Source organism: Erythrolamprus reginae, chromosome 4 (genome assembly GCF_031021105.1).
Source record: "Erythrolamprus reginae isolate rEryReg1 chromosome 4, rEryReg1.hap1, whole genome shotgun sequence".
Lineage (NCBI taxonomy): Eukaryota > Metazoa > Chordata > Lepidosauria > Squamata > Dipsadidae > Erythrolamprus > Erythrolamprus reginae.
The window spans coordinates 59,855,634-59,981,153 of NC_091953.1; the positions used below are offsets into that span (position 1 = coordinate 59,855,634).

Below are 125,520 nucleotides of genomic sequence, written 5' to 3' on the forward strand. Positions count from 1 at the left end.
TATATCTTTCCATGTTCTAGTTTATTGCATTTGACAATACATCCATAAAAATATTTTTACTTCCATGTGACTTCTTTGTAGAAGACTACCAATTTCCCTTCTCCCAATATTAAAAATATTTATTTAAATAACTTTCTTAACTGCTGGTTATGTATTTATTTATTTATTTATTTATTAGAGTTGGAAGGGACCTTGTAGGTCATCTAGTCCAAACCCCTGCTCAAGTAGGATTTCCTAAACAATTTCAGACAAATGGCAGTCCAATCTCCCCTTGAAAGTCTCAAGTTGGAGCGCGCACAACCTCCACAGGCAAGCTGTTCCACTGATTGATTGCTCTCACGATCAGAAAGTTCCTCTTTACTTGAAAGTCTGTTTGGTCAGCTTCCATCCGTTATGCCTAGGCTGGCCTTCTGGTGCTCTGGAAAACAGCCTGATCCCCTCCTCTCTGTGGCAGCCCCTCAGGTATTGGAACACTGCTATCATGTCTCCCCTGGTCCTTCTGTTTGCTAGACTAGCCATGCCCAGTTCCTGCAACCTCTCTTCATACGTTTTCGTTTCCACTCCCCTTATCATCCTAGTTGCTCTCTTCTGCACTTTCTCTAGAGTTTCAATGTCTTTTTTGTAGTCTGCAGCATATATCAGTTGGGTTTGCTTGCACCAGTGTTGCAATTGGAATTATTTTGACAATTTCATTACTTTTCTTCCTATTTTAGCCAAAGTTTTCATGTAATGTGTTTCAATTTTGACAAATGTAACCTTTTCAGTTCTTTCATTCAATCCTTGATTTTTCCCAGCTAGATTAGTGATCACAATCCTTTGCTAATTTCAGTTTCTTTTGTTCTTCATTAACATTCAACTTCTACTGCTCTCTTTGAGAATTGGTATTAACCCATTGTGGAATTAACCCAAATTTTAAGGGTTGCTTGTTTTTCAATTGCTTCCAATTCAACATTGGTAAAGAATTTGTGTTTTAAAATTATAGAACTTTAGTCCATAAATCTTTGCACATTAATTCCTAAATCCAGATACATTTCCCCCCAAAGCTGGCACTTTCACTTTTGAAATTCACGTTTTGATGTTTCTGATTGGTAGAAACATTCCATAATCAGTAGATTTATTCCTTTGAACAAATTTTCTGTTGCCTTCCAGTAGCTGTCAGCTTCATGCCCTGGTAGCCTTGCCGAGAGAGCTGATCATATAGCACTTTTTTCAGTGAATGTCCAGGAGCCGTACCATTCAACACAACATTTGTTAATCTGGGTGACAGTGAATCTGGCCTGGAATTCAAATTATGTATTACCATCATATTGAATATCTATGTAGATTTTCAGTTATCCATGTCATAGTTGTCTCACATTAGAGAAACATCTTTCAGCTGTGGCGAGGGGGCACCAGTTGCGGCCCTATTTGGACCGGGAGTCACTGCTCACAGTCACTCATGCCCTCATCACCTCGAGGCTCGACTACTGTAATGCTCTCTACATGGGGCTACCTTTGAAAAGTGTTCGGAAACTTCAGATCGTGCAGAATGCAGCTGCGAGAGCTATCATGGGCTTTCCTAAATATGCCCATGTCACACCAACACTCCGCAGTCTGCATTGGTTGCCGATCAGTTTCCGGTCACAATTCAAAGTGTTGGTTATGACCTATAAAGCCCTTCATGGCACCGGACCAGAATATCTCCGGGACCGCCTTCTGCCGCATGAATCCCAGTGACCAGTTAGGTCTCACAGAGTTGGCCTTCTCCGGGTCCCGTCAACTAAACAATGTCGTTTGGCGGGACCCAGGGGGAGAGCCTTCACTGTGGCAGCCCCGACCCTTTGGAACCAACTCCCCCCAGATGTCAGAGTTGCCCCCACCCTCCTTGCCTTTCGTAAGCTCCTTAAAACCCACCTCTCATCAGGCATGGGGGAATTGAGACTTTCCCTTCCCCCTAGGCTTATAAAATTTATGCATGGTATTTATTTATTTATTTATTACTTAGATTTGTATGCCGCCCCTCTCCGAAGACTCGGGGCTGCTCACAACATGTAGAAACAAATCATAAGTAAACAGACAAATTTAAAAATATTAAATATTTAAAAAAACCCATATACTAACAGACGCACACACAGGCATACCATGCATAAATTAAACATGCCCAGGGGGAGATGTTTCAGTTCCCCCATGCCTGACGGCAAAGGTGGGTTTTAAGGAGTTTACGGAAGGCAGGAAGAGTAGGGGCAGTCCTAATCTCCGGGGGGAGTTGGTTCCAGAGTATGTCAGTATGTATGATTGGTTTCTTAAATTTGGGTTTTTAAAATTAACTTAAATATTAGATTTGTTTACATTGTATTATTATTGTTGTTAGCCGCCCCGAGTTTACGGAAAGGGGCGGCATACAAATCTGATAGATAGATAGATAGATAGATAGATAGATAGATAGATAGATAGATAGATAGATAGATAGATAGATAGATAGATAGATAAATAGGTATTTTTTCAAAAGGAAAAACAGTCCAGTTGCCTTTTGAAAAAGCACCTTTGAGACATCATATTGAATTGATTTTTTTGGGAAAGATTTAGTCTAACTTCCAGGTAAGACCTGTCTGGTATGGTTGCGTCTCTTCAGCATAGCCCTTAGCGTTGTTTGAACACATAAGTCCCTCAACCATGATGAAGTACTTGTTCTTTATTATTAATTAATAATAATGAAATAAAAAGGAAAATATTATAGGTAAAAAATATTTAAATTCTGACTTGCCCCTTTATGGATTATCATATCATTTGGCAGTGCTACTGGACAAATTTTAGAAACCTGGTAAATTTTTGTATTTAACTTTACTGTGTAATACATATGGATGCCATTCATGCTTAAATTTAGTTCAAGCTGAGCCCAAGATAGGGATCAAGCATGTTATCAGTTCAGAGTGGCATGGTGCCCACAGGATATTGCATATATTATGTCTTTTAACATAAAACTTTTAACAGTTTTTTTTCTTATTTCCAGGTATTTTTTGGTAGACTTTGATTCTGCTCCAGTCGTTATTACAAGCCTATTGGACCATTTAAAACGGGACATTGATATAATCAGATCTAGTGTTTTAAGACATCGTAGCAAGTTGACTGAAGAATGTGCAGGCATAATTCCAGTGAATTATGTAGAAGAACTACAGAAGAAGAAATAACCAAAAGTGATAGTAATATTACTATCATTAATTCAAACTTTATCATATGTGTGAGATGTGGTATGATGTTTCAACCTAGTTTAATATTTGGCTACTACAATTCCCATATCCTCCTCTCTCATTTTCATTATTTTAAAAATCAGAAAAGTTTTTTTCCCTTATTGCTTTTTTTATTTAAATCTGCTGTGCCCCAAAAAGCTAATCCTGATATTTTGTATAACTTGTTTCCAGGTAAACACTTTTAAGAGTAATTTGTATCATTTAGATATGGCACTCGTAAAATCTGTAGTGTTAAATGAAAGTGTTTGGAATTACAATAAAACGTTCAAAAATCAGTTTTATAGACCAATATACATACTCTGTTCTCTGGCATATTGTTTCCTTCATTCAACATAGCTAAAATCTAATGAGTTTGAGTTCATGGAAGTTAAAAAAAACTATATAGCTTTTTAAAATTCCAGCAGTTTTAAATGTAATTTTTGTTTTCAAAATAAGGGAAGACACTATCTTATTATTTTATTATATTCTTAAATGTAATCTCTATGTACATCTTGTTTTCTTTCTACAATAAGTACATAGCATTGATGGTTGAATCAGTGTCATAATCTTACCAGCTTTAAATGCATTCTCTGTGTACGAATTAATTAAAGTTTTGGCAATTGACTCATTTATTATTTCTACATTGATCTTTTTTTCATCCCTTAATGTATTAATATGATATCTACCAAACTGGGAAATCCTTAAATCCTTTCCTTAAAACCTTCTAGACATTGACAGAGAACGTAGACTCACATTATTATTATTATTATTATTATTATTATTATTATTATTATTATTATTATTACTACTACTACTACTACTACTACTACTACTTATTAGACTTGTATGCCGCCCCTCTCCGAGGACCCGGAGCGGCTCACAACATGCAATACAAACAATATGTATACAAATCTAATAGTTAAAAACAGTAAATTAAAACCCCATTATATAAAAAATAGTCTACTCAATCACATTTCTATACATAACATTTAACGGTCAGAGAAGTAGGAGGCATGATCTAGTTGCTCCAAGCCAGGCAACATAGATGGGTCTTAAGTGTTTCTTAAGAGAAATTGGTTTCTTCTTTTAAAAAAATAAAAATAAACAGGGCTACATTCAATATAACATAGAAACATAGAAGTCTGACGGCAGAAAAAGACCTCCTGATCCATCTAGTCTGTCCTTATACTATTTTCTGTATTTTATCTTAGGATGGATATATGTTTATCCCAGGCATGTTTAAATTCAGTTACTGTGGATTTATCTACCACGTCTGCTGGAAGTTTGTTCCAAGGATCTACTACTCTTTCAGTAAAATAATATTTTCTCATGTTGCTTTTGATCTTTCCCCCAACTAACTTCAGATTGTGTCCCCTTGTTCTTGTGTTCACTTTCCTATTAAAAACACTTCCCTCCTGGACCTTATTTAACCCTTTAATATATTTAAATGTTTCGATCATGTCCCCCCTTTTCCTTCTGTCCTCCAGACTATACAGATTGAGTTCATTAAGTCTTTCCTGATACGTTTTATGCTTAAGACCGTCCACCATTCTTGTAGCCCGTCTTTGGACCCGTTCAATTTTGGCAATATCTTTTTGTAGGTGAGGTCTCCAGAACTGAACACAGTATTCCAAATGTGGTCTCACCAGCATTCTATATAGCGGGATCATAATCTCCCTCTTCCTGCTTGTTATACCTCTAGCTATGCAGCCAAGCATCCTACTTGCTTTCCCTACCGCCTGACTGCACTGTTCACCCATTTTGAGACTGTCAGAAATCACTACCCATAAATCCTTTTCTTCTGAAGTATTTGCTAACACAGAACTGCCAATACAATACTCAGATTGAGGATTCCTTTTCCCCAAGTGCATTATTTTACATTTGGAAACATTAAACTGCAGTTTCCATTGCTTTGACCATTTATCTAGTAAAACTAAATCATTTACCATATTACAGACGCCTCCAGGAATATCAACCTTATTGCACACTTTAGAGTCATCGGCAAATAGGCAAACCTTCCCTACCAAACCTTCCCCTATGTCACTCACAAACATATTAAAAAGAATAGGACCCAGAACAGACCCTTGTGGCACACCGCTTGTAACCTGACTCTGCTCAGAATACTCGCCGTTAACAATAACTCTCTGATGTCTACGCTTCAGCCAGCTGCAAATCCATTGAACTATCCTGGGATTAAGTCCAATCTTCACTAATTTATCTATCAGCTCTTTATGTGGAACCGTATCAAAGGCTTTCCTGAAGTCCAGGTAGGCAATATCCACGGCACCACCTTCATCCAACACCTTTGTGACATAGTCAAAGAAATCAATGAGGTTAGTCTGACATGATTTGCCTTCAGTAAAGCCATGCTGATTTGGGTCCAATAAGTTATTGTTTTTTAGGTGCTGATTTATCCTCTTTTTGAGTAGAGTCTCCATCATTTTAACTACCACTGATGTCAAGCTAACTGGCCTGTAGTTACCAGCTTCTTCTCTACTGCCCTTCTTGTGGATAGGCACAACACTGGCCATTCTCCAATCCCCAGGAACTTCTCCTGTTAACAAGGATTGGTTAAACAAATCAGTCAGGGGGGTAGCAATGACAGATCTGAGTTCTTTAAGAACTCTGGGGTGGATGCCATCTGGACCCATTGCCTTATTTATCTTTAATCGTTCAAGTTCTTCTAAGACATCGGCTTCTAACATCATAAGTATTTAATAGTAGTTTTGATTTTAAATTCTTAAAAAACCCCATCAGACATTAGCTATTACAACAGGCATTAGTCTACCCCATAGAAAACAGATCTGCTCTATACCTGCTTGTAGTTTTATTTACGTAAGCCATCTTCCCTAGCCTGAAATTCCTTTTCTGATTCATTGTTATAGGAATCCAATAGATCTTCAAATTGAGGAGATTGCACTCAAGGAATCAAAACTCTTAAAGAGTTATGTCCCACTCTAAAAAACTTGAGTTCAGAAAATTGCTGGTTCTGTACTGGTAGAAATCAATGTGGACAAATTCTGTTAATGTTATTGTTCTGTCGGGCTCTCTGGTAGACTCTTCCCAAAAATTCAGAGGTACAAATTTCAGACACACACACGTTTGAAAATTCAAAACAATGTTCTTTATAATGAAAATTCACTTAAACCAAGCCCTCTTTTGGTATAGAAAAAAGCACTCGTCTCCAAACAAACTGGTAATTTGTACAAGTCCCTTATCAGTTCTGTGATACTTAGCTTGCAGCTGTGAGGCAATTCACAGTCCTTCTTTCACAAAGTGAAACACTTTGCTCTGGTTTAGTTTCAAAGCGGGGGAAAATCAGCACACAAAAAGTCAAAGTCAGTAAAGCAGTCACGAAACACAACGATTAAATAATCCTCAACAATGGCCAAACCCACAGGCTGCTATTTATAGCAGCCGCACTAATTACCACAGCCCCACCCAACCACAGGTGGCCTCATTTTCTTTGATAATAATCTCTCAGTTGTTGCTGCCTATGCATCGCTCTCCACATGCGTGGCTGTATCATTAACTCTTGTTCTGAATCCAAGGAGGAGCTAGATAATTGATCTCCTTCTGAGCTGTCTGCCACACTCCTCCTCCTTGTCACTCATGTCTTCTTGGTCAGAGGAGCCTTCATCAGCAGATTCCACCGGGGGCCAAAACAGGCCTGCAGCATATGGATGTCTCCCCCACATCCACAGTCCTTGGGGCAGGAGCTGGGCCAGAGCTAACCACAACAGTTATGGAATTTTATGCAAATTTGTCTAAATAATTTAAAATTAAAAACCCATTGTGCTAAAGAAAAAGCTGAGGAAATGAATTAAGACATTCATGCAAATCTGTCAGTGACATGTACATCAAGATGAGAACCACAGATATGGTAAAGCAAAAAATTGAAATTCGTCCATTCTCAATTATAGCAAAGCAATCATATTGTACTGTGGTTGTATTCACTAGCAAATGTTTTCATTAGAAATATCTTTATCGTCTAGTTGTGGCTGTCTTACAATGAGATACGTTCAGTTCTTTCAAATTCCTCCATTTGCCCTAGTATACACTTTCCTTTTTAATCCAATATAAATATAATTGAGTCCCTCTGCTGCCCAGATCTGTAATTAGCTATTTAAGGTTATAGCATGCACTAGCTTTTTAAAACCCCAAATAACTGAATCTTTCTTTGGAGTATGCATTGACTTAATTCCAAGGAATAAGAGTGTTTCTGAGAAAATGTTTTTAATCAGGTGAGAAGAGTTTTTTTTATAAAGTAGTAGGTCATATTTTCCTACTGTGTTTTCCCGAACATAAGCCATGACCTGATTATAAGGCCAAAAGCGCTTTTCAGGACATACGTTGAAATAACCCCCCTGAAAATAAGCTCCCCCAATTTCTTTCCAAGGAAAGGGCAGATGTGCCAGGAGCCGTAACGTCCTTGTTGCTGCCCCTTTAGCTCTGACTCCCGCTGCTGCCTCATTCGCTCACCCGTTTGGGCCTCTTATCCTCCACCTGCCCTGCCCATGTCGTTCAGATGGGGGATGCAGGCAAGGGAAGTGCATAGGAATCCCCTGGAGGAACAGCACCGGTTCCTCAGTGCTCTCCAGTGAATCAGGAGGGGGGAGAAACTCTTGCAGGCTGAAGCCAAGCTGACAGCAAAACTGTCAGAATATCTCCGGGACCGCCTTCTGCCGCACGAATCCCAGCGACCGATTTGGTCCCACAGAGTTGGCCTTCTCCGGGTCCCGTCGACCAAACAATGTCATTTGGCGGATCCCAGGGGAAGAGCCTTCTCTGTGGCAGCCCCGACCCTCTGGAACCAGCTCCCCCCTGAGATTAGAACAGCCCCCACCCTCCTTGCCTTTCGCAAACTCCTTAAGACCCACCTCTGTCGTCAGGCATGGGGGAATTGAAATATCTTCCCCAGGCCTATACTGTTTATGTATGGTATGTTGTGTGAATGTTTTTAAATTATGGGTTTTTAGCTTTCTAATTATTGAATTTGTATTTTAGACTGTTTTTCTGTTGCTGTTGTGAGCCGCCCCGAGTCTGCGGAGAGGGGCGGCATACAAATTTAATAAATAAATAAATAAAACGTCTAGCCAGGCTCAGCGGCAGGAGCAGCTGGCTACATACTTCCTTGTCTCTTCCAAATGTGCCCCTATCTCTGTCAGCGGGGGTGGAGGGAGTACACAGCACCAGGAGAAGGGACCTTTTGGCTGCATGCTGCGCGCAAAAAATCTTTCTTCAAAACCGCTAGAAATTAATCTTTGTGAGACTCATCATGCCTGCGCAGCCTAAATATAGATCAGAGCAGGGGTGAAATCCAGCAGGTTCTGACACGTTCTGGAAAACCGGTAGAGGAAATTTTGAGCAGTTTGGAGAATCGGCAAATCCCACCTCTATCTGGCCCCAGAGTGGGATGGGAATGGAGATCTTGCAATATCCTTCCCCCGGGAAAGAGAAGGAAAAGGGGATTTTGCAGTATCCCTTCCTTGGAGTGGGGTAGGAATGTAGATTTTGCAGTATCCTTCCCCTGCCATGCCCAACAAGCAACGCCCACCAAGCCATACCCACAGAACCAGCAGTAAAAAAAAATTGGATTTTATCATTAGATCAGAGGGAAAATAATAAAGGTTATCAGTAGAAATAAAATCATTCTACCAGATAATATACTAGTGGAAAAAGAAGTACAGATGGTGAAACATTATAAGCACCTGCATTTCAAATGTTGGGCGGGATGAAAATAAGGAGAAGGATTAAATGGGTGAGAACAGCATTTCAAATATAAATGAAGTTCTTCACTATTGAAAATTCAGACTGGGGTTTTGTTCATAGATTATATGTGGTTATGTTTTTCTCGGTGTTTCCTATGGATTAGAAGCATGGATTATGGTACAAATCCCAATCAGGACAATGGAAATATTTGAAATTTGGATAAACAGTTTGCATATGGAATAGTGTCATCCTCCAAAGAATTGACTAAAGAAAATGTGAATATCATGGAAAGAAAATGAATATTTGAGAAACAGAGTACAGAATGAAAAATATCTCACACTACTTACCAGAGCTTACAAAACTTTTGCCAGACCCATCCTCGAATACAGCTCATCTGTTTGGAACCCATATCGCACCTCAGACATTAACACCCTTGAAAATGTCCAAAGATACTTCACCAGAAGAGCCCTTCACTCCTCCACTCGAAATAGAACACCCTATGAGACTAGACTTTCAATCCTGGGCCTAGAAAGTTTAGAACTAAGACACCTTAAACAAGACCTAAGTATTGCCCACAAGATCATATGCTGCAACGTCCTGCCTGTCGGCGACTACTTCAGCTTCAACCACAACAACACAAGAGCACACAACAGATTTAAACTTAATATTAACCGCTCCAAACTTGACTGTAAAAAATATGACTTCAGTAACTGAGTTGTCGAAGTGTGGAACTCATTACCGGACTCCATAGTGTCATCCCCAAACCCCCAACACTTAGATTATCTACGGTCAGTAAGGGGCGAGTACAAGTGCACTAGAGTGCCTTCTTCTCCCCTGTCCTATTGCTCTCCTATATCTCCTATACCTTTCTTCTATTCCTATATCTCTTCTATTCTTTCATTGATATGTTCTATTACTATATCTTCTTTTCTATTATTTCTTAGATATATTTTACTATGAGTATCTCCTCTACAACCTTCATCATGTATTTTATTATGTATATATAGATATATACCCACTAAAACCCTCATTGTGTATTGGACAAAATAAATAAATAAATAAAATAAATAAATAAAATAAATCTTTGAATTTTCCTTTCACTTCATGGTTGTGTCCTTCCACCCATCTGCCAGAATATTTCTTATGTGGAGAGGAGATTTAATGTCCAGGTGAGAGAAAAGAAGATGGGGATGTGAGGGGATGAGCCCAGATCTTAACTTTTAGGGTCATCATAAAGCAGTGGTTCTCAATCTGGAGGTCGGGAGCCCTTTGGGGGTTGAATGACCATGTCACAGGGGTCACCCAAGACCATGGGAAAAGACAAATTTCTCATGGTGTTAGGAAATAAAGCCTCTATTCTGGCACCTTGGAACATATTTTTACAAGCTGACAAATCAGGTGTTTACAATGGGGGTGTCCCTCTGACCTTCCTACCAATCAGCTTAAAGCTCTGTTGGGAGAATTGGCGCTAGACTTATGGATGGGGGTCACCACAACATGAGGAGCTGTATTAAGGGGTCGTGGCATTAGAAAGGTTGAGTACCACTGTCATAAAGCAACCCGGCAACTCATCCATCTGAAAGAAGATTTCTAATTTCTGTAATAAGGGACTGTAGACCTAATTTTAGAATGTCCCTGAATCTCTATAAATAACATAAACAATCTCTACCTACCTACTTGCCAAAGAAACAGAAGACCCAAACAGTAAAAGAAATAGTTCACAGATCCCTTGATATTTGATTACAAAATGGAAAAAAACAAAGGAACATGAACATTTTCTCTTTAATTACATTTAGTTGGAGCTGAGCCATAATACTACTTTTAAATCTATTAACATAAACAACAATTTTTGATGTCAGTTAAAAGTTCTTATAAACTAAGATGCTGGGACTTAACATAAGAGACAGGATGTTATGTAGAGAAGAGCGTGGTAATATCAAGAAACTGTCAAGTCTTAAATGATGAATAGATTATATATATTGATGCTTAAATATTTGGCAAGGTCCTTTTCTAAATATGAATATCCATCAATCAAATTCTTGATTTTGAGTCAATCCATCCACTCCTCCTCCTCCCATTCAGATCTGAATTTCACAGCTGTAAATTCGAGTTTTATTTGTTTTAATGCTCTAAATATATCTACTGTGGGATTCTTTTTTGAACTATTTTAAAGTGCATGTTTGAAAAACAAGCTATTTTAAAAATGAATTAATAAGACACATAGTGTTTTACTCCTGCTAAAGGCAAAATATATTCCCTGCCTTTGGCCCTATCATTCTTTGCCCTTGCTCTTTGGTTCCTCATTGGAAATAGCCAGAATAAACTAAAATCCAACAAAATTCAGAATTTAAAACTCAAAGAAGAACCAGGAGTTCTATGGTAGGCTTCTTGTATATGTGGCATCTTGCTCAATAATAGTAACTGTGAGATGGATCTTGGAGTGGACAACCATTTAAATATGAGCCAGCGGTGTGCAGCAGCTGCCAAAAAAGCCAACACAGTTCTAGGCTATATAAACAGGGATGGAATCAAGATGATGTGAAATGTTAATATCATTTTACAATGCCTTAATAAGGCCACACTTGGAATACCCAGTTGTTGTGGTTAGCTCTGGCCCAGCTCCTGCCCCAAGGACTGTGGATGTGGGGGAGACATCCACATGCTGCAGGCCTGTTTTGCCCCCGGTGGAATCTGCTGATGAAGGCTCCTCTGATCAAGAAGACATGAGTGACAGGGAGGAGGAGAGTGGGGCAGACAGCTCAGAAGGAGATCCATTATCTAGCTCCTCCTTGGATTCAGAACAAGAGTTAATGATACAGCCACGCATGCGGAGAGCGATGCATAGGCAACAACAACTAAGAGATTATTATCAAAGAAAATGAGGCCACCTGTGGTTGGGTGGGGCTGTGGTGATTAGTGAGGCTGCTATAAATAGCAGCCTGTGGGTTTGGCCATTGTGGAGGATTATCTGATTGTTGTGTTTCATGACTGCTTTACTGACTTTGACCTTTTGTGTGCTGCTTTTTCCCCACTTTGAAACTAAACCAGAGCAAAGTGTGTTTCACTTTGTGAAAGAAGAAGGACTGTGAATTGCCTCACAGCTGCAAGCTAAGTATCACAGAACTGATAAGGGACTTGTACAAATTACCAGTTTGTTTGGAGACCAGTGCTCTTTGCTATACCAAAAGAGGGCTTAGTTTAAGTGAATTTTCATTCTAAAGAACATTGTTTTGAATTTTCAAACGTGTGTGTGTCTGAAATTTGTACCTGTGAATTTTGGGGAGGAGTGAACCAGAGAGCCCGACAGAACACCCAGTTTTGGTCACCATGATGTAAAGAGGGTGTTGAGACTCTAGAAAGAGTGTAGAGAAGAGCAACAAAGATGATTAGGGGACTGGAGACTAAAACATATGAAGTGGTTGCAGGAATTGGGTATGTCTAGTTTAATGAAAAGAAGGACTAGGGGGGACATGATAGCAGGGTTACAATCTTTAAGAGGTTGCCGTAAAGAAGAGGGAGTCAAACTATTCTCCAAAGCACTTGAAGACAAGAAGCAAAGAGTGGAAACTAATCAAGGAGATTAGATTAGGATTAGATTTCATAGTTTTCTGGATTCCAGTCTGTACTAGAATCACTAGACCACGAGATTTTTAAAAAAGTTTCTGATTGCTTTGTGTTTTGTTTGGGTTTTTTTTTAATGTCTTGGAATTTTTTTGGGTTTTTAAATTTTGTATTTGAACTTTGTTCTGAATAACATAAAAATGTAAGTAAAAGAAGCACTATGGATAAATCCTGCACTTTTCCTTTTTGTTCTTATTCAATCTAATGAAGGAAAACTTGCTTTAGAAATTTCATATTAAAAACAGGATTACAGTGAAATTGTGAAGAATAAAATTTGGTGCCTTGCCTTTTCTTGAACATTGAAAGAAGTTTCCCAACTTCTGGTGGGCCCAGTAACCTCCTGTTTTGCTCTACCCAGGCTCCAAATGCTTCCCTGGAGCCAGGGGTGGGTAAAAACGCCCTACCCCATCCCCCCGGAGGCTCTCTGGAAGGCAATAATGCCCTGCCAGATCCTTTGGGCAAGCCAAAAATCAGCTGGCCGGCACACACAAGCAAGTTGGAGCTGAGCTAGGACAATGGCTCATGTGCCAGCAAATATGGCTCCATGTGCCACCCATGCCATAGGTTCACCATCACTGCTCTAGGGGGATGATGCTCATCTCCATTATCTAGCTGAGGAAGCCAGCGTTGTCCAAAGACAGTTTCATGGTCATGTGGCCATGGCTATACGCCATGGTGCATGGAACACTGTTATTATACAGTGCATAGGAGTATAGAGGGGTCTCAGCAGCAAAAGCCATTTGTATGCCTTGAAAGATTCATAGTATGTAACAAAAAAACATGTCTCCTAATATTTTGTATGTTGTACATGATTGAAATTCTCTGGAATGATTGAACACAAGAAGGGCGACACAGAGTCTACTTGGTGTTTGTTCTCACGCAGCAATCATAATTCTTAGCCATTACTAATATTACTACTTCTTGCTATTTCTTTCTGGGCTATCGGTTATTATTATGATTGCTTCTTGTGCATTTATTTGCACAGAACCATAAAACTGGCAAGATACGTGGTGTTTATGTTGAAGGGTTTACAATTCAAAAGTAGGGCAGAAAGACTCGTTAAATAAAAGGAGAAGCATGTGGAAGGAGAAGGGAGGAAAGAAAAGACAAATTATCAGTACAAGTATGTTCTTCAGGACCAGGATATTGGCAAGGACTTTCCCAGCTATCACCAGGGAGTTACTTTGCCTTTTTTTTGAAGGGGGGGACAACATGTTTTTAATTTTTCTTTTGCTGTAATAAACTGGATGTAAGTTTTTCTTTTCTTTTCATGGAGGAACCTTTATTTAGCCTTTTCTGACAATATTCCAATAATTGCAGTAATCTCAATAAATATACATTATATTATAATATTAATATATGTTCTGCCGGCGTATTTCAATCGCCCGTAATTACAGGGTAATTAGTCCAGGAAGACACACACCACACGATAAAAGGAAAACCCAGAAGTTTTTATAAAGAGAAAAACAGAAACAACTCCCTTTTTAAATGTCAAAGGGATTTTCTGGTACACACAAGGCACAGGTTAAATGCAATCCAATTGCTCACCCAATAACTGGGAAATTGAGTCCAATTCTAAAGTCCACACACAATCTTGAACAGCACAAAAACCACGATCTTGATGAAACAATGAATCAGATAAACTGCCATGAGGCTAAAACAGCAAGCTGCACTTTTATCTCTAGCACTAATTACAGCAACCCCACCTAACCACAAGTGGCCTCATTTTCTCTTGTAATAATCCTTCAGTTGTTGTCTCCTATACATCACTCTACGCATGCATGGATGTGTCATTAATTCTTGTTCAGAATCCAGGGGTGATACCGATGATTGATCTCCTGGGCTGTCTGCCAAACTCCCCTCTTCCCTGTCACTCACGCTTCCTTGGTCAGAGGAGGCTTCGTCGGCAGATTCCATCGGGAGCAAAACAGGCCTGCGGCATGTGGATGTTTCCCCCACATCCACCTGCACATTCCTTGGGGCAGGAGTTGGGCCAGAGCTAACCACAACAAATATAACTCTAACTTTAAGTATAATTGTAAAATGCAATGTTGTCTACCTATTTTATAGGACTCTGCTGCACAAAACCTGAACTGGTCTGTCTTAGTTTCATTGGCCACATTACTTTGCAACACATTACTAGAGAACACAGATGAGAAAAGGTTACTGAATAGCCCGCAATCAAGATACTATAGATCAGTGATGGTGAACCTTTTTTCCCTCGGGTGCTGAAAGACCATGCGTGCACGCTATCGCGCATGCGTGAGTGCCCACATCCATAATTCAATGCCTGGGGAGGGCAAAAACAGCTTCTCCCGCCCACCTGGAGGCCCTCTGGAGGTCACAAGCGACCTGTTTCCCAACTTCTGTTGGGCCCAGCATACTCGTGTTTCACCCTCCCCAGGCTCCAAAGGCCTTCCCACCAGAGGCTCTCTAGAAGCCAAAAACGCCCTCCCAGAACCTCTGTGCGAACCAAAAGTCAGCTGGCCGGCACACAAATGCATGTTGGAGCTGAGGTAGGGCAATGGCTCGTGTGCTAGCAGATATGGCTCCGCGTGCCACCTGTAGCATCCATGCCATAGGTCCGCCATCACTGCCATAGACATAGATATCTTGATTGTGGGATTTCCATTAGCAAATATGTGACCATTATGGGAACCTAATACTGTACTGAATAAGTAGAGACTTCGATTGCATCAATTCAAAATTATTGAGTTATATTGAATTATTGAGTCCTTGGAGAGGAGTGGCATATAAATCCAATAAATAAATAAATAATACTGAATATCTACTTGATGCACCTGCTGTATGAATGGGAGTGGGGAGGAGGGTGAGATGTGCCTGCCTCATGATCTGGGGGTCTCAATATTTAAACATTTTACTTTTGTTAGGTAACAATAAATAGCTCTTTATAAGCAGTTGTTTATTGTTGGCAAATAAATACCAAGAGGTCAAATCACTCCATTAAGCAAATATATGTTCCAGCTAGCCAAGCTTGGAAAGAGCAAGCTTCTCTTCTTAATGTATGGATTTTACTAATTGGAAAAGATGGTACCAGGCTCAGTTGATGAACTTTTTGGCTCAGGTATTAATTACAGCACTAATATGTACAAATTTCTAGCTCCATTATATAAAGTCTTTTCCTTTAGAACAGTGCTTCTCAATTACTTTCTGTTACGCCCCCCCCCCCAAAGAAGTAAACATTTCACGCCCCCTTCCACTCTCTGCTGGGACAATTGCTGAAGGGGAGCCCTTCAGCATGGGAAGGAAGAGGAAGCAGGTAGCAAGTAGCAGGAGCAGCCGCCTTTTAGTCAAAGAAGCGGGAGGTTCCCCCCTTTCAACCGCCTGGGTTTCTCTCTCTGGCACAGTGTATGGGAGGCAGCCTTGTGCCGGGTGTATGAGAGGCGCGTGCTCCTCCTTGCCGCCTCAGCGTCCCTCTTTTTTTTTTAAGCCTTAAAGTTTTGGATTTTTTTGATTCCCCTCACCTCACCTTCTTCCTTTGACAGTGACTGTCCTTCTCCTCTTCTTCCTCCTCTTCCTCCCACCCAAATTCCAAGCTTTTATTTCTTTCCTAATGGGTTTGCACACTTTATTTGCTTTTACATTGATTTCTATGGGAAAAATTGCTTCTACTTACAAACTTTTCTACTTAAGAACCTGGTCACGGAACAAATTAAGTACTTAAATACTGGTACCAATCTACTTAAGAGGAAAAAGAACAGAAACTCACATTTCCTATGATTGCCTCATAAACTCTTAAATATGTAGGTGTTTATATTCACAGCAAATTCATTTTTAATATATTTTAAAAATGGGACTGAATGGTTTAAGGAAAAATAATTCAGTGTATAAATGTATTTTAAAAGAGGAAGGAAATGCTTCTGAATGAAATACTATGAATAACACTACACCCACTATATGTCCTTCTTTGGAACAGCCACTTTGATATCTTTAGACCTTAGCAAATGCCCATGAGTCTTCTGGATCTTTTAAAAACATTCATTTTTTTGTGCCACAAGTAGTGAATCAGCTCTCTGGAGAATCTATGTTGCTTGAGAAAACAGCTTATGATCTCCTGGATGAAAACATTGCTTGCTGGCTAGATTCCTAAACAAAGTAATTTAATTACAATATACAGTGTTCCCTCGATTTTCACGGGGGATGCGTTCCGAGACCGCCCGCGAAAGTCGAATTTTCACGAAGTAGAGATGCGGAAGTAAATACACCAAATACACCATTACCATTTCCCATTCCCTTAACAACCATTTACTCACCATTATTACTGGTACTCACCATTGAATAGGACACTTAGTGATCCTGATATTTATAAACATAATTATTAACAATAATAATTTTTTGTTATTTATTTGCAAAAATTATTAGTTTGCTGATGATGTATGACATCATCGGGTGGGAAAAACCGTGGTATAGAAACAAACCCGTGAAGTATTTTTTAATTAATATTTTTTGAAAAACCGTGGTATAGGCTATTCGCGAAGTTTGAACCCGCAAAAATCGAGGGAACACTGTATGTCATCATTTTGAAGAAGTTGCAACTAATTAAGAAAGGACATATGAGGAAATCATCGCTCCTGTGTATACTGGTCAAGCTGGGGCAGGCTATCCCAGAGTATTAACTCAGTACAATGAGATATCAAAGATTATTTTATTGGCAGGCATTCCCAATCAATAACTTATGATTATTGAAGTGATTCTTCTGCAGTGTAATCTTTCCCATTGTACAGTACAGGTAAAAAGAGATTGAATTGTCCCAGGCTTTGCCCTTATGCAGTTCTACACATTACTTTTACATGCTGGCTGTCTCAGTGAAAAAACAAAAAAACCCTCTGGAATGTTCTCTCCAATTACCCCTCATTCCAGGTCAAAGCCAATAGGAATACAGAGATGTGGTCACAAGTCATCTGCACCTCTATAACTGTCTGGTTTGGTGCTGCAACTCAACAGGACCGACACAGACTTCAGAGAATAATCAGAACTGCAGAAAAAGCAATTGCTGCCAACCTGCCTTCCATTGAAGACCTGTATATTGCACGAGTCAAAAAGAGGGCGGGGAAAATATTTACTGACCCCTCGCATCCTGGACATAAACTGTTTCAACTCCTACCCTCAAAATGTCGCTACAGAGCACTGCACACCAAGACAACTAGACACAAGAACAGTTTTTCCCCGAATGCCATCACTCTACTAAACAAATAATTCCGTCAACACTGTTAGACTTTTTACTAAATCTGCACTTCTATTTCTACTAGTTTTTCTCATCATTCCTATCATTAGGACTGTATGATTGTAACTTGTTGCTTGTATCCTAAGATTTTTATTAATTGATTGTTTCTTCATTGCTTATTTGACCCCTATGACAATCATTAAGTGTTTTACCACATGCTTCTTGACAAATGTATCTTTTTCTTATGTACGCTGAGAGCATATGCACCAAGACAAATTCCTTGTGTATCCAATCACACTTTGCCAATAATATTCTATTCTATTCTATTCCATTCCATTCCATTCTATTCTAAAACTACATTATCCATTAGTACAACTACATTAGTGCAATCTAATTACAATTTCCCTAATGCAATGTCTTAAAAAACATGTCTTAATACAAGCTAACTATTTCTGTCTGTGGTGACAGCGCACTGTAGAACTTTCAATTGTGGTCCTAGTACATTACACAGCTTTGGATACTACAAATCCTACTAGTGCAGTGCTTCCAAAATAGTGGGGCGGGTCCCCCTAGAGGGGCAAAGAGGGATTCCAAAGGGGGCATGTGACCCCAGGGGACGTGCTTTTTTTTGCCGTAGGGAATAGGGTTTTTTTCCCACCAAAACAATAGCATACAGCACAGAGCGGGAGATATGAAGTGTAGATAACAAACCCTTAAGAAACACCATGGAAAAATAGGGATGAAAAGAAAGGAGGAGAGAGACGGAGATAATCAGACAAATGTAAGTCTCCCAAAAGCTGAGACAAGGAAATATGATGAAGCATATGTAGCACTTGGCTTCACTGTGATTACAATGGGAGACAAGGAAAGGCCGGTATGTTTACTGCATCTAAAAATGTTGGCAGCGGACAGCATGAAGCCAAATAAATTAAATACATTACGCCCCAATCACACTAATAAGCCGCTTGAGTTTTTTCAGCAAAATCATGCCGAGTATTGCAAACAATCGTCCTGGCAGAGAGTTGGGGGGCACAAAATGTTCACTTCTTTCTGGGGGAAGGGGATAACAGAAAATATTGAGAAGCCCTGCCCTAGTGAATGGAATGGCAAAAAGATTATTCGGAAACAACATGCACCACTTATTCTGCTGCATTATCTTCTAATTCCCCATTTGTATTCCTTCTGAAAAGCAGAAGAAAATATAAATTATTTTCAGATAGTTGATGATGATAGACGGATGGATGGATGGGCGGATGTTTGGATGATATATGCTGCAGGTCATATACCAAGTACCCAGTGTAATGAAACCAGGACAATTTATAACGAAGATGTGATCAAAGATCAAGGCAAAGAATTAAAAAAACTACATCAGCTTCCCAGAAGTGAAAATGCACATTGTCCGCAAAAAGTTCATAGCACAAACATAGTTATAAAATAATGTACAAAAAACAATATTGTATTTATTTTACTCATAACTACTTTAATAACTAAACATAATCTTATAAATTATACCTAAGAACATATTTTTTAGCATAAACCAGTGTCACAATATGAAAGGAGTTCTGAATGAGCCCTTTAGCTTGTGAAAATCATTTAATTTTCACTCATCTGTTTTAATAGATGCAAGTTTATCTTCTGACTTGAATGTTTTTATCTGCTTTTTGGGTTTTGTGGTTATACACTGGTAGTTTATTATTCTTTTTTTTTTGGAAATTGTGTATATAGAAAAGTACAGAAAAATAATTATGTATTCATATTAATAATAATGACTGTGCAGCTGAGCATTTTCCAAAAGAATCAGATTTTTTCCCCCTTCGCCCCTAAACACAGAATGACAATGGAGATTCTGCACTATTATTTGTTCTTGGTTTATTCTTTTCCAACTTACCTCAGCAGATATCCATAAATTTCTGACCAAAGCTGATCTTGGAAGCTAAGCAGGAGAAAGCCTGGTTAAGGAATCTCTCTAAGGCAGAGGTCTTCAAACTTGGCAACTTTAAGACTTGCGGACTTCAACTCCCAGAATTCTACAGCCAGCAGCTGGCTGTAGAATTCTGGGAGTTGAAGTCCGCAAGTCTTAAAGTTGCCAAGTTTGAAGACCTCTGCTCTAAGGAATCTCAGGCTTGGCTGGAAGACTGGGAAGGCAAAATAAAGGTGGGATAAAGCCCTAATAATAAATGAATAATACTGTATATCAATAATATTTTATGGAGTGTTACTAGAAAACTTCTAGGATGTATTCATGAAGTCCCTAGTAGTTGCACTTGCTGAAAGAACTGCTTTACGAATTAAACATTCACCTTTTTAATTGTTTTTAAAAACTAACAACCAGTAGCATCAGCCAAAAATCCTTGCGGTAATCAATGCCTAATGGAAAAACTACTGCATGTCGGATAATCCCATAAACTGCTAGTGTGGAAATCTCTAGCGTTCTGATGGTTACAATATAATTCGTCTTGGCGTGCTAGGAACACAAAGGATTAAAAGTTCTTTAATGAATCTCTGGAGTTGCTGACTCAGGCACCAATACTTGGCTGCCAGGGAAACAGCTGGTGTTATACCAAACGTGAAAAATAGATTGTCAGCTTCCAATTAGCATCCGAGAAATAAATCAGAGCCCAAGCCTTCTTCCAATTTCCAATTTATTAACAGAGCCATGTTGCTTATGAACTGTAGCCAACCTGATACTAACTTTTCTACAATTCTCCACTCAGGTTGATGTTCATCCTTCGTCCCACACCCACAAGTTCATCACATTGACCACTCTGGTTCTCTCAATATCCACCGTCCTCCCCTTTACTTCTGGCTGGTGCTAAACAAAGGATGTCCTTGAATCTCTGGAAAGCCCCTAAATAATGAGCCGAGGTGGCGCAGTGGGTAGAATGCGGTACTGCAGGTCACTAAAGCTGAGTGCTAGATCTGCAGGCAAATCTCACCACCGGCTCAAGGTTGACTCAGGCTTCCATCCTTCCAAGGTGGGTAAAATGAGGACCTGGATTGTGAGGGCAATATGCTGGCTCTGTTAAAAAGTGCTATTGCTAACATGTTGTAAGCTGCCCTGAGTCTAAGGAGAAGGGCGGCATTAAAAAAAAATCAAATAAATAAGCATTTGTTGTGGCTAGTATTTTTCCCTCTCATGCAAAAACCCCTCCCCAATATCCACAGCACTATTCTACTTGTGCCAGGCCAAAGTATCTAACTCAAAACAATGGCATCGGTCTGACATAGATATGTTTAAAAGTACCTTCTAACAGCAGATAGCTCAAATATCTGTTCAAATATCTTTAAAAAAAAATGCTTTAAAGGACTGGGTTTATTCTCTGCGATTTCTTTGAGGTGGATTGGTGTATAATTAAATAAATGGAGTATCTGTAAAAGGTTTTGACCATAACAAACTAATTGCTAAAATTGGTCCTGGAGTCAAAACAGTGACATTTTTCTCTCTTTTATAATCACCACCTTTGAAAATAATAAATCAAAGTGGTGGGGAGAAGAAGAGTGGACTGATTATAAATTTTGCAATATATAAAAGGAAGTTAACTTTTTCTGCAAGATAGTCTTCCATGTTTCTGTAAACTATTTTCTATTATTTTCTTTAGCACACAGGTTCACATTTCTGAAGCGGTAAAATAAATTCCAGCTCTATAGAGATTTCTAATTTTAATCCCTTTTTAATCCCAGTTTGTAATGAAGACAGCATAGAGAAATATGACCCCTTCTAAGCAGAACCATCACAGTGTAAAATAAACTGGTCCAGCTCCTTGTGGATTCTACCAATAGCCTCTCTGGCTTCTTGCAGTACATACGGGGCATCATAACATTTCTAATTTCTCTAATGAGGACTTTTACAGAGTGAGCTCAACTAACCGGGATTTCAGAGATCTGCTACCAATAACTATACATCAGGAGTAGATCCTCAGATACTAAATTCACACACTGAGGTTGTGCGATTTGTGATTACTGTACCTGAGCTGCAAAGAGGGAGACCAATTTCTGTTTGCTGATATTTACCAACCTTGATATTTGCAGTCCAGATATGATTGACCTGGGATTTCTAGAAGTAATAGCTATTATTTCTGTGAAGTATTTCTCATAGCTGTATTAACCTGTTTCCACCTTGTGTACTTTCTGGAGAGGAGTCTTGATCTATACTGGCTACAAACCCAGTGACTACTGGTGCTCTTATACAAGTAATAGGAGATCTTCAAAAAGATAATTGGTGGGTTCTTCTGGTGTTACCTACTGGCATGGAAAATAACTACTGATCTCTTACCGTAATGGAGGAAACAGGTTTTGACAGATAACTAGGCCAATGTCTGCTTTAATAGGTATAACCAATCACTCCCTACAGTAGATTAGATGTAGTGATGCTTTCTCTGCAGGAGAGTTCTGTTCAATAAAGCAACATTTGATCAGTAAGTGGGTAAGAATTTCATGGTGAAGAAAAAATTCTTTATCTAAAATGCACCGATCCACAATATGGATCAGTCTGAAAGGCAGTGATACGTCCAGCAATATTTCAGAAGATTGTTTGACACATGCTAAAAATTCAGCCCTTCTCTTGCCAATCCCTCTCCGGACTAGTAATAGAAATGGAGAGGACCTGGCTTCTTATTTGTACCGCATGACTATCATTAAGTGTTGTACCTTATGTTTCTTGATAAATATATCTTGTCTTTTTATGTACACTGAGAGCATATGCACCAAAGACACACACCATGTGTTCTGCCGGGCTCTCTGATAGGAGCCTCCCGAAAATTCAAGGGTACAAATTTCAGACACACACACGTTTGAAAATTCAAAACAATGTTCTTTATCGCAAAATTCAAAATAAACAAAGCACTCTTTTTGTATTGCATAGAGCACTCGTCCCAAAACAGGTTAGTCTGTACAATTTCCCTTAATCAGTCTTTAAGTACTTAGCTAGCAGCTGTGAAGAAACTTCACACCCCTTCTTCTTCCAACAAAGTGAGACACACACACATGTTGCTCTGCTTTGTTTTCAAAGGTGTGAAAAAGCAACAAAGTCCAGAAAAAACAGGATTCCTGATGAACTGCGATCAGATATTCTTCCACAATGGCCAAACCCACATGCTGCTATTTATAGCAGCAGCCCTAATTACTGGAGCCCCACCCAAACACAGGTGGCCTCACTTATCTCCTGTAATATGTTCTTACTTGGTCTCTTCTACGCATAATTCTGTGCTTGCGTGGGCCCAAAACGTCATTATCTGAATCAATGGAAGATAAGGGAGATTGACTGCCTGGGCTGTGTGCCAAGCCCCCCTTTGCTGAGTCACTCCCACCTTCTTCTTCGTCCGAGGAAACTAAACTCTGAACTGATTTTGTCAGCAATAACACAGGCCTGTGACATGTTGAATTTTCCCCTGCATCCACCTCCCCATTCCCTGGGGCAGGAGCTGGGCCAGAGCCAACCAGAAAACCTTGTGTGTCCAATCACACTTGGCCAATAAATAATTCTATTCTATTCTATTCAGATCATACTATTGGATCAAAGCCACTTGCCAAGCTCAGGTTTCACAGCACTGGCAAGGGAAGGGTGGGAGAGGGAAATAAGAGGGGAATTTATTTATTTAACCACAATTCCCAAATTCTGGCTAAAGAGCTACTTCCCTGTTTATGTCTCCTCCTTTTCAGCCCCTTGCCTGTTACCTTAGGTGAAGTATAATAAATGAAAATTGAAGTGTTATCAAGATAGTTTGTAGTCATTATTTCTCGATGGATGCTATTGTGACAGAACCAGCAGCCCTGATAAATTTAGTCTTGGCATTCAGCTACACAAATCATCCATCTTCTCTGAGTCACAAACTGACAACATCTCATGAGATACTGAGTGGTTTTAAGAAATACCTTCCAAGGATAGGACAAAGACCAGAGGATAGAAACTCTACAGAGAAGAAACTACCATATTTTTGGGAGTATAAGATGCACCCTTTTCTCTAAAAGAGGCTGATAGTTTGGCCATGTCTTATACTCTGAGTGTAACTTTGGTGTGTTTTTTTTTTAATTCCCCCTTTGGTTTAGTTCTGCCCCCCCCCCCAGCCCTAACTAGTTGCTAACAACTTTCCCAGCTCTTACCTTGCAGGCTCTTTCATTGTTTCTCTCTGCAAAGAATGTCTTCCAAGCCCTAAGTCTTTGCAGAGCTTTTTTCATTGCTCTAACTTGCTCTGAATAAGTTTCTTTCCAGCCCTACCCAGCTGCTAACAATGTTCCCAGCTCTTACCAGCTTGCAAGCTCTTTCATTGTTTGTTTGTTTATTTATTTATTTATTTATGTATTTATGTATTTATTTGTTTGTTTATTTGTTTATTTATGTATTTATGTATTCATGTGTTTATCTATCTATCTATCTATCTATCTATCTATCTATCTATCTATCTATCTATCTATCTATCTATCTATTTGTATGCTGCCCCTCTCCGTAGACTCGGGGTGGCTAACAACAGTAATAAAAAACAGCATGTAAATCCAATACTAAAACAGCTAAAAAAAACCTTATTGTAAAACCAAACATACATACAAACAAACATGCCATGCATAAATTGTATGATTTGATTGTTATTCTCTACTAAGAATGTTTTCCAAACCCTATCTTTGTAGGTGGTTTTTTTCATTCTCTACTTGCTCCATTGTTTCTTTCCAGCCCTACCCAGCTGCTAAGAATGTTCCCAGCTCTTAACGGTTTGCAAGCTCTTTCATTGTTATTCTCTGCTAAGAATGTTTTCCAAGCCCTACGTCTTTGCAGGTTTATTTTCTCTTGCTCTACTTGGTCTGAATGTTTCTTTCTAGGTGCCAAAGATGTTCCCAGTTCTTACTGGCTTGCAAGCTTTTTCATTGTTACTCTCTCTGAATAAGGTGTTTTTTAAAGTCCTAACCAGGGGATAAATTAATGTGCTGAAGCTGCCAAGACTAAGGATGCTAGCTAGACGAATATCTAGTAAGCAGATTCTTCTCCCTATTTTCCTCCCCAAAACCTAAGGTGCATCTTATACTCCGGTGCGTCTTATACTCTGAAAAATATGCTACTACTGCACATCTATTAGAACAGCGTTTTTCAACCAGTGTGCCGCGGCACACTAGTGTGCCGTGAGACATGGTCAAGTGTGCCGCGAAGCTCAGAGAGAGAAAGAAAGCAAGAGAGAGAGAAAGAAAGAGAAAGCAAGAGAGAGAAAGAGCGAGCGAGAGACAAAGAGAACAAGAGAGAGAGAAAGAGAGAAAGAGAGAGAAAGAAAGCAAGAGAGAGAGAGAAAGAGAGGGAGGGAAGGAGAGAGAGAGAAAGGCATAGAGGGAGGTAGGGAGGGAGAGAAAAAGAGAGCAAAAAAGAGAGGAAGGAAGGAAGGAAGAGAAAGAAAGGGATGGAGAGAGAAAGAAAGAGGAAGGAAGGGAGAGAAAGAGGGAGAGAGAAATAGAGTGAAAGGGAGGAAGAGAGAGAGAATTTTTTTGTCCAAACTTTTTTTAGCCCCCCCCCCCTGCTCAATGTGCCCCAGTGTTTCGTAAATGTAAAAAATGTGCCGCAGCTCAAAAAAGGTTGAAAATTACTGTATTAGAACAATGAAGCAGTGGAATAGCATTGGAGCAGTCTGCCTCCTGTAGTTATGGGTGCCTCATCATTCAAGGTTTTCAGGCAAGATTGGACAGCCATTTGTCTCAGAAAATACAATTTTGCCTCCACCAAGGGTGGATTCCTTAAGAATGGAATGGTACTTGATTTTTCTTGAAAAATCAAGAAGAATCAGAATTTTATGAGGTTTGGCAAAAGGTATATATCTGGTGGGATACAAAGAAACAGAGATAACTTTATTTTTACACTATTTTAAATATATTTGTACCTAGTAGTTATATTGTATTAGACAGTGATTATTAACAATATAAAGATAAACTCCTTCTTTCCTCTTCTACCATTTCTCTTTTTTTCTCTTCATAGTTCATTTCAAGTTATAATTTTAAAATTTCTATATATTTTTAAATGTTTTAGATGTGTTTTTACTTATTATCTTACAATTGATATATCTAAGTATTTTATAAATAATGATAAAGTTAGTTTATTTTTTTTAATTTTTTACTTATTATAAATATAAAGATGACTTCTACTTTGAGAGGAGCGATTGTTGCTCCACTAAATGTTACATGTAATGTATGTTTTGTCTGTCTTTGCAATTTAATTAAAAAAAAATTTTTTTTAAAAAAAGAATGGAATGGTACTTTCATTTTTATGAATTTATGAAAGGTGTTGCATCAAGTAGGACTATCCACCTTTCTGTTCAGTGGGCACATCTGGAATTTTAAAATATGCTCACAAAATGGTTCCCATGGTAACCACAGTCATAAACAAACCACTCATACGGCTGAGAGCAAACAAAGTACTTGGCTGTAATTAACTATCATTTTATTTTGATAGACCATCTCTGAGTGTGTGGGATTCGGAGAGATTGAAAGTACTGGTTATGCTTGAACTGATGCATTGCTCAACCGTATGCTAGATCCCTGTTCATTTTTTAAAAAAATGCAAGGCTCCTTGACAAAAAAAAAAATTAAGGATGGCGAGGAGCTTGACAATTGCAAAGGAACAGATTGATTGGCAGATTGCAACTCCTGGGCACTGCAAGGGAGATGGGAATGAAAATGCTGCAGTCTTCAAATGGAGACTAGCATTATTGATCAGATTTTATGGCTAGCGTTTTATCTGCAAGGCAGCCCAACATTTTCTTAAAAATATGAAGTGCAACATTCCCTCACTCCGCACAAACAATTAGATAGTGGTAGTTGCTTTTAAAAAACATAAATGCAGTCAAATGCTCTTTATTGTTTCTCTGTTCAGTTCTGTTTGATTTTCTATATTATGTATGTCACTTTCTTTCTTTTTGTTTCTTTTTTAATATATATTCAACAAAGACTATTTAAAAAAAAAAATCCCCATAAATGCTCTGCTAGGTTTATTTATTTATTTATTTTTATTTATTTATTTTGTCCAATACACAATGAGGGTTTTAGTGGGTATATATCTATATACACATAGTAAAATACATGATGAGGGTTATAGAGGAGATTCTCATAGTAAAATATATCTAAGAAATAATAGAAAAGAAGATATAGTAATAGAACATATCAATGAAAGAGTAGAAGAAGAGATATAGGAATAGAAGAAAGGTATAGGAGATATAGGAGAGCAATAGGACAGGGGACGGAAGGCACTCTAGTGCACTTGTACTCGCCCCTTACTGACCTCTTAGGAATCTGGATAGATCAACCGTAGATAATCTAAGCAGGTTTGGAGATGACACTATGGAGTCCGGTAATGAGTTCCATGCTTCGACAACTCGGTTACTGAAGTCATATTTTTTACAGTCAAGTTTGGAGCGGTTAATATTAAGTTTAAATCTGTTGTGTGCTCTTGTGTTGTTGTGGTTGAAGCTGAAGTAGTCGCTGACAGGCAGGACGTTGCAGCATATGATCTTGTGGGCAATACTTAGATCTTGTTTAAGGCGCCTTAGTTCTAAACTTTCTAGGCCCAGGATTGAAAGTCTAGTCTCGTAGGGTATTCTATTTCAAGTGGTGGAGTGAAGGGCTCTTCTGGTGAAGTATCTTTGGACATTTTCAAGGGTGTTAATATCTGAGATGCGATATGGGTTCCAAACAGATGAGCTGTATTCGAGGATGGGTCTGGCAAAAGTTTTGTAAGCTCTGGTAAGTAGTGTGAGATTGCCAGAGCAGAAGCTACGTAGGATTAGGTTTACAACTCTTGAAGCCTTCTTGGCTATATTGTTGCAGTGTCATCAAAAGGGGGAAAGGAAGATTAATTTGTTTCTATGATGATTTTAACTGTTCTATTTGTCTCTTTCATTTGATGAAAACAGTCACTGCATGAATTCATCCTTCTTTGCCGATTTACAACTGGTACAATGCATGAAAGAAAAGCCTATGGATGCACGTCCAGCCACATGATGCTGAGCCAAAATTTGTTTTAGACCAGCTTTGTTGATCAAGCCAGAATCTGTCTTGCAAATAACATGCCAATGATTCAGCTAACTCCTGGTTTGCCCCTTTCTCCATTTTCTGCCAAAGCCCATTAAATATTTAGAATGTCCTAGCATCGTGATGGGGAACCTATGGCATGTGTGCTACAGTAGCACATGGAGTCTTCTCTGCAGGCATGCAAGCTGATGACCAGCTCAGCTCTGTTGCGAATGTGCGAGTGCCTCCCGCCAACCAGCTGGTTTTCAGGTCAGACAAGCTCATGCTTTCTCCTCACTTTCTGCGGGCCCGTGCCTTCCCAGATTTCTGGAAATTCCACCCCAGCGTTGTTTGGACATGCAAGGCTTCCCCAACTCCTCCCAGCTCCGTTTGGGGAAAGAGCTTTTTCTTCCCTCCCAGCTCCGTTTGGGGAAAGAGGCTCCCATTGCTTTTAGTGTTTAGCTTATGCGTCAGAGATGTCTTTACGTGGTGGCTCGTTGTTTATGTGTCTCTTTGTCTTTTGGGATTCTTGTTTCATTTTTTTGAGTGAAAATACTGAAAATAATGAGAAGAGCTTTTCTAAACTGTTTAATTTTCACCTTTGTGGCTTGGTGGAAAACCTCTATAGAAACCCCTGGCCCCAAATCCATAGGAATACGCTCAGGACCCTGAGTTAAAACAACTTCAAACCATTATTTGCAGGTAGAGTTCAGTTTTCAAAGAAATTGTGATTAATTTCCCTTGTAAGTTTGTTGCAGTATAGCATAAAATATGTTAGAATAGGATTGTATTATAATTATATATATCTGGACCTCTAGCATAAAAATGCTCTGCTTATTATTATAATCCAGGACAGGAGGGCACTAAACTTGCCTAGTCTGCATTCCTGGTAATTACAACAGGGAAACAAAAGGGCTCAATAAACATCTCACAATAAACAAAGTTTTCACCACTCTGGACAGGACGATATAGGATCAAAGGGGGAGATTTACATTGCCTGAAGCATACACAGGACAAGAGGGTGATTAAGGAAGATTAGTTGAGATAAGGCAGAAGGCTTCAGAGAAATTAGGTGTGAGAAACATCTGCTCTGAGGAAGTGTTTCTAGGAAATTGTTTTTGGATTTCTATGGGAAAAGGAAGAACTCAAAAGATATGTTTGAAGTTATGTTATTGGATGTATCACTTGACATGTATGTGTAATTATCCCCATTTCCTTATGTTCCCAAATAAAAGGAGGTACATGGCTCTATAACTGTGTCACTTCACCCAGAGAGAGAATGTGTCCAAGTTTTCTTTCTAGGATTCGCGTTTGTGAGTGATCCCACACGGCTGGGTTGCACTTAGCCCCTTTTGAGGACATTGTCTTCACTAGGGACTTTGACAGCATCCACATAAGTTTAACTGCAGTTCACTTCACACATTGCACTGACACAAGATTTTTAACAATGTTCCTAAGATAGATTTGCTTGGTTTTCATATAATAATAATTTATGCTTTAGTAAATTTAATGTGTGAATCCAGCCATTGCGACAAAATACATCTAAGTAGAACAAATATTGGCTTATGTAAACCAGGCTTGCAAGTTTCTCTGCTTGTCCAAAACAGTATAATATTTTTGTCTAACATCACTCCACGTTCACATTTTGTACCAAGCATTATTTTAAAAATCATTTGGAGGAAATAATTTTATATTCATTGGTACGTACACATACAAGGCAACCCTGCTGTTTAGAGCATGAAGCAAGCACTTGTCTGAGTGCCTATTGCCACATTATTTCTAATGACTGCCACTAATCAAGGTTCATATCAACACAGTGGGACTCTTGAAAAATATTGGACAGCCTGTTCAGAAGGCACATTTTTATATTATTCCCACTGGGTGAAAGAAAAATAAAGATGAAAGCCTGCACACGGCACAGAGGGTACAGCTGTATACAACAATAGCAGGTCAGTAAATTCCCAGGGATATTTCCTGCATGACCTGTCTCATTCATCCATTATGGACAGTTAGATTGGGGGTTGCTTACTCCTGGAAGAAGGGGCCCCTGGGCAGCGGCATCAGTATACCATTGCTGGGTCCTCAGTAACCTTTTTCATATTTTGCACTGTTACGTAATTGTTACACAACTTTGGAATATCAAGGAAAGATTCTTAGCACATAATTTCAGGAGATTTCTTGTGCTACAGGAGACATTTTCCTCTTTGCCCAACAGTCCAATAAAAGTTTTCACAGCAGTTTGAGATTTAGGTGCATTTGGAATCATCATTATACAGTGGTCCCTCTACCTAAGAACGCCTCTACTTACGAACTTTTCTAGATAAGAACCGTGTGTTCAAGATTTTTCTGCCTCTTCTCAAGAACCATTTTCACCTACAAACCCAACCCTCCAAAAATGTAACTGGAGAGGGCAGGGAGAAGCCTCTGTGGGGCCTCTTTTGGAATCTCCTGGGAGAAAACAGGGCCAAAAAAGGCGGGGAGAAGCCTCTGTGGGGCCTCTCTAGGAATCTCCCTGGAGGAAACAGGGCAGGAAAAGGTGGAGAGATGCCTCTGTGGGGCCTCTCTAGGAATCTCCTGGGAGGAAATAGGGCCTCCACCCTCCTTGTAGTTTCCCCAATCACATGCATTATTTGCTTTTACATTGATTCCTATGGGAAAAACTGCTTCTTCTTACAAACTTTTCTACTTTTTTTACAAGACAAATTCCTTGTGTGTCCAATCGCACTTGGCCAATAAAGAATTCTATTCTGTTAAGAACCTGGTCACAGAATGAATTAAGTTCGTAAGTAGAGGTATCACTCTATGTAATATATCTTACAACAACTTTAGCCATGCTACAGAAGTTATGTTGTCTTAGGAGAGAAAGTGCACATCAGTTTTCTACTAATCTATTAAAGAACCAGTGACTAAGAAATAGTAATAGCACTTAAAAATGATAGGAGGGGTAGATTGCTTTTTAATTTAACATGGAGATGAAAGTCTGTGGGAGTATGTGAGAAGGTTAGTTACAGCATTGGGCACAACACAATCTTCGTGATTTGAAATGTTTCAGATTCATGTTTGTTATCTCTCAGCAAAATGTTTACCATTTTCTCTTCACTTGATTTCAATCTGCCAGTTTTCCAAAATCCCACAGGGGAAGCCTAGCATCAAGTTTGATTAGAATACTAAAGATGGCACATTTCTTCTCTGGGTACATCTGGGAAGAAGTCTTAAAGCAAAGCATATATTCCCTTAAACATTTTACAATAATGAAATACATTCTTCCTTATACAGTGATACCTTGTCTTACAAACTTAATTGGTTCCGGGATGAGGTTCTTAAGGTGAAAAGTTTGTAAGACGAAACAATGTTTCCCATAGGAATCAATGGAAAAGCGATTAATGTGTGCAAGCCCAAAATTCACCCCTTTTGCCAGCCGAAGCGTCCTCGAAACCCCACCTCCAGAACCCTGTGTTTTTGTGATGCTGCGATTTCACTGAGGCTCCCATCGCTGGGAAACCCCACCTCCGGACTTCCATTGCCAGCGAAGCGCCCTTTTTTGTGCTGCTGGGATTCCACTGCAGCATCACAAAAACACAGAAGTCTGGAGGTGTGGTTTCCCATGGAGGGGAGCCTCAGGGGAATCCCAGCAGCGCAAAAAACGGGTGCTTCGCTGGCAACGGAAGTCCGGAGGCGAGGCATTCCAGCGGCGGCGGTGAGTTTGTAAGGTGAAAATAGTTTGTAAGAAGAGGCAAAAAAATCTTAAACCCTGGGTTTGTATCTCGAAAAGTTTGTATGACGAGGCGTTTGTAAGACGAGGTATCACTGTACTTTCTTCTGAGTATAAAATGTTGACATTTGCATTCTGCCAAAGCAACATCTTTTTCAATATGTCCTTTATAAGTACAGAGTCTTGTGGTTATTCACTTTGTTCACAAAATCACTGGAAAACATTTTCAGTTTGAAAACAAAAGTTCACTTATAATCATTTTTTTTAATTTTTATAACATATCTAACGGATACCCTGGAGGTTACTGTCTTTGTATTGCACATTGTCTCATGAACAGGCATAGCTTTGAGTGGTAGGACTTCAAAGCTAAACTTTGATAAAACATGTACTATTAAAGAAAACATTTGAACTGTGCAGCAGAAACAATATAAATCAAAAGGCCCTTAAAATAACTTGAACCTTTTCCTTATAGAATACAAATGGACGTGGATTGATGAAAATCAACATTTTTAGAAAGAAAATAAAGCTCCTTAATTTTATTTTCTTCATCTGTCCTTGTTTATAAAAAGAAGTCATCAAGATAAATATAAAAAGGCTTCATTCAAAGCCCAAAATTTTTGGATCCCCTGTAATGAATAGAATAGAATTCTTTATTGGCCAAGTGAGATTGGACACGCAAGGAATTTTTCTTTGGTGCATCTGCTCTCAGTGTACATGAAAGAAAAGATACACTTGCCAAGAATCATGAGGTCCAACAATGATTGTCATAGGGTACAAATAAGCAAGAAACTTGGTTTCTTTACTACTGATTATGCGCAGAATATCTGTGCATGCCTATGACTTACAAGCCACTCATGCCAGACTGTCATTCCAAATCCCGGTAAGAGAAAGCCGCTCCTTGTGTTTGTTACATACAGAGATACTCCTGCCCTTTCTTTTGTTTTTCCTGTTAGTTTTAAAACAAGAGGCAGAAATCAGAGGAATTCCACTGAAGATTGTAAACTGGGGAAAATATAGGTCTGCCACGGTTTCGTGCAGCTTCGCTTAGGAATCAATGTTTTATTTCTGGGTTTTTTGTACAAATTAGGAAATTGGGTATAATTTCAACCCTTTTCTTTCAAATCTCATTAATCTATCAATTAATAATAATAATAATAATAATAATAATAATAATAATAATAATAATTTATTAGATTTGTATGCTGCCCCTCTCCGAAGACTCCAAAAACAATTAACTTATGATGAGATTCATCCATCATGTTCAAAGAGGACTTTGACATATAACAGGTTGTGGGCTGTCCATGTTGGTAAGACGTATATGGGCAAGAAATGTTCTGCCACATGTTGGGCAAACATATGTGGACACCATTGTCACAGCCTTTGCAGCTCTGGCTTTGTGGAGTGCTTGCTTCTCTTCTGCTGTCATTGTTCTTCTGTCCTCAGATATCTGGCAACCTTGGTGGATTAAATTAAATTATAATTTTTCTTTAGAAATTTTTTCATGATTTCTAGTACTTCCTGGACAGAATATTAAGAATCAAATGGAAAGTGCTCATTTGAGGCAGTGGTAGACAATGGGTTTTCTTTTCTAAGCAAGTTATCAGATGTTGTATGATGGTGATCAGAACAGCCCTGTAATTTATCCATTCAGCACGGAAAGTTTATATTGTACTGTTTGAAGTTCAAACATTCATATTTTATCCCTTCCTTTTTAAAAGATTGTTTTTGTTTGTTGACTGTTTGTCTCCCAAAGCAGGAAGGAAGAAATGATCCTTGCAGTCAATATATTCCAATATTACATGGCAAAGAGGTAATATTATTGAAATTATTTTATCTTTTGTTTTCAGCCTTCAGTCATCACATGTGGGGGTTTTTTTGCTGTTCACTTAAAAGCCTATTTACATACACAGATACAGAAACATACACACACACACACTCATAATCACAGAGTATAAATGTGTATATCCATATCCATATCTACCTTTTTTTGCACTTGAGAAAAGAGGAGGATTAACTGTTTCCTTTTCATGTCACAATCCCCCCAAATAATATTCTTCAAAGTGATGCTTAATCCTGATGCTAGTGCAAGATTTCTATCTATCCTGATAAGGATGATTTTACTCTAAACAATGGCAGATGAGGGAAGAATTAAGCATCTCCACCCCTGTTGCTCATTCCACAGCTTTGAAAGATCATGAAACTGCAAGTGATATTAGATATCCCACCGTGTTTGGATTTAAGAAAACAAAACTGAAAGGATTATCCTTTAGAGCCAGAGTGGCGCAGCAGGTAGAGTGCTGTACTGCAGGCCACTGAAGCTGACTGTAGATCTGTAGGTCAGCGGTTCAAATCTCATCACTGGCTCAAGGTTGACTCAGCCTTCCATCCTTCCGAGGTGGGTAAAATGAGGACCCGGATTGTGGGGGCAATAGGCTGGCTCTGTTAAAAAGTGCTATTGCTAACATGTTGTAAGCCGCCCTGAGTTTAAGGAGAAGGGCGGCATAAAAATCAAATAAATACAATCCACCAAACATGAGTTGTCATGTTGAATTCATCCCTTCCTTCATCATCACATTTGTAAAATAATATATCTAGTTGTAATAGCTTATTGATGTGCATTTCATTATTTCCACCAGGAGCAGCCATATAGTTGTGGGGAGAGACCATTAGAACATAAGAAAATTTTGCTGGATTAAACTGTCTTGATTTTTACAGTAATCAATCAGGTGCCCAGTGGAGTATCACAGCAAAACAATAGCACCCTCCTATTCAGGTTCCCTGGAGCTGCTATTATGTTCATTTTTTGAAAGGGTTTACATTATTTGGCCACTTATTTTACACAATGTAACTCTGGGTGTCTGTAACAATCAAACCAATATAAATACAATAGCAAATAGCACTTAGACTTCTTCATAGTGCTTTGTAGTCCTCTCTAAGCAGTTTATAGAGTCAGCATATTTCCCCCAACAATCTGGGTGCTCATTTTACCAACTTTGGAAGGATGGAAGGCTGAATCAACTTTAAGCTAGTGAGAATTGAACTGCCAAACTGCAATCAGCTGGCAGTCAGCAGTAGTCTACAGTATTGCATTCTAACTACTGTATTAAGGTATTGTGATTTAAGAGCTGACCAGATGTGAATCTGATGCAAATAAGATGATTCAGCATTGGTATTGCCTTGTTAAGATGGAGGTGAAGTCCACAAAGGTTTTTACCTAGAGATATTTATATATACCCTCCCTCCCTCCCTCCCTCCTCTTCCTCCTCCTCTTCTTCTCTCTCTCTCTCTCTCTCTCTGTCTCTCTCTTGTGGTGCATCTCATTGCTCTCCCTGTGCCTGTAGCTGCATGATAAGGTATTTACCGTGTATATGTATGTATATATTCAGTTGTATATAAATTACTGTTAATTATGTAAAGGCTTTGGGTGTTGTGTGCTGTGTTTTGTTCCTGGGTTTATCTCATAATACAAGTTACGCTGCAAAACTCTGACACATGACTAATAAAAGAGGGTCATTCGTGTCAAGTGGACCAGTGTGGTCCCCACCTTACCATCCCAGATTTTGATGAAATTTGGCACATAGTTTCTTTACGATATGAAACTATGCTGTGCAAAATTTTAGTTCAAAAGTCTAAAAAGTGGGAGTTCTAGGAGACCTCAAATAAAGGGTTGCAAAATGCTGAGTCAGCAAAAATGACATTTCGGGCCAAATTCTAGAAGCTGTAAATTTATTTATTTATTTATTGGATTTATATGCCGCCCCTCTCTGAAGACTTGGGGCGGCTAACAGCAATCATAAAACAGTGTACAATAATAATCCAATACTAAAAACGAATTAAAAACCCCTTAATATAAAAAACCAAACATACATACAAACATACCATGCATAAAATTGTAAAGGCCTAGAGGGAAAATGAATCTTAATTCCCCCATGCCTGGTGACAGACGTGGGTTTTAAGTAGCTTACGAAAGGCAAGGAGGGTAGGGGCAATTCTAATCTCTGGGGGGAGTTGGTTCCAGAGGGCCGGGGCCGCCACAGAGAAGGCTCTTCCCCTGGGTCCTGTCAAGCGGCATTGTTTAGTTGACGGGATCCGGAGAAGACCCACTCTGTGGGACCTAACTGGTCGCTGGGATTCATGCCGCAGAAGGCAGTCCCTGAGGTAATCTGGTCTGGTGCCATGAAGGGCTTTATAGGTCATAACCAACACTTTGAATTGTGACTGGAAACTGATCGGCAACCAATGCAGACTGCGGAGTGTTGGTGTGACATGGACATATTTAGGGAAGCCCATGATTGCTCTCGCAGCTGCATTCTGCACGATCTGAAGTTTCTGAACACTTTTCAAAGGTAGCCCCATGTAGAGAGCGTTACAGTAGTCGAGCAGTTTCAGTAGTAAGTTGGAGATATTTGGAGAACCTGCACACCTTGTAAGGCTTTATAAATTGACAAAACCCCATGTACCTAGTCTTCTTACTTTCTACATGGTTCAGGCTCAAACTTTGCCAACCCCCCCCCCTCTGAAAAATGAATTTACAGTAATATTCAGGCTGCTGTAGTTTCAAAACTACTTGGCCTTTCAGGTTGATTTTTGGCAGGTGTACTAAGTACATGGCCGCAATGAGGACTTCCAATTTGCAGCACTTTCCTTCAAGTAGTTGAAAAAATATAAGAATTCAAAGTGGGTACTTAATGGGGTTTTGCCAAATTTTGGCTATCTTTGATGCCCTGTTTGATCCTGTGGGACAGCTTCAATCCTCTTCAATTTGGCACCATTAAAAGAGCAGATTCTCTTCTTTAAGAATATATTGTTTTAATGTTGGAGTCTCTTCAAATAACGATTGAAAAAATGTCCTCAACTGTTTGCGGGCAGCCTGTGGTTTCTGCACTGCACCCTTGATACAAGTGATTCTTTTTTCAATAAGCAGCATTTTTATAAAAATAAAGAACACAAGATGTTATAAGACTGTGTTCAAATATATTAAAAACAGGAATGTTTGTTAGGAAATGGAAGGGTGAGGTTTCATAACATGTTTGAAGAAATTTTCACTAGCTGCTCAGGCTAGTTTGCAACAACCTAAAAAAAAGCCAAATTCTCACAGCGCAAGGCTTGTTTGAATTTTGTGAACAAAAAATAAATAAAATCAAGTTCATTTTTGTTTCCCATAACCTTTTTCGAGATCACATTATTCCTCACTGCAAATCCACATTAGATAAACAAGTACAGATATTCAGCTGTTTGTTTTCTAAATCATTGTAACTCACTTTGGCAACTTTTATGGAACAACTCCAAAAATCTTCCAGCTACCAAGGTTGAGAAACACTGCCTAAATGTTGCACTTGGCCCTTCCCATGTACATCCCTCTCCTGAGATGTTGGAATGTGACTCTGAAATTTCCCAAACATGAAGGCTGCTGTTTATTGGCTGAGAATCTAGGAACTCCAGTTTCAACATACACTCATTCATTCATTCATTCATTCATTTATTTATTGGATTTGTATGCCGCCCCTCTCCGTAGACTCAGGGCAGCTAACAACAGTGGTAAAAACAACATACGACAATCCAATACTAAAACAGCTAAAAACCCTTATTTTAAAACCAATCATACATACAAACATACCATACATAAATTGTAGAAGCCTAGGGGGAAAGAATATCTTAGTTCCCCCATGCCTGATGACAGAGGTGGGTTTTAAGAAGCTTACGAAAGGCAAGAAGGGTGGGGGCTATTCTAATCTCTGGGGGGAGTTGGTTCCAGAGGGCCGGGGCCGCCACAGAGAAGGCTCTTCCCCTGGGTCCCGCCAAATGACATTGTTTAGTTGATGGGACCCGGAGAAGGCCCACTCCCCCCCTTGGCCATGTTGTTTTGGTGTTACATTGATTGTGTGCTTGTTTTTTTAATATTCTGGGGTTGTTTTTTAATGAATTTTTTAGCTTAAAATTGTAATTGGATTGGTGGGTATTGGATTTGCTATTATGTATTGTTTTTACTTTGTTGTGAGCCACCCCGAGTTTGCGAAGAGGGGCGGCATATAAATCCAATAAATCTAATCTAATCTAATCACTCTGTGGGACCTAATTGGTCGCTGGGATTCGTGCGGCACAAGGCGGTCCCGGAGATAACCTGGCCCGGTGCCATGAAGGGCTTTATAGGTCATAACCAACACTTTGAATTGTGACCGGAAACTGATCGACAACCAATGCAGACTGTGGAGTGTTGGTGTGACATGGGCATATTTAGGGAAGCCCATGATTGCTCTCGCAGCTGCATTCTGCACGATCTGAAGTTTCCATGTCCAGATGGCTAGGAAGGGAGGCTGGTGCAGTCTCTTTTCTGTGTTAACTTTCCCTTTAAATAATAACTTGTCAGATACCTATTTGTTATCCCCTCTCAAGTGCTATTAAAGCATGAAAACCATCCATTTGATAAAAAGCCTAAAGTCAACATGCCTGGCCAGAGAATTTTCAGTTGCTAGTCTCTGAAGCTGAGCCAGTTTAGATATGACCTCTTATGATATTCCATGCTGCCGAAAAAAGCTCCCTCTTTCATGGAAAAGTACTGAGCCTGCTCTCTGCTTAACATTAATGCTAAGAAGCTCTGACAACAGTTGGTCAGTGGAAAATTGGAGAAAGCCTCCTGCACGTAGAGCATTAAAAGCATTATTTTTAGATGCCCATTTATTTTCCTTTCCAAATCACCGTGGAAAGAAAACAAAAACACAACCTCGCTGCCCATTTTTATGTGTCGATTGGTAGCTTTTTATCAGCATGCTGGCATTCCAAGCAAGGAAAGAGGGAGAACGAATGTATAAATCTACCTGTGATGTACTAATAGAGTTATGCAGCATTTCAAGAATAATCCATGGAATCTCAGGATGCTGAAAAGGGCCAAGAGGCAGCTAAAGTGCCACTGGAAGAAAATAAAGAATGAATCTGACTGAACACAGGTTAGAGCTACTATTAAGGCCTACCTTGTAGCGGTAAGAATGACGAAATGTCAGTATTTCTTCTCGCTTATTGTATCCATTTTTTTTTCTTGTTGTGAGCTGCTCCGAGTCCTCGGAGAGGGGCGGCATACAAATCTAATTAATAATAACAACAACAATAACAATATTTATTTATTTATTTATTTATTTATTATTTAGATTTGTATGCTGCCCCTCTCCGCAGACAATCCAAAGTGTCGTCTGTTGCGCCTGTTCAAGCTCACCTGGCCCCTCTTCAGGAAGGAGAGCTTCAAGGTCACATGGAGCTTTTTGCTCAACACCCAACAGATAAAATCACTCATTTGCTCTAGCTTGGCCTCCAAATGTGAAGCAAGTCGTTTTATTTATTTATTTATTGATTGGATTTGTATGCCGCCCCTCTCCGCAGACTCATATCTAAAATCCTAATTAAAACTAAGGACAATTCAACAGGATACATACTAGACATTCATACCAATTCAGACACGTGGACAAGCTGGTGGCCCTAAATCCACTACTAGCTGGTGTGTGTGTGTGGGGATAACAGGATAACAGGCTTCAGCTAATAAGATGAAATGGCATTAAAGAACATGTGGCAGTTGTGACTAGGAGAACACCAACTCTGCAACCTGACATATTAACTTAAATTGGCTTTTAAGATGCACAGCTGCCTAATTCCTAACTTTCTTGGATAAGTTACTGTAGAAGTAACACAGGAAATTATAGTGTACACAAAGAGTTCCTAATCTCTCTGTCCATGGACTGGCACCAGCCCCCTCCCCCCCCGGCATGTCAGGATGTGCAAACAAATGAAGCCCCATCCATGGGATGCAGGCAGCACACAAAACCATACACCCTCCAGTCCACAGAAAAACCTCTCTCCATGGAACCAGTCCCTGGTGCCCAAAAAGGTTTGAGGGGCAGTGTCACAAAGTGTACAGATAATATGTACATTTTAAAATGATTTTTAGCTGGCTTTCCTTTGACAAGGGAGCTCCAGGAATAAACATGCAACTACTTGGTGGTTCACAATTAGTCATTTTATTAGAAAAACCAAAACAATAAAGAAAGGCATATAGAATAGACTTCTTTTTTGGCCAAGTGTAATTGGACACACTAGGAATTTGTCTTTAGTGCATAAGCTCCCAGTGTACCTGTTCTGCCGGGCTCTCTGGTAGGAGCCTCCCGAAAATTCAACGGTACAAATTTTAGACACACACACGTTTGACAATTCAAAACAATGTTCTTTATCACAAAATTCAAAATAAACTAAGCACTCTTTTTGTATTGCAAAGAGCACTCGTCCCAAAACAACCGGGTAGTCTGTACAATTTCCCTTAAGCAGTCATTAAGTACTTAGCTAGCAGCTGTGAAGAAACTTCACACCCCTTCTTCTTCCAACGAAGTGAGACACACACACATGTTACTCTGCTTTGGTTTCAAAGGCATGAAAAATCAACAAACAAAGTCCAGAAAACAGCAACACAGGATTCCTGAAGAACTGCGATCAGATACTCTTCCACAACGGCCAAACCCACACGCTGCTATTTATAGCAGCAGCCTTAATTACTGGAGCCCCACCCAAACACAGGTGGCCTCTCTTATCTCCTGTGATATCTCCTTACTTGGTCTCTTCTACGCATAATTCTGCGCTTGCATGCGTCCAAGACGTCTTCATCCGAATCAATGGAAGATAATGGAGATTGACTGCCTGGGCTGAATGCCAAGCCCCCCTCTTCCAAGTCACTCCCACCTTCTTCTTCGTCCGAGGAAACTAAACTCTGAACTAACTCTGTCGGCAATAACACAGGCCTATGACATGTTGAAGTTTCCCTTGCATCCAACTCCACATTCCCTGGAGCAGGAACTGGGCCAGAGCCAACCACAACAGTACCTAAAACTATAAGTGAGAAATCATGATCATAGTCATCATAAAAATACATTCATCATAAATCGTAAGATACAACACTTGGAAATAGTCATAAATAAGCTATCAACATAAACCATACTAGGAAACTAAATAAAACAATATAAATCATGAAGATACAAGGAACAAAATTATAGTCATAAGCAGAAAAGGAGATAGGTAATAGGAAATATGAGAAGAATAATACACCTTACTAAATAGTTTGACTGCTGTGAGAATTAGTTGTTTAGCAGAGTGATTGCATGGGGAGGGTGGGGGAACTTGTCCCTGTGTTTAGTTATTCTGCATTGTTTTGACTTTGAGGGTAGAAATAGAAACATTTTATATCCAGGATGTGCGGGGTTTGTAGATATATTCACAGCCCTTGACTCCTGCATTATACAGGTCCTCAGTGGAAGATAGGTTGGTACCAATGCTTTTTTTCCTGCAGTTCTAATTATCCTATGAAGTCTGTTTCTGTCTTGCTTGGTGGAAGAGCCAAAGCACACAGTTATAGAAGTGATGATTACAGACTCAGTAATTTCTTTATAGAACTCTATCAGCAGCTCTTTGGGCATTCTGAACTTTCTGAGTTGGCGCAGAAAGAACATTGTTTGTTTTGCTTTTTTGATGACTTTTTTGATGTTAGGTGTCTGTTGTGGTTCCGTCTGAGGCCCCTCAGGGAATGGCTGATCTTCTGTCGGTTTCCAGCTCAGAGGGAGAGGCTGAGGAATAGGAGGTGCAGGCAGACGAGGAGGAGGAATCCCAGGCTGAAGAAGAGGGAGGACAGCCAGAGTCCCACCAGAGGGAGCTCTCCCCAGCAAGCAGCCTGGATTCCTTAGAGGAAAATGCACAAGCCATAATTGATCTGCGACAGAGAAGAGCTACTCAGAGAAGGGATCAATTGGCTAAGTATTTTCAGCATTAAAGAGGCAACAGCTGGGTTTGGGTGTGGTGCTCTTTGGAAAGGCTAAAAGGCAGACCCACCCTTCCTGGCTTGTGGAGTTTTATCTTTGAGAGTCTTGGGACCTGGCTGTGAACTTTGGCGTTTTGGAATCCTGGTTTGTGCCTTTGACTATTGAAACCTTGGGTTGGGTATGCCAGCAAGAAGCTTGCTGTATTGTCTGGACATCAGGACTCTGCTGTAACGTATTATAGCCTGTCTGTTGGGAAGAACAGGTTTTCCTCTGTGTTTATTTTTTCCAGCTATAAAATACTTTTGGCTTTTACCAGAGTGTCTGGCTGTTTTTTCCAGTTGGTGTTGAGGTCTGGGGGAACCCAGACAGAACAGGTGTCCATTTTAAGTCTTGAGATATTATAGAACCTAGAAACTTGAAGGTCTCTACTGTTGATACTGTGTTGTCTAGTATTGTAAGAAGAAGTAGGAAACCCAAAAAGGTAGTACTCTAAATTATTTAATTTACTGGTATTGCTAAGAAGGTCCTTATAGAGGTTTTCTGCCCACAAGTACCGAATCTACAAAGCCTGATTATTGTTATTATATTTATACCTTGCATTACCCTTGGGAGCTACGGGTGATGGGGAATCTCACTTTTATAGCACAATAACCACCTTGTGAAGTAGAAAGAAAGTGAGTGAGTGATCCAAGATATTCATGCCGAATGCTAAAGGGCTTATCAGTCCTCCAGTGGCAGATGTGCTCTTCACAAATTGTTTGCTAATTGCAATAAATAATCCATAGTATCTAAGCCTAGAATGGAAAATCTCTGAAATAAGACTGATGTTTTTTTTTCTGATTGTATTCCTCTTTCATTCACTTTATTGAGATAATTGTGAATTCTAGATGGTGACACTAGTATTGAAAAGAATTGGGAACTTTGCCTCCAAGGAACAAATCAGAAAATACAATGTGTTTTATAAACTAGTTACAGATACAGTGTTGCTGGCATGTGTGATTGCTGGATTTGCAGAAAACTTTGTTTAAAAATAATGATAGGAATGCTTTGAATCTGATGAGCTGCAAAAAAATTTACTATCACACTGTGGGCATGGCTTATTGTGTGGGTGTGGCTTGATGGTCATGTGACCGGGTAGGAATGCTAGCCATGTGATCAGGTGGGAGTAGCTTGACAATCATGTGATGGGATGGCTTAAAGGCCATGTGACCAGGTGGAAGTGATTTGCCGATGAAGATAAGTTTTCAAATAGGTGCTTGAACTCTTTTTCAGTTGATTAAAACACATTATTTGAATAGCCACAAAAAGGACAAATGATAGACAGCATGATTTGTTGAGGAGCACAGTCACATTTAAGATTTTGTACTGAGCCCCATAAGGTTCAGTGTGCTAACAGATTAGGCAAATAGCTCAATTTTATTTAATTGCTATAAAGGTTCAGTTCTAGATAATAATTAAAATGATTAAAACATTTATCGATAAAACATACTATTTAATTATTTCCTATTTTAAAAGTAATTAAGGATCATGCTCAGGTACTAGAGAAGGAAGAACAATAAAAATAACTATTAAGTATTCAATAAATAGTGCATAATTTACTACCCCCACTGTGTCCCTCCCCCCTGTGGGGGTAGCAGCCCATCACTGAAGTTAATCATTTTTCCTCTTAACCTGTCATATAGTCCCATCTAACCTCAGCATTCAATGTTGTGGTTAGCTCTGGCTAGCTCCTGCCCCAAGGAATGTGCAGGTGGAGGTGGGGGAAACATCCACATGCCACAGGCCTGTTTTGCTCCCATTAGAATCTGCCGACGAAGTCTCCTCTGACCAAGGAAGTGTGAGTGACAGGGAAGAGGGGAGTTTGGCAGACAGCCCAGGAGGAGATCAATCATCTGTATCATCCCTGGATTCTGAACAAGAATTAATTACACATTCACGCATGCGTAGAGTGATGCATAGGAGACAACAACTGATGGATTATTACAAGAGAAAACGAGGCCACCTGTGGTTGGGTGGGGCTGCTGTAATTAGTGCTATAGATAAAAGTGCAGCCTGATGTTTTAGCCTCATGGCAGTTTATCTGACTCATTGTTTCGTCAAGATCGTGGTTTTTGTGCTGTTCAAGATTGTATGTGTGTACTCTCTGGACTTTAGAATTGGACTCAATTTCTCAGTTATTGGGTGAGCAATTGGACTGCATTTAACCTTGTGTGTACCAGAAAATCCCTTTGACATTTAAAAAGGGAGCTGTTTCTGTTTTTCTGTTTATAAAAACTTTTGGGTTTTCCTTTTATCGTGTGGTGTGTGTCTTCCTGGACTAATTACCCTGTAATACAGGCGGTTGAAACATGCCAGCAGAACATTAAATAGTTGTGGTTTTTTCCCCAGATTAGCAATTCAAAAAGTAACTAAGTGTCAACCTCTGTAAATCAGATAGGAAACAGAATGAATAACTCTACTAATTCTACTAATAATTCAGGGATCTCCAATCCCCAGGCTGCAGCCCAATGATGGGCTACTAAAATTTTTACTATCACACGGTGGGTGTGGCTTATGCATTTTGTTTCAACATCTTTCACTGCAAATTGGGTGCTCTGGGGTGGAGCTCCAAATTTTGCTACCGGAATTGCATTCCTGACCGTTGCCGTAGGAGCCCATCACTGCTGCAGCCCATTCAGAACTGGGATACAGAAGTGGTGAGTGAGTATCCATTTGTGTGAGCATCCATGGACATCCGTGCCTGCCTCTCGTGGAAATAGAATTGTGTACATTCACCTGCCACTGGCCCAAAACTATCCCTTCTCTCTTCCCCAGTCCCCAAAGTCATAAAAGGTGGAGACCATTGGCCTACATCAGCAGAATTTTCTGAATCTAAAGGCACAAACTTTTAGCCACCACATTTAACTGCTTGATCCAGTAGGGTGGGTCTTTCCTTCCTCTGACCATTAAGCCACCACAAGTGCACTAGAGTGCCTTCTGTCCCCTGTCCTGTTGCTCTCCTATATCTCCTATATCTTTTCTTCTATTCCTATATCTCTTCTTCTATTCTTTCATTGATATGTTCTATTACTATATCTTCTTTTCTATTCTTTCATAGATATATTTTACTATGAGTATCACCTCTATAACCTTCATCATGTATTTTACTATGTGTATATAGATATATACCCACTAAAACCCTCATTGTTTATTGGACAAAATAAATAAATAAATAAATAAATAAAATAAATAAATGTCTGATAGTTTCTTAAGCAACATGTCTTCTGCTTTTTCCCTAAGGTGATTCATACATTCATTACACTAACACACTGTATAGCTGTTGCTATATTGTTATTCAAGCTTATGCCACATTATGAATGCAGCTTCTGTGTGGTATGAAATTAAACATCTTTTTTTTAAAAAAAAAATAGCCATGGCTTTACAACAAAGTTGGAAAAGGCTATAAACACAGTGCCTTTCATTGCAAAAACTTCACAAGAAAACCCAAAGGCTAATTCAAAGGAAATCAAGCTACGTGCAATTAAAGGAAATATTTCTTAGAAGAAACTGTATGATATTTCACCAAGGAACTATTGTTATGGTTGTGGAAGGGAGCATGATTCCTAAATCAGATGATCTGCAATTTGTGCATGCTATAAGCGAATTACTATGATCTAGATAAACAGCTACTATGTGTTGCTATCATATCAGCGTACGTGTCTACAATATCAATTCCTTATAAGTTTAATGTGAAACATTTTGTTACCATTTTGGAAAAATAAATCTAAAATGATAAAGCTATGTTTCAGATTTTGATGGGAATATGAACCATATGATAATTCTATGTGCGTCAATGTAGGACTACTCACATGATGGCCTATAATCATATAACATTTGGAGATGAATCATTCACACAAATAACCTAGGAATTAAATCTCAGCTGCCATTCCCTTCCCCACCCCTAAAACTATGATATTTGATTGGGACTTTCAACTCAATCATGTATATCTTAATCAAGAACACCTCCAAAAATGGAATATTTGCTCTAAGACTCCTTAACTAAGTGTGCCATATAAACATTACAGAAAAAAATCCATTCTGTTATTAAGGTCACAATTGCTCTGGCAAGGATTGAGCCACCACTTAAAAAGTTTAAAGAAAACTCACCTTTCTTTAGAAAAAAAGTCTGTAGCATTTACAGATACAAATGAAGAGGAGGTCAATTAGATGGGGGCAGACCACTGTGAAATTATGTGTTCTAATCTAGCTAGTTTAAATGTCTATTAAATAGTTTTTTCCCTCTGACGGTGGAGTTCTTTTCAAAACCTTATCCATAATTGGTTTCATCCTAAATAGCAAACAACGTACCAGGTTTTGCTGGGCCAGAGGTTAACTATGAAACAACTATGCTTTCCATGGAAACCACATTACATGAAAATAGCATCTAAATGATTTTTCTCCAAAATAATACTTGTATTGAAACCTGGAACTAATTTCCTGTGAAAATTCAGTGGTATGGGTTGTCACCAAAATCTATCATATTCTATTTATTACATTTTAATGATTTTAACAAACTGTTATGTATGTAACCAGTGATGGGCTCCTATGGGAACGGTCAGGAACACAGTTCTGGTAGCAAAATTTGGAGCTCCATCCCAGTGCACCCAATTTGCACTGAAAGATGTTGAAATAAAATGCATAAGTCATGCCCACAGTGTGGTAATAAAACTTTTGGTAGCCCATCACTGTATGTAACTATGCTGCCTAAATTTGCATGCCATTCGCTGATTGGATAAACTGCGAGCGGCCATTTTGAATGCCTGTCAGAACTTGCCACCTCCAAGGCAAGCTCTTAAAAGCAGCTTGCTTGGAGATGGCTGGCATTCTGTATTCACTCCAGTTTAGCTACAATAAAGCATTAACTAGCTACAGCGACTCTTATTTCTTTTGTTATGGTGATCTAACACTGGCGATGAAGGAAGTAAGGAACAAAGACACCTCCTAGCACCAGTAGCCATTTTAGAACTGACCGTTGGCTGCCTTCAGGCCGGCGGCATGTGTGGTGGCGCCGGGAGCACCACAGGACACCGGGGATCGCGGCGGCGGTGGCTAAAGGGAGTGGGGGGGAGCAGGCACACAGGAATGACGTGTCCCCCGCTCCCGTGGCTCCAGCATGCCCCGAATTGGTCGTGGGGCATGACGAGTTTCCGGGAGGCGGGTGAGCGGCTTCCCCCATATAAAAGGGGCGGAGCACCGCTCACCTCCCCCTTTTGCTCAGCAGGAGGCTTCACCCATAGTTGCTTAGAAATTGTCGATTGGCTTTTCCACCCTCTTTCGTTTTACCTCTTCAGCTCCTGTTTGATTATAATAAATGTGAACCATTTTATAACCCATTTTCTGTGTCTGTGTGCTTACTCCGTGTCCACTGCAACAGAATCCAGAAGGAAAAGAACTGCACAGCCAAACAATAACAATGGCTTCGCAGACATCTCCAGTTCCAGCACTCTACGATCCAAAGAGGGAATCATGCAAGATCTACATGTCCAGATTCCGAATGTTCCTGGAAGTGATCAATTTCCATGAAATACTGGACAACAGGAAGAGAGCTCTCTTCACCCCAGCTTAGTTACAATAAAGTATTAACTAGCTACAGTGACTCCGATTTCTTTTGTTATGCTGATCAAAGAAAAACATTACATTTTATGAAGTTCAATACATTTTATATATGTAGTGTAAGTGAAATTTCTATTCCATTTGATATAAAATTGCATATATAGAAAGTTTATCTTTCAAGCATTTTCAAAGGCTCCGTACAATTCTGGAAGTCCACAAGTCTTAAAGTTGCCAAGTTTGAAGACCTCTGATTTAATGTTTGCTGTCCTTGATTCTGAACCATCAAACAACACCAAAAGTAGTAGCTACTGATTGTTCTGTCTGGGTTCCCCCAGACCTCAACACCAACTGGAAAAACAGCCAGACACGCTGGTAAAAGCAAAAGTACTTTATAGCTTGAAAAATAAACACAGAGAAAAACCTGTTCTTCCCAACAGGCAGGCTAGGAGACTTTACAGCAGAGTCCTGATGGCCAGACAATACAGCAAACTTCTTGCTGGCACACCCACCACTGTAGAGCATAAGACCCCCACCTTTCCCCCCCAAGGTTTCAGTATTCAAAGTCACAAACCAGAATTCCAAGACGCCAAAGATCACAGCCAGGTCCCAGGACTCCCAATGATAATACTCCACAAGCCAGGAAGGGTGGGTCTGCCTTTTAGCCTTTCCAGAGAGCACCACACCCAAACCCAGCTGTTGCCTCTTTAGTGCTGAAAGTACCTAGCCAATTGGTCCCTTCTTTGTGTTGCTCTTCTCTGTCGCAGATCGATTATTGCTTGTGCATTTTCCTCTAAGGAATCCAGGCTGCTTGCTGGGGAGAGCTCCCTCTCGGGGGACTCTGGCTGTTCCCCCTCTTCCTCAGCCTGGGATTCCTCCTCCTCGTCTGCCTGCACCTCCTGTTCCTCATCCTCCCCCTCTGAGCAGGAAACCGACAGAAGATCAGCCGTTCCCTGAGGGACCTCGGACGGAATCACAACACTGATAGGCTGTTCCACTATGAGTCTGTCCAGTTTTTAAAACCAGCAAAATTGGCTGCGATTTGCACACCTGCTACTGATGAATTCTACAGCTTAACTATGTAGAAAGCAATTTCCTCCTGGCTACCCTTAATCTGTTTTTTCATTTCAGTGATGACCTTGAGCTCTAACACTGTGTGTGAGAGAAGATTTCTCTGTCTCCATGTTATCTATATCTAGTATGATTTCATATACCTCTATCATGTTACACTCCCTTATTCCAAACTAAAGTGTTGCAGTTATTTTAATCTTTAACTCTGTGGAACTGTTTTAGCCCTGTAATCATTTCGATTGTCTTCTTGTCATTTTTTCTAGTAACATAATGTCCTTTACAATTAGAACTGTACAATACAAAATAGATTATATGTGGTCTAACAATGGATGCATACAATGAAATTATTATATCAATCGTTCTAATTTCAGTTCACTTCATGAAGCTGAGGAAATTTCTTTACTTTTATAAGTTTAAACCCCTTTGTTGTTAAGTTATGCTTTCAGAAAGTATGTTGTTTGCAACACAAGATGAATGCATAGTATTCAATGTCAGTGAAAATATTGTAACCGTAAATTGTCTCAAAAATGATTCTATAAATATAACTGACCACAGTGAGAAGAATTTCCTGAAAATTATTTGATGCTGAGCAGCTCTGTTCAAGTCACCAAGAGGCTGTCGGCATATTAGAAACCATCTGTCAAAATCCTTTTATGAATTAATGAGGATAAATGTGCCGGTTGGAAAAATATAATGTAAATTAGGACAGTATTTGCATTAAGTGGGCATTAGGACAGCATGAATAGGTGGATAATGAAATTTTAAAATGTTGCTTTCTCTCTATGTTTTTAGAACATTCAAGATAATTAACACTTATCTTTATTTACATGGAAATGTAATCCCATTTTAAAAATGTACTTAGGGAAGGTGAATGTTTTCTGGCCTCCACTGAGGCCAGTAAGGGGCGTATATAAGTGCACTGATGTGCCTATCGTCCCCTGACCAATTGTCTTTCCTTATCTCATATATCATATATATTCTCTCCTTATCTATCTATCTATCTATCTATCTATCTATCTATCTATCTATCTATCTATCTATCTATCTATCTATCTATCTATCTATCTATCTATCTATCTATCTATCTATCTTATCTATCTATCTATCTATCTATCTATCTATCTATCTATCTATCTATCTATCTATCTATCTATCTATCTATCTATCTATAATATATATTCTCTCCTTATCTCTTATATCATATATATTCTCTCCCTCCCATCTACAGTGGTCCCTCGACTTGCGCGTTCTCGATTAGCGCGAAACGCTGCAACGCGGTTTTTCAAAAAATATTATTTAAAAAAATAAAATATTAAAAAATAATTTTTTTTTAATTCTGTTCCCTGAATGGAGACCGCCGGCCGCTCAATCGGGCCGGCAGGGAACAGAATGGAGCCTTCCGCGGCGGGGCTGGTAAGGGGGGGAGCCGAGGGGGGAGCCGAGCCCAGCCCCGTGGCATTCGCTTTCCTCCCGCCGGCAGCCGACTGATCGTGGGCTCCTTCGCAACCTCGGAGAGCTTCCTGGTTTTCGTGAGCTTTCATGCCCAGGAAGCTCTCCGAGGTTGCGAAGGAGCCCAGGATCACTCGGCTGCGGGTGGCAGGAAAGCGAATGTCACGGGGCTGGGCTCGGCTCCCCCAGCCCCGCCGCGGAAGGCTCCATTCTGTTCCCTGCCGGCCCGATTGAGCGGCCGGCGGTCTCCATTCAGGGAACAGAATGGAGCCTTCCGCGGCGGGGCTGGGGGAGCCGAGCCCAGCCCCGTGACATTCGCTTTCCTGCCACCCGCAGCCGAGTGATCCTGGGCTCCTTCGCAACCTCGGAGAGCTTCCTGGGCATGAAAGCTCACGAAAACCAGGAAGCTCTCTGAGGTTGCGAAGGAGCCCACGATCACTCGGCTGCGGGTGGCAGGAAAGCGAATGTCACGGGGCTGGGCTCGGCTCCCCCAGCCCCGCCGCGGAACGCTCCATTCTGTTCCCTGAATGGAGACCGCCGGCCGCTCAATCGGGCCGGCAGGGAACAGAATGGAGCCTTCCGCGGCGGGGCTGGGGGAGCCGAGCCCAGCCCCGTGACATTCGCTTTCCTGCCACCCGCTCCTTCGCAACCTCAGAGAGCTTCCTGGTTTTCGTGAGCTTTCATGCCCAGGAAGCTCTCCGAGGTTGCGAAGGTTACATCTTCCGCTGCCAGCCAGGCCATGCTGGCGGCAGCGGAACAATCGCTGGCTGTCAACTTTTCTTTTTAAAACTGGGCAGGAGCTGACTTGCCTCCCCAGTGCTAAAAAGAAAAGTTGACAGCCAGCGCTGCGAAACCGCCGAAACCGGAAGGGGCGAGGTGGGGGAGAACGGGAGGCTCAGCATTCCGTCTGCCGCAGCGCTGGCTGTCAACTTTTCTTTTAAAAACTGGGCAGGAGCTGACTTGCCTCCCCAGTGCTAAAAAGAAAAGTTGACAGCCAGCGCTGCGACTGACGGAATGCTGAGCCTCCCGTTCTCCCCCACCTCGCCCCTTCCGGTTTCGGCGTTCGGCAACGGAGTCCGGCGCTGGGGCCATGCGGGGCCGCTCATCCAGGGGGGCGTGGACTGGCAAGCGGCAAGCGGCAAGTGATCTGGCGGGAAGACCAAGGGAAGGTTCCTTCAGCCGCCCAACACCTGATCCGCTCCGCAGCGCGGCAGCAGCGAGGAGCCAAAGATGGGGTTTCCCCTTTGCCTTTACCCCATCTTCGGCTCCTCGCTGCTTCCGCGCTGCGGAGCAGATCAGCTGTTGGGCGGCTGAAGGAATCTTCCCTTGGTCTTCCCCGCCGCCCACACGCAAACTCCACCATCTGCGCATGTGCGGCCATGAAAAAAATGGCGCACATGCGCAGATGGTGGTTTTACTTCCGCATCCAGTATAACGCGGAAATCGGTTAGCGCGGGAGGTCTTGGAACGTAACCCCCGCGCTAACCGAGAGATCACTGTACTTCTCTTCTTTTTACTTTCTATCATTATATATATATTACTTAATGTCTATTCTCTTCCATATGTATTGTATATTGGACAAAGAATAAATAAATAAAAATAAATAAAAATAAATAAATGATATCATTGCTTATTGGTGTTCTTTCTAGCCAGGTCACCAATCCAAATTATCACACACACTCCAAGGATAATATATATAGAGTATATTGCTTACAAAATGTTCAGGTAAAATAATGGTTAATACTTTTAACTCTAAATTAGTCCATTCTGGCAGTGCTCTCATCTTAATGTCTCTGAGATAAGACAGGTCTGGGCCGGAAGCCAAAAACTCATTCGGATTTTCCTTTGAAGTGATTCTATCAATCAACTGGACTTACATTTTCACAAAAGCTCGTCAGACAATGCAAATTTCAGGGGTTAAAGTGATGTGAAAGCAGGAATGCTCTTTTAACTTCAGCTCACTCACAGCCATGATTTTAGGAACGTTGTTTGTCCTGCTCACTGCTCATGAGGCTGTCAATTATATAGGGACAAGACATGACCAAGTGTTCCCTGGAGCTACTAACGCCAAGACCCTTTTTTTCTCCAATACTCTTGACTGGACCTCGTTCTTCTCACCCTTACATCTAACAGGGATTCCTCTTTCTCTAATTCCCCCACATCCTCTGACTCACTCAATGCCATAACTGGGGGGGTGCTACAGTCTCTTGTTGGTCCTCAGTGTCTAACTCCTCCTCACTCACATTCTCAGACTCAGGTGCCAAGAACACTGGCCTAGGATACCAATATGCATCCATCTCCTAGTCCTTGAAATCCAAGACCAGCTGAGCCACACATGGACTGGTCACAACAGTTGGCAGAAATTGAATACATACAGACACTGAGATGTCATTTCCATATACCTGTTTTTTCCCCTTTTTCTTTTTTATTTACTCATTTTACCGTATTTTTCGCTCTATAAGACGCACCTGCTGATAAGACGCACCTAGTTTTTAGAGGAGGAAAATAGAAAAAAAATATTTTGAGCCAAAAAGTAGGCTAAAATATTTATTACAATAACACTGCCCTAGGGGAATTGGGAAAATATACAAACAAGCCCCCCTCTCTCTTTCTTTCTTTCTTTCTCTCTCTCCCTGTTTCTCTCTACCTTTCTTTCTCTTTCTCTCTCTCCCTTTCTCTGTCCCTCTCTTTCTTTCTCTCTGTCCCTCTCTTTCTTTCTCTCTGTCCCTCTTTCTTTCTCTCTGTCCCTCTCTTTCTTTCTCTCTGTCCCTCTCTTTTTTTCTCTCTGTCCCTCTCTTTCTTTCTCTCTGTCCCTCTTTCTTTCTCTCTGTCCCTCTCTTTCTTTCTCTCTGTCCCTCTCTTTCTTTCTCTCTGTCCCTTTCTTTCTCTGTCCCTCATTCTTTCTCTCTGTCCCTCTTTTTCTTTCTCTCTGTCCCTCTCTTTCTTTCTCTCTGTCCCTCTTTCTTTCTCTCTCTTATCTCTCCTTCTCTCACTCACTCTCTTTGTATCTCTCTCTTTCTCTCTCTCCTTCTCTATCTCTCCCTCTTTCTCTCTCCCCCTTTCTATCTCTCCTCTCCCTTTCTCTGACCCTCTCTTTCTTTCTCTCTGTTCTTCTCTTTCTTTCTCTCTGTCCCTCTTTCTTTCTCTCTGTCCCTCTCTTTCTTTCTCTCTGTCCCTCTCTTTCTTTCTCTCTGTCCCTCTTTCTTTCTCTCTGTCCCTCTCTTTCTTTCTCTCTGTCCCTCTCTTTCTTTCTCTCTGTCCCTCTCTTTCTTTCTCTCTGTCCCTCTCTTTCTTTCTCTCTGTCCCTCTTTCTTTCTCTCTGTCCCTCTCTTTCTTTCTCTCTGTCCCTCTCTTTCTTTCTCTCTGTCCCTCTCTTTCTTTCTCTCTGTCCCTCTTTCTTTCTCTCTCTTATCTCTCCTTCTCTCACTCACTCTCTTTGTATCTCTCTCTTTCTCTCTCTCCTTCTCTATCTCTCCCTCTTTCTCTCCCCCCCTTTCTATCTCTCCTCTTCCTTTCTCTCTCTTTCTTTCTCCCTTATTTTTTCTGTTTTTCTGCTGTGGGCGGTTTAGGGCCCCTCAAACCCCGACGACCTCGCCCCGGATCCTGGCCAGGACAGGGCAGCTTCCTCTGACAGGCGCCGCGCGGGGCCGAGGGGGCTCAGCAGGAGGCGCAGCGGCGGGCGGAGAGAGGGAAGGGGGGACAGCGGCATCCCTCCTGGCCTTGGCGGGCCGCCCGACCCTCCCCACCTCCTGCAAATGCGGCGGGCGGCGGGGGGAGAGCGAAGAGCCGGCTCCGGCGGGCGCGGGGCTTGGCTGGCTGGCTGGCGGGGAGAGCGCCGCTGGTGGTGCGAAGGGAGACCTTCCTCCGGGAGGGAGGGGGCCAGGCAGCAGCTAGCCAGCCGAGTTCGCAGCCAAACTTTGCACAGGTGGCGGCCGGCTGCGAGCGACTGGCTGGGTTTTGGGTCTTCGAGACCTCCCCGCCTCCTGAAGCGATTCCCGTAGCCTTCCCAAAGGCTCGGAACCGCCAACGCTCCTCCGGTGCCACTCCGCCTCCTAAACCTGCGGGGTGGAGGCGTCCCCCGGCCCAGCACTTCCGGAGGCCGAAAGGCGCGGCTCTCTTTGGGGTTGGGAAGAGGAGAGGCGGCGGTCTCCAGATGAGTATATCGCCCCCCCCCCCCGCTCTGCTCCAGCGCCTCCCCCCCCTCCCTGCCTGCATCTTCGCTCCATAAGATGTGGCTGATTTTTCATCGTAATTTGGGAGGAAAAAAACTGCGTCTTTTGGAGCGAAAAATACGGTATTTTATTTATTTATTTAAAACATATATAATGTAATCCCTCTCCTAATTTGGCTGTCTTGATGGAGTACATTAATAAGAATTCAAAACAGAAACAGAATGATATAAACTCAATGGGACAGGACAGTGCGGACAGGAGGGAGGAACTGTATGATTGGATTTTGAGTTTGTAAAATGGGAAACAAAAGGATGAGCCTGTTGTGTTGCAAGAATGAATGTTTGCTATGTCCAGCATTGACTGCATGATGATTCCGTATTGAATCTTATTAACAGTTTTGTTTATTTTCCTATTTCTGAGAGATAGGGCATGCCTTATGAGAGTGTTTTTATTTCCTAGACAAACTTTTCCAAACCAAGGAAAACAATGTCGTTTGGCGGGACCCAGGAGAAGAGCCTTCTCTGTGGTGGCCCCGATCCTCTGGAACCAGCTCCCCCCGGAGATTAGAACTGTCCCCACCCTCCTTGCCTTTCGTAAAGTTCTTAAGACCCATCTCTGCCATCAGGCATGGGGGAACTGAGACATCTCCCCCGGGCCTATACAGTTTATACGTGGTATGTTTGTGTGTATGTTTGTTTTTAATAATGGGTTTTTTAGTGTTTTTTAAGTTATTAGATTTGTTCTTACATTGTCTTTGTTATTGTTGTGAGCCGCCCCAAGTCTACGGAGAGGGGTGGCATACAAATCTAATAAATAATAATAATAATAATAATAATAATAATAATAATAATAATAATAACAACATGAGAAGATAAAACTGTGGTCCTCTAGTGACAAGGCTGAAGAAAGTAAATGTGATTCAGAATAACAGAGTTGGAAGAGAACTTGGAGATGTTCTAATCCAACATTCTTCTCAGACTGGAACCCCTTTACCTGTAATGGTGAACCTATGGCATGTGTGCCACTGGTGACATATGGAGCCATCTCTGCGGGGACATGTTTGGGTCTCTCCTATCACATCACATCAAAAACACACTTAGGATTAGGTACCCACAAATTCAAACATTAAAATGGACATCAGCGATGGATTCATAGTGCATTGGTACACTTAGGAGGGTCTGGACTTTTCTAGTCCATCTTATCTATGTTTCCTGGTAAAATATATGGGAAAATTCTATTGGCGGGCAAACCCACTTAGGGTTAGGCTTAGGTGCCCATGAATTCAGAAAGTAAAATGGACATTACCAATGGCTTTGTAGTGCATCAGTAAGCTTAGTAGGGTGCAGACATTTCCTGGAAAAATACATAGAAAATTCCATTGTGGTGCAAACTTGCAACCTCTCTGTCTATTTTGGTAAGTTATATAAGACAGTTTAGTGTAGAATTTAAAGCAATAGGCTAGAATGCCATAGATTCCAAGTTCAAGTCCCACCTTAACCATGAATGCCTGTTAGGTGAATTTGAGCCAATTATTGTCTCTCAACTCATATCACAGAATTGTTGTTGGAAATATAGAAGAAGGAAGGTGTGTTGAATATGTTGGGTTGTTTGTAAAAACAATAAAGGTGGGATGGAAATAAATAAAAGAAAATAAATTCAGATGCACTTCCACCAATTTTATCAATGGGATCTGGGTCTGCCTCTTTTAAAATTTATTTATTTATTTATTTATTTATTATTTGGATTTGTATGCCGCCCCTCTCCGAAGACTCGGGGCAGCTCACAACAAGTGAAAAAAACAATCCAATACATAATCCAATTAATTAAAATATTAAACCCCTATACTAACATACACACACACAAGCATACCATGTATAAATTCAGCAGGCCCAGGGGGAGATGTTTAGTTTCCCCATGCCTGATGGCAAAGGTGGGTTTTGAGAAGTTTACGGAAGGCAGGAAGAGTAGGGGCAACTCTGATCTCCGGGGGGAGTTGGTTCCAGAGAGCCGGTGCCGCCACAGAGAAGGCTCTCCCCCTGGGGCCCGCCAACCGACATTGTTTAGTTGACGGGACCCGGAGAAGGCCCACTCTGTGGGACCTAATCGGTCACTGGGATTCGTGCGGCAGAAGGCGGTCTCGGAGATATTCTGGTCCGATGCCATGAAGGGCTTTAAAGGTCATAACCAACACTTAAAATCTTAGTTGGTAGCCAAAATAATGGGGGACAATGATTCTTTAGATAACCAGGACCTCTATCATGATAGGTTTTATCGGTCACAACTAGAACCTTGCATTGCATCCAGAAACTTACTGACAAGCAGGGCAGTTTGCATAGCAGACATGTTACACGAGCATCCAATGTGTGCCCTTAGCTACAGAATATTCTGAATTAGCTGCAGTTGCTGAGCGACTTCCAAGGGCAGATGGTTTTTAAGTCAAGGCATGAACATGACCAGACCCAATTTTATAAGGGTTGTTTTTTTAATGGTTTTTAAGCAAATACAGCAGTTGTTATGTCGATATGTCACTATTCAATTCAATTCAATTTATTAGATTTGTATGCCGCCCCTTTCCGAAGACTCGGGGCGGCTCACAACAGAATAAAAACAGTATAACAATGGAACAAATCTAATAATAAAATATATGAAAACCTCAGCAATTAAAAACCATACAGCACATACACATCAAACAATAAGCCTGGGGGAGATGTCTTAGTTCTCCCATGCCTGGCAAAATAGGTGGGTCTTAAGTAACTTGCGAAAGACAAGGAGGGTGGGGGCCCTTCTAATCTCCGGGGTAAGTTGATTCCAGAGGGCTGGGGCCGCCACAGAGAAGGCTCTTCCCCTGGGGCCCGCCAAACGACATTGTTTGATCGACGGGACCCGGAGAAGGCCAACTCTGTGGGACCTTATCGGCCGCTGGGATTTGTGTGGTAGAAGGCAGTTCCGGAGGATGCTTTGTAGCTGGAAACCAGCTACAAAGGGTGGAAAACCTTTTTAGGACTGTAAGTAGCTTTTGAGGGATCTGTGGTAACTTTGAATGGTCACTAAGTCCCAGTTGTTAAACAGTAGCAGAGAAATCTGGGCAAATCCATTCTCAAAATAAAGCTATCAAACTATTTCCTGAGCAAGAGCTGTAAATCCAGGAGGATCCTCTAAGCTGTGGAAAGCAAAGCTGTCATGTTGCTGTCATGTTGCTCTGAATGCCTCCTCTACCCTATCTAGCAATGCTGTGAATTGCTTTGACACTTTGGTATCATGAATGGTTTCCACCATGGTACAAAGGGATATTGTGATGAATAAAGGCCTTACAAACACCTAGTGAATCAAACTGCTTCTCCTCGAAACCAGAGGTACAATTATCATGTTTCCCCAAAAATAAGACCCTGTCTTATATTTTTCTGAACCCTTATTGCCATGCACTCAAAAGCTCAACTGGGCTTATTATCAGGGGATGTCTTATTTTTGGGGAAACAAGGTAACAGTTGACTCGGGCAACATGGAATGCTTTTAGACATATGACTACAAGCACCGTTCCCTGTAGGCTGCGTGCCCGCGCGCCCCAAAATACCCCCCCGTGCGCCCTTTTCCATGGGCGCGCAGTCCCCATCCCCCTGCCAGCCCATGTTGCCTCTGGCCACCTCGGCCTTTCGTCACTGCCCCCCGCCCGATCCGCCCCCTCTGCTCCTCCGCCGGGCGCCAGGGATGCATGGCTGCTTCCTCTTCGCTGCAGAGCTGCGCGGAGGCGAAGACACGGCACATGGCCACGCTCCGCCTCCCGGTAGCCTGGCTGACTTTTGGAGCCATTTTGTTTTCATGGTGCAAAGCCACATAGTCCCGGACTCCGAAATCGCTCTCTTCTCCGGTCAGCAAAGCCATCTGCCCAGGAAAGCGCCACACGTTGAAAAAGCGCGATGCTTTCCTGGGCAGCCGGCTTGCTGGCCAGAGAAGCGAGCGATCTGGGATTCGGGACTGTGTGGCTTTGCACCATGAAGACAAACGGCTCCGGAGCAGGTAAAAGTCGGCCGGGCGGAGGCGGCGTGTGGCTACTTCCTCTTCGCTGCAGAGCCGCGCGGAGGTGAAGACACGGCGCCCGGCCACGCTCCGCCTCCCGGGTATCCTGGCCGACTTTTGGAGCCGTTTTGTTTTCGGCCGGGCGGAGGCAGCGCGTGGAGGCGAAGACACGGTGCCCGGCCACGCTCCACCTCCCGGTAGCCCAGCTGAAAACAAAATGGCTCCAAACGTCGGCCGGGATACCGGGAGGTGGAGCATGGCCCGGCGCCGTGTCTTTGCCTCCACATGCCGCCTCCACCCGGCCGAAAACAAAACGGCTCCAAAAGTCGGCCGGGATACCGGGAGCGTGGCCGGGCGCCGGGGATGCCTGAGAGAGCGAGGGGGTGCATGGCTGCTTCCTCTTCGCTGCAGAGCCGCCGGGCGGAGGTGAAGACAACGGCATCCTCCACTGTCTCTCCGGCTCTCTCTCTCTCTCTTTTTCTCTCTGTTGCTGGCGTGGTGAACGAGAGAGAAAGAGAGAGAGAGAAAAAGGAGGGGAGAGAGAATGAGAGAGAAAGAAAGCAAGAGAGAAAGAGAGGGAAAGAAAGCAAGAGAGAGAGAAAGAGAGGGGGGAAGGAGGGAGAGGGAAACACATAGAGGGAGGGAAGGAGGGAGAGAGAAAGCAAAAAAGAGAGGAAGGAAGGAAGAGAGAAAGGAAGAGGGATGGAGAGAGAGAGGGAAAGAAAGATGAAGGGAGAGAGAAAGGGGGAGGGAGAGATAGAAAGGAGGGAGAGGGGGTAGTTAGATAGGGAGAGGGAAAAGGAAGGGCTTGGAGAAAGGCAGGGGGTGAGAAAGATAGAAAGGAAAGAGGGAGGGAGAGATAGAAAGGAAAGAGGGAGGGAGAGATAGAAAGGAAAGAGGGAGGGAGGAAAGAGGAAGGAAGACATAGAAAGGATAGAATTATGGATGCAAGAACTTACTCATGTGTGATAGCGCACGCCCACACTTTATTTATTTATTTATTTATTTATTTATTTATTTATTTATTTATTTATTTATACTTATGTGCCGCCCAGTGGCAAAGGGACTGCCGCTCAGACACTATACTTTTCCGCTCACCCCGAAAAAAAATTAGAGGGAACACTGACTGCAAGTAACATTTACCAGAAACACTGTGCCTTCTTAATTTTTTAAAACAAAAATAGAAAATATGGAGAATGCCAAATGAAAATTGTGTTTAAAATACCATGAATAATGAAGGGGGAAAGAATGTTTTTGGAAGCCAATTTTCTTGGGTACTTTTTACAGATGAGTGAAGTTTCCACACACTTCCATCCCCCATGAACCATCTGAAGCTGATTTTCAAGTATCTTAAGTTCTGCCAGTTTCAGAACATTGAGTAACAGGCAGGGTACACTATGCACCAATGACTTTGCCCTCCGGATAACCAATAGAATTTTAAAAAATGAAGTTTGAACAATGTGTCTTGTTTTGAGTTGCTGCAACTCAATAAGAAAAAGGGTTGGGAAGCAACCTTAGAAAAACTGACCATTCAGAAGCACCTGGGTGGAAATCTAAAACTCTCCCTCTGCTCCAGTTCCAAATAAACTTCCTCATTTTTATTCCAGTTCTACTACAACTGACCCTCTGATGGATTAGCTCTTTCAACTAATAGTAACTAGAAGCAAGGATAGATTGTTCTGCTTTTGAATAAGAGCAGAGGAGAAGAGCAACATGGGATGCTGAAGGTGACCTCAGAAAGGTGAGAGAATCTCCATGTAACGGTTTGCACATTGGTGTCCCTTGCTGCATAGTCAGTGATGGGCTCAGATGGGTATGATCAGGTATGCAGAACCAGTAGAAAAAATTGAAAATTCCCCCCCCCCCTTCTGGGCTCTGAGTATGTTTTTTCTATCGCAATAAATGAGGTTGAATGTGTATAATTTTAGAAGAGCTGTGTGTGCATATATGTGTGTACATACACATACAGTTTATAAAGTAGATAATGTATATTTTTTTGTGATGTGTTTGGGCCTGGGCCAGCCGTTGCTCCCACAGATGGGAGAGATGCGGCACAAAGTGAGTGCGAAAGCCTGGCTGACAGCCAGGAAGACGTGGCAGCCAGCCAGGAGGATGAGGCCACTGGTTCACAGAACTCAGCAGACATCCCAGGGGATTTGGCATGCAGTCCCTCAGACAGTCTTTCGTCCTTGAATTCCTCTGCAGATCAATTCATAGACATGCGTAGCCAAAGAGCTATGCAAAGGAGGGATCAATTGAAGGATTATTACAGGTCATCAGAGTAGCACCTGGGTTGGGTGTGGTTCCCTTAATGAGTTCTAAAGGTATAAAAGGGGACAGAGGCACAAGGCAAACTGTGGCTGTTTATCTGTGTTATTTTGTGGTTCCTGCTCTGAAATTTCTGTTCTGTGCCTTTGGATTTCAACTCAGTTTTTTCAGGCACGTGGGAGGTGAAACCTCTGGGACTTGCTGTTTGCTCCAAAGATTCAAAGGACTCCTGAAACGTCTCTGCTCAATGCAGGTTGTCTTTGTTTGCTTTTTCCTGTGTTTTGTATGCGGCTGAAGTAAGCCTTGCACTATCATTGTTTCCTGACACTAAGGACTGTTTTGAGTAACCCTTTTTTGTTTGTTTAATACAAGTTTGCTGATTAGAAGAGCACGTGTGTGTTTGAATTCTTTTCCTTGGACTGTTACGCATTGCCTGAGCCCAGTCAGGCAGAACATTGTGTGCCTGGGTATAATATGTATGTACATATATGGCATATATACATAGAATTAAATAATATATTTTGGATGTTGAGTGATAATGAATAGATAGGGAAATTGTATCTCTTGGAGGCGAGGAGAGGCCAGGCACCCTAACTCAAAATCCTTGACATGATTGATGTCAAGTTGGCCATCTTTAAGCCAGTCACATGACCTTAAAGCCATCCCCCAGTCACATGATCATCAAGCTACTCCCACCCAATCACATGGCTGGCAAGTCACACCACAAAATAAGCCACACCCACAGTGTGGTAGCAAATTTTTTTTGCAGCCCTTCACTGTGCATAGGGCCCGGGTTGTGGGGGCAATATGCTGGCTCTGTTAAAAAGTGCTCTTGCTAACATGTTATAAGCCGCCCTGAATCTAAAGAGAAGGGTGGCATAAAAATCGAATAAATAAATAAATATGATCCCAGACTTTCTGGTACCAGACTTTCTGGTCTCCTCCTTGGTCTTAATGCAGCTGTTAAATGGAAAAGGCTCAGAAAAATTCATAGAAGTGGATTTCTGTAGGAGAAAAACACAACCCAAACACATCTCATGTAAATAAATAGTTTGATTAGCTTTTTCAATCTAAAGGTATCTCCTTTGAACAGCACACATTTAGTAGTGAATTTAAAATAACAGCATCAGCAGGCTGACAAATGTGCTATAATAATATACCTATAAATTAGGAATAGGATATTCAGAGGAAAATGAGAATGTGATTAAGGAATTTGTATGATTATGTGTTAAAACTGTTATGTGTCAAGCATATCCATCATATTGACAAGATATGGAATGACTATAAAATGAATCTTAACATTTGTTACTTAAATGATCTTTGCAGTAGATTTCTTCAAATACCACAAAAAGACTGACAACAATCAATAACTATCATTTAACAAATAAATAACGAATAAATTAATATTTTATAAAACATATTTTATCTTTCTATTTTAAACCATTTGCCATTTTCCCTTTTAAAAAGCAACACATGACAATAATTAATCAAAATGTATTCAGAGTCACATGAATTTCATGTGTTTAAAACAATTGTTAGAACACTTTGAAATATCCGCATTAATAAAGGCCAAAGGGCATCAGGCAGTCTTATGTTATGAAACTTTCTGTAATTTTTAGCAACTAATGTAAATTCTATTGTCAACAAAGAGAGAAAGAAAGAACAAATAGAAGCACATTTATTGGTATAATTTGAAAGCAACATAATTTAGTTCAGTATGGAGTACTGTATTTACTATATTTTCTAACCGTAACATTGTTAAGAAATTGGAACATTTAATATTGTTTGAATAATAGAAGAAGTATTGCACACTATTATTTAGCAATATTGGACTACATTTAAGGTATGTTTGATTGAACATTTGCACACATAGTAATTTACTTTGAATGTAATTTAGAACTTGTAGGAAGAGTGAAATATTTGTGTTGTTTCTCTGTTCAACTTATATTTCTGTTATTTTGAAAACTTGTGTTTGTCGGAAAGAGTACAAGGTAGCTGACATTTATGTTAATTTATTATGTGACCTTTGGAATAATGAACTTGAATACCTTATATCAGTGATGGTGAACCTATGGCATGGGTGGCACATGTGACAAGGCGAGCCATATCTACTGGCTCAGCTCCAACGTGCATGTGTGTGCTGACCATCTGATTTTTGGCTCCTAGAGAGCGTTTGGGGGGATGGCGGAGGGTGTTTGTACCCTCCCCCGGCTCCAAGGAAGCCTTTAGAGCCTGGGGAAGGTAAAACACAAGCCTAGTGGGCCCTCGAGAAGTTGGGAAACAGGCCGTTTCTGGCCTCCAGAGGGCCTCCGGGGAGGCAGGGAAGCTGTTTTTGCCCTCCCCAGGCATTGAATTATGGGTGTGGGCACTTGTGCATGCACAATATCACACCCACACGCTCCTTTGGCACCCGAGGGAAAAAAGGTTCGCCATCACTGCCTTATATTTTTAACACAACAGCAGGTATCTTTAAAAATGAGCTGTTTTATCATAAAACTAAATCAGTGTCATAGAAACTCCTTTGCATTCATCCAACAGTTAAGGAATATTTAATCATGGCTGGTTATGATCCCCCCCTGCTTTCTGTTGTAGATAGAAATGGATATAATTTTATATAGGGCTATCAATTCAAGGCTGCCAAAATTCAGATACCCACTGAATGATGGCCATGAGATTTGCTGACCTCTAGTGATTATCTGGATTTTGACAGCCTGAATCTAGCAGCCTTCCATTGACATAGTGGCTGACTCTGTCCTGCTATTATTTATTTATTTATTTGATTTTTATGCCGCCCTTGTCCTTAGACTCATGGCGGCTTACAACATGTTAGCAATAGCACTTTTTAACAGAGCTAGGCTATTGCCCCCACAATCCGGTATAATTACATTGTAGTATAAAATATATCTACAATAATTAAAGTTTTTAAATATGTGCATGGTCTTCCAATCTAGCACTTTGGATTAATGTTTATGGTCCTATAACCAGGGTAGATTGGGCTACCTGGTTCTACTCCTAACATAAGCAGAGAAGGCAATTGAATGACTTTGGGTCAGGCTGTCTCTCTTAGCTTAGGAAGACAATAATGGCAAACACCACTTCCAAAAATATTACCAAATACCCCTGCCAGGGTTTGTGCATATAGTCACTAGGAGTCAAGACTGACTTAAGACTACATATAGGCAGCATCCCTTTCAACTCTTCCAAGCATTTTTCATTATTTTGAATCAGAAAACATACAAAAGGGATCAAGCTTTAAGATAATTCAATCATTAAAATGACATTCAGATAATTTTATTTGTTTGTTTGTTTTGTCAAGTACGTATTGGTGGTATACAAAGATATAATAATATTTATATACATGATACTAGTAAGAGATAAACATTAGGACAGGGGACGGAAGGCACTCTGGTGCACTTATGCATGCCCCTCGCTGACCTCTTAGGAACAACAGTGGATAATCTAAGGGTAAAGTTTTGGGGGTTAGGTAATGATACTACAGTGTTTGGTAGTGAGTTCCATGCATCAACTACTCGGCTACTGAAGTCATATTTGCTGCAGTCGCATTTGGAGCCGTTTACTTTAAGTTTGTATCTGTAGTGGTTGAAGCTGAAGTAGTCGTTGAGAGGAAGATGATTTTATGGATTATGCTTAGGTCGTGTTTAAGACAACATAGTTCTAAGCTTTCTAAACCTAGGATTGTCAGTCTGGTAGCATAGGGTATAAAGTATAAATAAATAAAGTAAACCATGATAACTTTCACACACAATTTTTATTTGTGATTTATTTATTTATTATTTATTTATTTATTATTTAGATTTGTATGCCGCCCCTCTCCGCAGACTCAGGGCGGCATACAAATTCCTTCAGCCCCAATCATTTTGTGTTACTGCCATACTTATGCGGTCTGTGGATCCTTTGGTTATAAAGCTGTCTCTTGTCCATTTTGACATATGGGATTAATTACTGCAAAGTTCTAAGGCTTGAAATGTAATAAAGAGAATTATTAATATATGACATAAGAGAAATCTAACCTTCAATGGTAGATAATTAGCATGTTTCCCTGTTGACATTTAAATGCTTTCCCCTTTTCTTCTTTTTCCTGGCAAGAATAAAGCTTTAAAATGTATTCAGAGTAATTTAACTGAATTGGCTACCCTAGAATTAGGAACTATTTAATGTGTATTGTATATATGGCATATGGAGAGAAGGATGGAGTTTAAACTGTGCAGTCACAACTGCCTTATTGAATTTTTTAAAACCTGGATGCCCCTGGTATGGCTCCTCTTATGACTAAAGTAACTATCAGATTCTGAAATCATTGATAATTATGCTTTGTTCATTTATAGTAATTATGAAGGAGAAATCAAAGTAGCCAAATGTTCTAAAAAAGAAAAAACACTTTTATTGGATATTGGGTACATGTTCTTACTATTCTTACTATTGCTACCACTGCTCTGTTTCTTTTCCATAAAGGCAGTTGGAATGAAAAGAACAGTATGGGAATTTGAAGAAAGACTGCTATGGGAGGGAGGATCCTCACTAGAAATGGGAAATTGGTTGACCTCAATCATCTTTTGGAGAATTTCTTTCTCAAACACACACAGATTTTTTTTAACAATGCAGAATTAAAATTTGTAATGCTGTACAAATTCTGTCTAGATTTGCCCTGGCAAATCTGGACAGCATACTAAAAAGCAGGGACATCACTCTGTCAACAAAAGTAGATAATTACTAAGGAAATGGCAGTATTAGTTAAAAGTAATGTGATGGGAGAATTTAGAGAAATAAAACAAGCAGTGATAGAAAGCGCTCAGGCGGTAATACTCTTGGGTTGGAAGGATGCGACAAAATGGACAATGCAAAATTGGTGCCGGTACATGGTGGACCACATTCAATTTGAGATTATGGATAAAAGGATGAATTTGGTTAATGAAACTGACTTGCGACAACTGATGTGACGATGGGACAAGGTAAGACGATATATGGCGAGTAGAATCCGAGACCAAGCTACAAGAAACAAATTGGAATCACTCTATAATATGTAAATAGATACTTTGTTCTTGGGTTAAAATGGTTTATACAAGAAACACCCCCGATTTGTGTTCTGTTGAGCTCTCTGGTAGAACCCTCCCAAAAAATGCACAAATACAATTTCACACACACACACACACACGTTTGAAAATTCAAAACGATGTTCTTTACATCGAAAATGCAAATAAACAGAGCACTCTTTTTGTATAGCAAAGAGCACTTGTCTCCAAACAAATTGGTAATTTGTACAAGTCCCTTATCAGTTCTGTGATACTTAGCTTGCAGCTGTGAGGCAATTCACAGTCCTTCTTTCACAAAGTGAAACACACTTTGCTCTGGGTTAGTTTCAAGGTGGGGGAAAAGCAGCACACAAAGATCAAAGTCAGCAAAGCAGTCATGAAACACAACGATCAGATAATCTTCCACAATGGCCAAACCCACAGGCTGCTATTTATAGCAGCCTCACTAATTACCACAGCCCCACCCAACCACAGGTGGCCTCATTTTCTTTGATAATAATCTCTCAGTTGTTGTTGCCTATGCATCGCTCTCCGCATGCATGGCTGTATCATTAACTCTTGTTCTGAATCCAAGGAGGAGCTAGATAATTGATCTCCTTCTGAGCTCTCCTCCTCCCTGTCACTCATATCTTCTTGGTCAGAGGAGCCTTCATCAGCAGATTCCACCGGGGGTGGGGGCAAAACAGGCCTGCAGCATGTGGATGTCTCCCCCACATCCACAGTCCTTGGGGCAGGAGCAGGGCCAGAGCTAACCACAACAATTTGGTGGTGGGGTGTGAATGTTTGTCTGGTGGTGGGCACAATACACAGAACAATCAATAAAATATTAAAACAAAAAAAGTACATATAGCCAAAGGTATGAATGTCAGCCTCCACACTGCCTGCCTGCTTTGGCTGCCATAGAAATGGGGTGGGGGGAGGATTAGGTATTTTGAGGGAGAGGAGCTGTGCTGGAGATGCCTCTGCATATGTCTGATTGGGAATTTAGGGAGGAACGTTCTCCTTGTGTACTGCAGGCTGCATGGACATGTTTACAGCCTGTTCAAGGTCAAAGGCTTTAACTGACCAGATGTGGAGGCTCCACTTGGACATGTGCCCATGTGACATTTCGGAGTGTCAGAATTGGATGATTTGCTCGGGGGGGGGGCTATGTTGGGTGGGATTTGGGGTTATTTCGGTATGCAATTTACGTGTCTTTTGCCTCAGATCTTGCTTTCATCTTGTCTCTGTCAGTTCTTGTCTAGCAAAAGTAATTTTTTATGTCATCATGGACTTGGAGTCTTTCTTTCCTGGACTTTGAACAGAAGCATACCTGACAATCAGCAAGGTCTGAGGCAAACGATTTTCCCATTTGAAATGTGTTCTGTCAGGCTCTCTGGTAGACTCCTCCCAAAAATTCACAGGTACAAATTTCAGACACACACACGTTTGAAAATTCAAAACAATGTTCTTTATAATGAAAATTCACTTAAACCAAGCCCTCTTTTGGTATAGCAAAGAGCACTCGTCTCCAAACAAACTGGTAATTTGTACAAGTCCCTTATCAGTTCTGTGATACTTAGCTTGCAGCTGTGAGGCAATTCACAGTCCTTCTTCTTTCACAAAGTGAAACACACTTTGCTCTGGTTTAGTTTCAAAGCGGGGAAAATCAGCACACAAAAGATCAAAGTCAGTAAAGCAGTCACGAAACACAACGATCAGATAATCCTCCACAATGGCCAAACCCACAGGCTGCTATTTATAGTAGCCTCACTAATTACCACAGCCCCACCCAACCACAGGTGGCCTCATTTTCTTTGATAATAATCTCTCAGTTGTTGTTGCCTATGCATCGCTCTCCGCATGCGTGGCTGTATCATTAACTCTTGTTCTGAATCCAAGGAGGAGCTAGATAATTGATCTCCTTCTGAGCTGTCTGCCCCACTTTCCTCCTCCCTGTCACTCATGTCTTCTTGGTCAGAGGAGCCTTCATCAGCAGATTCACCAGGGGCAAAACAGGCCTGCAGCATGTGGCTGTCTCCCCCACATCCACAGGCCTTGGGGCAGGAGCTGGGCCAGAGCTAACCACAACAGAAATGTATGGCTGTGAAAGTTGGATCATACAGAAGGCTGAGCGTTGAACAATTGTGGCCTTTGAACTACTATATGGTGCTGGAGAAGATTCCTGCCAGTCCCTTGGACTGCAAGGTGACCAAACTGGTCAGTCCTAGAGGAGATCAAACCTGACTGCTCTTTAGGTCCTGAAGATGAAACTCAAATACTCTGGCCATCTAATGAGAAGGAAGAACTCACTGAAGAAGAGCCTAATTCTGGGAAAGATTTAGGGACAACAAAGAAGGGGATGACAGAGAACGAGGTGGCTGGATGGAGTCATTGAAGTAATCAGCGTGAGCTTAAATGGATTCCAGGGGATGGTAGAGGGCAGGACGGCCTGGAGGAACATTGCCCATGGAGTTGCGATGGGTTGAACATGACTTTTCAACTAACAACTATAACACATTCACTCATATACACAATGCATCAAATCTTCTATTAATAATAAGACAATGAATCTGGATCTTTGATATCTCAGAGCAAAAAAAATTATTGTATATTTTTAAAGTGACTAAATTGTTAGAGGGTAGTTGCTCATTCCAGTTTAACAAATAATTCCCCCACCACTGTCAAACTATTCACTAAGGCTTCATTACTATTACTATTAATCTTCTCATTATTCCTATCATCCATCTCTTCCCACTTATGACTGTATGACTGTAACTTGTTGCTTGTATCCTTATGATTTACTGTATATTAATATTGATTGTTTCCTGATTAAGTGTTGTACCTCATGATTCTTGACAAATGTATCTTTTCTTTTATGTTCACTGAGAGCATATGCACAAAAGACAATTTCCTTGTGGGTCCAATCGCATTTGGCCAAGAAAGAATTCTATTCTATTCTATTCTATTCTATTCTGTTCTGTTCTATTCTATTCTATTCTATTCTATTCTATTCTAAAACTTAACATGCAATTATTATAAGGATTCTTGCTTATTAGCTACCATAATAAAAGGCGACAATTGGAACTGTTGCAGACTAGTCTTAATTTTAGAAGAACAAGGCCAACTCAACACCCATTCTCAATCTCATGAACTGTTACGTTTTATGAATGTCACAGAAACAAAGAGATATTATTACAATGCTTATATCCAACAGTTCCCTGAGTAACCTTACAGATATTTTGTAAATAGCCATTATTACCAAGGAACTGTGCATTCAATGTTTCATTTTGATGTAACTTCTACGTTTACTTTTGCTCACATCTATCTGGAACGGTACTGTATTTTTTTCCTCCAAGATAAAACTATCTCGATCTGTGGAAGCAGACTGTTTTTCACAAACACATTGCACCATAATATCTTTCTTACCTGGAGGCATCACTTGACCTATTGTTTTTATTTCATGGTAGAAAGATAAGTGTCAATATTCTGAGAGATCAAATGAAATAAAGCTCCATCATGTCATAGGAAGGACTGGTTCATATTTCATATGTTAAAGCAAATTGAATTAGGTCTTTTGTTTCAAATAATTCCTTCTCCTTTTGCTTATAAGATATTAAGCAGCTGGACTTGTCAAGCAAAATGAAATTAAGTGCAGCAAAAAATATCAAGGGTTGCAGATGGGATTTTTTTTGGCAAGTAGTTTCTATTAGAGCTTCATAAAGAACAGTCATAATCTTTATTAGCACTACAGACATGTATTGCCATTATTATCTATTTTTCTACTTATTTTTTTCGTCATGGGCTACTTAAGAAAACAAAGAACCAAAACATCCCAGAATTAAACAGTTTTTATATGGGATTTGCCAAAGTATTTTGCTTAATGTACATTATCTAATATTAATTAAAAGTCTTTATACATTCTCTTTTCTCAGCTTTTTAATATTTAGTTTAAATTTAAATTTTAGTTGTATGCCAGCAGGGGTAGATTCTAGTTAATTCCTTTCCAGTTCGCATTGTGATGGAAGTACACATTTTGCATGTTCCTCCCAGAAATTACCCTCTGCGCATGCACAGAAGCCCTTGCACATGCGCAGAGGAACATTAATTATTTAAAAATATTAAGAATTAAAATGAATGTTATACTTTCTGTCTCTAGAGTTTGTACGTGTTGGGCGCTATCATGATATTTAATCATGATGTAGGTGGTATTGAGGCCAGTTGCCTTGAAAATAAAATAAGTTAGACCATCAGTAGTCAATTTGAAAGTCTACCCTAATCATGAGGTTATATAACACAACAAAAATGCATAATTCAATAGCTTAAATATCAGGTAATTTGATGTTATAATAACTCAAAAGCTTATTTCCTTGCTTCAAATATTTATTTAGCCTGACATTTTAAATATAGCTTTTGTGGCTGTTGTACATTTTCTTTCTTTTTAAAAGCACAGGATATGAACAAACTGAAAAAAACATATTGTTCTGTCTTCTCTTTGTAATAATTTTTCTGTAGATTTGTGAGCCATTTTTTAAAACAAAACAGGCTGAGACCTTTTCAAACAACTAATGCTAATACTTAAACTCAGCTTGCTTGCTTCTGCACTTTTAAAACTCTCATACTACAATTCTACAACTACTCAAATGAGTCATAAATGAAAATTAAACATACCGGTAACTGTTTTTCATCTAGTTCAGAGTCACGTCTGTAGCCTTTTAAAAACAGTAGTTAAAGGAAACTTGAAAATAATGAAGAGATTCAAGGTCTTCCTCTTATCCAATGTTTTGGTCATTGGTAAAGATGAACTGCCTGAATTCTCTCGAATTAAGAACACAAGAAATAGGAACACTATTCATATCATGTCACTTGAGTTGGAAATCTCTATCCAGCCCAATGTTGGATGATGCATGGGCTGTCTTTATGTTGCAATATGCAATATATATTTATATTTATATGTAATATCACTACTACAGCACTTGCAATATATTCTTTCAAGTGCCATTAAAAATAGGCATTATCTATGGGAATTTTCTTTTTGGGGCAAGAATAGGCCCCATTCTCATGACCTTCCAAAAGGCCTTTAAGATTTGAATGCTGCATACAGTATGCCACAGAAGTGAGTACACCCCCTCACATTTTGTAAATATTTAAGTATATCTTTTCATGTGACAACACTGAAGATATGACACTTGGCTACGATGTAAAGTAAAAAATATACAGTTATATTAAGACCTACAAAGTGGCGCTCAAGGCAGCAAGATGCGCGTACCATGCCGCCTTGATTGCATCAGCGGAATCCTGCCCGGCCGCTGTTTAGGGTGACCCGCTCCCCTCTAAATCAGGGGGCAGTTGGGGAGCCCTTGCAGGGCAGTACTGAGGACTTTAACTCATTTTTTGCTGATAAAGTCGCTCAGATCCGGGCGGATCTAGACTCCAATTGTATAACAGTATCGGCTGACAACGAGTCAGTCGAGGGGACTGGGGCTAAACGTCTTTGTCCATCCATCTGGGAGGAGTTTGACTTGGTGACACCTGATGAAGTGGACAAGGCCATTGGAGCTGTGAGTTCCGCCACCTGTTTACTGGATCCGTGTCCTTCTTGGTTGGTTTCGGCCAGCTGAGAGGTGACATGGAGCTGGGTCCAGGAGATTGTCAATGCCTCCTTGGGGAGGGGGTCCTTTCCGGCTCCTTATAAGGAGGCACTTATGCGCCCCCTCCTCAAGAAGCCTTTCCTGGACCCAGCCGTGCTTAATAACTACTGTCCAGTCTCCAACCTTTCCTTTATGAGGAAGGTTGTTGAGGAGGTGGTGGCATTACAACTACAGTGGTCCTTGGAAGAAGCCGATTATCTAGGCCCTCAGCAGTCTGGTTTCAGGCCCAGCTACAGCACGGAAACTGCTTTGGTCGTGTTGATAGATGATTTCTGGCAGGCCCAGGACAGGGGCTTGTCCTCTTGTGCTTCTTGACCTCTCAGCGGCTTTCGATACCATCGACCATGGTATCCTTCTGTGCCAGCTGGAGAGGTTGGGAGTGGGAGGCACTGTTCTTCAGTGGTTCTCCTTCTACCTCTGCGGTCGGTCGCAGTCGGTGTTAGTGGGGGGTCAGAGGTTGTCCTCTAGGTTTCTCCCTTTTGGGGTGCCTCAGGGGTCGGTCCTCTCCCCCCTGCTATTTAATATCTACATGAAACCGCTGGGTGAGATCATCCAAGGGCATGGGGTGAGATATAATCAATATGCCGATGATACCCAGTTATACATCTCCACCCCATGTCCAGTCAACGAAGCAGTGGAAGAGATGTGCCGGTGCCTGGAGGCTGTTGGGGTCTGGATGGATCACCTATTTTAATAACAAGATATGTGGTTGGGGTGGGGGATGGAATAGTAAAATTAGAAGCTCATTCACACTCTGGTTGACCTCATCCTACTAAACTGAGAAACAGAAGGGAGCCAAGTACAACTACTTGGGTAGCAATTTGCCTCTTGTGGTTTTTTTGGCTGAGAACCTGATTAGTTGCCAGTAAAAGCTAGATTAGGTTGTGGATTTATCTCTGCATTCAGCTACAGTGGTACCTCTACTTAAGAACTTAATTCGTTCCGTGACCAAGTTCTTAAGTTGAAAAGATTGTAAGTAGAAGCAATTTTTCCCATAGGAATCAATGTAAAAGCAAATAATGCGTGCAAATCTATTAGGAAAGAAATAAAAGCTCAGAATTTGGGTGGGAGGAGGAGGAAGAAGAGAAAGAAGGCAGTTGCTGCTGAAGGAAGAAGGTGAGGTGAGGGGAATCAAAAATATCCAAAACTTTAAGGCTTAAAAAAAAGGACTCTGAGGTGGCGAGGAGGAGCACGCGCCTCCCATACACCTGGCACGAGGCTGAGTCCCATACACTGCGCCAGAGAGAGAAACCCAGGCGGGCAAGAGGGAGGAACCTCCCGCTTCTTTGATCGAAAGGCAGCTGCTGCTGCTGCTACCTGCTTCCTCTTCCTTCCCATGCTGAAGAGCTCCCCTCTTCTCTTGCTCACTCACTTTGTAGCTGCCACCTTTCCTTCACTATGGTGACTCCTCGGTTTGGCTGAAGCTGAGTTGATTTGGCTAGGGCGAAGCACCCACTTTTGCCTTTCCATGTCCAGATGCTCTAGGAGGCAACCTCACGCCAGGTGTGTGGGAGGCAGCGCAAGGGAGTCACCACAGCGAAGTGGTTTATTCCCTCTCAAGCGCCCAGAGAAGGGAAAACGCTCCATTTGCTCTGGGCTGCCAAAGCCTCCTTAAGCGCCACTGAAAGGCTCCTCTGGCAGCCCTGAAAAGCCCAAGATGGCCAGGATTAAAGGGGGAATGGCAGGAAACTGGCCAGGCTTTCGTGTTGATCTCAAATTTCCTGGGAAATTTTTCTGGGCTTGGGTTCTTAAGTAGAAAATGGTTCTTAAGTAGAAGCAAAAAAATCTTGAACACCCGGTTCTTATCTAGAAAAGTTCTTAAGTAGAGGCGTTCTTAAGTAGAGGTACCACTGTATAACGAAAATTCTCACGTGAAGACAAACTTAGAGAGCAGAAGCACTTAAAATATTTGACTTTTGCTCCTTCCTTTCAAAATTAGGCAAACTCTTGGCCACTTTCAGAATACTCTGTGTACTAAAGGCTTTATTTTTTGGAAAGAGACAAAAACCAAAGCAGAGGTTAGGCGTAAAGTGGTTCCTCAATCAATCAGCTACCAGATCTGGACTAAACCACCATGTGCCTACTAGATGAAGCAAAAATTTAGTATTTTTGACAACTATTTACTGCCAGCTAGTTCTTGACCAGATTTTTGCAGTAGAGATCTGGCAGCTCCAAGCATAACAAAATTTTCCCTTCTATATTTCCTATCATCGCTACCATTTTTCATCTTGCGGAGTTGTTAGTTTCAGAGACAGTTAAAGCTAGTTTTTGAGTAACAAAACACCTAGTTTATTATGATATCAAGCTCTGGGAAGTGCCAAAATGTTTTTCACAATCAATGTGACATAGAGCATAAACATGTCTGATATATACCACTGCTGAGTGAGGTCAGATATTCCCAAGAATGTCATTGGTTTCCAAATGAGATTGAAAGCTTTATTATATGGGGAGCTGTAGTAGACTACATGAGCTAAAGCAAGACAGACATTCCCTGTAACATACTGCATCTGATATCAGGATAATATCTGCCACCAAACTGGCAGGAATAGCCAACTCTATGGAAGATAGGCTCAAGATACAGAAGGATCTTATCTCAGGGACTGCCTTCTGCTGCACGAATCCCAGCAACCAGTTAGGTCCCGCAGAGTGGGCCTTCTCCAGGTCCCGTCAACTAAACAATGTCGTTTGGCGGGGCCCAGGGGAAGAGCCTTCTCTGTGGTGGCCCTGGCCCTCTGGAACCAACTCCCCCTGGAGATTAGAATTGCCCCCACCCTCCTGGCCTTTCGTAAGCTCCTTAAAACCCACCTCTGCCTTCAGGTATGGGGGAATTGAGATACTCTTTCCCCCTAGGCCTTTACAATTTATGCATGGTATGTTTGTTTGTAGGTATGATTGGTTTTAAAATAAGGGTTTTTTAGTTGTTTTAGTATTGGATTTACATGCTGTTTTTTATTATTGTTGTCAGCCGTCCCGAGTCTACGGAGAGGGGCGGCATACAAATCCAACAAACAAACAAACAAACAAACAAACAAATAAATAAATAAATCTTGACAGACTTGAGCATTGTGCGCTAATAACAAAATTAAATTAAATGTTGAAAAAAGGAAGTAAAATTTAGGCAACAAAAACAATAAGAAAACTAACTCTTTAATTCCTTCTCTCCCCTCCCTAAAATGACAATTGATTTCTATCTCATACATCTCAGCCAGATTATTAGAATGAAAAAAAGATTATTTAAACTCCTCTTTACAACGTAGAAATCAGTAGAAGTCTTTGTAGTCAGCCCCTTATCCTATAAATCTCAGTAGAGACATCCAACATGAGAGTGAAAGGAACAACAACAACCTAACTCCTGAACTTACATGCTTCTGGGGGAGAGACACACCTTAAACTGCCTAAGAGTGTAAGATATTTTAGTGTATAATTAAGCAGCATGCGATGTTGCCAACTAGCTAAACATTCAAAAAGCTCATACTATTGACCTACGAAAGCAAAAGTCTTACTTATCTTGGCTTGCCTTGAACTTACGTACTTCTTGGGTGTCTTTGAGAGTAAAGCAGTAGCTAGGCATGCAATGTTGCCAACTAGCTAAAAATTCAAAACTCAATAGCAAAATCTTACTTATCTTGGCTTGGCTTGCCTTGCCTTGCCTTGAGCTTACTTCCTTGGGTGTCCTTGAGATATCTCAGGGGTTTGCTCTGCCTCCATATGCAACAGGGAGAAGCAACTTAGAACTAAGGAGAACATTGCCCACAGTTAGAACAATTGATCAGTGGAACGGCTTGCCTCCAGAAGTTGTGAATGCTCCAACACTGGAAGTTTTTAAGAAGTTGTTGGGCAACCATCTGTCTGAAGTAGTGTAGGGTCTCCTGCCCAAGCAGGAGGTTGGACTAGAAGACCTCCAAGGTCCCTTCCAACTCTGTTGTTGTTGTTGTTATTATTACTATTACTACTACTACTATTATTATTATTATTATTATTATTATTATTATCTCAAGCACACTCACAGTTGACCTATTTTCATCAATCCACTAAAGGGTTAATTTCATAACCAAGTCCTTTGCAAGTGACATTTTATCTGAAGTTAATTAACAAAAATGCCCCTGCTTGGTTTGCAAGCTGTTTACCCTGCCAAAGGCTTAGCTTTCCAAACCATTTTATTATGGAATTTCTAGAGCTAACCTCTTCCCACAGCTATGTTAGTCCAGGCAAGTATGTAAAACTAAAAACAGGAATTTGTTCTTTTCAAACTCTTGCAGCAAGGTTTTGCTCTTTGGGAAACATCACATATGATCCAGAGGTGGGTTCTTGCAAGTTTGGACCGGTTCTATAGAACCGGTAGTAAAAATAGGGACTGTTCCTCTGAACTGGCAGTACAGGCAGTCTAGCCACACCCCCGAACTGGTTCCTTGAACTGGCAAATACCATCTCTGGCTGGCTCCAGAGTGGGGTGGGAATGGGGATTTTGTAGTATTTTTCCCCTGCCACCTCCACCAAGCCACACCCACAGAACCAAAAATGGATTTCACCACTGGCCCAATAGATGCACTCACAAGCCTCTATGTCATTTTATGCGCACTTAGATAATTCCTTTATTTTTAACAGATACACAAACTTTTGTTTATTGCATACAGGTAACCCTCAGCTTACCCATCATTTAGTGACGAGTTACAACGGCACTGAGAAAAATGATTTACAGTAATCCCTTGCTATTTCACAGTTCATCTTTCACGAATTCGCTGCTATCCCCAGAGCATGTTGAACACAAAACCTCAGAATTCCAAGATCCATCTACTCATTCGGCCATTTTGTCAGAAACATTGCTTCTGTCGCTGAAGTTTCGGGAAACCCCATAAGCCTCCTTTCCTTGCAGTCAGTCAGCCTCCATTTTATTTCCAGCGCCTTTCTCCCAGTTTTGATCTTTTTTTCTTCCTACAATTCTTACAGAGCCAGGGGAGGTCACCCTAAATGCTGACTTTTGCTAGAAGAAGCGATTTGGTTCTGAAAATGGTGTTCGTTTAAGCTTCGTGTACATATTTTCTGCCTTTCTATTTGAATCTTTGTACAGAGACTGAAAAATAATTATGGATGTAATTAAAACTTTGCTAAAACAACAGAGCGGGTGACAGCCTACGAGTTTTGCGAAGTAATATACCTCAACATTTAAGAAGTAGACTATCCCTAAACATGGAGGTTCAAGCAGGCCTTGTGTAATAAATTACTAGAAGTTGTTCAAATTATCTGCTCTTTTATGCATTCTGCCTCCTCCCCACCCTTTCTTTTAGAACCGCATTGTGTAAGTGAAAGACAGTGTTCAAACACTTATAATTAAGAAAAAGAAATTGAATATTTTTTGACTTGGGACTTATTTTACCAACCGCTAACTGACAAAAAAACATCTCTCTGAAATAGTGTTCCTGCCTAAATAGGGGGTTGAACTAGAAGACCTTCAAGGTCCTTTCCAACTCTGTTGTTATTATTATTGTAAACATTTTGAATATTACTTCCTAAAATGATTTGTATCCACATAACACTGTTCAACTGAAGTTGGAATTTTAAAATAGTATTATGCAAAAAAACCCCACCCAACCCTAAAATCTTGCTGCTCAAATAAACCCAAATACTACATATTAGAAAAGCCAAGATTTCATTGGATTATAAATGAAAATTTTAAACTCTTGACAGTATTTTTTTAAAGAGCAGGCCTGAATTTAAAATCCCAATATTGATAATCCTTTTTTTTTTTTTAAAAAGGGCTTCTGTTCTCTTCCCATTTTTAACTAAACATATTTGCCAGAAATTGAGAGCAATTATACCAAAAACATTTCCTTGAAAATGGCTACTGAGGTTCCCTTGTGAAAACTCTCCCACTGAATGAATTAAAAAAAAAATTAAGACTTGCAAAACAGACTTCTAACACAACTGGAAACTAAAAGGCTATGAAAACCTATTTGTAATAGATTGTAAATGTTCCAAGCTTGTAGGATATTTTATTTCATTAGCTGTTCTTGTCCTTTTTCCCCATGCTACAATTTCTATTTGGTGCATTCCAACCTAGACGAGATTTGAAAAAATTGCGCTTGCAGGAAAGGAGGCATTGCAAATTCTAATAGGGACTAAACTGTTGTGGGAGTTGCATGCAAAACAACAGCAAAGCAAAGATAGTCCATTTTTATTGTAGAGATTATCTGGAAAATTGCTCCAATTATCTGCTGCAGTTTGCAAAGGATTCAGCTCTGTAAAAGTCTATTCCCCGTTGTGTTCCTAACTTTGAAGGAGTAAATCCACAAATTTCTCTGTTCCTAACAAACAGACAACAAGTTGTCAAAATAGAGAGCGCCATATCTCATCCTGTTCTAGTTAAGAGCGGACTAACCCCAGGGCATCATACTTGGACCAACACTCTTCATACTCTATATAAATGACCTTTGCAATCACATTACAAGCAACTACGTTCTCTTCACCGACAATGTAAAACTTTTCAACACCACCGATAACACAGTTACTCTCCAAAAAGACCTTGCCTTTGTGTCTGAATGGTCAAACATCTGGCAACTCCAAATCTCAACCAAAAAATGCTGTGTCCTACACATTGGCAAAAAGAATCAGAACACCAAATACAAGCTGAATAAACAAGACCTTGCAGACGACCCTCACTCTGTCAAAGACCTTGGAATGCTCATATCAAATGACCTAAGAGGCAAAGTCCACTGCAACAACATCACCAAAAAGCTTCAAGTGTTGTTAACCTAATCCTACGTAGCTTCTGCTCCGGTAATCTCACACTACTAACCAGAGCATACAAAGCTTTCACCAGACCAGTCCTTGAATACAGCTTTAGTAATTAGCTCCCTCCAGAGATTCGTACTGCCCCCACCCTCCTCGCCTTCTGCAAGAGCCTTAAGACCCATTTATGATGCCAGGCATGGGGCAACTAGTATATGCCCTCCCCTTCCTGACCATTAAATGTTATGTGTGGATATGATTGAGTATATTGGCTGTGTTTTAAGTTAATGGGATTTTAGCTTATAGTTTTTAATTATTAGATTTGTACATGTATTGTTTTTGCATTGTATGTTGTGAGCCGGCCCGGGTCCCCGGAGAGGGGCGGCATACAAGCTTAATCAATAACAATAACAATAACAATAACAATAACAATAACAATAACAATAACAAACAATAACAAACAATAACAAACAACAACAACAACAACAACAACAACAACAGCAAACAAGTAGTTGATGTATGGCACTCACTACCAGACTCTGTAGTATCCTCACCTAACCCCCAAAACTTTACCCTTAGACCAGTGTTTTTCAACCAGTGTGCCGCGGCACACTAGTGTGCCGTGAGACATGGTCAGGTGTGCCGTGAAGCTCAGAGAGAAAGAAAACAAGAGAGAAAGAAAGAGAGAGAGAGAAAGCAAGAGAGAGAAAAAGAAAACGAGAGAGAGAAAGAAAAAGAGAAAGAAAGCAAGAGAGAGAGAAAGCAAGAGAGAAAGAGAAGAAGAGAGGGAGAAAGCAAGGGAGAGAGAAAGAGAAAGAGAGGGAGGGAAGGTGGAAGAGAGAAAGATATAGAGGGAGGGAGGGAGAAAGAGCAAAAAAGAGGAAAGAAGGGATAAAGAAAGGAATGGAGAGAGAGAGAAAAGAAGAAAGGAGAGAAAGAAGGAGGGAGAGAGAAATAGAGTAAAAGGGAGAAAAAAAATTTGTCCAAACTTTTTTTAGTTCCCCTCCCCTCCACTCAATGTGCCCCAGGGATCTGTAAATGTAAAAAATGTGCCATGGCTCAAAAAAGGTTGAAAATCACTGCCTTAGACGATCCACTGTTGACCTCTCCCAATTCCTAAGAGGTCAGTAAGGGGCATGCATAAGTGCCCCAGAGTGCCTTCCATCCCCCGTCTTAATGTTTCTCTTTTACTAGTATCTTGTATATAAATATTATATCTCTGTTTACCACCAAAACGAGCTTGACAAAACAAACAAATAAATAAAATGAATAAATAAATCCAGGTTTTAGCATAAAATCTTATCTGGCCTGCTGCTCTACATTTTAATTTATTCAATTCATGTGCATGCTCTGTCTGATGGATCATAATATAATAAAAATAATAAAAATGTAGCAATTCCAAGCAAAACATGTGGAATAAGGGTATGTGGATTACGATATCTCATGAGTAGTTGGAGGAGCAATAGGTCAGTTAAGGACAGATATGCTTCCTCCTGTATCTATTCATACCTCGGGTTTAAATCCCCACATTTGGACTTCCACCAGGGGTTGGGGGAGCAATAGCTCCTTGCCCTGGCGTCTTCACTTTTCTTCTGCTCAAATGGCTACAGTCACTGGGCATTCTCTCTTCTAATGTCCTTCCTTTCTGCATATAGCACATGGTTCCCAAGCAGTAGTGGGCTGCTGCATGGATGGTCCGTTACACCAGTGTTTCCCAACCTTGGCAACTTGAAGGTATTTGGACTTCAACTCCCAGAATTCCCCAGCCAGCGAATGCACGACTGCTGCTCCTCCTCAGCAGCCACAACAGAGAAAAAGGGAACGGCTGTCCAAGTGCCCCCTTGGTTTTTCTTCCCTGGTCACATCTCATGCAAGTCGGTGGCAACTTTTTGCGGTGTTGTAAAAATAGCGGTGGGCTTCCCAGTTGCAGCTGGACTCCCATGTTCCACCAGCCTCATCCAGCATAGCCAGGGTGGCGCAGCAGGTAGAGTGCAGTACTGCAGGCCACTGAAGCTGACTGTAGATCTGTAGGTCAGCGGTTCATATATCGTCACCGGCTCAAGGTTGACTCAGCCTTCCATCCTTCCCAGGTAGGTAAAATGAGGACCCGGATTGTGAGGGCAATATGCTGGCTCTGTTAAAAAGTGCTCTTGCTAACATGTTGTAAGCCACCCTGAGTCTAAGGAGAAGGGCGGCATAAAAATTGAATGAATGAATGAATGAATGAATGAATGAATGAATCAATGAATGAATCAATGAATGAATCAATGAATGACCGACCGACTGAATGACTGAATGACTGAATGACTGAATGACTGAATGACTGAATGACTGAATGACTGAATGACTGAATGAATAAATGAATAAATGAATAAATGAATAAATGAATAAATGAATAAATGAATAAATGAATGAATGAATGAATGAATAAATAAATAAATAAATAAATAGCACAGCCAGAAAAAGGCTGATGGGAGCTGTAGTCCATGAGTATCTGACAAAACATAAATCCTTCCTTCTAGAAAATAAAAGTTCGGTGGGAGAATAAAGGCATTTCTTCCCCTCTCTTCTAACCTGTGACTCATCATCTTAGCTAAATTAGGTAAAACCCATGGGTGGGGGGATGCAGGTACTTTAAAAACCTTCCATTTCTCACGAACTCGTGGAAGCAGCCTGTCCGCCAATAGTGAAGGGAAGAGAAGGTGCTGGGCTCGGGAATGAGGAATGGAAGAAGCCCTGCCCATCTGCTGGGGAAGAGGGCGAGGTGGGAAGGCCCCATACCATGGGCTCTTTCTCCAGCCTGCACTCGCTCCGCTGGGTGCTGAGCCTGGATGGCCTGGACCGGGAGGGGAGCTACCAGCCACGCCCTGCATCAACCGCGGGGGCTTGGACAGAATGCTCCCTTTCCGGCATGGGGCATGGAGAGCAAGTCATGTCTTCCCTAGCAGACAATATCGATACTGTATAGAGAAAATTTGTACAAGATGTTCTACCGGTGGCATTATGCCCCAGCAAGATTAACTAAAATATGCAATAATTTGAAAAAAGAATGTTGGAAATGCAAAACAACACATGGCACTTATTACCACATGTGGCAGATGTGCCTGTAAACAAAAAAAATTTGGGCTATGATTAAAAATTGGTTAAAAAATGATTACATTTTGACTTTTATGTTTTATTTTTCAAAAAATTCAATTAAAAAAAAAGAAAACACAACATAGCAGCCAGTAAAAAACCAAACAAACCTGCAACTAACTGTTTTTCTGTAAGAAAGGGAATGAAAATAACTAGCCTGTTTCTCAGTTGGGCAGGGGGATTTGGGGGTCAGCACACACATTTATTCTCAAGTCTTGGAACTGATGCAACATATGTAAACAATAGTAATAGTGGTAGACAGCCCACCACTACCACATACATCAACTTGTCTTCCTGAATAATAGAATAGCAAAGTTGGAAGGGACCCTGGAGGTCTTCTAGTCCAGTCCCCTACCCAATGTCTTTGCACCTGCACTTAATTGAAGGGATGGGTCATTTTACCTCTGAGACCGCCTTCTGCTGCACGAATCCCAGCAGCCGATTAGGTCCCACAGAATCTCTGCAGGTATGGATGTACAGTGGAACCCCGACATAAGAGCTGCTCTACTTAAGAGCAACTCGAGATAAGAGCTGGGAGGGGAGAGATATTTTTGTTCTACTTACAAGCCCAAATTCGAGATACAAGCGCCAAGGAGCTATCTCCTGAAGCCAAACGCTAACTTCCGCGTTCGGCTTCAGGAGACAGCTGCAAAGCGGCGCGCGTGTTTTAAAAGGTTGCAGCCGGCCTGGGGGGCTCGGGGGGGGGGTGCTTGCAGCTTTCTTTCTTGCTCTTTTTCTTTCTCTCTTTTACCTTCCCTTCCTCTATTTCTTCTTTTCTTTCTCCTTCCCACCTTCTTCCCTCCCTCCCTCCTTTCACTCATTCCTCTCTTACTCTCCCCTTTCATAAGTTTCCTTGCTTCCTTCCTCTGTTCCTGTCCCTTCCCCCTTTCTTTCTTTCTTTCTTTCTTTCTTTCTTTCTTTCTTTCTTTCTTTCTTTCTTTCTTGCTCTTTTTCTTTCTCTCTTTTACCTTCCCTTCCTCTATTTCTTCTTTTCTTTCTCCTTCCCACCTTCTTCCCTCCCTCCCTCCCTTCACTCATTCCTCTCTTACTCTCCCCTTTCATAAGTTTCCTTGCTTCCTTCCTCTGTTCCTGTCCCTTCCCTCTTTCCTTCCTTCCCACCCTCCGTCCATTCATTCACCCATTCCTCTCTTGATCGCTTAAAGCCGGTCCCTGGTGCAAAAAGGGTTGGGGACCTCTGTCCTACAGGATTGGGTGGCAGAGAAGTTGAACATATGTAAATTTAAAAGTTTAAGAAAGTTTACAAGTTAAGTGAAAGAAACTTCATTATTCATTTATATGTACATGTACATTTCTTCATTAAAATCATGTCTTTCTGCATAATTTAGACTAACTTTGTGAGTTTTTTGAGGGCTGGAACCAATTAAAATTATTTACATTAATTCCTATGGGGAAAAGTCGTTCGAGATAAGAGCTGCTCGACTTAAGAGCCCAGGTCCGGAACGAATTAAACTCGTATCTCGAGGTACCACTGTACTTTCTAGAATAACAGCAGTCTCCGTGGGGGTATATGGAGGTTCTAGAGTACCAGTGGTCTCATAGAGAGTATATGGTGGCTCCAGAGAGGCAGGGGACTCCAGAGGGATGTATGGAGGCTCTAGAGATCTGGTAGTCTCGTGCAGTGTATATGGTGGTTCTAGAGAGGAAGTAGTTTCCATAGGGGGAATGTACGGGGATTCTAGAGATTTTGTAGTCTCTTGTATAGTATATGGTGGCTCTAGAGAGACGGTGGTTTCAGGAAGAAGATAGGGAGGTTCTAAGCGGACCATTAGCTGTGGTGGCACGTAGGGTGGCAGTAGATGAGCAGGGGTCTCCATAGGGATGTATTCAGGCTCCAGAATGACTGTTGCTTCTGTAGGAACGTATTGGGGGGACAAAATAATCATCTTTGGAAAGTAATATTCTGGTCTATCCCGTGATTTTGGTCTCCAGGGAAATGACTTGCCAACTGCATCAAATGGAGGTCCCCTGGGAGTGAAAGGGGGCAGTTGAGGCAACAGAGTTGCTTCATCTGGGACATATGGAGCTTCTAGATTTATGGGAGCTGTTTCCTGATGGATGTATTGTGGTTCCATGATAATTGTTTCCTTAGTGGGATGGGCGACTGATGCTCCATTGAGGTCTCCATTGTTTGGTAGGTGTTTCTCTTTTAGTGTGCTTTCTGCTCCCACCATCGCTGTAGAGATCCACTCCACAAACTGCTGAACGGAGGTATAAATGATTGGGTGCTTTGTCTTGGCACAGTCTGTCTCAAAGTTGGAGAGTCCAACCATGTAATAGGGTGACTTGGCCGATGTCTTGCATGTCAATAGTCCCCCAAAGTTTCCCTGTAAAAAGAAAAGAAAAAGAAATAAGATCCAGCAATCCAGCTTCACGGCCACAAAGCATAGAGTAATCTTTGAAATGGAGCATAGGTGGAAATAAGATGTCACACATTTCAATGACTGGAGATACAAAGAGATACCGTATTTTAACAGGCTGCCATCTGGCTGTGATACACATTCTGACCTAGCTTTGTTGTGCTGAATGTCTGGGAGAATTCTAAGCCCAGATTTTGCAGCCTGATCAGGTGTGTAGAACAGGGGCTGGAGAGAGACCGTGTGCAACTGAAATTGGATCTAACTACCGGTAGTCCTACTATAGAATTTGTTGTTCTTGCTGTTGGTTGTAAAGTTGGGTCAGACCCATCGTGACCCCATGTTGTTCTGTCGGGCTCTCTGGTAGACTCCTCCCAAAAATTCACAGGTACAAATTTTAGACACACACACGTTTGAAAATTCAAAATAATGTTCTTTATAATGAAAATTCACTTAAACCAAGCCCTCTTTTGGTATAGCAAAGAGCACTCGTCTCCAAACAAACTGGTAATTTGTACAAGTCCCTTATCAGTTCTGTGATACTTAGCTTGCAGCTGTGAGGCAATTCACAGTCCTTCTTCTTTCACAAAGTGAAACACACTTTGCCCTGGTTTAGTTTCAAAGCGGGGGAAAATCAGCACACAAAAGGTCAAAGTCAGTAAAGCAGTCACAAAACACAACGATCAGATAATCCTCCACAATGGCCACAACCACAGGTGGCCTCATTTTCTTTGATAATAATCTCTCAGTTGTTGTTGCCTATGCATCGCTCTCTGCATGCGTGGCTGTATCATTAACTCTTGCTCTGAATCCAAGGAGGAGCTAGATAATTGATCTCCTTCTGAGCTGTTTGCCCCACTCTCCTCCTCTCTGTCACTCATGTCTTCTTGGTCAGAGGAGCCTTCATCAGCAGATTCCACTGGGGGCAAAACAGGCCTGCAGCATGTGGATGTCTCCCCCACATCCACAGTCCTTGGGGCAGGAGCTGGACCAGAGCTAACCACAACACATGGATAACATTCTTCCAGGCCTTCCTGTCCTCTACCATCATCCAGAGTCCATTTAAGCTCATGCTGACTGCTTCCGTGACTCCATCCAGCAACCTCGTTCTCTGTTGTCCCATTCTTCTTTAGCCCTCAATTGTTCCCAGCATTAGGATCTTCTCCAGTGAGTCCTTCCTTCTCATTTGGTGGTCAAAGTATTTGAGTTTCATTTGCAGGATCTGGACTTCTAAAGAGCAGTCAGGGTTTATCTCCTCTACGACTGACCAGTTAGATCGCCTTGCAGTCCAAGGGACTCACAGGAGTCTTCTCCAGCACCATACCTCAAAGGCAGTGAAGGGCTACCAAAAGTTTTACTACCACACTGTGGGTGTGGTTAATTTTGTGGGTGTGGCTTGCTGGCCATGTGACCAGGTAGGAGTGGCTTGCTGGCCAAGTGACCAGGTGGGAGTAGCTTGACGATCATGTGACTCCATCTATCCACCTCATCCCCTGTCGTCCCCTTCTTCTTTTGCCCTCAATTGTTCCCAACTTTGGGCTCTTCTCCAGTGAGTCCTTTCTTCTCATTTGGTGGCCAAATATTTGAGTTTCATCTTCAGGATCTGGACTTCTAAAAAGCATTCATGGTTGATCTCCTGGATGGCTGACTGGTTGGATCGCCTTGTAGTCCAAGGGAATCATAGGAGTCTTCTCCAGCATCACAGTTCAAAGGCCTCAATTCTTTGGTGCTCAGCTTTTCTTATGGTCCAACTCAGGGGTGGGTTCCAACCAGTGATGGGTTCCTACGGGTACAGTCAAGTACACAGAACTGGTAGAAAAAATTTTGATCGTTTTTTCTTTTTTTCCTTTCTGGGCCTCTGGGTATGTTTTTCCTATAGCAGTAAATGGGGTTGAAAGTGTATAATTTTAGAAGACCTGTGCGTTCGTGTGTAAGTTTTTATAGCAGATAATGTCTATTTTTGTGGGCCTGTGTGTAATATGTATGTATACTTTTGGCATATGGTACATAGAATTCAATAGTATATTTTGGATGTTCAGTAATAGTAAATAGATAGGGAAATTTTATCTCTTTGAGGCAAGGAGAGGCCAGGCACCCTAACCCTAAACCAAACCCTTGACATGACCCACGTCAAGGTTTGGCTTAGGGTTATTTTAAAATTTTAGACCAAAATTTTAGGTCTAAAATTTTGCACACCTCAGTTTTATGTCATAAGGAATATATGTGCAAAGTTGTCGAGTGGGGAAGATTCTGAAAATTGGTCCACTTGACAAAAAATGACCCCTCCTCTATGAAATATTTGTGTTGTCTCTTAAGGGTTTGTTATCTGCACTTCATATCCCCTACTCTGTGCTATTGTTCGGTGCAAAGCCTTCCTATTCCCTGTGCCAAAAAAAGCACATCCTCCCCCTGGGGGGGCACACCACTATTTGAGAAACACTGCATAATGTAACCTTACAATAAAGTAGGATTGGCTCATCTGGTCTGGTTACCTAGCTGGTATGCCTTGCAAGATTGGTGCAAACTGAGCCAGTGACAACAACTTGTGCGATTCTTGCTGTGGCTGGGCACAATCTCGAACTCTTTACCTGGCAAGAGTCACTGTTCCTGTCCTCCAAATGTGCACAGAGCGTGTGGGGATTCATCCCTCCATTGTACCATTTGCTGCTGTTGCATGTTGTGGTCTCGAGAATATTCACCTTGGCTTCATACACGACAGCGGACATACCTGTGGTCAAAGTACGGAATTCAGTTGGATGACCGCCTTTGCTTTTTGCTCCTTCCTTAACAAACACTCACCCAATATCTCATTTCCCAAATCACAATCTGTAGCCTGCTTGACACAACTCTCACTAAAAGAGAAAGAGAGAATCCTAGTATTACTCGTGAATTAGTCCTTACTAAGCTACACATCTGGAATTGATGACTTCTGGAATGAAAGGGTTTTACATCCTTGTCTTACTCAGAAAGCAACATTACTCAGGCTCAACATGTGGCTGATCATGGAAGGTGCCTTCGGCATTGTTCTGTTGGGCTCTCTGGTAGAATCCTCCCGAAAATTCAAAGGTACAAAGTTCAGACACACACATGTTTGAAAATTCAAAACAATGCTCTTTATAACGGAAATTCAAATAAACTAAGCACTCTTTTTGTATAGCAAAGAGCACTCCTCTCCAAACAACCTGGTAATTTGTACAAGTCCCTTATCAGTTCTTAGATACTTAGCTTGCAACTGTGAGGCAATTCACAATCCTTCTTCTTCCACAAAGTGAAACACACTTTGTTCTGCTTCAGTTTCAAAGTGGGGGAAAATCAGCACACAAAGGTCGAAGTCAGCAAGACAGGCACAAAAACACAACGATCAGATAATCCTCCACAATGGCCAAACCCACACGCTGCTATTTTATAGCAGCCTCACTATTTATTTATTTATTTATTTATTTTATTTATTAGTTGGACTTGTATGCCGCCCCTCTCCGAAGACTCGGGGCGGCTCACAACAAGTAAAACAGTCACAACAATGCAATTAATTAAAATATTTAACGATTTAAGAAAAACCCCATGTAATAGCAAACACACTCACAAGCATACCATGTATAAATTAACGTGCCCAGGGGAGATGTTTAGTTTCCCCATGCCTGACGGCAAAGGTGGGTCTTAAGGAGTTTTCGGAAGGCAGGAAGAGTAGGGGCAGTTCTAATCTCCAGGGGGAGTTGGTTCCAGAGAGCCGGTGCCACCACAGAGAAGGCTCTTCCCCTGGGACCCGCCAACCGGCATTGTTTAGTTGACGGGACCCGGAGAAGGCCCACTCTGTGGGACCTAATCGGTCGCTGGGATTCGTGCGGCAGAAGGCGGTCTCGGAGATATTCTGGTCCGATGCCATGAAGGGCTTTAAAGGTCATAACCAACACTTTGAATTGTGACCGGAAATTGATTGGCAGCCAATGCAGACTGCGGAGTGATGGTGAGACATGGGCATACCTAGGTAAGCCCATGACTGCTCTCGCAGCTGCATTCTGCACGATCTGAAGTTTCCGAACACTTTTCAAAGGTAGCCCCATGTAGAGAGCATTACAGTAGTCGAACCTCGAGGTGATGAGGGCATGAGTGACTGTGAGCAATGAGTCCCGGTCCAGATAGGGCCGCAACTGGTGCACCAGGCGAACCTGGGCAAACGCCCCCCTCGCCACAGCTGAGAGATGGTTTTCTAATGTAAGCTGTGGGTCGAGGAGGATGCCCAAGTTGCGGACCCTCTCTGAGGGGGGCAATAATTCCCCCCCCAGGGTGATGGACGGACAGATGGGATTGTCCTTGGGAGGCAGAACCCACAGCCACTCCGTCTTATCCGGGTTGAGTTTGAGTCTGTTGACACCCATCCAGGCCCCAACAGCCTCCAGGCACCGGCACATCACTTCCACCGCTTCGTTGACTGGGCATTGGGTGGAGATGTAAAGCTGGGTATCATCGGCATATTGATGATACCTCACCCCATGTCCTTGGATGATCTCACCCAGCGGTTTCATGTAGATGTTAAATAGCAAGGGGGAGAGGACCGACCCCTGAGGCACCCCACAAGGGAGAGACCTCGGAGCCGACCTCTGACCCCCCACTAACACCGACTGCGACCGGTCAGAGAGGTAGGAGGAGAACCACTGGAGGACAGTGCCTCCAACTCCCAACCCCTCCAACCAGTGCAGAAGGATACCATGGTCGATGGTATCGAAAGCCGCTGAGAGATCGAGGAGCACCAGGACAGAGGATAAACCCCTGTCCCGGGCCTGCCAGAGGTCATCCATCAACACGACCAAAGTGGTTTCCGTGCTGTAACCGGGCCTGAAACCTGACTGTCGGGGACCTAGATAATCGGCTTCTTCCAAGGACCGCTGGAGCTGGAGTGCCACCACCTTCTCGACAACCTTCCCCATAAAGGGAAGGTTGGAGACTGGACGATAGTTATTAAGTACGGGTGGGTCCAGGGAGGGCTTCTTGAGGAGGGGGCGCACGAGCGCTTCTTTATAGAGTGTTGGAAAGACTCCCCTCCCCAAGGAAGCGTTGGTAATCTCCTGGGCCCAGCTCCGTGTCACCTCCCTGCTGGCCGAGACCAACCAGGAGGGACACGGATCCAGTAAACAGGTGGCAGAACTCACAGCTCCGATGGCCTTGTCCACTTCATCAGGTGTCACCAGATCAAACTCTTCCCAGACAGGTGGACAAGTACGTACCCCAGTCACCTCGACTGACTCGTTGTCAGTCGACTCTGTTTTACAATTGGAGTCGAGGTCGGCCCGGATCTGAGCGACTTTATCAGCGAAAAATGTGTTAAACTCCTCGGCACTACTCTGCAAGGGCTCCCCAACTCCCCCCTGATTAAGAAGGGAGCGGGTCACCCTAAACAGAGCAGCCGGGCGGGATTCCGCTGATGCAATCAAGTACGCGCATCTTGCCGCCTTGAGCGCCACTTTGTAAGTCTTAATAAAAGCTCTTACAAGTGTTTGATCAGATTCGGACCTACTCTTCCTCCATCGCTTCTCTAGACGTCTCTTTTGGCGTTTCAACTCCCGGAGCTCCTCGTTGAACCATGGGGCTCTACGGGGTTTAGCGCCGCGGAGAGGTCGCAAAGGCGCAATCCGGTCAAGAGCCCCTGCCGCAGCCCTGTTCCAGGCCTCAGCAAGGGACTCCGCCGAACTGTGGACGAGTGTCTCTGGAATAACCCCAAGCGCCGTCTGAAAGCCCTCAGGTCCATCAGGCGTCTGGGGCGGAATATCTTCATTGGTTCCGCCTCCCTGCGGGGAAGGATTGGAGCCAGGAAGTCAAGCCGTAGCAGAAAATGGTCTGACCATGACAAAGGCAACGCTTCTAAGCCCCTTAGTCTCGGACCATTGCTCAATTGCTCGGAAAGGAATACCATGTCAGGTGCGTGCCCTCCCTCGTGAGTCGGACCCTGTACTACTTGAGTCAGGTCCATGGCTGTCATGGTGGCCATGAACTCCTGTGCCAGCCCAGAGGTTTCGCCGAGTGACGGCAGGTTGAAGTCCCCCACGACAATGAGTCCGGGGAACTCCACCGCCAACCCAGCTACCTCCTCGAGTAGCACAGGCAGGGCTTTTGACACGCAGCTGGGAGGCAGGTATGTGAGAAATAAGCCCACCTGAACCCCTAAGTCCAACTTCAGCAAGAGAGACTCGCAACCTGCAATTTCCGGAGCAATGAGTCTACGCAGGCAAAGGCTCTCCCTAGCTATAATAGCCACTCCTCCCCCCCTTCCCACCCAACCACAGGTGGCCTCATTTTCTTTGATAATAATCTCTCAGTTGTTGCTTCCTATGCATCATTCTACGCATGCGTGGATGTGTCATTAATTCTTGTTCAGAATCCAGAGATGATACAGATGATTGATCTCCTCCTGGACTGTCTGCCAAACTCTCCTCCTCCCTGTCACTCAGGCCTCCTTGGTCAGAAGAGACTTTGTCGGCAGATTCCACTGGGAGCAAAACAGGCCTGCAGCATGTGGATCTCTCCCCCACATCCACCTGCACATTCCTTGGGGCAGGAGCTGGGCCAAAGCTAACCACAACAGGCATGGTGGAAAAAACTGGCTCCTTCAGACTTGAACACAACTGGCCATTGTGCCCTGTGTTTTCCACTCATCAAATGGGCCAGAGAATTTGTTCTGCAACCCAAGGGAAAGGGATGCACCAGCTCAAAGTAACAACAAGCATTGCACTCATCTTCTCTACCAGCATCTAAGTGCTCCCACCTTCATAAATGGGGAAACATGGCCGGTTGTCCCGATCCTGAGATGGACAATATTTTAAAGGTGTGTTCCTGTCACGGTTGGATGAAGATGAGGAAAAGCCTATTGGATCAATAACCTCTAAGGAAGAATCAGGAAAAAAATCCCATACTGAGTAACATTCCTGTCTCTAAGTCAGTGCTTCTCAATTATTTTCTGTTATCCCCCCCTAAGATGTAAACATTTCATGCCCCCCTCCCAACTCTCTGCTGGGATGATTGTTTGCAATATTCAGCACATTTTTGCTGATTGGGGTGTAATGTGTTTAAGTGATGCCTTAATATATTTGGTTTTGTGCTCTTGGCTACCAACATTTTTAGACACAGTCAACAGTCTTTCCTCATCTCCCACTGTAGTCACAGTGAAGGCAAGAGTTACATACGCTTCATCATATTTCCTCGTCTTAGCTTTCGGGAGACTTACGCTTGTCTCATTATCTCTGTCTCTCTCCTCCTTTCTTTTCCTCCCTGTTAAATATTTTTCCATGGTGTCTCTTAAGGGTTTGTGATAAGCACTTCCTATCTCTTGCTCTTTGCTCTGTGCTATTGTTCAGTGCAAACCCCCCCTGGCAAAAAAAGGCACGTTCCCCGTGGTCACGTGCCCCCTCCCCCTGGTATTGCTCTGCACCTCCCCAGGGGGTCTGCCCCACTATTTGAGAAGTACTGCTCTAAGTGAACTTGGGGAATCTATACAATAGAAGACCCATGTAGGACCCAACACTTGTTCGTGCCATCCTCTGCTCTGATTCCCTTACCCTTAGAGCTCCAGCTGCTGATGTAACAGCTGGAGAAGGCTTCAGAGTCCACGGAAATTGGTGGCAAACAAACGGGCTGCACGTAGTCATCCAACTTCACAGGACTGTTGAGGTCAATTAGCGCAATGTCGTTGATCATTGTGAATGGATTGTAATCTTGGTGGAAGATGATTCGTTTTATTGACCGTAACTGCACAGTGTCCGGCAATCTGGAAAGGTCTGTGACACCCAACACAACATTCCAGGATTTCAAGGAACTGCAAAGAGGAAGGAAGGAAGGAAGGAAGGAAAAGAAAAGAAAGAAAGAAAGATAGAAAGAAAGAAAGATAAAAAGAAAGAAAATCAGATGTGCAGCACTCTAAGAAATCTTTCAAACCCAGCTATATCCCCAGATTTCTGAAAATATGGGATCATATGCCCCTCCTCAAATACATAGAATTCAGCCACAATAGGCAACATCTAAGCTCCCTGGCGCAACATGGCCTCCATATTGTTGTATTTATAACTATTGTTCACTGCTCTGAGTCTGTTTCGGAATGAGCAGCATATAAAATCAATCAATCAATCAACTGAAAGAATTTGAAAATCTGAGAATGGCTTGCCTGCAGAATTTGTTGGTGCTCTATTATTGGAAGTACTCAAGAAAGATTGGAAAACCACTTGGCAAAATAGTATAGGGCAGGGATAGCGAACCTATGGCGTGGTTGCCACAGGTGGCACGTGGGGTTAAATCTGCTGGCACACGAGCTGTTGCCCTAGCTCAGCTCAGTGTGTGCTGGCCAGCTGATTTTTCTGGGAGCACTTTTTTGGCTTCTCAAGAGCCTCCAGGGGGATGGGAGAGGGTGTTTTTACTCTCCGCTGGCTCCAAGGAAGCCTTTGCAGCCTGGGGAGGGAGAAACATGAGCCTGCTGGGCCCACCATCAGTTGGGAAACAGGCCATTTCCGGCCTCCAGAGGGCCTCCAGGGGGCGGAGATAGCTGTTTTCGCTTGCCCCAGGCATTGAATTATGAGTGTGGGCCCTCATGCATGTATGATAGCGTGCACACACACTCTTTCCGCACTTGAGGAAAAAAAGGTTCTCCATCACTGGTATAGGGTCTCTTACCAGAGAAGGGGATTGGACTAAAAGCCCTTCAAAGTCCCTTCCAACTCTTTGATTCTATTTCCATTTCTTCCAAATTCTGAAGTCCATCCATCGCATTGACAGTGGAAGAGGGATATGCTTATTGTTTTTAGCACCATGTTTGTTTATTTATTTATTCATTCATTCATTCATTCATTCATTCAATTTTTATGCCACCCTTCTCCTTAGACTCAGGGCGGCTTACAACATGTTAGCAATAGCACTTTTTAACAGAGCCAGCATATGTTAGTTAGGGGGCTGGGACAAAATGAATGGAATAATTTATTTCAGGGTGATGATCCTCTATTGTCTCCAGGATTTGGGGAAGAAGTTTAGTTTTCTTTTTTAAAAGATTATTTAAGAATGCCCTTCAATAAAGCATATGAATATGGAAATAGAACCTTTGATTAATGGTTTTAATCTCAGATGGGGATACCTGGTAATGGGCTCCTGCCCCCACGAAGCGGGGGGATGGGACAGTGGGGGGAGTAAGTTTATGCACTATTTATTGAATGCTTAATAGTTTTTTTATTGTCCTTCCTTCTTTAGTACCTTAGTATGATCCTTAATTACTTTTAAAATAGAAAATAATTAAATAATATGTTTTTACCCATAAATGCCTTAATCATTTTCATCATTATCTAGAACTGAACTATTAATAGCAATTCAAGAAAATGAGCTACTTGCCTAATCTGTTATCATACTGAACCTTGTGGGGTTCAGTACAAATCCTTAAAATGTGACGGTGCTCCTCAACAAATAATTGTATTGTATTTTGTATTGTATTTATTAGATTTGTATGCCGCCCCTCTCCGAAGACTCGGGGCGGCTAACAACAATATAAAAAGACAATGTAAACAAATCTAATATTAAAACAATCTAAAAACCCCCAATTTAAAGAACCACTCATACATACAAGCATACCGTGTATAAATTCTATAAGCCTAGGGGGAAGGGAAATTTCAATTCCACCATGCCTGACGACAGAGGTGGGTTTTAAGGAGCTTGCGAAAGGCAAGGAGGGTGGGGGCAACTCTGATATCTGGGGGGAGCTGGTTCCAGAGGGCCGGGGCTACCACAGAGAAGGCTCTTCCCCTGGGACCTGCCAAACGACATTGCTTAGTCGACGGGACCCGGAGAAGGCCAACTCTGTGGGACCTAACCAGTCGCTGGGATTCGTGCGGCAGAAGGCGGTCCCGGAGATATTCTGGTCCGATGCCATGAAGGGCTTTGAATTGTGACCGGAAATTGATCAGCAACCAATGCAGACTGCCGAGTGTTGGTGTAACATGGGCATACCCTGGGAAGCCCATGATTGTTCTCGTAGCTGCATTCTGCATGATCTGAAGTTTCCGAACCCTTGTCAAAGGTAGCCCCATGTAGAGAGCATTACAGTAGTCGAACCTCTGTCTATCATTTGACCTTTTTGTGGCTATTCAAATAATGTAACTTAATCAACTGAAAAAGAGTCCAAGCACCTATTTGAAAACTTATCTTGGCCGGTAAGCCACTCCCACCCAGTCACATAACATTTAAGCCACCCCCTGGTCATATGACTGTCAAGCCACTCCCACCTGATCACATGGATGGCAAGCCACACCCACAAAATAAAAATTTTGGCAGCCCATCACTGGGGATACTTTTCAGAAGTTGTAGCCAGACTGGGAACTGAAAGAACATTGTGGAAGGAAATAGTGGCCAACAATTTCTTGGGAACAATGTCAAGAAAATAACACAATGTGTCCAGAATGTCAATGGAAGCCTATCTTGGCTTACAAGTGACTTCAAAGAATCAATATTATTTTGTTTCACTGGATTATTCTAGATCAGTGTTTCTTAGCCTAACTTTAAGATCTTTGCACTGGGGAATTCTTGGAGTTGAAGTCAAGACATCTTTAAGTTGTTGAAGTTGAGATACGCTGTTGATAATTGTGTATAATGTATTATGTAAATAATCTGCTGTTTATCACTCTAGACCAGAGGTCTTCAAACTTGGCAACTTTGGCATTGGACCAGAATACCTTTGGGACCACCTTCTGCCGCACGAATACCAGCGACTGATTAGGTCCCACAGAGTTGGCCTTCTCTGGGTCCCGTCGACAAAACAATGCCGTCTGGCAGGACCCAGGGGAAGAGTCTTCTATGTGATGGCCCCGACCCTCTGGAATCAACTCCCCCCGGAGATCAGGACTCTTTGCCTTTCACAAACTCCTAAAAACCCACCTCTGCCACCAGGCATGGGGAAATTGATTCCCCCTGGCTGTTTCATTTTATGTATGGTTTGTTTAGAGTGTATGACTGTTTTTATATTAAGGGTTTTAACTGTTTTTTTAATCATTGGATTTGTACTGTGCTTTGCTGTTGTGAGCCGCTCTGAGTTTTTGGAGAGGGGCGGCATACAAATCGAATTAATAATAATAATAATAATAACAATAACAACAACAACAACAACAACTTTAAGACTTGTGGACTTCAGCTCTCCAACTGGCTGGATAATTTTGGGAGTTGAAGTCCACAAGTCTTAAAGTTGCCAAGTTTGAAGGCACTAGATTCTGGAAATTGGGTGGGCAATATACAAATAAAATAAATGAAAGCAACACAACTACTCAGCAAGTAGATGCTGGTTTCTTTCTTACTCTCTCTTTGCCCTGAAGCAATGTGCTGCTGTGAGGATCCAACTAACATCAATTATGGCTCCATCACAGGCAAGCCTTGGTCCTCTGGGAGTGTAGATCTGGATGCTGATGAGCCATGGCCAGTTCCCAGGTAAAGCATGATTACCCTCCATCACCTGCTTCTGGTCTCTGGGTTTGGGCTCCAAGACCTGAATACCACAGACTGAGGAGGAGAAGAAAACACAGAAAGGTCAAAAGGAGGTCAAGAAAAGCAAAGAGCCCTGCTTGATTGTGGTCAGGCTGAAACTGGCAGAAATGGCATTTCCAGATGATGTCACAACCTCTAAGCAAAACAACGGTGGGGGTGATTTAAATAGGACATAAAAATAGGACATCTCCACCCACCCCTTGCCCATCATTAATAACCAGAAGAACATCCCGTTCTATCTGTATCCTTCTCATTCAAATTCCTCTTCTCCTATTTCTAAAGCAATATAAATATAAAATTGAACTCACATATGATCAATTTGAACATCCCATAACTAAATATTATAACAATAACAACAACAGCGTTGGAAGGGACCTTGGAGATCTTCTAGTCCAACCCCTTGTTTAGGCAGGAAACCCTACACTACTTCAGACAGATGGTTATCCAACATCTGCTTAAAAATTCCAAAGTTGGGGCATTCACAACTTCTGGAGACAAGCTGTTCCAATGATTAACTGTTCTGACTGTCAGGAAATTTCTCCTTAGTTCTAGGTTGCTTCTCTCCTTGTTTAGTTTCCACCCATTGCTTCTTGTTCTACCCTCAGGTGCTTTGGAGAATAGGTTGACTCCTTCTTCTTTGTGGCAACCCCAGAGATACTGGAAGACTGCTATCATGTCTTCCCTGGTCCTTCTTTTCATTAAACTAGACATGCCCAGTTCCTGCAACCATTCTTCATATGTTTTAACTTCCAGTCCCCTAATCCTCTTTGTTGCTCTTCTCTGCACTTTTTCTAGAGTCTCAATATCCTTTTGCATTGTGGTGACCAAAACTGAATGCAGTATTCCAAGTGTGGCCTTGCCAGGTGTATTAACACTTTACGGGATCTTGATTCTATCCCTCGGTTAATGCAGCCTAGAATTTGTGTTGGCTTTTTTGACAGCTGCTGCACATGGCTGACTCATATTTAAATGGTTGCCCAAGACTCCAAGATCACTAGGACTCCAAGGTATAGCCACTAAACTTTCTATTTAAACCTTGCCATTCCTTTTCTTCAAATCCCGAATATTTAATCTACATTATAAGTTTGATGCAAATCAATACTTGGTCAGAGGGATTGTAAATAGACACCATAGTTCCCTCTAAGCTGAGCAGTGAGCAATCGCTCACTTAAAAATCATCATCAACTCAGAGTTTTCCAAACCTGCCCAGAAGCCGAGAGGGAAAGAGTGAGAGGGAAGGAGAGAGAGAGGAAGAGAGGAAGAGAGAGAAACAGATAGAAAAAAGAAAGGAAGGAAAAGAGAAAGAAAAAGAATGGGAGTAAGGAAGAGAGAAAGAAAATCAAAATCTAGTTTGAAACTAGCTCAACTATTTAAGTGGCATTTTGATATTGATAGAGTTGCCCTATTATGAGCTCATTGTTATAGACACACAGTACAGTATTTTATTTTGAAATTCTCTGAGGCAAAACAGGGTGGGTTTTTTGTTTGTTTATTTATTTATTTATTTGTTTGTTTGTTTATTTATTTATCTATCTATCTATCTATCTATCTATCTATCTATCTATCTATCTATCTATCTATCTATTTATTTATTTATTATTTCTGTGCCGCCCAGTTCCGAAGGGACTGCCACTCAGACACTATTCTTTTCCGCCCACCCCCCAAAGAAATTAGAGGGAACACTGATAGACACACAACTGCTTTTAACAACTTCACCTTCTTCTGATGTCTGCAGTACTATTCACAATCAGTCACAGCTAGCAAGACTAGACTGAACATAAATATTCATTTTTAAAGTCACTGATGGACTACTAACCTTGCTACCTTGATAGTTGTCGCCACACCATACTAAGGGATTCTAATTTGGGGATTTGCAACTGATTAAGTCATAGAATCATCCTAGAATCTTACACAGATTCATAGACTAAAAGATTCATAGAATCATGGAATCTTATGGACTCAAAGGTTCCTAGGTCTCTATGACAGACCCTCAAGTTCTGGAAGATGTTATCATGTCACCCCTAAACCTTATCCTGGTTAAGCTGAACCTATCTAGTTTCCTTAGCTGTTCATCATATGGTTTAGCCTCCTCTATAGCCCTTATAATCTTTGTTGGTCTTTTGGGCACTCTTTTTAGGCTCTCAGCATCTTTTTTTGTATGAGTCCAGAACTGGAAACATACTAATCCAACTATTGCCTCACCAGTGCAATATAAAACAGCTAGTCCAGGGAAAGATCAAACAGAACAACTTGATGAAGTCAGACAAAAAAAAATCTCATTCTTACAATAACAAGCTGACTTAATTTTACAGGGTGACCAGCAAACCTGGAAAACAGGGAAATCAGGGAATTATCAGGGAAATCGGCGGTTCAGGAAATATCAGGGAATTATCAGAGAATTTGTGAAAAAAACCTGGAATAAATCAGAGGGGGAAAATAAACTGTATTAAAATGTTTACAAGTCAGGAAAAAATCATGTTTTAAAAAAACATATTGCGTTGCCTGGCAGAGTTTTGCCTCCCAAGGACAATCCCATCTGTCCGTCCATTACCCTGGGGGGGGGGAATTATTGACCCCCTCAGAGAGGGTCCGCAACTTGGGTGTCCTCCTCGATCCACAGCTCACATTAGAAAACCATCTCTCAGCTGTGGCGAGGGGGGTGTTTGCCCAGGTTCGCCTGGTGCACCAGTTGCGGCCCTATGTGGACCGGGACTCATTGCTCACAGTCACTCATGCCCTCATCACCTCGAGGTTCGACTACTGTAATGCTCTCTACATGGGGCTACCTTTGAAAAGTGTTCGTAAACTTCAGATCGTGCAGAACGCAGCTGCGAGAGCAGTCATGGGCTTACCTAGGTATGCCCATGTTTCACCATCACTCCGCAGTCTGCATTGGCTGCCGATCAATTTCCGGTCACAATTCAAAGTGTTGGTTATGACCTTTAAAGCCCTTCATGACATCGGACCAGAATATCTCCGAGACCGCCTCCTGCCGCACGAATCCCAGCGACCGATTAGGTCCCACAGAGTGGGCCTTCTCCGGGTCCCGTCAACTAAACAATGTCGGTTGGCGGGCCCCAGGGGAAGAGCCTTCTCTGTGGCGGCACCGGCTCTCTGGAACCAACTCCCCCCGGAGATTAGAACTGCCCCTACTCTTCCTGCCTTCCGTAAACTCCTCAGGGCCCACCTTTGCCGTCAGGCATGGGGGAATTGAAACATCTCCCCCTGGGCATGTTTAATTTATACATGGTATGCTTATGTGTGTGTCTGTTAGTTAGTATATGGGGTTTTTTAAAGCTTTAAATATTTTAACTGATTGGATTATTTATGATTTGTACTACTTGCTGTGAGCCGCCCCGAGTCTTCGGAGAGGGGCGGCATACAAATCCAAATAATAAATAAATAAATAAATAAATAAATAAATAAATAAATAAATAAATAATAAAGAGTCAAGCAAAAATGAGCATAACTGTGGCAGCAACTTGCTCCCTCAGCTCCCAATATTTCTCCACGGCTTAGCCGTTTGTTATGACATCATCTACCACTGCGCCTTACCTAGATCACACGTTACAGGGAAATGTCAGGGAAATATCAGGGAATTTCAAAATGCTTTGTCTCTGTATACCGCGTTCTATTATGTAATTGCATTCTAAATATCATAACCACAAATCATAAGTATATTTTTCTGTTTTATGTGAAACAGGGACTAGAAGACCTCCAAGGTCTCTTCCAGCTCTGTTCTATTCTAAAAACTCTATAAGGGCTTTCTAATCAGCCATAAGTGTAGATATTGCCTTTTTTTCTAATCAAAGAAGTTAATTTAGCCATCTCTGCAAATTCCATCGTCTTCCTCAGCCATTCCTCCTTTGTGGGTAATTGTCAAGTATATTATAAATTCCCTGATAGATTCCAGTGCTCCTTGACAAGCTCAACCAAGCTGTCTTTTATCTGGACCCTTAATCCAGCCTCGCCAGAAAGGATGACCTGCTGTTTTTGTGGGCTTATTCCTAGATAAGCTCTAAAGTTCACAATTTTAGGGCAAGTGCTGTCAATGTACAACAGGGTGCTGTCACAATTCAACCCGTCAGTAAAAAAGAAATTTCAACTGGGCAAAAAATGTTGGTCATAATATAACCCTGGCGGACTGAGAGCAAATTTGGAAAAGAAATATAAAATTAACTAAGTCAACAGCTTATAAAGAAAATCAGTATAAAATGTTTTATCGGTGGCATCTAGTCCCGAATAGATTGGCTAAAATATATCCAAATTGCATGTAAAAATGTAATGTAATGTAAAAAAGAGCAGGGCACATTTTTTCATGCATGGTGGACGTGTCCCGAAACAAGGAAATATTGGAGAAATCTTCGTAGTTGGCTACAGGAAATAACAGGAACCAATATCGAACTCACCCTGGAGCTATTTTCCCCTAGGAATTATAAGGAAAACTTACCCAAAAAGTATAAAATATCTGTTGTTACATATTGTGATGGCGACAAGAATTATGTATGCACAAAAATGGAATGATCCCAGAATACCAGAAAGCAGAGAAATAATCAAGAAAGTATATGACTGTGCAGAAATGGTTCGGCTAACCATGGTATTAAATGATAAAAAAGATTCAGACTATTATGATATCTGGACACTGTGGTACAAATGAATAAGAAAAAGGAAAACTAATCCACAATGAAGCTGTGTATGATGTAAGAACATGTATACAGATATATAATTATATAGTATACGGATAAGAATTAAAAGTTGGGTGCTAACTTACATGAAAAATATTTGCATTTGTATTTGTGTCAATGTCTGTTTATATGTTGTGTTTGTGCTTTCTTTTCTTTTTTTAAAGTAATTTTCATTAATTTGTTTTAAAAAGCATAATCAAGAAAATATATACATTGACATATTTGCAATATTTGCAATACACAAAAAAGAAAATAGAAAAACATACATACACTTCTAAACAAACAAAAAACACCCGGACAATTACAAAATTACAAATAACATAAAAATATCATCAATTTCCTCTTGAGAGTAGGAGAGTTACAGTCTTGTTGCATATCAAATTATTTTCTGGTGAATAGAAGTCATTGGCATTCACTTTTGTTCTTTTTGGTTATCAATGTCTTCTCTATTATTATTATTATTTTTAAACCACCTTCCGTACCCTTTTTTATTAATTAATTTAGTTACATAAAGATTTGTTTTCACAAAATATCATTGTAATTGCATCATATTTCATCTTTCTGTCAATAAATACATATCTTAAAGCATCGTTATTATCGTAATTCAATTTGAACTTCTATTTCTCCTCTTAAACCAATCATAAAATATGTTCCATGTTTTATATTAATCGGAGTCTTCTTCGTTTTTTAATTTTAATGTTAAGGTATCTAGTTCTGCATAGTCAAGAATTTTCTTTAGTATTAATGAGTCTTCCGGAGGGTTAGGTTTTTACAGCATTGGGCTATTGCCATTCTAATTGCAGTCAGTATGTGTATCAGCAGATAATATTTATTTTTTCTAATCTTTGTGATTTCTTAAATGTATAAAATTCAATAAAAATTTCTTTAAAAAACAAGAAATCACAACAAGTTCTTTGGCAAGACCAGACCATCTCCAGATACAGAGACGTGATTGTGAGAAACCCTTATGGCGAGCCCTGGTGGTAGAAGTCATGGAGAAGTCCCACATACAACCCTTCCCAGGCTTTCCCCTTACGTGTTTTCATGTTGCATGTCCCCAACAATGACAGGAAGATGACAACTGCTCGGATTAGCCAGCCCAAGCGGGGCCTCGATCCTGCACTGGTGTCCATGGCACCTGTCTTCTGTTGTTCAGACCAAGGAGGCAACCTCAGTAAGTTCTTCTGCATTGTTAGCAGACAAAGTCTGAGTTCCACCATTGGGCTGGAGTGGAATGAACAAGTCATTCCATGGTTAATGGTCCAGGAAGGGTTGGCGTTCCATCCCTATGCTTATCATACTGATGCTTCTTTAACATTTGAAAACTCTAGAGTCTGTCTTGATGTAACCATTGTTTAAGTTTAAGTTTAATCAGATTTGTATGCCGCCCCTCTCCGCAGACTCGGGACGGCTCACAGCAATAACAATACAATGTAAAACAAATCTAATATTTAAGTTAATTTAAAAACACCACAAATTAAAACCAATCATACATACTAGCGTACCATGCATAAATTTTATAAGCCTAGGGGGAGGGAACATGTCAATTCCCCCATGCCTGACGACAGAAGCTCTGCCATACACATTGGTAAAAAAAATCAGAATACAGTGATACTTTGTCTTAATTGGTTCCGGGATGAGGTTCGTAAGGTGAAAGGTTCGTAAGATGAAACAATGTTTCCCATAGGAATCAATGGAAAAGCAAATAATGTGTGCAAGCCCAAAACTCACCCCTTTTGCCTTATGCCACTGGGAATCCCCGCCTCCGGGTTTATGTTGCCAGACAAAGCGCCTGTTCTTGTGCTGCTAGGATTCCCTTGAGGCTCCCCTTCCTGTGAAAACCCACCTCTGGACTTCCGTGTTTTTGCGATGCTGCAATTTCCCTGAGGCTCTGCTCACTGGGAAACCCCACCTCCGGACTTCCGTTACCAGCGAAGCACCCGTTTTTGTGCTGCTGGGATTCCCCTAAGGCTCTCCTCACTGGGAAATCCCACCTCCAGACTTCCATGTTTTTGTGATGCTGCGATTTCCCTGAGGCTTCCTTCACTGGGATTCAAAGCAGCGCCGGCAAAAATGAAGGGATTCCCAGAGAGGGGAGCCTCAGCAAAATCGCAAGGCAATGCAGTTTCCTAGATACTTATTGGGTGTTCAAGATTTGTTTGCCTCTTCTCATAAACCATTTTCCTCTTACAAACCATTACAGGTGACCCATGAGCAAGTTGAACAAAGATTTGCATGTCAAAAACTGGGCATCGTCCCCCATGGAATGCACCTGGGCTCTTACAGGATAGCAGGTCTGACTGCTGCTACTTGCTCGCACTGCTTGCCTTGCTTCTCTCGTGGCGGCTGCTGCTCCTGCTGCAAGCAGTGGCCAAAACAAGCGCTTTTGAGTTTGCAGGCTCTGATGCTCGCAAGGGAATTGGAGCCAGGTTTTCTTTTCTTTTGCTCTGCTTTCCTTTCTCTCTCTCCCCCCCCCCCCCCCGGCCTCCTCTATGAAGTAGGGTGGCGGAACCGCAGTTTGGCTGTGGCTGCCATATCATGTTAGGATAGGATTTAATATCTGGACTTCTAACATAACTATCTTATACACTTTTATTCCATTAGCCAGGAACAGGACTGCACGTAGGTCACAAAGTGAGTCTGCATTTCTGGTGAACTCTGCTTGAGGAAGTGACTGGTCATAAAGCGGTTCATGGCAGCCCCCCCTCGAATAACAAGAATGTGCCAGCAGGATGAGAACTGTGTGATAAAAGGGTGCATGTTTACATTTCCTGGGGCACACTGGATGAAATCAGCAATAAAAGACCTTGCTTTGTGGTAAACAAGAGATAACCATATTCACAACAAAGGTCCCAGGAAATTGGCCATAAGAGACATTTGTTCAGTAGAAGCTAGTTACGTGCCATATGTAGATAGGAAGGACTCGGAAGTTGTGTCATATCTCAGAGTCATGTTATTGGATGTTTGTATACCACTTGACATATACGTATAACCTTACCCAGTTTGCATATTCCCCCCAATAAAAGGAAGTGCTCGGCCCAAAACTGTGTCATTTCACCCGGAGAGAAATGTGTCCAAGTTTTCTTTCTAGGATTCGAATTCGTGAGTGACCCCACGCATCTGGGTTGCCCTAAGTCCCTCTGAAGACCCTGTTCCCCACAGGGACTTTGCGGCATCCGCAGGATCCCCCACCCATTGTTTCTGCTACTGTCACAAATGCGTTGCCTTGTGAACACACAGGGGGAGCACAAACCATGGTAATTTGCTGGTGGCTTGCTTAGTCTCGCTTTGAAAAGTGTGTGTGTGTGGGGGGGGTTAAGCTGGGTGTGTGTGAATCTGCCATGTAGTAATGCCCTAGGAGAATGACAGAGAGCCCTAATCCTACCAGGAACAAAAGGCAGAGCCTCTAACTCCAGGGAGACTCCATTCAGGAAAAGGACAGTGCACTGAGGGGGAAACGCGCCGCCTGCGCCATGAGGATTCGTCTAGTTAGCTAGGCTGGAGCACACTAACTCTAAGTAGGGAAGAAACCAAGTCACTTCCACTCTCCAGTGCTGCCAAAGGCGTTAAGAGGTTTTTCCCCCCCCTTGGATTTTGAAATACAGTATTGACCGGCTCATGTAGTCTACGCCCAATGGATAATAAAACTTAATAGATAATAAAACTTCAATTCCATAATATGGAAAGACCCAAAGAGAGAACATTCTTGTTTCATTTCAAAAACTTCATGGACAGAATGTTTTGTGCTGATGCTGTTTTACAGCAGTTTTGCAGCATTACGATTCAGAATTTGAGCTGCTTACAAGCAATGCCTAGCTACTGCTTTACTCTCAAAGACACCCAAGAAGTAAGCTCAAGGCAAGCCAAGATAAGTAAGACTTTTGCTTTCGTAGTGCAACAGTATGAGCTTTCTGAATGTTTAGCTAGTTGGCAACATCGCATGCTGCTTAATTATACACTAAAATATCTTACACTCTAAGGCAGTTTAAGGTGTTGTTTTTCCCCAGAAGCATATGAGTTCAGGAGTTAGGTGGTTGTTGTTCCTTTCACTCTCACGTTTGATGTTTCTACTGAGATTTATAGGTTAAGGGGCTTATTCCAAAGACTTCTACTGATTTCGACATTGTAAAGAGGAGTTTAAAGAATCTCTTTTTCATTCTAATAATCTGGCTGAGATGTATGAGATACAAATCAATTGTCATTTGAGGGAAGGGAGAGAAGGAATTAAAGAGTTAGTTTTCTTATTTCCTTATTCATTCACAAAGATGTGGAGATCTTCCTTAGTCCTGCTAGTTGTGATTACTTAATTGGAGTTGGTATAAATAAGACTAAACGTTTTAGGCTTTATCTGTGCAAACATGCTCAGCTGTCTACGACTGATCTCCAGCAAGCTGTAATTGCCACTTTGAGCTCCTAGGTCAGTGATTGCAAACCTATGGCATGGGTGCCACTGGTGGCACGCAGATCCATATCTGCTGGCATGTGAGTCATTGCCCTAGCTCAGCTCCAGCACACATGTGCGTAGCAACCAGATGATTTTTGGCTTGCACAGAGGTTTGTGAGGGCATTTTCGTCTTCCAGAGGGCTTCTTGGGGGGATGGGGGAGGGCGTTTTTGTCCTCCTCAGGCTTCAGGGAAACCAATGGAACCTGGGAAGGGTGAAAAACAGGCCTACCAAGCCCCCTAAAAGTTGGGGAAAGGGCTGTTTCTGGCCTCCAGAGGGCCTCTGGAGGGAGGCAGGGGAGGCAATTTTCGCCCTCCCCAGGCATTGAATTATGGGTGTGGGCACTCGCACCGGCGTGATAGTGTGTGTGCACGCACTTTTAGCACCTGAGGAAAAAAAGGTTCGCCATCACTGTTCTAGGTGAAAGTCAGCATATAAAATAACTGAATATGTGGATTAATAAAATTTCCTTTAGTGAGATGCCTGCCTATATAAATGTGATTAATAAATAAATAATAAAATATAGTTGATAAACTGATCAATAATCACAGTTGCTTGGAACTTGATAGCAACTATAAATTACATTAATTAGAAGTTATAATAATATACTATGAATAAAATTTAGGAATAGCCAAATACAAATTTTAAATATTAAAAATCTAGACCAGTGATGGTGAACCTTTGGCATGGGTACCACAGGAGCCATATCTGCTGGCACGCAAACTGTTATGCTAACTCAGCTCCAATGTACATGTGTGTGCCAGCCAACTAATTTATGGCTCACACAGAGGCTCTGGGAGGGCGTTTGTGGCTTCCAGTGAGCCTCTGAGGGATGAGGGAGGGCATTTTTATCCTCCCCGAGCTCCAGGGAAGCCTTTGGAGCCTGGGAAGGCAAAACACAAGCCTACTGGGTCCACCAGAATTTGGGAAACAGGCCGTTTCTGGCCTCCAGAGGGCTTCCAGGGGGTGGGGGAAGCTGTTTTTGCCCTCCCCAGGCATTGAAATAAGGGTGTGGGCACTCACGCATGCACGATAGCTCAGGTGCACACTATTTCGGCACCCGAGGAAATAAAGGTTCGCCATCACTGATCTAGACTGATTCTCATTGTGATTTTTCTTAGCATAACCATCTAAAAATTGATGCAGTACATTTCCCCCCTAATATATGTGCCTATTTGTGTATATTTGTTTTAATATATATAATGGTGCCTCTACTTAAGAACACCTCTACTTTTCTCGATAAGAAATTGTTTTTGCCTCTTCTTAAGAACCCAAGCCTGGAAAACTTTCCCAGGAAATTTGAGAGCGGCACGAAGGCCCAGCAAGTTTCCTGCCATTCCCCCTTTAATCTCAACGATCTTGGGCTTTTCTGGGCTGCCAGAGGATCCTTTCGGTGGTGCTTAAGGAGGCGTTGGCAGTCCAGAACAAACAAAGCATTTTCCTTTCTCTGGGTGCTTGGAGGGGGAATAAACTTCTGCCAGCTCCCAGAGAAAAGAAAGGCTCCCTTCGCTCTGGGCAGCGACTGTCTTCCTCCTCTTCTTCCTCCTCCTCCCACCCAAATTCCGAACTTTTATTTCTTTCCTAATGGGTTTGCACACATTATTTGCTTTTACATTGATTCCTATGAGAAAAATTACTTCTACTTAGAAACTTTTCCACTTAAGAACCAGGTCACGGAACAAATTAAGTTCTTAAGTAGAGGTACCACCGCACATGTTTTTGTCTATTCAGTTTTTATAAAGTATATTCACTGGAGTATTGCATTTCAATTTCAGAAAAGTTCAAAAACAGAAGGAGACCTGTTCCAATAAGTTTTATTAATTTTAAAAAAATGCAAGTTGGATGATCCATATTAAATTATGAACCACACAAATTTCTGCCTCATCTCTAGTCCTTGATTAGGGAAATAATTTCAATGGAATGTTCAACAATACACTATAGCACTCTGAGGACACACTGTGGTCATTTTGGAAGTGATAATTACCATTTTTTCACAATCTTCACAAATTATGCTTACCTGTAAAGAAATAAATTTGGACAAACAGATTTGTCAAAAGAAATAAGGAGCCGGTAAATATGAAGAAACTGTTTCAGAAGGCTGGCTGTATTTTGTATCATATATTTCTGTTCAAGTAGAATACTCAGGTTGGATTAACCCCAGCTGCTAAAGAGCAGTGCTTTTCTTTTTGGTAATTGAGATAGGGACCAAAACTCTGGCCTCACGGAAGACTCTCAAACACGTGTTTATACAGGTAGTCCTCAATTTACAACAGTTCATTTAGTGACAATTCAAAGTTACAACAGCACTATAAAAATGTGACTTACGGCCATTTTTCCACAGTTATGATCTTTGTAGCAACCCTATATCTTGTGATCAAAGTTCAGATGCTTGGCAAACTGGTTCATAATTGTTCTGCCTGACTGGCTCAGGCAATGCGTAACAGTACAAGGAAAAGAAATCAAACACACACGTGCTCTGCTAATCAACAAACTTGTATTAAATAAACAAAAAAGGGTTACTCAAAACAGTTCGTAGTGTGCAAAAACAATGCAAGGCTTACTTCAGCCGCATACAAAAACTCAGGAAAAAACAAACAAAGACAACCTGGAATGAGCAAAGACGTTTCATGAGTCCTTTTGAATCTTTGGAGCAAACAGCAAGTCCCACAGTTTTCACCTCCCACTTGTCTGAAAAAGCTGGGTTGAAAACTCCAACGGCACGGACAGAAACTTCAGAGCAGGAACCACAAAATAACACAGATAAACAGCCACAGTTTGCCTTGGCCTTTGTTCCCTTTTATCCCTTTAGCCCTCATTAAGGAAACCATACCCAGCCCTCAGTATAAGAACCACACCCAGCCCAGGTGCTACTATGATGACTTGTAATACTCCTTAAAGCGATCCCTTCTTTGCATAGCTCTTCGGCTACGCAGATCAATATATTGATCTGCAGAAGAACCCAGGGACGAAAGACTGTCTGAGGGACTGCAGGCCAAATCCCCTGGGCTGTCTGCTGAATCCTGCGTCCCAGTGGCCTCGTCCTCCTGGCTGTCTGCCACGTCTTCCTGGCTGTCTGCCACATCTTCCTGGCTGTCAGCCAGGCTTTCGCATTCACTTTGTGCTGCGTCTCTCCCATCTGTGGGAGCAACGGCTGGCCCAGGCCCAAACACAACAATAATTATGACTGTTGCTGTGTCTCAAGACCATGTGATCACATTTTGTGACCTTCTGACACAAGCAAAGTCAGTGAGAAAGCCAGGTTCAATTAACAACCATATCACTAACTTACCGGTCACAATGCTTCACTTAACAACTGTGACAAGAAAGGTTGTACATTGGGGCAAAACTCACTTAACAAATGTCTCAATTCACAACATAAAGTGTGGTTGTAAGTGGAGGAGTACCTGTACATATGGGCAACCTATCAGGGGAGGAAATGCAAAAATAGACCAATGTGCTAGAAACTAAGCATAAGAAATACCAAGGATTTAGCTTCTTTGCAAACTCTCTGCAGTGCCTTTATCTAAACAGAGATGGGGATGTTCAGAGCTATGGGAGGTTTTTGGTGGAAAAGGCAAGACAGCTTGAATATGCTAAAGTCCAGCACTACTATTTCACATTTCTCCAAGCTCAGCCATTAGTATAGGAATTTTTCTCTGGAGTTTTCTAGTTTATAGTGCAAAAGTAATATATTTATTTTAAAATTTATAACTTCTTGAACCGCCTTTGTTGTATACTGTATATTCATATTCTAGGACAGTGATGGCAAACCTATGCCACGGGTGCCACAGGTGGCACACAGAGCCATATCTGCTGGCATGTGAGCTGTTGCCTTAGCTCGGCTCCAATGTGCACGTGTGTGCTGGCCAGCTGATTTTTGACTCACACAGAGGCTCTGGAAGGGCATTCTTGGCTCCCAGAGAGCTTCTAGAGCAGTGGTTCTCAACCTTTCTAATGCCGCAACCTCTTAATACAGTTCCTCATGTTGTGATGACCCCCAGCCATAAGTATAGCGCCAATTCTCCCAACAGAGCTTTAAGCTGATTGGCAGGAAGGTCAGAGGGACACCCCCATTGTAAACACTTGATTGGTCAGATTGAAAAAATATGCTCCAAGCAGTGAAGGGCTACCAAAATTTTTATAACCACACTGTGGGCTTGACTTATGCATTTTCTTTCAACATCTTTCAGTGCAAATTGGGTGCTCTGTGGTGGAGCTCCTTTTTTTTTACCCCACTGCGTTCCGCCACCCCCACCCCCCGGTCCAGGCAGTAGCCAACCCCTGGTCCCAAGGCACCAGAATAGAAGCATTAGTTCCTAATACCATGGGGAATTTTTCTTTTCCCATGGTCTTAGGCGACCCCTGTGAAACGATCATTCGACCCCCAAAGGGGTCCCAATCCCCAGGTTGAAAACCACTGTTCTAGAGAGATGGGGGAGGACATTTTTACCCTCCCTCGGCTCCAGGAAGCCTTTGGAGCCTGAGGAGGGTGAAACACGAGCCTACTGGGCCCATCAGAAGCTGGAAAACAGGTGATTTACAGCCTCCAGGGGTCTTCGCGGGGAGGGGAGCTGTTTTCGCCGTCCCCAGGCATTGAATTATGGGTGGGGGCACTCACACATGAACAATATTTATTTATTTATTTATTTATTTATTTATTTATTTATTTATTTATTTGTCCAATACACAAGTACATAGGAAGAAAATAGACATCTGATAATATAAAAAGGGTGAAAGTGGGCTTAGAGGAGAGGAAATATGACAGGAAGAGAATATATAAGATAGGTGAAAGAAAGGAAAGACAATTGGACAGGGGACGAAAGGCACACCACTGCACTTATGTACGCCCCTTACTGGCCTCTTAGGAATCTGGAGAGGTCAATCGTGGAGAGTCTGAGGGAGAAGTGTTGGGGGTTAGGGGTTGACACAATTGAGTCCGGTAATGAGTTCCATGCTTTGATAACTCTATTGTTGAAATCATATTTTTTACAGTCAAGTTTGGAGCGGTTCGTATTGAGTTTGAATTTGTTGCGTGCTCTTGTGTTGTTGCGGTTGAAGCTGAAGTAGTCATTGACTGGTAGGACATTGCAGCATATGATCTTGTGGGCAATACTCAAATCATGTTTTAGATTCCGTAGTTCTAGGCTTTCTAGGCCTAGGATTGTAAGTCTATTTTCGTAGGATATTCTGTTTCGAGTGGAGGAGTGAAGGGCTCTTCTGGTGAAATATCTTTGGACATTTTTAAGGGTGTTGGTGTCTGAGATGTGGTATGGGTTCCAGACTGATGAGCAGTAGTCTAAGATGGGTCTGGCAAAAGTTTTGTAGGCTCTTGTGAGTAGAGTGAGATTGCCTGAGCAGAAGCTGCGTAGGATCAGGTTAACAACTCTAGAGGCTTTTTTGGCGATATTGTTGCAGTGGGCTCCTACGAGTGGTGGAATAGGTCTGGAGTCATTGAGTTTGTTGTTGACAAAGTTATAGAAAGCACGGTTAGACTTGATGCGAAGGAGGCTTTCCTCTTGTTTGCTGTGGTGGTTGAGGCATTCTGCTCTTATTCTTTGGCATATGCTTTTGTAGCGGACTTTAAAGTGTGTTACTGGGCTTTTTTTGCATGCCTATGCTCTTTCGGCACCAGAGGGAAAAAAAGGTTCGCCACCTCTTTTCTAAGAAATAAGTATGATTCTCCACATTGTCTTGACTCTGATTTTTAGTCTATTCCCCGTGACTCCTTTGTTTTACATGTCAAAGGTTACAGGTTGGGTTTCTGCCATATGTAGGCAAGCCAGCTCCAGGCACAAGGGAGCGACTGGCAGACTGCTGCTAAGCCTTCTTCTCTCCCTCAAGGCATCTCCCACTGTGCAGGGCCAAATTTCCTCACTGCTTTCACCTGACATCAATTAAAATTATTTGTTCTTCAGACTATGATGTTGGCAGGGCCAGCAGGCTAGCTGCCCTTACATTAACCTTGGGTGCATTCTGTTTTTCAAAAAAGTTATCAAAGTAATTTTATAACAAGAACAGTTTTGACAGAGGTTTCCTCTTAATACATATCGAGCAGGGGTGGATTCTAACTTACATTACTGTTGGTTCCGTTCCTCTCATGCCACGTGGGTAGGTCATGTGCGCGCACGCAGAGTGCCAAAAAATAAAATAAAAATAAATAAAAAGCCAAAAACAAGATAGCAATGCATGTGCAGTGCCGGAAACTCAGGTACTGAGCATGCTCAGAAGAAAATAAATACATTTAAAAATTTCCCTTTAAAAAAAAAAAATTAAAGATGGCGATGCCCACCGACTGGCACCAACAGAACCAGTTCCATGATGTCATCGTGATATCACCAGTGGGTTGCTATAGGTTCAGGCGAACCGGTTTGAACCGGGCCTATCTGGACTGGGAGTCACTGCTCACAGTCACTCATGCCCTCATCACCTCGAGGTTCGACTACTGTAACGCTCTCTACATGGAGCTACCTTTGAAAAGTGTTCGGAAACTTCAGATCGTGCAGAATGCAGCTGCGAGAGCAACCATAGGCTTCCCTAGGTATGCCCATGTTACATCAACACTCTGCAGTCTGCACTGATTGCCGATCAGTTTCCGGTCACAATTCAAAGTGTTGGTGATGACCTATAAAGCCCTTCATGGCATCAGACCAGAATATCTCCGGGACCGCCTTCTGCCGCACGAATCTCAGCGACCAGTTAGGTCCCACAGAGTTGGCCTTCTCTGGTTCCTGTCGACTAAACAATGTCGTCTGGCGGGACCCAGGGAAAGAGCCTTCTCTGGGGCAGCCCCGAGCCTCTGGAACCAGCTCTACCCAGAGATTAGGATTGCCCCCACCCTCCTTGCCTTTCGCAAACTTCTTAAAACTCACCTCTGCCGCTAGGCATGGGGGAACTGAGACATCTCCCCCTGGCCTATATAATTTATGAATGGTATGTTTGTGTGTGTGTCTTGTTTTTTTAAAATAAGGGGTTTTTAGAGACTTTTTAATATTAGATTTGCGATACATTGTTTTTTGTTATTGTTGTGAGCTGCCCTGACTCTGCGGAGAGGGGCGGCATACAAATCTAATAATAAAATAAAATAAAATAAAATAAAATAAAATAAAATAAAATAAAATAAAATAGAATAGAATAGAATAGAATAGAATAGAATAGAATAGAATAGAATAGAATAGAATAGAATAGAATAGAATAGAATAGAATAAAAAAAATAAAAAAATAAAATAAAATAAAATAAAATAAAAATAAAATAAAATAAAATAAAATAAAATAAAATAAAATAAAATAAAATAAAATAAAATAAAATAAATAAATAAATAAATAAATAAATAAATAAATAAATAAAATAAAATAAAATAAAATAAAATAATAAAATAAAATAAAATAAAATATAAAATAAAATAAATAATAAAAATAAAATAAAATAAAATAAATCAATCTCTGATATTAAGAATCAATATGTTCTATTAACTCTTAATATCTTGAGCTGAAACTGCTTGTCTTCCCTTTGCACAGTGTCTAATAAACAACTAAATTGCCACCATAACCATTTTGAGTTTAAAAGTATCTAGTATGGAAAGGATTTTAAAAATTCCTAATCACGGCTTCATGAACTGTTCCTCCCACCACCGCTCATTTTCTCCTTTCCTTCCCATCCTTTAGCTACTTTACAGCATTTTGCATTTTGTATATTTATATTTTTGTAGTATTTTATTTACACAATTTCATTTTTAAATATTATAAGCTGCCCAGAGTGAATACCCATATGTGGTAAACTAAGTGGCCAATAAATTTAGTAGAAAATAAAAAAATTAATACATGATTGTATGTATGTTGTGACATATTACTTGCATTTGTATGAAATGTACAGATACTTTAACCAAGTTTTTGCAACTTATCTGGAATAATAACGGTTATTATTCTATGAAACTGGGTATAAGCCTTCTGTAGTGAACTTCAGGGCAGTTTATGATCCAGTATTATAAACAGATCTAGCTGTGAAAATGCTACTATGGAGGGACAATGAATGGTCAGACGTAATTACGATTGAACCATTTTAGGATTTATTGGTAGAAAATACACACACACACACAGTATATTCCTATTGTCACAAAAATGCATAGCTACTTTAATCTGCACTACAATATTCTGCAACAACATTCTTGCTTCTGACATGCCATCTAGACCATTGTAAACAGCCTTCTCTGTGGCGGCCCTGACCCTCTGGAACCAACTCCCCCCGGAGATTAGAACTGCCCCTACTCTCCTTACCTTTCGTAAGCTCCTTAAGACCCACCTTTATCGTCAGGCATGGGGGAACTGAGACATCTCCCCCGGGCATATACAATTTATGAATGGTATGTCTGTATGTATGTTTGCTTAGAAAATGGGTTTTTTAAAATATTTTTAAACTGTAATTTTGATTTGTTGTAAATTGTTTCACTTTGTTGTGAGCCGCCCCGAGTCTGCGGAGAGGGGCGGCATACAAATCTAAATAATAAATAATAAATAAATAATAAATAAATGTTGGCAGAAACAATGATAGTGGAGAAAACTGGGGAGGGGCAGTGTGACAACCATCATGTGTTGCTTTACTTTCTCTTGCTGCCACCACAGAAATCTGGTAGCTTCCCCATTTTCTGGCGACCTCTTGAGCTTGCTTCTATTCTCCCTGCTAAGACTTTATTTATTTTATTTATTTATTGTTAGAGTTGAAAGGGACCATGCAGGTCATCAAGTCCAACCTCCTGCCTGAGCAGGAATCCTAAAGCACCCCAGCCAAGTGGCAGTCCAATCTCCTCTTGAAAGTGTCCACAGTTGGAGAATTCACAACCTCTGCAGGCAGGTTGTTCCAATGGTTGATCGCTCTGACCGTCAGGAAGTTCTTCCTTACTTCTAGGTTGAATCTTTCCTTGGTCAGCTTCCAGCCGTTGTTCCTTGTTCGACCCTCTGGTGCTCTGGAGAATAGAATGGCTCCCTCCTCTCTGTGGCAACCCCTCACATACCTGTATACAGCTATCATGTCCCCTCTGGCCCTCCTTTTCTCAAGGCTATCCATGCCCAGTTCCCGCAGTCTCTCTTCGTAAGTCTTGATTTCAAGTCCCCTAATCATTTTGGTTGCTCTTTTCTGTACCTTCTCCAGAGTTTCCATGTCTCTTTTGAAGTGTGGTGACCAGAACTGGATGCAGTACTCCAGATGTGGTCTGACCAGGGCGTAGTAGAGTGGTATTAATACTTCCCTGGTCTTGGAGTGTATCCCTCTGTTGATGTAGCTTAGGATGGTGTTGGCTTTTTTGGCCGCTGCTGCACATTGCTGGCTCATGTTTAGTTGATTATCCACCAAGACTCCAAGATCTCTTTCGCAGTTACTGCTGCTAAGTGGGGTTTCTCCCAGGCTGTATGTGTGTCTAGGTTTTTTTTTACTAAGGTGAAGGACTTTGCTCTTGTCGACGTTGAACATCATGTTGTTAGTGTGGGCCCATAGTGTTAATCTGTCAAGATCTTTCTGTATTTTGAGCCTGTCCTCTAGGGTGTTGGCTACCCCTGCCAGCTTGGTGTCGTCTGAGAATTTGATTAGTTCCCCTTCTACTCCCACGTCCAGGTCATTAATGAAAATATTGAAGAGTACAGGGCCCAGGACGGAACCCTGTGGTATCCCACTGCCTACCTTCTTCCATGTGGATTTGGAACCGTTGAGGACAACTCGTTGTGTATGGTTGGACAGCCAACTGTTTATCCATCTGCATGTGTTGTAACCTACCCCATTTTTTTCTAATTTGTGGATTAGGAGATTGTGGTCAACTTTATCAAAAGCTTTGCTGAAGTCCAAGTATATGAGGTCTACTGCGTTGTGTTGATCCACTGATTTGGTTATGGTGTTGAAAAATGATATGAGGTTGGTAAAGTCAAGACTTGTCAAGGTAAAGTCAAGGATAAGGACATGCCAAGCCAAGGTTATAGAGAATTGCAAGAACTATAACAGGAACAGGCTCTCATATCTTAAAAGTGTTGACGCAGTTCATTCTACCGAGCTTGACGCCAATTATTATTCCTGATAACACTGGCCCCTTCCCTGGTTAAGTCCTCCAAATGTTTGGATTACATCATCCCAAACTATTCCTATCATTGTGTATATTGGCTAGAGAAAAAGGGAGATGTAATCAGGGGAAGGCTGTATCGCACAATTATTAAAGGCTGTTTCCATGGTCTTTAGTAAGTAAATTCCATCTCTTTATGTTTGCGTGTAACATCATAATGTATGTATGGAAAAATGAAGTTATGACAACATAATGCCCACTGTGATGTTTCAAAAAAAGCTACATTCAGAGTATTTATTTGTATTTGTATTTGTATTTATTAGATTTGTATGCCACCCCTCTCCGAAGACTCGGGGCGGCTAACAACAATATAAAAAGACAATGTAAACAAATCTAATATTAAAACAATCTAAAAAACCTCAATTTAAAGAACCACTCATACATACAAGCATACCATGTATAAATTCTATAAGCCTAGGGGGAAGGGAAATTTCAATTCCCCTATGCCTGACGACAGAGGTGGGTTTTAAGGAGCTTGCGAAAGGCAAGGAGGGTGGGGGCAACTCTGATATCTGGGGGGAGCTGTTTCCAGAGGGCCGGGGCTGCCACAGAGAAGGCTCTTCTCCTGGGTCCCTCCAAACGACATTGCTTAGTCGACGGGACCCGGAGAAGGCCAACTCTGTGGGACCTAACCGGTCGCTGGGATTCGTGCAGCAGAAGGCGGTCCCGGAGATATTCTGGTCCAATGCCATGAAGGGCTTTATAGGTCATAACCAACACTTTGAATTGTGACCGGAAATTGATCGGCAACCAATGCAGACTGCGGAGTGTTGGTGTAACATGGGCATACTTTGGGAAGCCCATGATTGCTCTCGCAGCTGCCTTCTGCACGATCTGAAGTTTCCGAACACTTTTCAAAGGTAGCCCCATGTAGAGAGCATTACAGTAGTCGAACCTCGAGGTGATGAGGGCCGTGTAAGACACACCCAAATTTTCAGCCTCTTTTAGGGAGGAAAAAGGTGCATTTTATACTCAAAAAATACAGTAATTAAATTGTGCCTGATATCTAGTGAAAATAGTGGCTCCTAAGTGAGAGTGACCTAGAGCCATGATGGCAAGCCTATGGCACACATTCCAGAGGTGGCACACAGAGCCTTCTCTGCTGGCACATGTGCCACGCCCCTGGTCAGATCTCCATGGTGGTTTTTTCGTGAGTTTCTGTTTCCCTGCAAATGATGAAACAGAAGCTCATGAAAAAGATCTTACCTCTTGCCATGCTGCCAGTGTTGGGATGCTCCACCTCCCACCGGCTTGCTGGTCTTTGGGTCTCATGTGTTTTTGGGTCTTTGTTGCACATGTGTACATGTCAGCACATGCGGATGTGCATGTCTGTGCATGCACACATTTGTGCATGTAAACACATTATCATGTTGGTGCACGTGTACATGTCAGCACATGTACATACATGTTAGCAAACTTTTGAGTGCACAAACACATCTTTCAGTTTGAGCATAGTTTGAGCATTTGGTGTCTAAAAGCTTCACCATCACTGACCGAGAGTGAGAATATGCAAAATACTGCCGCCAAGCTTTGACTTTATCTAAACATGTGTTACTGAAATCAACAGGATGGCTGTAGTTTATTTTACAAAGTTATTATAATATTGTTGCACCTTTTAATGTAACAATTATGGACAGCTGTGTTGTGTCCAGAGGACAGTTGATAAATGTAGCTCGCCCTTTATCCTTGGGCAGGAAAATACAGAGCCTGGATTGGCTGGCTCAGCCTGGCAGCAGCAGATATAAATAGCTACTAGGCGCGGCCATCTTGTTGTTGTTGTTGTTGTTCTAATTAGTTCATTGAAGTTGCTGTTACTGTTTCCAATAAAGCCTGTTAACAATTGCCAGGCCACTGTCTTTCCTGGGGCAGGTTTAATAAGCTTCATTTTATTGTTCTTTTTCCCCCTACTTGCAAATCTCTTCTGATTTTAAATTTTTTTGCAAGAAGAAGCTAGAAAATTTGCACGACTCTTTTTATAAAAATGAGTAACACTCCCTTGCTTCATTCAATTAAACAAAATGAAGGTATCCTCCCAATCTTGATTATCTGGATATGGTTTCTAGTATTTAAAAAGCCAAGGTCAACCTCATATCTGCAAAAGCTGATGTTATATCTTTAACTTTCAGTTCACAAGATATGTAATAAAATGGGGTAAAACTCAATTAACAAATGTCCCACTTGACCACAGAATTAATAATAATAATAATAATAATAATAATAATAATAATAATAATAATAATAAGCAAACCATACATAAATCATAATAGCTAAGGAGAATATCAACTTCCCCAAGCCTGGCAACATAGGTGGTTTTTTAGGAGCTTGCGAAAGGCAAGGAGGGTGGGGGCAGTTCTAATCTCCCAGGGGAGTTGATTCCAGAGGGCTGGGGCCACCACAGAGAAGGCTCTTCCCCTTGGTCCCACCAGATGGCATTGCTTAGTCGACGGGACATAACCGATCGCTGGGATTTGTGTGGCAGAAGACAGTCCCAATGGTATTCTGGTCCGATGCCATGAATGTTGGGCTCAATTGCGGTTATAAGTTGAGTTCTACCTCCATCCTTTCTTTAGTCAGCTAGAACTGAGCTAAATTCACCAGATCATTATGGAGTATAGAAAGATCTCCATCCAAACCCTTTAAACCTTTTACTAAGACTATGCAATCAACCTTCTCTACAGGCAGTCCTTGATTTACAACCACAATTGAGTCCAATATTTCTGTTACTAAGAAACATTTGTCAAGTGAGTTTTGTCCCATTTTATGACTTCCCTGTGACAGATCTTACCTGAATCATTGCAGTTGTTATGATAGTAACACAGTAAATCTGGTTCGCTCATTGGTACTTTGCTTGTCAGGTCGCAAAAGTTGACCACACAATGTCAAAATATTGTAATTGTCATAAATATAAGTCAGTTGCCAAGCATCTGAATTTTGAGCATATGACCATGAGGATGCTGCAATGGTCCTGAGTATGAAAATTAGTCATAACTTTTTGTTCTGCCTGACTGGGCTCAGGCGATTAGTAACAGTCCAAGGAAAAGAAATCAAACACACACGTGCTGTTCTAATCAGCAAACTTGTATTAAACAAACAAAAAAGGGTTAACCAAAACAATGATAGTGCAAGGCATAATTCAGCCAAATACAAAACACAGGAAAAAGCAAACAAAGACAACCTGCATGGAGCAGAAATGTTTCAGGAGTCCTTTGAATCTTAGAGCAAATAGCAAGTCCCAGAGGTTTCACCTCCCACGTGCCTGAAAAGGCTGGATTGAAATCCAAAGGCACGGAACAGAAACTTCAGAGCAGGAACCACCAAGTAACACAGACAAACAGCCACAGTTTGCCTTGTGCCTCTGTTCCCTTTTATACCTTTATCCCTCATTAAGGGAACCACACCCAGCCCTCAGTATAAGAACCACACCCAGCCCAGGTGCTACTCTGATCACTGATAATAGTCCTTTAATTGAGCCCTCCTTTGCATAGCTCTTCGTCTATGCATGTCTATGAATTGGTCTGCAGAGGAATCCAAGGAAGATAAACTGTCTGAGTGACTGCATGCTAAATCCCCTGGGCTGTCTGCTGGGTCCTGCGTGCTGTCTGCCAACTCCTCTGAACCAGTGGCCTCATCCTCATGACTGTCTGCCATGTCTTCCTGGCTGTCAGCCGGGCTTTCGCACTCACTTTGTGCCGCATCTCTCCCATCTGTGGGAGCAACCGCTGGCCCAAGCCCAAACACAACACTTTTCCCATGCCATTGTAAGTTCTAATGGTCACTAAATGTACTGTTGCATCCACTTACTTTTATGAGAGGTCCAAAGATTGCATGCCTCCACTGTAATTTTCTTGCAGAGAAAATGTATTAAAACAGAAAAGCAAAATGCCTTTGAATGGAGTACCCTTGACAAACCCCATTTTGTTTTCCCCACTATATTGAGTAAAGCCCACTTGAAAAAGTAAGAAGTAAATCAGTACCAGGAAATTTGCAATCACAGAACTGTCCCAACAGATCTAAAGTTTTGTAGCTGCTTGAAACAAATTAGAATTTGATGAGCATGTCCTATCCAGAAATTTTTATGTTCTTAAAAGCATGTAACCTATTCAGTAACTTTACTGGATGAAGTAATGGGAGTTCACATATTTGTCTAAATAAATTGGGTTGCAGAAATAGAGCTTTAGATAGTTTAGTGTAAAAAAATACTTCTTTTAAAGAAAAAGATTATTAATGTGACCACCCTTCTGTTTTATTTTTAAAGTTACTCCCTTCCCACTGAAAGTTACAATTTCAATTATAAACCATGCTATTATGACTTCAATAGAGATATTGTGTAATACAAAACCACTGAATGTAAAATATGACTTTAACTTTAAATTTTTATATTCCAATAATTTACAGACCCAGAAGAATTTTATGTAGCTTGCCAAGCATCAAGGTTACTTGTTGACTAAGCCAATATTTAACTTCCCAGTGAGATTAAATGTACCAATACATCTACTTTAGAGACAGATTACAATGAAACAATTATTCATAGAACAAGATGGATTCTTCTGGTTGATGGTTTCCCTGTTCTCCTCAAGAATATCACAACAGTTTTAATATAGCACATGCTCTTTGCTACTGATATCTTTGTATGCAGAAATCCAGAAGAGGTAAGTCTTTGATAACAGTAACTATTTTTCCTTAAATAATTTGTTAACTTTGATTTGAAATTAAGCAAGAAAACTCATATACTGAGCCAGGATAGAGAAAAAAAAATGAGCAAAGTTTTGAGAGATGAAACCAGAATATTTGAAATGCTTAAGCATAAAATGTAATGAGTTAGATTCTAATTCCTAATTCCTTAAGACAATGTCATTCATATATTTCCACTGAAAATTTATGATCTTCAGCTCCACTGATTTCCATTTGAATGAGACTACAAGTTACTTTATAACCCAATATATGAAATGTGTTACTGGCATTCATCTATTTAAAAGCAGACACATAATAAGGTCCAACAACTGAAATATAAATGGCAAAGTGAAATGAAGATTGAGGAAGGGAACAAGATATTCAGTAAGAGCCTTTAAGGCTTTTAAATTACAATTAGATTAGAAAACATTTTCAAAGGCAAACTGCAGGACATACAAACATCAGTAGATTTCTCTTTGCTTTGTAATTGGGCAGATAGAAAAACTCATCTTTGCCAAGGATTAAGTGACAGTCTATGACACGTACAAAATTGCCAGCAGAATATGCCATATACTATATAGAGAACCAGAGTGAATTATTTTATTATACTTTCTGTAAGAGTCATTTTACTTTCCATTCTCAGAGAATGGTTTTGCATACATCTGGCTGGTAGAAAAACTAGTTACACTGTTTTCAAAAGGTACAAATGGGTAAAGCAAGGATCCTTCATTACATTTACATTATAGCTGGTACAGACAAGGTCCTATCAAGTATTTCAGTGATCAGAAAATCTCTTAATGTGCTCATTAATTAATTAATTTAGTTAGTTTGTCAGGTTAATGAGATAACAGGTATAAGTATAAACATGAATATGAATACAGTGAATACAGGATATAAATCAATAGGGATAGTAGGACAGGGACCGTAGGCACACTGGTGTGCTTATGCACGTCCCTTAAATAGTGTGTACTTTAAGAATATACTTTATTTAATGAATATGACAAAATCAGGTAACCTTATCAGCTATTATAAAGCATGATTAAGGCTATGAAAGATTGTTTTTAAGAAAAGTTTGAAGTTATTTGTCTCCTTAAATGGAAAATTTATGTTTTTGTGATTCAAAGCATGGACACAAATTTTCAATAAGCATGGACACATGTGTTTTATGGACAAATGCCATATATTCCTCTCTAAATATGATTATGAATTCTTATGAATTCTACCATGCATAGATCACTGGCACACATTTTTGTTTTTCAGGTTAGTTAACTGAAATATGGCTGCTTTGCAAAACTTCACCAATTCTCTGGAAAAGACTTTCAAGAAGATTTTCATCGACTATATGAACAATTGGCGTAATAATACCGCAATGGAACAAAATGCTTTGAAAGAACGAGTTGACTCTGAAAATTTAGATTATGTAATTTTGTATCTTATGGTAATGATTGGCATCTTCTCTTTTATTATTGTGGCAATTTTAGTAAGCACAGTGAAATCAAAGAGACAAGAGCATTCCAATGACCCTTATCATCAGTACATTGTGGATGATTGGAGTGAAAAGCTAAAACATCAGATTCTTTTCCAAGATGATCTTAAATCCATTGTCCATGAAAATTGTGGAGCAAAGGGCAAAAGTAGTTCATAATTAAGTATTGGAGAACTGGGATCCCTAATTCAGTGGTCTTATTATCAGTATGCTAGAGCTTGGATTCTATACATAATTATAGGATATCAGATTAAGTTAAATATTAAGATTTAATATCTACAAGCAGATCAGTAACCAACTATGCACATACTGGAATCAAAACAAAGCTTTTTAGACATTTTCAACAAGTGGGTTAAATCAGAGAAGCTAGTTTACCTTCTGAAATTCCAGGCACCTTTTAAAGAATTTTTACAAGATTGAGTGATTAAATGAAGATCCTTCAAGGAAATTATAATAAATTATAAAAATACATTGACTGCTTCGTAGAAGAAAATGGGTGATTCTATTCAGACACCATGGAAATCTTTTTTAGAAGGATTTTTAATCTTCACCACCACTATTTTACTTATGTGTGTGTACTTCAACTACCCTGCAATGGAAGAAGCCAGAAGACCAAAATTCTGTTATGTCCAACTCTGTGTTGCTTCATGAAGCTGTAACTCGACCCTTCTTGCTCAGTAAAATCTTGGAATCTGCCACTCAGAAAGAGAGAAAAACAATTATCTTTGGGTCTGCAGACTAAAAAGTTGGCATTTTGAGAGCTCCCATTCTTGCCTGAGCTCCTGACAGCTGAGCAATTTAAAAGCTTACCAATGTGAGTAGAAAAATAGGTATCACTTCAGTGCTAACAACATTCCATGCACCTGGGCTTATAGTCCTGCTGGTCACATCACTATGGAAGTGTATTTGGAGAATGTTGACTCCCTTGGGTAGGATTTAAAGATGGGCAACACCCCTTAGAATCAGAATCAGCTGGACAGGGGAAACCTTTACCTTTACTTTACTGATTTTATGAAATGGATATCAGCTTCTTCTTCTGTGAATTAGATGAAAAACAACAGGAAGACGAATCAATAGGATTCCATCCTTGACAAAGGAATTTATTAATAGAATAACTGAAAGTTTTGTTTTATGTAATCTAAATTACAGTTCTTTTATGACTGTATGACTTTTATGACATTCGGTCCATTTAGAATCCATTAACACTGTGAGTTGTAGTTGTTATATGATTCTTATTTGATACTTTAAATGTATAAAGGTTATTACTATATGCAGTAGAGCTTTTTCTTTAGAAGCTTATCTTTAAGTAGTCTTCGTGGTGATTAATTGAACTTTGCTTAATAAATAAAATTTCTTAATGTAAAGAAAGAAAAAAGGAAGCTATTTGAATTCTTCTAGCGTGTGGCAGACAATGTATTATACTGGAGTTCTGGAAACATCTTTAGAATGTAAGGGCTGAACAAACTTTTTTTTGGAAATGCTAATGTTCTGAATCTCACTCCAGTACCTGAATTTAAATGTATATTCAGCCTGTAAATTAATCACCTTTTACCAAACATCAGAAGACAATCAGGAACCTGATTATGGGGAACCAAAACCTTGTAAAGTCTCTACACAATTGGAAAATTGCTAGTATTTAGGATACAAGGATGTAACATCATGCTCTAAGACAGGGGTCTCTTGGCAACTTTAAGCCTGGTGGACTTCAACCACTAGAGTTGGTAGTTGAAGTCTGCCAGGCTTAAAATTGCCAAGATTGGAGACCCCTGCTCTAAGAAGCAACATATTTGACCAATATGAACAATGGAAATGCTTATCACTACCAGGGCTTTTCTGTGCTCCTTCCACTTTTTAATAAAGATAAATTAATGCAAAATGCAATTATTTTTAGAGAATTGAAGATTTTTAGCATTTTTCATTAAAAAAAACCAATTTAATTGTTTTTTTTGACAAGATAAAAATTAAAAATATTAGAAAATAAACAAGTGACATAAAGTATAGAGAATAAGTTTTATAAAAGTTTCAGGATGTAAAAATGATCATAAAACAGTTTATGACTTAATGCAAATGTCACAAAACATTTCCTGTACTGATGTTTGTGCTAAAAGGTACAACATGTTCCATTTTCAAGGCAGATACTTCTCTGATTGTATCCCATTTTTTCCACTGAAGGCAGCTTATTAGAAGTTCTTTCTCTGCTGAAGGCACTAAGGAATCTACCGGTAGTAAGGAAATATCTCTGAAATGATGTCCCAAGGAGTCATGGACTGTCTAGTTGTAGTTAAATCCCTCTGCAGTAAAATCCTCTCATCACCTCATATTTTGCCATGTTCCTGTTCCAACAATTCTCAGTAAGATAACCATTTTACTTACTGGTTTTTTCCCCCTGTAAAATGCTTCACATGCTGAGACTCATAAAGGCATTTTAGGCACAATTTGGATTTAGATGTCACATATGGCACATATGATATAATGATTCTTAAAATCTACTTTTACCTTAACTTTATTGTACCATAAAAAACTTGGTACAGTGTTTTTACTACCTAAGATTATGACATCTAATTTTAAAATTCCCTTATTTTTCAGCAAAATAATTATTTCAAATAAATAATGAGTATCTGTGTATAGATTCAACCCAGTAGCCTTAGAGAATACCATTGCCATACCATTGTATGGCAATACCATGGGGCTACCTTTGAAAAGTGTTCGGAAACTTCAGATCGTGCAAAATGCAGCTGCGAGAGCAGTCATGGGCTTACCTAGGTATGCCCATGTTTCTCCATCACTCCGCAGTCTGCATTGGCTGCCGATCAGTTTCCGGTCACAATTCAAAGTGTTGGTTATGACCTTTAAAGCCCTTCATGGCACTGGACCAGAATATCTCCGAGACCGCCTCCTGCCGCACGAATCCCAGCGACCAATTAGGTCCCACAGAGTGGGCCTTCTCCGGGTCCCGTCAACTAAGCAATGTCGGTTGGCGGGCCCCAGGGGAAGAGCCTTCTCTGTGGCGGCACCGGCCCTCTGGAACCAACTCCCCCCGGAGATTAGAACTGCCCCTACTCTTCCTGCCTTCGGTAAACTTCTTAAAACCCACCTTTGCCGTCAGGCATGGGGGAATTGAAACATCTCCCCCTGGGCACGTTTAATTTATATATGGTATGCTTGTGTGTGTGTCTGTTAGTATATGGGTTTTTTTTTAAATCTTTAAAATTTTAAATTGTTTGATTACTTATGATTTGTTTCTACATGTTGTGAGCCGCCCCGAGTCTTCGGAGAGGGGCGGCATACAAATCCAAGTAATAAATAAATAAATAAATAAATAAATTGTTAGGTGTTAGCATGTTTGTGAGCATGTTCAACTTAACAGGAAGTCATTGAGAAAAGAAAGATAGGCAATGAAATGTCTTTGAATAAGTCATGCCAAATACTAAAAACTTTGTTGCTGAAATAAATCATTTGGCAAATCATGAATCAATAGAAGAGTTTCATACTTCCCTGTTTCATAATTTAGCAGTCCAGCCTGAAAAAACAAGCTTTTGAAGAAAACCCAATCACTTATGTTTGCTAAAAACCTGACTACAAATTAAAGGAAATTTCAGATTAAAGAACCTGATCCTGTTTGGTTGAGGATTTGATTAGATAGGTAAATTTGTCTCATCAAATTGTCAGCTCTACAGCATTTTCTAACATTTTTCTGTAACTCAAGGTATCTGCTTCTATCAAGTAACCCAAAACAAATTTATCAGTGAAAAGCAGGATAAAAAGAAACAAAGCAATTATTATTATTATTATTATTATTATTATTATTATTATTTATTGGATTTGTATGCCACCCCTCTCCGCAGACTTGGGGTGGTTAACAACAATAATAAAAACAACATGTAACAATCCAATTAATAAAACAACTAAAAACCCTTATTATAAAAACCAAACATTACACACACACAAACCTACCATACATAACTTGTAATGGCCTAGGGGAAATAATATTTTAACTCCCCCATGCCTGGTGACAAAGGTGGGTCTTAAGTAATTTGCGAAAGACAAGGAGGGTGGGGGCTGTTCTAATCTCTGGGGGTAGTTGATTCAGAGGGCTGGGGCCGCCACAGAGAAGGGTCTTCCCCTGGGGCCCACCAAATGACATTGTTTGGTTGACGGGACCCAGAGAAGGCCAACTCTGTGGGACCTTATTGGCCGCTGGGATTCGTGCGGTAGGAGGCGGTTCCAGATGCATTCTGGCCCAATGCCATGTAGGGCTTTAAAGGTCATTACCAACACTTTGAATTGTGACTGGAAACCGATCGGCAGCCGGTGCAGGCCACGGAGTGTTGCAGAAACGTGGGCGAATCTAGGAAGCCCCACGATGGCTCTCGCAGCCGCATTCTGCATGATCTGAAGTTTCCGAACACTTTTCAAAGGTAGCCCCATGTAGAGAGTGTTGCAGTAATCGAACCTCGAGGTGATGAGTGCATGAGTGACTGTGAACAATGACTCCCTGTCCAAATAGGGCCGCAACTGGTGCACCATTTGTCCAGTTTCTTATTGTAAACTTTAGACCAAAATATTCAAAGTGCTCTTTCATTATCAGCTTCCTTTAAGGAATTAGCAAAGGTTAATATTGCTTTTGTTTTGCTATTTAATCAAAACAGTATTGCATTTAAATCTTTTGTAAACTGTCTGAGAGGATAGTGTGAAAAACAAGCTCAGGACAGTTCTCTGTCATTCCTCCCGCATGACCCATCTTTGAAAGTAAACCACCTATTGTAGAAACCATTTGATATTAGGCTGGCTAAACCGATATGCTTTGTTCACTTTAGTACAGGGCTGACAAACTCAGGTGATCACAGCAGTATGTGATGTATTGTAACTCCCCCCTCCCTTTTGCTAAACTGGGTGTGACGCATCCATGCCTGCTTTAGTGACTGTGTTAACCAGTTTTAAACATGGCTTGTTTAACAACTCAAAATTGATCTGTTTGTGCTGAACCATAATGGAGTTCACATATCACACCCAGCAGGACATTATAGTCAAAGCAGAAAGGCAAAAATGAGCATTTGTGAGCTTGTAGATTTTCACTGTTTTACTGTAACTCCTATTCACATGGGAAGGTGCACTAAACATCCAAATTAATTTGAATTTGGAAAAAAAAAACAAGCATGTCTAGTTAAAAGAAGGAACAGGGGTGACATAATAACAGTGTTCCAATATTTGAGGGGCCGTCACGGAGGGGAGAGGGACAACCTATTTTCCAAAGCACCCAAAGGAACAATGGGTGGAAACTGAACAAGGAGAGATTCAATCAAGAAATAAGGAAGAAGTGTTCTGACATGAGAAGAATCAATCAGTGGAACAACTTGTCTTCAGACATTGTGGGAGCTTCATCACTGGAGGCTTTCAAGAAGAGACTGGGCAGCCACTTTTCAGAAATGGTACTATAGAATAGAATAGAATAGAATAGAATGGAATTCTTTATTGGCCAAGTGTGATTGGACACAAAAGAAATTTATATTTGGTGCACATGCTCTCAGTGTACATAAAAGAAAAAGTTACATTTGTCAAGAATCATGAGGTATAACATTTAAAAATTGTCATGGGGTCAAATAAGCAATGAGGAAACAATCAATATTAATAAAAAATCTTAAGGATACAAGCAACAAGTTACAGTGGGAGGAAATGGGTGATAGGAATGATGAGAAAAAAAACTAGTAAGTAGTTTGAGTAAGTAGTAAGTAAAATGAGACCCCGGATTGTGGGGGCAATATGCTGGCTCTGTTAAAAAGTGTTATTGCTAATATGTTGTAAGCCACCCTGAGTCAAATCAAATCAATCAAATAATCAAATAAATAAATAAATAAATAAATAAATAAATAATTAATAGCGGAGACTTAATGAATAGTTTGAAAGAGTTGAGGGAATTATTCGTTTATCAGAGGGATGGCGTTTGGGGGGAAAAACTTATTGTGTGTAGTTGT

General features: G+C 41.2%; 2 protein-coding genes and 1 long non-coding RNA gene across 3 annotated transcripts in view; all 3 read left to right on the forward strand.

Annotated features, from left to right (window-relative positions):
* The window catches only part of LOC139166602 (tigger transposable element-derived protein 1-like), an 11,312-nt gene extending 7,476 nt beyond the window's left edge, over positions 1 to 3,836 (forward strand). The window contains exon 2 of the mRNA XM_070750364.1: positions 2,990 to 3,836. The gene's annotated coding sequence lies outside the window, so the exon portion shown is untranslated. The remainder of the gene's footprint in view (positions 1 to 2,989) is intronic.
* Positions 3,837 to 33,167: 29,331 nt separating this feature from the next.
* LOC139167308 (uncharacterized) lies at positions 33,168 to 46,820 on the forward strand. Its single transcript, XR_011559099.1, has 2 exons — positions 33,168 to 33,218; positions 46,607 to 46,820. It is a non-coding gene; the product is annotated as an uncharacterized lncRNA (long non-coding RNA).
* A 12,289-nt stretch (positions 46,821 to 59,109) lies between these two features.
* KCNE2 (potassium voltage-gated channel subfamily E regulatory subunit 2) lies at positions 59,110 to 120,831 on the forward strand. Its single transcript, XM_070751773.1, has 3 exons — positions 59,110 to 59,229; positions 117,923 to 118,040; positions 119,323 to 120,831. The coding sequence occupies exon 3, from the start codon at positions 119,339 to 119,341 to the stop codon at positions 119,705 to 119,707; it is 369 nt and encodes a 122-aa protein (XP_070607874.1). The 5' UTR covers positions 59,110 to 59,229; positions 117,923 to 118,040; positions 119,323 to 119,338; the 3' UTR covers positions 119,708 to 120,831.
* The last annotated feature ends 4,689 nt before the right edge of the window (positions 120,832 to 125,520 follow it).

Coding starts and splice junctions, on each gene's coding strand:
- KCNE2 (XM_070751773.1), top strand. CDS start 119,339: ATGGCTGCTTTGCAAAACTTCACCAATTCTCTGGAAAAGACTTTCAAG.